The following is a 144,179-nucleotide window of genomic DNA, read 5'->3' as shown; positions in this document are numbered from 1 at the left end:
AGTCTTGAGAAGAGACATCTAAAGGAGTAACATTATTAACCTATTCAAATATATAAATGGGCCATACAAAAAATGTGGTGAAAAGCTGTTTCATGTAAAATGCCCTAAAAAGACAAGGGGGCACTGCCTGCGACTGGAGAAGAAAAAGTTCAGTCTCCAGAGAGGTCAAGGCTCCTTTACTGTAAGAACTGTGAATCTATGGAATAGTCTACTTCAAGATGTGGTCACAACATAACAGTGGGCAGTTTTATGAAGGACTTATCCCTTGGTTGAACTTGATGGACTTATGTCTTTTTGCAGCCATGTTAAGTATGTAACTATGTAATAGTTGCATTTCTTCTGCAACAAGGTACCTCTAAATGTAATAATGTCTATCAGCTCCTGAAAAAGATGCTTCTAAATGTATCCTCACTGTTTGCATAGATCTATGTCTACAACTTTTTATGCGGAAATATGGAGCATGGAAATGAAAAAAAATATTATCCATGTCTTTAGTATACAGACACATGGTCAATATACTGTAATCATGTTTATACATCTTGTAGACCATATCTTCATTTAGCGAGACATCTCCTGGTCTTCATGTTCACCATAGAAGAAATAAACAGAAGATCTGACCTCTTACCTAATATCACTCTGGGATACAAGATCTATGACTCCGGTGTGTTAGAACATAAAGCTGTACAGAGTGTACTGAGTATACTGTCAGGACGAGAAGAAGCCGTTCCCAACTACAGCTGTGATGAGAAGAACAACGTGGTGGCTTTTATCGGACACTTGATGTCTTCCCCCAGTCTGTCCATAGCGGAGATAACTGGGATCTATGGCTATCCTCAGGTAAAAAAAGGACAAACACTTGCAATATGCTTTTCTTATACAGTGGACTGAAGGTGAAGGGAAGGTTGTGAAACAAGGGAGTCAGTCACACGCTGGCAATACACAGGGAGAACATACAAACTCCATGTAGATGTTGCCCCTGGTTGGATTTGCTGCCCAGTAACATTGTTACAGTATACTGCTGAAAAACATCTAAAAACAAATTGTAAAATCCTTATAATAGAGATGATAAAGCATGAAGATAGAACAGCTAAACTTACCTGCAAACATATGTCATAAGGTAATCAAATACAACCACTGTGGGTTAGCTTTGTTCACGTGGCTTTTTTTTTAGGCCAGTTTTAAAGATTTTTCACCTTGAAGAGATTATAGCAGCCCAAAGTCGCTTTTTATTTTTATTTTTTTATCTAATGATGTGTGAAGAAGACCTTGAAAGGTTTCACAGAGTGTCCAAACTGTGGAGAGCTCATGTAGAAACTCCAATTTACTGTAATGTAGAAACCCAATATACAAAAGCCATTGAAAAGCAATTCTAGGTGTTTGCTTAACGCATTTAGTTTAGATAACACGTCTGTCACGGCCTTTGGTGTGCACCGTGACATGGTTGCCAAGCATGCTGTGATGCTTTTTAAGTTGTGTGTCCCTTCCCATCCTGTTGTGTTCGGAGTTAAGCTGTGTGCTTGGTGGAATTGGGTGTGGTCTCAAGGCTCTATTTATCCTTGTGTTTTGAGCCTGAGTTCTAGTTTTGTCTCCAGCCTTGGTGTGTGTGTTGGAGTGTGGATGTTCCTGGATTCCATCTGTCCAGTCCCCCTTGTTTCTATGTTCTATCCCCTACCCTTACCTATTGTGTTTGGTGTGGGTTTATGTTCTGGGTGTGTGGTGATGTCTTGTTTGGTGTTGTGCCTGGCATGTTTGGTGTTATGCCTGGCGTGGTTGCTAGACATCCCCTTGTCTGTCTATGCCTCCTGAAGGGGGCACCATTGGTTTCCCGAAGGGGTGAACCTAAAGCTTAGGAGCAGCCTTGCCTGGAGCCAGCTTGCATCTGGTGTTCGCAGGAGGATCCAGGTTGTTTGGTTGTTGTTGTTCCATCTTTGCTGCGGCAGGTAAGTGTTTGTTGTTTTACCTGGTGCTTGCTTACCTGTCGTTCAGTTGCAGCTCTATCTATCTATTTCCGTTCTGATACTAGGCCCCTGGAGACCGGTTCTCTCCTATTCCTGACCCCTATGCAAGGGACCGTTAGGGTCAGCAGTATCTAGGTTCCAGTGTATGAGCCCTCCCACCTTTAGGGGGCGCTCATACGGTCAGGAGATCAGGGAAAGGATTAGGGCAACTGTAGGAGGTGACCTGTGCCTTTTCACTGTGTCCAGGCTTAGTATTAGTTTCCCCCACTCCCACCATGACAACGTCTCATAAATCATGAGTGTTAACTTTACTACATCCGTACTGTATTGTCCCTCAATATGTCCAGTAATAAAAAACGTGAAATGTATGGTTCTCCTTGCTAGATCTATTTTAATGTATCAACAGTGGTTCTCTCTAACACTCCATTGCAAACCAGAGACAGTCCTGTAGACAGCATTATTTCAGGGTTCTTACTCCTCATCAGCACAGAGCAGCGGGCCGGTTATCAGGTTGGGCTAAGTAATTTGCATATTTGTACCCATTGACTGTTAAGATATTGTATTTGGTCTATAAAAGAGATGACTTTTGAAATGGCTCTAAAGAGCTTCCTGAAGTTCAAATCATTGTGTAGCAGAGCAGGAGACGCGGCGGCATGATGTAGACAGCGTGCATGCAGCGGTCCTCCCCGCCCCCAACGCCGGCCCCGGCTCCAGCCTGGATGCGACACAGGCAATGCCGCCTCCACCGCTACTGAAGCACCGGCCGTGATGTTGAACAGCTAGACGCTGATACACCTGCTGCCTGTGTCTGCCGGGCCCCTGTTGTGCGCTTTGGATTAACCCTCGGCCGCTCCCAGTACTGCTGACTCCCCGGCTCTACCTGATATTGAAAGCCGGCTGCCCGGGGTCTGTACCTGCCACAGGCTGCTCCTGGCTGGGGGCTCCATTTGCTTTATATCAATTCTGGAACCCACAGTGAGTGAACTCTGTTTGCCTCTTTCTCTCTACCCTGTCTGCCCCGTGCGCTGGGCTGTTCTGAAGAGGTCACCTGGAAAAGTGCCTGGAAAGCGACATCCCTCCTCTACCATTGTTGCTACCCTATTTGCCCGCCGTCCCACTCTATGCCGCCTTATTTACTAGCGGCGCTATCAGGACCCACATGTGGTGTGGTTTTGGAAAGCTGTGAGTGTTGTGTAGCTGTGGGGTCCTGCTTTGGGCGCTGCTCCAGCTGTGTTAGCTAGTACTGGTACTGTTTCTGCCTTTCTGCTGGACACGGTGCTGCCATGCATGTATGCTAAATGTTTTTCTCTTTGCTATTTTTTGACCCCGGAACCAAGGCACCTGCGCTGGTTTATCCCCCAGTGAGTGGGTGAAGGCCGCTGAGCGGTGAAGGTGGAGGAGGACCGTGCCGACGATATCAGGAAAATCCCACCCCGAACCGTTCCACCAACTAGGAAATCGGAGATTCAAGAACGGAAAAGAAGATCGGATAAGTAGGACTCTCTGATTTTCTTTATATGTTATTTATGGCATTTTTGTTCAGAAACACAGAAATTTGAACAATTTGAATAATAGTAACTCTCAAGGTGGCCTCGCAAGAGTAGGAAAAGAGGGTAAGAGCGGCGGAGAAGGGGGGAAAGAAAAGAGGGTGGAAAGGGGGGGGAAAAAAAAATGGCCCCTAAACTACCCAATAGAAAGTCCATTGGAACATCTTCACCCAAAGGGGGCACTGCAAGGACACAGCTAGATAAATATCTTAAATCCCCACCCCCACCAGCTAAAACAAGGAGCAATCCGAAACAAACAACACAAACGGAGGACTGTGAAGAGAACGAAAATAGGGCAAGAGAAAATCGGGCAGCAGAAGCAGATAGTCAGATGTGCAATATCGATCGCAAATTAGCGGGTATATTGGAGGCAGTCGAAACGACTAATCAATCATTAAGCACCTTGACAACCACAGTGGCAGCAGTGCAGACGGATATCTCACTAATCCGAGATGATCTAAATAAAATGAGGCAACGTGTTAAAGAGTACGCAACCCTAACAACAGAATTGCAAAAAGAATCCAGGCAGATTAAAAAAAAGTTAGAAACAGTAGAAAGTGATAATAAAGCACTGAAGGAAAAAATGGCGGACCTGGAAGACAGATCTCGGAGAGATAATCTGAAATTAGTGGGTTTTCCGGAAGGAGCAGAAAAAGGCGACCCCACAGGCTTTATCCAAAAATGGTTGGCAAACACTGTAACAACCGCAGAGGCAGCTACATCACTCATAGTGGAGAGAGCGCATCGCATTCCAACAAGAAAACCTCCACCAGGGTCAGCACCAAGGCCATTTTTAATTAAAATGACCTCTTCAAGAGATCGGGACTATATCCTCAGGTGGAAAAGAGAGATACAAACGGTGAAATACAATGACGTTAACATAGAGATATATCCGGATTTTTCTAAAGTTACGCAAGATAAAAGAAGAGAATATAAGGACGTTAAAAAGAGATTAATACAAGCACAATTGAAATACTCTATGATGTACCCTGCGAAACTACGGGTCATCTACAAAGAAACTGTTCAATTTTTCTCTAACCCAAACGAGGTAGTCGACTGGATGGACTCTAAGGGCATTAAATAGTCTGCCTGTGTTGCTACGAGGAGGAGCTGGGGGGTCGACGGCGGGGGGGAGGGGGGGATAGTCTACAGTAAGAGACCTATGAGTCACAGTCTGCGACTCGCAGGTCATGATGGGGGTTTGGGGGGTTAGGGGAGAGGGTTTCTTTCCGCGGGGGACTGTCGTGGTGTTGAGGGTACGTCGTTGGTGGCTCCCCTGTCCCTCCGCTCAGTGCTGCCTTACTCCTTAAAATGTCTAGTATATTGACATGGAACATCCGCGGTTTTGCGGATAAAATTAAGAGGTGTGCAGTGTTTGATTTAGTTTCTAGACATTTACCAGCAATAGTGGCCCTGTTAGAAACACATCTTACAGGTGAAAAAATTGCAGCGCTGGGCGGAAGGAGATGGGCCTCTCATGAATACCATTCCTGTCATTCTACATATTCCAGGGGAATTAGTGTGTATATTCATAGACAGGTAGATTATGACCCAATAGAACAGCTAATCGACCAAGAGGGCCGGTACATCTTTTTGCACTGTTATTGGCAGGGGCAAAGGAGAATCATAGCGTTTATATACATCCCGCCCCCCTTTACAACTACTGTATTATGTAAATTGATGGATTATATTGCAGCACGAGAGGAGTGCCCGGTGCTGGTGATGGGCGATTTCAACTCGGTCATGGACATCAAAAAAGATAGGATTTCCACCATAACCAATTATGAATTAAATTTAGGATCAAGTACAGTGCTATCTAGAATTTGCACAGAGATGGCACTGGTTGATATATGGCGATCTCTCTATGGAAATAAGCAAGTATTTTCTTGCTTTAGTAATACATATAGGTCCATGTCCCGAGTTGATCTGGCTCTCGCCAGCCCCGGGCTCATCAATAGGGTTAAAAAAATGAATTATGAAAGTCATGGTATCTCGGACCATAGCCCAGTTTTGGTAATACTGGACAGTCCTAAGAAACCAAACCCAAATAGAATTTTTAAACTCAACCCCCACTGGATGACAATGATAATAAATCTAGATAAGATTAATGAAGAAATAAAATTCTTTTGGAGGGAAAATGTGAATTCAACACACATCCATATGGTTTGGGACTCACTTAAGGCATACCTTCGGGGTATATATTCATACGAAATCAGGAAACAGAAAAATCATTTTGCCCAAACTCAAAAAGAAATAGAAGGGAGGCTCAACCAGATAACAAATGAGATTATCCACACAAACACCCCAGAAAAACAACTTCAACTTAAAAAAGTACAAGATGAATATAAACAATATCTATACAAAAAAGCACAGAACAAAATGTTTTTTTCAGGGTTGAGGAGTTTTAGCGAGTCCGGCAAGCCAAGCAGATTATTATCTATGATAGTAAAAAATCAAAGGGGAGGTTCCAATATTATGGGAATTAGGACAGAGGCAGGAAATATCTTACGAGACCCTGATGACATTCTTAGGGAATTCACTAGGTATTTCACGACACTATATCAAGCCGGGCCTAAAAATCAGGGAGAAAAAATAGATCAATATCTGGATAACATTGAGATGCCTGAATTTGACCAACAAGACATTGACTGGTTAAATAGACCTATACAACTGACAGAGCTACAGACTACGTTGCAATCTATCAAGGGCAACACATCCCCAGGGGTGGACGGTTTCCCATTTGAAGTATACCGGAAACATGAGGGAACGATTCTCCCCCAAATGTTGGAGGTACTAAATAAATCTTGGATGATGGGTTCCCTACCCCCCTCATGGATGGAGGCCACTATCACTCTGATCCCTAAAAAGGGGAAGGATCCGTTGTTAGCTGCCTCCTACCGCCCCATCTCCCTGTTGAATACAGACTATAAAATTCTTGCCAAGCTGTTAGCAAACAGATTAAAAACTGTCATACATAAAGTCGTCCATGGAGATCAAACCGGGTTCATTCCCAAAAGAAACATACAGGATAATATAAGGCGGGCCTTCCTGAACATCCAGACGGGGGATGGAGGGGACTGCTCCATCCTGTCCTTGGATGCCGCCAAGGCCTTCGACAGGGTGGAGTGGCCCTTCCTTTGGAGAGTATTATTGCGAGTGAAGGTGGGCGAATATTTCTCCAGATGGGTTCGCATTTTGTACCAAAACCCGGTATCTCGGGTACGTATAAATGGTGAATACTCTGCCCCTTTTCCCCTGAATCGAGGAACACGCCAGGGCTGCCCCCTCTCCCCCTTGCTCTTCTCGCTGTTCTTGGAGCCAATTGCATGCAAAATTAGAACAGATGTGGAAATATCTGGCTTCGGGTGCGAGGGAGAAGCTGACAAAATTAGTTTATATGCGGACGATATGCTGCTCTTTTTGGGGAAGGGGTATATGGACCTGCCCAGGGTTATGGAAAGTCTGGATGAGTTCGGATTACTATCCGGATATGACATAAACTGGGAAAAATCCAAATTTCTTCCACTGCGACGCCCGGTTCCACGGGGCCACAACTTCCGGGTTAGTATATTGACCCCAGCAGACTCTCTATTGTACCTGGGGATCCAGATAGGGACCAAACTGGAACACTATTTGAAACTGAATATACTCCCAATAATAGATAAAGTCAGGGAAAAAATTAGAACATGGCTAAAACTCCCTCTGTCACAAATCAACCGAATAGCGCTTATTAAAATGACATTATTACCAATGTTACTATATGTTTTTAACGCTAGTCCAATCGCGATAGAAGACAAGTTTTTCAACAAGTTAGAGACCCTCTTTAATGAACTGATATGGGGCCGCAAACGAGTCAGAATTAAGATTCGGTATCTGTATAAAGAAGAGGGTGGAATGTCCATCCCTTTTTTAAAAGGATACTACTTAGCTGCCCAATTGAAATGGTGTGTGAGGAATCGGAGGAATAAATGCATCTGCCTTCTTTTTGGGGAGCACTGCAGACCATGGTCAGATCTTTTTCACATTCTTGAAACCGGTATTCTTAAGAAGAAAACAATAATAAACCCGTTTTGTAGAATGCTTGGGTATATTTGGCAACAAATTAGAGACATGGCGGGCGTATCTGAAGCAGTTCAGTACACCCCATTGTGGGGGAACGCACACTTACCACAAGTTATGCAACTAGGCCACGCTGAATATTGGGAAACATATGGGATATATTTAGTTGCACAAGCTTTTCATCAAGGACTGATTAAGCCCTTAAATGAAATATTACCAGATATTACATTAGGATTTATGGATAAATTTCGATACGAACAATTACGTCACGCTATACAACACACGGAGAATAAGAATTATTTGAAGATAGTAAGGAACACTTTTCTAGAGTTTGGTCAAGACATGACACTTAACACCTCCATATCACAGATCTACGTTAAGTTAAAATATGAACATACAAAAACGATCACATTTAGGGGTGAGGCTAAATGGGAAAGAGATCTACACAAAGGGGAACCGATTATGTGGAATACTGTGTACAGAAATATTAAAAGATCGACCGTGTCACCCGCACATGCATGGATCCTTTTGAAAATCATACACCGCCTTTATTATACACCAGCATTACTGCATACCATTTATAAAGATAGGAAGCAGAACTGCTATAAATGTAACAAAGACAGAGGAGATTATAAACATCTGATGTGGGAATGCCCAGGGATAAATGAATATTGGATAAAAATATTTCGGAAACTGCAGGACCACTCCACTATGAAGTACCAGGCATGTATTGATAACGCCATCCTGGGTATATTCCCAGAGACGGTCGAAAATAAAACTGAGCAAATACTGTGGCTCGGGGGCATCGCACTAGCCAAAATAATAATCGTGAAACATTGGGGCACCATGAAATACCCTAGTTTTCAGGAGTGGTTGGAGTAGATGAACAGGGTTAGGCAGTATGAACACACTCTAGCCCAAACAGCAGGAAAAAGGGCATTCTGGCTACGGATTTGGGGCAATTGGAAATAACGACAGCCGATGTAGATACGGCGGCTTTGCGGAGGAGAGGGGGGACAACCGACAACTGGAAATAATGACAGGATGCAGATACGGCAGCCCCGCGGAAAGAAAAGGGGGGGGGTAGAGGGAGGGATAAGGGGGGTGCATAAACAAAATGGAAATTTAGCACAGAATTAGATGAATGTATCAATGTATTTCTACTTTATTGCTTTGCGATATGGAAATTGAAGATTGTTATACACTACTTTCTTAAAAAATAAATTTATAAAAAAAAAAAAAAAAAAAAAGAGCTTCCTGAAGTTCAGTGTGGTCCTGTAATCGGATGCCACTGCTGCCACAAGTCAGTTCCCTAAATGTCCTCCCCCCTAGATATTACAACAATGAGTGATATAATTGCAAAGTGGAACCAAAGCACTCAGCAGTGAAGACCACGTGAAGTTGGAGAATGGAGTCGCTGAGTACTGAGGTATATATTTCATAAAAGTCACTAACACTCTGCTGACCCCAATTCAAACCTACTCTGGAATTAACATCAGCAGAAAAACTGTACTTTGCCAGGAGCTTCATACATGGGTTTCCATAGCCGAGCAGCTGTGTGCAAGACTTCCAGCACCCAGTACAATGCTTGGATGGAGTGGTGTAAAGCATGGTGCCACTAGACTCAGGAGCCAGGGACACCTATTCTGTGGAGTGACCAATCAGGCTTTTCTATCGGGCAGTCTGATGAATGAATCTCCACATAACAGTATGTGGAACCAGAACGTGATGAAGACCAAACAAATAACTGTGTAGCATAAATATAATATAAAGTTGATTGCAGTGGAAGAACCACAAGCTGGGAGCTGTATAAAGTAACCTAAGCCCCGGATTGGTCCAGTATTGAGCATTCTGGCTCTGGTGGCTGACAGAGGGGATAAGTGTCCAGCGGAGGCACCCATAAATCCATGAATTTCTCTCTAGTACTCCTTTTTCTTATTCTTTCGTTTCCATCAGGGTACCAGGTACCAGGTAGGTATCCTGCCTGATCTCATTCTTCGTAGAAACGTTGGTTCTGAAAGAAGGGTTTATAGTCTATGGTAGTAAGCTTGTGCTGTAGAGCTGAACAAACTTCTTTAAAAAAAAGGGTGTCCGATTTGTCTTATCTAGAGATGAGCGAATTTCTAAAAAATTTGATTTGCTTCAATCCGAATTTAAAATTATGTAAAAAAACTGTGATTTCCTGGCTGCAGAGAGCCTTTATAGTGGTGTAGAACACTGTGCCTTGCAGTAACACGCATAGGGAGTCTGCTGTGGTAGTGAAATAATACTGTCAGTCCGTATGACACACAGATGACAGGTGTCGCTCTTAGAATCACTGCACACTTCACTTATTTGGGCAGTCACGGGGCAAAAACTGACCAAATAACTCAAGTATGAACTCAGCCTTAGGCTGAATTCACACGTCCGAGGAACAAGGTCCGTGAGAACCCGGCCTGACTTCCTGCTGAGTGCAGGAGCACATGGCGTCATTGGTTGCTATGATGCTGTGAGCTTCGTGCCACTTCTGCTGTACAGTCATGCACTCATATGATCTATACGAGTGTATTACTGTACAGCAGCAGCGGCACAAAGCGCACAGCGTCATAGCAACCAATGACGCCATGTGCTCCTGCACTCAGCAGGACTCCAGGATGGGATCTCACGGACCGTTTTCCACGGACGTGTGAATTCAGCCTTACAGGTCCATGTTAGTGTCAAGAAGGAGCGCACTCCTTTTACACCGTCGTCAGCTGATTCCACATAGATGTCTACAGAACCAGTTCTATTAAGCGCTTATACAACTAGAGTCCCCAACATAGTGGAGAGGGTGTCCGCAGTAAGTTTGTGTTCACGTCACTGATTTTTTTGCCCTTCCTCTGATTCGTCAGAACAATAACCCCCAAAAAACGGATCCTGTCTGTTGAGCATTCGCCTTCACTCGGTCAACATTTGGTCAGTAATCCATCAGTATCGCTAATGCCCAAAAATCAGGACTGGATCCAAAACAGAGATGACACGTGAATGGAATATTTGCATGTCTTCTGTGTTTTGTACCCGCTCCTGATTTTGGCTACCAAATCACAAGCCAATTCTTATGGGACCATACAGGCCTTACAGCTGCTACACAGACAAGATCTGTTGTGCGTCTCATTTTTCCTTCCTTCTGGAAGATCAGAAGAAGAGTCAAATACATTATGATGTCAGCCAGGCCGAAAGGCAAAATAGTGGCCCAGTCATGAAGTGGGGAGGGTGGGAACAGCATGAGAAGTCCACTAGTGGCCCTATGACATAGTTGTGAGGTGGAAGTAGCAGGAGGAGGCCACAGATTGGCCCAATGACAGAGTCTGGAGGTGGCGGCAGCATCAGGAGACCACAGAGTGTTAGATCAAATAAATAAATAAAAGGGAAATTAAAACCCCCCAGAAAAGTTTGTAATTTTCTCCTTTCACCACACAACGGCTAATAGGCAAAAAGGGGCTTTACAGCATATAACTGCACCGCACAAGGGCAAATAAGACGGACTGTAGAAATATTTCTTTGTAATAAACCCTGTTAATGGCTGTATCAAACAGCATTTGCACCACAATAACAAGAACGGTTTGCTGGAATTACAGAGCAGTATAATGGCAATTTGGATCCCCAGTCAGTGCTGCAAGGTGTAATAGGATTGTTCCTATTACTAAGACTGTAACCTCCCCTACTGAACGCTGTTCTACATAAATGCTGTGGAATGATTCCTCTCTATCCTTTCCCTACACCTTGAATAATCTTTCCCTAAACTTTTAAATCATTTTTTCAGCACAATGAAGTCTTTCCTAGCACTGTCCCTAGCGCCTGCTGACGTCTCTCCCTGCACTAAGTACGCTGGAAAATGGCAGACTCCCAGATGGCTGAGGCTATTTATAGGGCTGTGACATCACAGGGCTGGCTGGCTGCTGATTGGCTGCTTGCAGGGCCGGTTTTAGACAAAGCGTGACCCTAGCCAAAATTGAAAGTGGGGCCCCAAATCTTGAAATATTGGACGAGCAGTCTGACAGACCTTTGTAGGCACGGACAGCGGTTGTAACCACAGCAGCTGAGTGTAGAACGCCACATTATATCTCTTTAGCCTTTCCACTGTAAGCCGCTGATCCTGCAGCCTCTTTGGGTATGTTCACACAGAGTATTGTCTCTGCTTAATAAAACCTAATGCAGAATCGCATCAGGTTTTTTTAGATGTGTTTTTTTTTCTAATTTTATAAAAGACTTTTTGATTCAGTTTTGGCGTGGATTTTCATTCCTTCCCATTTTCTTTCTTTTAAAGTAATTTTTATTGGTTTTTCCAATTTTTTAAAACATAAGGGAAGATAGTACACATGAGAATATTATCAACCATATTTCACATATGTAGTCTTATATGATATGTTAAAACAAACAAACAAATACAGAGAGGGTACATGTATGGATATTACCAGGCATGTGGACAATCTTTAATGCTATCAACATTTGTTGTGGAATACATGGCTGAAACATTTCCCCAGACAGTAGATTGTGTTCTGTGTGTGTCAAGGATTGGTCAAGAGAATTGACTAACAAATGGAAACTCACGTCAAATTCTTTATTCTGTCCTTCCTATTTTCAATGGGATTTGTGGACATGGACCCCGTGTTATGAATGGCCTGGGCACTTCTGTTTTTCCATGGTGCAGTTTATAAAACCACAATCTGCAAAAAAAGGTGTTGTCCCATCGGGCCCTTGAGGTGAAGGGAGAGCACAGTGTGCATGCGCGGTCATCCTCCATTATGCTATGAGTGTTCTGATAATAGCTGATCACTGGCTCTGCTATTTTTAGAAGTTCTATAGCAGTGAATGCAGATAATGCTGCGCATGCACACTGTTATGGGGAATGTGTGGATGACATACTGTTATGGGGGACCTGTGGATGTCACACTGTTATGGGGGACCTGTGGATGTCACACTGTTATGGGGGATCTGTAGATGTCACACTGTTATGGGGAATGTGTGGATGACATACTGTTATGGGGGACCTGTGGATGTCACACTGTTATGGGGGATCTGTAGATGTCACACTGTTATGGGGGACCTGTGGATGACACACTGTTATGGGGGATCTGTAGATGTCACACTGTTATGGGGAATGTGTGGATGTCACACTGTTATGGGGGATCTGTGGATGTCACACTGTTATGGGGGATCTGTGGATGTCACACTGTTATGGGGGATCTGTGGTGAACACAGTTATGGGGGATCTGTGGATAACACACTGTTATGAGGGGCCTGTGGATGTCACACTGTTATGGGGGATCTGTAGATGTCACACTGTTATGCGGAATGTGTGGATGACACACGGTTATGGGGGGACCTGTTGATGTCACACTGTTATGGGGGACCTGTGGATGTCACACTGTTATGGGGGACCTGTGGATGACACACTGTTATGAGGGATCTGTGGGGAACACTGTTATGGGGGATCTGTGGAGGACACTGTTATGGTGGATCTGTGGATGACACACTGTTATGGGGAACCTGTGAATGTCACACTGTTATGGGGGATCTGTGGATGTCACACTGTTATGAGGGACCTGTGAATGTCACACTGTTATGGGGAATCTGTGGATAACACACTGTTATGAGGGACCTGTGAATGTCACACTGTTATGGGGAATCTGTGGATAACACACTGTTATGAGGGGCCTGTAGATGTCACACTGTTATGGGGGACCTGTGGATGACACTGTTATGGGGGATCTGTGGATGTCACACTGTTATGGGGGATCTGTGGATGTCACACTGTTATGAGGGACCTGTGAATGTCACACTGTTATGGGGAATCTGTGGATGTCACACTGTTATGAGGGGCCTGTGGATGTCACACTGTTATGGGGGACCTGTGGATGACACTGTTATGGGGAATCTGTGGATGTCACACTGTTATGGGGGATCTGTGGATGACACACTGCTATGGGGGATCTGTGGATGACACTGTTATGGGGGATCTGTGGAGGACACTGTTATGGGGGATCTGTGGAGGACACTGTTATTGAGGATCTGTGGATGACACTGTTATGGGGGTTCTGTGGATGTCACACTGTTATGGGGATCTGTGGAGGACACTGTTATGGGGGATCTGTGGATGACACTGTTATGGGGGAATGGATCTGTGTTGATCAAATTTTTACATCAACCGGGAACCTTCCCTGTGATGCATAGCTATTTGACCTGTTCAAGGTGTTGTCCCTGGTGCTGAACACAGAGCTGAAGGCTCAAAAGTTTGGAACGTTCTGTGTTGATAACTTTTGAACCACAAGAGATATTGCAAATCTGAAACTGGTAAAAAAAAAAATATGACTTTTATTGCAGCCTAACATATTATGTAATAATGCACTGTGTTTTGATGCAATATAATACGTTAACTAAAACAGTAATATAAATTATTATTACTCACTAATAATGCCTGGTATCTAGATATAATATAATACATTTGCAGCGCTGCTGTACAGAGTAATATTTTGATGCTAGTGCAGGTTGCATGGCAGTTATTATTTGTGATACTTTTGACATCTGCATTTAATATAGTGACCTGTTCAGCAATGACACGGCCAATGCAATACTGTGTTTATTCCACATACCTGGGGGCCTATGGGGCAATTTTGTTATTAAATAACTGGACATATTGATGTTGTTGTATGATCTATTGGTGATTGTTGGAGATGTTTTATCTCATCATCTTGGTAATGATACGCTCCGTAGTGCCATTTATTTTCATCGTATATTTTGTAGACGTGGATCACTATATTGGGGATAATGCCCCTTGCAATGTTCTCTGTATCAATATCCATCTTGCCTTTTTTTTTCTTTAGAATAATTTATTTTTTACATTTATTATTAAATAAAGATTGCTATAAATTTTTGTATAATTGGAGTTCCATAGTTTTTTTTTTGTATCTGGTAGCTAAATTATAACAGGTTTTGAGAATAAAAAGTGGAAAATGCTCAGCGTTTTAAGCAGAATGTTTGCTCCTGATGTTGGAGGTGCTGGCAATAAGCCTATAAAACACTTATCAACTGTAGAAACTTGAATTGTTTTTAAAGGCTGGCTGTCCATTTATATATAAAAAAAAAAAAATTGTTGTTGTGATATTTTCTTGCTTGCAGATTTTGCAGTGCAGCATGAACTTATCACTGGCAGCAGCTATATGACACAGACCTCTCTGAATGACCCGTCCCTTCCTATGCTTTCCCCGATAAAACCCTGAATTTACCTATTTATGTCCCTATGGTATCCCTGTACATTACCTACCGCACCTACTGTAATTGACTAGCGTCTCTGGCATTCTGAGCAAAAGGACATGCCAGAATCCTGCCCTCTGACTGGCTGACAGGCTGTCCATCAACCTCTCAGCCAATCAGGGCTAGCACCCTCCTCCCCCACCCTCCCAGTGTCATGTGATCTTTCATCTTCCCTTATGTTTTCTCCACCAATTTCCACAGTAAAATGGTCTTGGTAGCGTTTTGGCGCTATGTGTTTTGGCGCTTCAGATTAGTTTGAGAGCAGGATGTTTGTGAAATTGGCAATGAATCTGATAAGTTCAGAATCGGTTAAATCATCCTTAATCTGCTTTCTAAGTTGTAATTGGGTCTCCTGTAACCTAACTTTACCTCCAGTCTTGCTACTAGAGGTAAACCAAACCCAGGCAGACATTAATGTGTATAGATAACTTTAGGGTCTGAACCGAGGATTGCTTCCATTGGATACACATGTCATTCTTAGTTTGATAACACACAATTCTCACATTTCTTTGATGTTTTCTTGTCCTGTTTTCTCCCTACAGATCAGCTATGGAGCGATGGATCCCATCTTCAGTAACAAGCTCCTGTTTCCTTATTTCTATCGTACAGTCCCTGATGGGTCCACTCAGTATGAAGCCATTGTCCTCCTACTGGAGAACTTTGGCTGGAGCTGGGTGGGGATGGTGACAGTAGATGATGAGAGCAGCCAACAAGCCAGCATGGAGCTCTACAATGTAATAACACGGAGCGGGGTCTGCATAGCTTATAGAGAATCTGTCAGTGATTTTGCCAATTTTATAAAATCTATGGCCCACAGGAAGGTGTTATATAAAATACAGAAGATTCACTGCAATGTGATTATATTTGTTGGTAGCTCATATGGCTTACCGTCATTGGACTTAATATTGTTAGATAACTTAAATCCTAGAAGAGTTGTAATCATGCTCTCAGTTATTTTCCCTGAAAGATTAATCTTATTTACTACATTTCATGGATCTTTGCAGTTCACTCTTCACAAAGGAAGAATTCCAGGTTTACAAGAATATTTACTCACAGCCGGTCCTCTAAAATATCCAGAGGTTGAGCTGATGTTTGAATTATGGAATGATTATCTTTCTTGCAGCTATGGACAGTATTCATCTGATAGACCGTGTAATGAAAGAGATGTTCTAGGTAATGTGGATCGCTCCCTGTATGATGTAGACAATTTCCGTTACACATTCAGTGTGTACTCTGCAGTGTATATTGTGGCTTATGCCTTACATCATCTGATCTACTCACATAAAAGACAAGAACATCTCCAAATATTTACCACCCAAAATGACAAATGGAAGGTAAGATTTTTTCAGACTTTGCCAACATTTTCTGTCATATTCCAAACTCGAGTAACACTAGTAATACACATAATTCTGTGTGACTGTCTGCTGTAACCCTCACTAGCACTAAAGTAAGGAGACTTCATTTAATAAGATTTACTTAGTCAATGAGAGGAGCAGAAAATGGTGAGATTGCACGGTTTCCCAACATGGTGGCCCCACATATGTACCCCATTTTGCCACCAATTTGTTTCTGACCCTTATTTTGATGATAGTTTTGTGATCCACTTGTTAATGAGGGCACCACCCTACCCTGACAGCATTACTGGGGGTGATGCCAACCATCACAGCAGTCCCATGCAGAGCTCAGTGTTGTACTGCTAAGTGCTGAAGAGCAGTTTGCCGAACCACTGAGGGGAGGGGCAGGAGAGGTGTTATAAGGCAGAGTATGGAACCAGAAAGAGAGAGTATGGAATAACTACATATAGTACCAGAGTAGACTCTTGAGGAAGCAGTAATTAAGTAGGACCTTGAGGCAAGAAGTGGCTGCAGGGAAATCTTTAAAACATATGGTGCCTGACTGGACCTGTGTAGCAATAGTCAAATGCAGCCACTGAGAGCTGGTGAGAGATGTTGGTAGCCATTGCTGTGTCAGTGGATGTGACAGAGCTGAAATTACAGCAGGAAGTTAGAGACTAACCACCATGAAGCCTATCCAACCAAGTCTATCAGATTGAGTGGATTAGTAGAGAAGAGACACAGTACCATACCTGGAGAGAGCTATACTGCTCATTAGGAGACATTATCAATGTTTAACATTTATTGTGAAATCTAAGGTTTGGAAAGATTTAGAGGCTCCTAGGAATATGATTACTAGAGATGTTACTATTCGCCGGCGAACACTCGCTTGTTCGAGTTCGCCGTGGCGGGCGAACATATGCGATGTTCGGTCCGCCCCCTATACGTCATCATTGAGCAAACTTTGACCCTGTACCTCACAGTCAGCAGACACATTCCAGCCAATCAGCAGCATACCCTCCCTCCCAGACCCTCCCACCTCCTATCAAAAAGCAAGGACAGCATCCATCTTAGATTCATTCGGAAGCTGCAGTGTTTAGTGAGAGCAGGGACAGTGCAGCTGCTGCTGATTTAATAGGGAAATCGATAGCTAGGCCAGTGTATTCAGTGTCCACTCCAGTCCTGAAGGACTCATCTGATCTCTGCTGTAAGGACAGCGTCCTGACAGCACCCCAAAAAGCCCTGTTTAGGGCTAGTACATCAGTCTGCATTATTATTATTTTTTTCTCTGTAATATAATTGCAGTTGCCTGCCAGCGTGTGTCAGGCCCACAGAGTGTACTGTGCCCACTGCCAGTGCCCACCACTCATATCTGGTGGCACAATAGCTTGCAGATAAAACAGTAAAAAAAAAATCTCTGTATTATAATTGCAGTTGCCTGCCAGTGTGTGTCAGGCCCACAGCATGTACTGTACCCACTGCCAGTGCCCACCACTCATATCTGGTGTCACAGTAGCTTGCATTTAAAACAGTAAAACAATTTTTTTCTCTGTAATATAATTGCAGTTGCCTGCCAGTGTGTGTCAGGCCCACAGCGTGTACTGTGCCAACTACTGCCAGTGCCCACCACTCATATCTGGTGTCACAGTAGCTTGCCTTTAAAACAGTAAAACTATTTTTTCTCTGTAATATAATTGCAGTTGCCTGCCAGTGTGTGTCAGGCCCACAGAGTGTACTTTGCCCACTGCCCACCACTCATATCTGGTGGCACAGTACCTTGCACGCATAGTACCACTAATCTAAAAAAAAAATGACAGGCAGAGGCAGGCCACCCCGCAGGGGACGTCATGGTTCTGTGATTTCCTTTGGCCCTAGAATAATGCCCAGTGTTCAGAGGCCACATACCCTGAACTCGAAAAGTTCTGAGGACATAGTTGACTGGCTAACACAAGACACCCAATCTTCTACAGCTTCCGCTCGGAACCTTGACGCACCATCCTCCTCCAGCTTAGCATCGGGCACCTCTCAAGTTACCACTCGCCTGCCGCCACCACCAACACTAGCACCACAGCCGCTTCACTTGATCTGTCAGAGGAGTTATTTACACATCAGTTGGAAGAAATAAGTGATGTGCAACCATTATTGCCAGAGGATGTAGATAACAGGGATATGTCTCATAAATACAAAAAAATCTGCAGCACTCGCCATTTGTAGAAAATCCAGTGATGGTTTTATTCCATAAAACAGCAAGGTGATGCAACGTTTCAACCTTCCTCGGTCTTTTTCAAGCAATACAATGAATACAACAAACATGTGTCTTATATAGTGTCCAGTGGGTGGGATTAACCCTCCCCCAGGTGAATTGATACACCCTCATCAATATACGTTCATGTGTCACCATACATAGTCATTAGTATACAACCTTTCAGTGCAATATACAATCTTATAGGTTAATATTACCTCCTATATAGAGAGGGCGTCCCACATCTGTATTCACCTGGGGGAGGGTTAATCTCACCCACTGGACACTATATAAGACACATGTTTGTTGTATTCATTGTATTGCTTGAAAAAGACCGAGGAATGTCGAAACGTTGCATCACCTTGCTGTTTTATGGAATAAAACCATCACTGGATTTTCTACAAATGGCGAGTGCTACGGATCTTTTTGTATTTATCTGACGTTGGGATCATTATCCAAGATCCACATCTGCTTGCACCACCACCACCACCTTTTTAAGGTATCTTTTATGGTTTTCCTAATTGCTTGTTGGGTCCAGTAGTGCTGCCAGAACTCTGCATATAAGGGATATGTCTCAGTCAGGCAGCATTACACACATGGACGTACGGTGTGATGATGATGATGTTGTACCCGCTGCTGCTTCCTTTGCTGAGTTGTCAGATACAAGTGAAGCAGTTGATGATGACGATGTGTCCGTGGATGTCACATGGGTGCCCGCTCGAAGAGAAAAAGAACAGGGGGAAAGTTCAGATGGGGAGACAGAGAGGAGGAGGAGACGAGTTGAAAGCAGGGGGAGGTCATCGCAAGGTGCTAGTGGCACAGTCAGACAGCATGCATCGGCACCCGGGGTCAGCCAGACAGCACGCCAATCAACGCATGCTGTTGTTACCACCATAATGCAGTCATTGCAGAGCTCAGCAGTGTGTCATTTTTTTTGTGTGTCTGCCTCTGACAACAGCGATGCCATTTGCAACCTGTGCCAAAAGAAACTGAGTCGTGGGAAGTCCAACACCCACCTAGGTACAACTGCTTTGCGAAGGCACATGATCGCACATCACAAACGCCTATGAGATCAACACATGAGTACAAGCAGCACGCAAACTTAAAGTCGCCATCCTTCTCCTGGTCCAGCATCTTAAGCCACGTCAACCACTACTGTCCTCCTTGCCCCCTCTCAACCATCCACCACTCCCTCTCTCGCCTTGAGCAGTTCCTGCTCATCTGCCCACAGTCAGGTGTCTGTCAAGGACATGTTTGAGTGTAAGAAGCCAATGTCACAAAGTCACCCCCTTGCCCGGCGTCTGACAGCTGGCTTGTCTGAACTCTTAGCCCGCCAGCTTTTACCATACAAGCTGGTGGAGTCTGAGGCGTTCCAAAAATTTGTAGCTATTGAGACACCGCAGTGGAAGGTACCCGGCCGAAATTTCTTTGCACAAAAGGCAATCCCCATCCTGTACTCGATTGTGCAAAAGGAAGTAATGGCATGTCTGGCACACAGTGTTGGGGCAAGGGTCCATCTGACCACTGATACCTGGTCTGCAAAGCATGGTCAGGGCAGGTATATCACCTACACTGCGCATTGGGTAAACCTGCTGACGGCTGCCAAGCATGGAATGCGTGGCTCTGCAGAGGAGTTGTTGACATTGCCACGACTTGCAGGCAGGCCTGCTGCCACTTCTTCTACTCCACCTACTCCATCCTCTTCCATAACCTCCTCGGCTGAGTCATATTCTGCTGCTGCGTATTGCTCCACATCAACGGCACCCCCCCAGCTCCCCAGGGGCTATTCCACATCCCGGATACGGCAGTGTCACGCCGTCTTGGGGTTGACTTGCCTGAAAGCAGAGAGTCACACCGGACCAGCACTCCTGTCCGCCCTGAACGCACAGGTGGATCAGTGACTGACTCCGCACCAACTGGAGATCGGCAAAGTGGTGTGTGACAACGGAAGCAATTTGTTGGCGGCATTGAATTTTGGCAAGTTGACACATGTGCCGTGCATGGCACATGTGTGTAATCTGATCGTACAACGCTTTGTGCATAAGTACCCAGGCTTACAGAACGTCTTCAAGCAGGCCAGGAAGGTGTGTGGCCATTTCAGGCCTTCCTACACAGCCATGGGGCACTTTTCAGATATCCAGCGGCAAAACAACATGCCAGTGAGGCGCTTGATTTGCTACAGCCCGACACGTTGGAATTCAACACTCCTAATGTTCGACCGCCTGCTCCAACAAGAAAAAGCCGTCAACGAGTATTTGTATGACTGGGGTGCTAGGACAGCCTCTGCGGAGTTGGGAATTTTTTTGCCACGTTACTGGACGCTCATGCGCAATGCCTGTAGGCTCATGCGTCCTTTTGAGGAGGTAACAAACCTAGTCAGTCGCACCGAAGGCACCATTAGCGACATCATACCATTTGTTTTCTTCCTGGAGCGTGCCCTGCGAAAAGTGCTGGATCAGGCCTTAGATGAGCGTGAAGAGGAAGAGGAAGAGTTGTGGTCACCCTCACAACCAGAAACAGCCTTATCAGCATCGCTTGCTGGATCTGCGGCAACGCTGGAAGAGGAGTGTGAGGAAGATTAGTCAGAGGAGGAATGTGGCTTGAGGAGGAGGAGGAGGAAGACCAACCACAACAGGCATCCCAGGGTGCTCGTTGTCACCTATCTGGTACCCGTGGGGTTGTACGTGGCTGGGGCGAAGAACATACCTTCAGTGAGATCACTGAGGACGAGGAACGGGACATGAGTAGCTCGGCATCCAACCTTGTGCAAATGGGGTCTTTCATGCTGTCGTGCCTGTTGAGGGACCCTCGTATAAAAAGGCTGAAGGAGAACGACCTGTACTAGGTGTCCACGCTACTAGACCCCCGGTATAAGCAGAAAGTGCCTGAAATGTTACCGAATTACCGCAAGTCGCGAAGGATGCAGCCGTTCCAAAATAAATTCAAAAGTATGCTTTACACAGCGTATAAGGGTGATGTCACAGCACAATGGGAATCTAACAGGGGAAGAGGTAAAAGTAATCCTCCTCCTCCCACGACCACGCCGGCAAGGACAGGACGTTTTACAGACGTGTTGTTGATGGAGGACATGCAGAGCTTTTTAAGTCCTACGCATCGCTACAGCCCTTCGGGGTCCACCCTCAGAGAACGACTCGACCGACAGGTAGCAGACTACCTCGCCTTAACTGCAGATATCGACACTCTGAGGAGCGATGAACCCCTTGACTACTGGGTGTGCAGGCTTGACCTGTGGCCTGAGCTATCCCAGTTTGCGATGGAACTTCTGGCCTGCCCCGCTTCAAGTGTCCTGTCAGAAAGGACCTTCAGTGCAGCAGGAGGTATTGTCACTGAGAAGAGAAGTCGCCTAGGTCAAAAAAGTCTAGATTACCTCACCTTTATTAAGATGAATGAGGGATGGATCCTGAAGGGATTGACAGTGGGCGATACATTAGACTAAAAAAGGCCTGATGAGATGAGCTGCCTTAGGCTAAAAATGGTCCACACGCTGGTGTATTTTATCTCTGAATGCCGGATGACTTGCTTGACTTATCCGCCACCAACTAGGGTTCAAGCCGCAATGTTTTAGGGCACTTTCTGCCTGGGAAACAAACATAAATTTTTCTGGCCGCTGCTACAGCAGCTGCTGCAACAATACCTAATTTTTCAGGCATGTGTACATGCCTAATTTTTCTAGCCTCTGGTGCTGCACTGTGGCTGCAAAGAACAAAACAAAAAAAAGGCATACACATGTGTCAATTCCCCTTTGTGATCGTTACCTTGTCGTGGTGAAGGGGCTTGCGTATCACAATGAAACGACCACCTCTATGAGTGTGTTGGCAATGGCAATGTTGGCACACCCCAGGTGATAAGGTCGTTACTTCATTGTGAACAGACCAAAAGCGATCGGCTGGATAATTTTGCATAGAAAAAACATTAATTTTATTTGTGATCATCTAAGGTGATCATTAAAGCCTACTAGGACAACAATGGGCCCACACTGCAGAATCATTGTTTTCTGGGTCACTTAACTGTCACTGAACTACCTCAGCACGACCACAGGCTTTGTAAAACCCCCATCGCCTGCAATCTCCCAAACGTGCGCACGAGCACAGTCATCACTACACCAAGATTGACGCATAGAGGAATACAATTTGTCATGAGTGTGTCAACTATTGACAACTCTTTGCGTTTGTCTAAAATCTATTCCATACACGTCCCCTGAAAGGGTACGTAACAGGGATTAAACTGATAAGAATAGAACAACAAAACACACCACAACTATCTGGCGGCACATTAGATTGCACGCGCAGTGCCCCAAATTTGAAGTAGGAGAACCGACCAAGCATCTTTTTCCATCTCCACGTTCCTAAAATCAATGCCATATACACGTCCCCTGATAGGGGGCGTAACAGGGATTAAACTGATAAGAATAGAACAACATAACACACCACAACTATCTGGCGGCACATTAGATTGCACGCGCAGTGCCCCAAATTTGAAATAGGAGGACCGACCAAGCATCTTTTTCCATCTCCACGTTCCTAAAATCAATGCCATATACACGTCCCCTGATAGGGGACGTAGCAGGGATTATACTGATAAGAATAGAACAACGTAACACACCACAACTATCTGGCGGCACATTAGATTGCACGCGCAGTGCCCCAAATTTGAAGTAGGAGGACCGACCAAGCATCTTTTTCCATCTCCACGTTCCTAAAATCCATGCCATATACACGTCCCCTGATAGGGGGCGTAACAGGGATTAAAGTAATAAGAATAGAATAACAAAACACACCACAACTATCTGGCGGCACATTAGATTGCATGCGCAGTGCCCCAAATTTGAAGTAGGAGGACCGACAAAGCATCTTTTTCCATCTCCCCATTCCTAAAATCAATGCCATATACAGGTCCCCTGATAGGGGACGTAACAGGGATTAAACTGATAAGAATAGAACAACATAACACACCACAACTATTTGGCGGCACATTAGATTGCACGCGCAGTGTCCCAAATTTGAAGTAGGAGGACCGACCAAGCATCTTTTTCCATCTCCACGTTCCTAAAATCAATGCCATATACACGTCCCCTGATAGGGGACGTAGCAGGGATTATACTGATAAGAATAGAACAACGTAACACACCACAACTATCTGGCGGCACATTAGATTGCACGCGCAGTGCCCCAAATTTGAAGTAGGAGGACCGACCAAGCATCTTTTTCCATCTCCACATTCCTAAAATCCATGCCATATACACGTCCCCTGATAGGGGGCGTAACAGGGATTAAAGTAATAAGAATAGAACAACATAACACTCCTTATAATAACGCAGAGAGAGGAGTCTGAAGAAGAGGAGTCAGAGGAGGAAGGTGGCTTTGAGGAGGTGGAAGACCAACCACAGCAGGCGTCTCAGGGGTCTTGTTGTCACCTTTCGTGGGACCCTTGGTGTTGTACGTGGCTTGGTGGAGGAAGAGACCTTCAATGACATCAGTGAGGACAAGGAACGGGACATGGCTAGCTTGGTATCCAACCTTGTGCAAATGGGGAGTTTGCGGTTGTGCAAATGGACTGTTTGCGGTTGTTTGCGGTGCGTTAAACGGGGAGTTTGGTCTGTCACTGTGAAGCAGGCGTAACCCTTACACTACCTGATCGATACAACATCATACCTGATGTTTTAAAGCAAGTTATTCCAAACAATTTAGGAATGTTAGGTGATTTATGCCCTTTATGGATTAAAACCCGACTCTGCGTCAACTACGTAATTTTCCATGGGAGTTTTGCCATGGATCCCCCTCCGGCATGCCACAGTCCAGGTGTTAGTCCCCTTGAAACAACTTTTCCATCACTATTGTGGCCAGAAAGAGTCCCTGTGGGTTTTAAAATTCGCCTGCCTATTGAAGTCTATGGCGGTTCGCCAGTTCGCGAACATTTGCGAAAATTCGCTGTTCGCGAACGGAAAATTTTAAGTTCGCAACATCTCTAGTCTCAACTCCATTTATACGTCAGGCTTATAAATATGGTGGAAGTAATATGATTATTGTAACAAAATGCACAAATCAATATGTCAGACTCAGACTCATGTCTACTGCCTTTAGCTGAACCAATATATAAGAAGAGTTCATTTTATAACTTCTGGTGGAGATTCTATTCACCTTGATGAGAAAGGAAACTTTCCGACAAGATTTGATCTGGTAAATTATCAGGTATTTGCTAACGGAACCATTGGGAAACAAACAGTGGGACATCTCCATGAAGACAAAGGTCATCATCAGTTTCTTATAAATGAGAGCTCAATTATTTGGAAATCACAACTTCTCCAGGTGAATTTAGTGTCTGATTCTTTATTACACATTATCAACTGTCATCTGTTTATCCAAGACTAAAACGTTTTAACAGACTTCTTCAGTGTGGCTGGACCATAGTGGGGTTCATACTTACCTGGACCCCACCTCTAGATCCCAGCTGCAGCTCTCCATGGCTGCCTCGGCAGGTACCAGGTCTCTCGGAATGAAGATCCTGTTGATGGGCATCACAGTGATGTACCAGTGATTGGCTGCAGTGGTCACATGACACCTGTCAATAGGATATTGATTCCCAGAGACCCAGGACATGCTGAGGTGGCCATGGAGTGATGCTGCCGGGATCCAGCAGCAGGGATCAGGTAAGTATGAACCCCACCGCTGGTCCAGCCAAACTGAAAAGGTCTGTTAAAAAAGTTTATTCTTGATAACCCCTGATACATACCCATTATAGGTATATTGATGTGGACCCCCTTAAAGCTGCAAAAAAGCTCTTCTGATCTCAACTCCATTTATACGTCAGGCTTATAAATATGGTGGAAGAATGAAGTTTAAGGGGTTGTCCAATTTTAATATAATTACAGGGCCTGCGAACCCTCAGTTAGGTCATTAGAATAAAATTAAACTTTTATTAAATCCAATGTTTGTACTTTTTGTTTATTTTTTGCTTTATAGGCAATTTAATCTGCACTAAATACCCAATTCTGCTTAGTTGTAAGCTGCCAAAGGTTCAAGTTACCTTGACAGCTAAAACTGAGCCAACAGGGTAAGGATCGCTGACCGCCCCTCCCCTGCCTGAGTTCACACACTGCTCCCCCTCCCCTCTCCTATCTTCTGCTTCTACAGGTTAGACTGCTGAGGGTTGCACTGACATAATAGGAGAATTGGAGACATTTGAAAATGGATGAGGAACTAAGATGGGAGTCCCTGACCCTTCCCTCCTTTCAATGGTTGATCATTGGCTGAGGATAGAATACGCTAGAATGCTGGAGCACGCCCCATAGTATTACTGATCGCATCATTGTTTGCGTGTTTGTTTCCCAAGTGGTGTCTTGTCCGTGAGTTGACATGACGCCCAGCGTGACATCGGGGTGATACTAGGGGAAGCACTACAAAACTCAATCATTGATGATGGTTTGTATCAATACCTTACTGTGCTTCACCCCGTCACCCCAATGTTATACATACTCCCCAAAATACACAAGAGATTAAATGACCCACCGGGTCGACCGATTGTCTCTGGTAGGGGCTTGGTCTTTAATACATTGTCTGTCTTTCTCGACAAATTATTGCAGGTCCGGGCGACCTCCACCCCATCCTATATCAAGGATACTGGACACTTTTTATCTAAACTACATGAGTTACAACTGCCCGCACAATTTTTATTGGTCAGTTTTGATGTTGTGTCTTTGTACACATCCATTGACCATGCCTATGGTCTTGGTGTCGTCGATGTGGCCCTGGCCGACATGGGACTCTCCCCGGGGGTGTGCCGGTTTGTCCTCCACCTCTTGGAGGTGGTCCTGAGGAGGAGTTACTTCCTCTTCGGGGACACCTTCTATCAGCAACAGCGGGGTGTGGCCATGGGGTCTAACATGGCCCCAACTTACGCTAACATCTTTATGGCCAAGGTGGAGGACGGACTGGTTTACCGTTCCCCTTTCTTTGGAAGGGTCCTGTGTTGGTGGCGCTACATCGACGACATCTTTATGATCTGGACAGGTACAATGGATGAGTTGGATGACTTCCACTCACATTTAAATGCGGGTGTCCCAGGACTGCAATTCACAGTTACATCTTCAGCTAGTGAATTGCAGTTCCTTGATGTACGGGTTTATGTGATGGAGGGTCTTTTAGCTACAGACCTCTATCAGAAGCCCACTGATAGAAATACCCTTCTTATGCATGATATCTATCACCCACGCAAAATGCTTGATTCCATTCCTTGGAGTCAACTTCTAAGGGTTAGAAGAATAGTCTCTGATGAAGAGGTATGTACAGAAAGGGTGGACGCCATGTGTACACGCTTTGTTGAGCGTGGCTACCCCAAGACCTTACTCGATAGAACTAAACATAAAGTTAAGTTGGTAGACAGGGACTCTGCACTTCAGAAATCGACAAAAGCCAGATCCGGGGCTAGGGTTCCTTTTGTCTCCATCTTCGGCCGGGACAGTGGTGACATTGTCCATGTCCTTAGAAAGGAATGGCATATACTCCAAAGGGGGTTGCCGGAGATAGAAGAATTCAAGTCCCCGCCAATGATGGCATACAGGAGGAACCCTAGCCTACGGGATAGACTGGTTAAAACTGATGTAGGTGATTTTTATCTTGCTGCAATTGTGGTAATGTCCTTAAAGGAGACCACTTTTTTCACCCTTATAGTGGTAAAAAATATAAAATCAATGGCTACTACACTTGTAGGTCACGGGATGTGATATATGCCATTCAGTGTCCCTGTAGCCTCACCTATGTAGGTGAGACCACTATGGAAGTCCGAGAACGCATTAATAAGCACAAAAGCACTATACGCAAGAAGAACATGGACAAGCCAGTTGCGAAACATTTTGTCGAGGCAGGACACTCTATAAACCAACTTCGCTTCAGGATAATAGACAGTGTGGGTTTCTTACGGAGAGGGGGGGATAAGGATGCAATATTGAGAAAGAAGGAACTCAAATGGATCTATACGCTGAGGTCCTTACAACCATTTGGACTCAATCTTGAGTTCAATGTGGCAGGAATCAGCTAGACTCTCATCTATTATATTATATTGTTTTTATGTTCTTGAAAATAATTTGAATATACCACATTGAGTAATTCCATGACAGTTGATATACACCTATCTGGTCACTAGTCTCAATGACTGGTTATTTAACATCATGATTTTTTCACAGATGATGCTGTATGTCATTTTTTGTATCCATGTTTATTTTTGTATCCATGTTCATTATTTTAAATGAACGCCAGTGTGAGGATCGCGTCTATGCATTGACATGGTGACCTTTCTTTTATAAATTAAGTTACGCTACACAATACATTCTAATTATGTGTTAGTGTTTCTTTAAACGTATGTCCTGCACGCCGTTTGTTTACCTTAGCGGTGTGGACGTATCCTATTGGTAGCTATGTTGCCTCCCATGTTATGTGTCAGTCTGTCACGTCATTAGTAGGTGCGGCACCGTGACGTAAGCCGGCCGCCCTCTGATGACTCCTATGGACATGCGCTACTTTAACATTGGGACGCCAGCCACCACGCTGATGTCTACGTCATAAGTGGTTGCGGCGTCGCTATGTGTATGTGCCGCCTTTGATGACACTCATGGTCAAGCGCACTGTCTACCCTGAGACGCAAGCCGCCATGTGGATGTCTACACGCGATCACCCCACACAGGTGAATATGTGGTCACAATGGATACGTATTTGAAACAGCTGATTAATGTGATTTAATAGCACGGTGATTTGATGTTAGGTAGGTGTGTCATATAACATTACTGTCGATTGGATTATCATGATTGTGGGTGGTACCAGTATTTTGGATTTATATGCTGTGTTTTTAGTTGTAACATATGCTTGACAAAGGCTACTTCTAGCCGAAAAGTTGCTGTTGTTTTTATGCCATGCTGTGAAGTCATCGACTTAATAAAGAAGAATTGCTGGACATGCTGCTGTGGCCCTCTACTTTCTCTACATGACGCCCTGCACGTCATTATGGGGAAGGGGGGGGGGGCACCACCACTTGCTACTAGCTTACCCTATCAGTATGGTGATGTGGGGAATAGGACAAATCATCACAGGGGGGATATTTAAACTAGATGGCGTGGCAATGCATCCATGTTTGCCACACCCAACTTCAATTAGTTTTGCTGCTACATACAGAAACCAGCAGCAGACCTGGTCAGAAGTCCCCTGAAACACATAGGGACTTTGATTATTCTAATTCTGGGAACCTGACTAATCCCTTAACAGCAGGACTGGTACCACCTGGGTCAGGGCTGGAGTTAGGGCTCCCAGAATAGTGAGGAAATGTCCAGAGGGGTGGCCCTTGTTGGGCAAGGTGCTCTTCTTAGCTGGACGAAATAGTTCAGGCTAGGCCGAGCAGGGTGAGAGGAGGGAAAGCCTCATCCTGCTGTTACCTAGAGAAAAGAGACCCGCACTGTGACCCCTTCCTATTCACTATTGCACTCCCACACACTGTCTTGTATCTACAGAAGTGGTAAGACTGCTCCATTTTTATTTATTGAGCACCACTGGGTTAATAATCACTATTTGGATGCAGCATTATGTAAGCAGCTGGTATGAAAACTCACTGAAAAAAGTGGCCTAAACGGGTTAAAATGCTCCAAAGCCAAACACTGTAGCGTGTCTATAACCGGAGGAGCAATTCCTCTGCATGCGGTCCGCAGACAACGGCAATCCACAGCAAAAAATGCGTACAATGGAGGATGCCGGGGCGGACCACATACACCACAAGAACATCTTACACAAAATGATACATTGTGCAGATGAAAAAATATGCATACAAAAATCACTGCAAAAAATGCACCAAAATGATACACAACTGACAATACTAGCTAATTCCTCAGGCCGATGTTAAAAGCTGAGAACTTTACCAATATCTTCCAGTCAGGAACATATCGGAGCCCCTCATGCATTACGTCACGGTGTATCAGCACGCATTGTCCGTGGTGTGTGAACAGGGTCTAAACAGTGATAGAAACCAACTCAGCCAGACTCTCACATGCCTCCATAGTGGTATCACCAATGCACTGTGAGGTAGGATAAAGCTGTGAGCACCCACCACAGACCCAGAAGCTACCAGGTGCAAAATATTGTTACCTACAAAATAAAGTGGCACATTCCATGCACCCTAAACGGGTGAAAATGCTCCAAATCCAGACACTGTAGCGTGTTTATAACCGGGGGAGCAATTCCTCCTCATGCGGTCCGCAGACAACGGCAATCCACAGCAAAAAATGCGTACAATGGAGGATTCCGGGGCGGACCGCCTGCACCACAAGAACATCTTACACAAAATGCTTTGCTGAGTCAAACTTTGTCGGACGAGATTTCGGTGAAGAACTTCGGCCTTCGATTCTGCAACTTTAAAAACATATTAAAACAGCAATCTGAAGCCGGCATCGGTCCCGAGGTACTAGTCTGTACTGGAGCCGGCTTCGGTCCCGAGGTACTAGTCTGTACTGGAGCCGGCTTCGGTCCCGAGGTACTAGTCTGTACTGAAGCCGGCTTCGGTACCGAGGTACTAGTCTGTACTGGAGCCGGCTTCGGTCCCGAGGTACTAGTCTGTACTGGAGCCGGCTTCAGTCCCGAGGTACTAGTCTGTACTGGAGCCGGCTTCGGTCCCGAGGTACTAGTCTGTACTGAAGCCGGCTTCGGTACCGAGGTACTAGTCTGTACTGAAGCCGGCTTCGGTACCGAGGTACTAGTCTGTACTGGAGCCGGCTTTGGTTCTGAGGTACTAGTCTGTACTGGAGCCGTCTTCGGTTCTGAGGTACTAGTCTGTACTGGAGCCGGCTTCGGTCCCGAGGTACTAGTCTGTACTGGATCCGGCTTAGGTCCTGAGGTACTAGTCTGTACTGGAGCCGGCTTCGGTCCCGAGGTACTAGTCTGTACTGGAGCTGGCTTCGGTCCTGAGGTATTAGTCTGTACTGGAGCCGGCTTTGGTCCCGAGGTACTAGTCTGTACTGGAGCCGGCTTCGGTACGAGGTACTAGTCTGTACTGGAGCCGGCTTCGGTATCGAGGTACTAGTCTGTACTGATACAAAAAGAAGACAAGGGCGGCACTCACCGATACTTGCAGAAGTAGTTTCTTTATTCCATTTCGATATAAGGTAGGGAGCAGACTACATATATGCGTGCATCAGCAGGATAAGGCGACGGCCGTTTCGCACCTCAGTGCTTCGTCTGGCCTATAATCAAGTGATAGATTTCACCTTCTTTTAAAAAACCCTGCTGTGACGCGCTTCTCTCTGCGACACCCAGGTGCAGCGCTCACCTGGCGCTCACCTGTGTGTCACAGAGAGAGGATCGCGTCACTGTATGAAAGATACATTACATTAAAAATAATATAAATCAATCATGCAAACAATATAATGTGAGCAAAGGCACTTACAGAAATATCCCCATATCGATCTTATCATTGAGACCTAACGGACCCATTGCGCCTGCTCTCTCTCCTGAGTAGTTCCTTGTGCCTATCTCCCCCTTGTGGCAGACTGCGTATGACCTCTATTCCTGCAAAGCTAAGTGTCTGATGGCTTCCTTCATGTTCCTGTCTCATGTGTTCAATCAGACGTGTGTAGCCCTTGCCAGTGGTGAGTGAGTTGATGTGTTCTCTAATCCTTTCTTGGAGGCATCTAAGCAAGTAAACAACATATTTGCTTTTGCAAGTAATGAGAGTGTTAACCCTATGCTGGATCCCTCCAAAAAACAGGGTGTTCCATTGCGGATTTAGTTTGCAGCATGAGCAATGACCGCATCTGCGGTTGCCCTTGGGGCCCCAGTTTTGAAGAACTTCGGCTTTTGATTCTGCAACTTTAAAAACATATTAAAACAGCAATCCGAAGCTGGTGTCGGTACCGAGGTACTATTCTGTACTGGAGCCGGCTTCGGTCCCGAGGTACTAGTCTGTACTGGAGCCAGCTTCGGTCTCGAGGTACCAGTCTGTACTGGAGCCGGCTTCGGTACCGAGGTACTAGTCTGTACTGGAGCCGGCTTCGGTACTGAGGTACTAGTCTGTACTGGAGCCAGCTTCGGTCTCGAGGTACCAGTCTGTACTGGAGCCGGCTTCGGTCCCGAGGTACTAGTCTGTACTGGAGCCAGATTAGGTCTCGAGGTACCAGTCTGTACTGGAGCCGGCTTCGGTACCGAGGTACTAGTCTGTACTGGAGCCGGCTTCGGTACCGAGGTACTAGTCTGTACTGGAGCCAGCTTAGGTCTCGAGCTACCAGTCTGTACTGGAGCCGGCTTCGGTACCGAGCTACTAGTCTGTACTGGAGCCGGCTTCGGTACTGAGGTACTAGTCTGTACAGGAGCCGGCTTCGGATTGCTGTTTAAAAAAGCCAAAGTTCTTTACCGAGGTCTCTTCAATTTAACAAACAAGAAGCCCATACATTTTATGGTGTACAGATACAGATCTCCGTACAGCATTAAAACTAAATTAGGGAACAAATCGACTTCGGTTCATGGATTTTAAACATGATTCGACCAAATCTAATAATCACACAACTGTGGGATCGCAGGTCTTCTAGATAGATTATGTGTACGTTTGGGTGTCATTTGCATATTCAACCAGGATCTTAAGTGACCATGTATTGTCTAAATATTGTTGTAAAAATTTAGCAAACATTGGGGCACAGGCAGAGAATGATGGAAAATAGGAAAACAAGTATCAAGTCCATGTTAAATTGTTCACCACTCCAGCTGTTCCATTCCGGTCTTCCCTGTGGTGATTTGGCAGCTCTGATGTCATGTCTACAACACCTGACTGCTGCAACCAATCACTGGCCTTCAACAGTGTACCCATAAGCTAGTGATTGGCTACAGAAGTCATATGTAATTGAGGTAAGGTCATCACTTCAGCCCTACACATAAAGATCAGCCAGGAGGAACAGAATGGTGGTTCATACAAAGGCCGGTCTTGATTTGACACATTTATTTATTCAATGAGTGACTATGTAAAGGAAGGCTGGCTACACATGGCCATGATACAACATGTACTAATAAAACTACTGTTGATCTAAGTTAAAGCGGTTGGCCATTTTCTAAAATAACTTCAATAAAGCTGTAACAGACACTGTCCTAGGAAACCCCAAGCATGTCTTATCTCGGCTTTCTGTTTCAACGTCCCTCTCTGTCCATGGATGGACCTGTAAACTGCAGCCACTGGTGGCCACTGTGTTCCTGGAGATCAAAATGGTGATGGTCTCAACATTTACCTGTGTGGCTCCTGCCATTAATGTATTCTCTTCTGCTCTTGTGCCGAACGTTATTTAACTCATGCACAAGTAGATGCAGTGGAATCTGCTGGACCTGTTTATATACTGAATGCTTTCAGGGCAAGCCCAGAAGAGGAGATACTTCCAGGGCAGCAGTCATGTAGGTAGATCATGTGACTGGTGCCAATTGACCACAAGCATTAGGATTTGTAGTTCCCACAGAGGGATTCAGAGCTGTACATCTTCAATTGGATGGACAATCCATTATATAAGTGTGATGTCTGCCAGAGGCAATATACCCTCCCCACAAGCAAGTCCATAGCCATAAACAAGTGTTACCTTTGCTGTCACACACAGTACCTTGTGATCCTAAACAGTCTACAGATGGCTGTCCTCTATCCCTCAGGGGTTCTCCTAGCATACCTGCTTTGCTCTGGCAGCCATAGGAATGTTTTTTTTTTCTTTTTCCTTGGTGCCAGATTCTGTCAGGCTCACAAACTGTAGCTTCACCCTCAGCTTGAGCCAGACTGATCCGAAAAACGGTCTCCATGCCAGATATTAACTTTTGGAAAACCATTTGGGATTACACCGTGCATCATAGCACATTAACCCTTAATAACAAATGTTAAACTCTAACACCTGTGTCTTGAGGTGTTACTTTACTTTCTTCACCACCCCTTTACTGGTATAATATTGTGACCATTTTTGAACTTTTTAAAAAGTTACAAATGATACATCTGTCTTAAATCAGCCAAACCAGACTAACAGAACCCGCTCCCCCTCCCCTTTGTTTTCCAAACTGGTGTGAGTGGAGTTATAAACTAAATATCTCAAAACTTTGATGCAATATTCCCAACCCCTATTTTGTCACTATTTGAAGCCTGAAGCCTGGCGTACACGGCTTAGGAATTCCCCCATAGTGCCAGTCAGAGCTCCGTGCGTCCTTGCAGCCTCCTCATTTCGCTTTGGTGTATAAGGGACCACTCTTTGATGAATTATTCCTACTTGTCTTTAGTCTATTTGATGTTCTGTGACTTCACCTCTGCTATCATCCTGTAGTAGGAGAAGTTTGCTCTGAAACCTATCACTTGTCTTTAATACATGGTCTTAGATTATCCAGAACTGCCCTTATATTTTTCATTAGGGAAACGACTGTGTATCTTGAAATATTAGTAAATGTCAGTGCTTTGTCAGGTTCCACTATTACACTAATATTCAAATGGCTCCAACAGAGTCAATACTGTGCATATTAGAATAAATCCACCACACTAAGAACTAAATGATAAATACACAGTACAAAATTAATCTAAATATATATTTTATTAATTCATACTAAATCATGTTACAAAGTCATATACAAAAGAATAGATCCACAATGGAGGTGTAAGGGTACTTTCACACTAGCGAGTTCCGTCACAGGGGCTCTATACCGGAAAAGAACTGATCAGTTTTATCCCCATGCATTCTAAATAGAGAGCAATCCGTTCAGGATGCATCAGGATGTCTTCAGTTCAGTCGTTTTGACTGATCAGGCAAAAGAGAAAACCGTAGCATGCTACGGTTTTATCTCCGGCGAAAAAAACTGAAGACTTGCCTGAATGCCGGATCCGGCATTTTTTCCCATAGGAATGTATTATTTTTTCAGAATACCAGAATGCCGGATCCGTCCTTCCGGTCTGCGCATGCGCAGACTGAAAAAAAGGTGAAAAAAATAAATGCCAGATCCGTTTTGCCAGATGACACCGGAAAGACGGATCCAGCATTTCAATGCATTTTTTCGACTGATCAGGCATTTTTAAGACTGATCAGGATCCTGATCAGTCTTACTAATGCCATCAGTTGGCATACGTTTTGCCTGATCCGTCAGGCAGTTCCGACGACGGAACTGCTTGCCGGATCTCTCTGCCGCAAGTGTGAAAGTACCCTTACACTCCAAAAAGAGATCCCATCAATGAACCAGGCGCAGACCAATACTACGCCCCATACATAATCTAATTCCCAACAGATTAAATAGATCAGGCATGCTCAACCTGCGGCCCTCCAGCTGTTGCAAAACTACAACTCCCATCATTCCCTGACAGCCTACAGCTATCATCCTACAGAAGGGCATCGTGGGAGTTGCAGTTTTACAACAGATGGAGGGCCGCAGGTTGAGCGTCCCTGAAATAGATGAAAAAATATTCAAAAGTGCCTAGTGCAAAACATATAGTACAAAATCCTTTAGGCAATAACACTAACTGATATGCTCAAACCTCTTTAAAGGGGTTCTCCAGGAATTAAGAAAATGAAAATACGTAAATATTACTTTATTATAAACATATTCCTAAATACCTTTCATTAGTTATAATGGCTCGTTTTGTCTAGGGAGCAATAATTAGGAGAAATAAAATGGGCGCTGTCCTATTAGTGCACACAAAGCCTCTCCTAATCACACAGGAGGACCAGTTACTTTACAACACTGAGGTAAAGAGCTACATCATCCTCCTCCTCTCCTACTTGTCAGGGATTAGGATTATGAATACAGATGAGAAGATCTTCAGCTGAATTTCTGAAAAAATTGAGTTCATGAGGAGACATGAAGTACAGAGAGAAGGAACAGGACTGTGGTAATGGAGACTGCATACAAGTGTTGCTGCTCATTAGCCATATCTGTTCATGAACTCCATTCCTACAGAGATTCAGCTGATGACCATATTAAACTGTATTCAGGATCATAATCCCTGACAAGCAGAGCACAGAGGAGGATGAGGCAGCTCTTTAGCTCAGCTCAGGTGAAGTAACTTGTCCTCCTATGTGATTAGGACAGGTTTGGTGTGCACCAATAGGAGAGCGGCCATTTTATTTATCCTGATGATTGGTCCCCGAACAAAATGAGCCATTATAACTAATGTAAGGTATGTGGGACTATATTTATAATGAAGTAATATTTAAGTATTTTCACTTTCTTAATTCCCGGAGAACCCCTTTAAGTAAATGAGTATTTAAAGTGCCTTGTGCAATCCATGTAAAACACAGTTCATTAGGGAATACATAATGAAAATATTTACCGACCAGTGTGGCTCAGATCACGACATGCATTTCCCATCTGGCTTCCTCAGTGGATAATGAACAGTGGGCTCCTTGCCTTTATACCCTACTGATAAAATTAAAACACATGGTGAAATACACTTAAAGACACATGTGCTCCATAGTGTGTTCTTGGCATCCGTTCCACGCTGGAACACATGACATCACATCATCTTTGTTTTTACACTGAATACATCCCACCCTATTCCATATCCATCTTCAAATATATATTATAATATAGTTGGAAATTAAATATCCTACATAAAAGGAAAAAAGGAGGAGATTCATTGGTTTCTTTTGAATGTGTAGCAGTAGCGATAACCGATGTGTGCGTTCCACCGTGGAACGCATCGCTCCACGTCCAGAACTTCCAGTATGCGTTCCACTGCATCGCACCACCACCAGCACATCCAGAAATCCGACAAGCTGATTCGCTACAATGTTAACTACCAACTGCCACCAATGTGACCAACCAGAAAATATAAGTAGTAAGAGGGTATATGTTTCGTCAAAGTGACAGGTACCACGCCCCTTTTACACGCCCCCTTTTATATCGCTTGATATTAGGTTTATATCGCTTGATATTAGTTTTATATCGCTTGATATTATATTTATATTGTTTGCTATTAAAATTTATATTGTGTGCTATTAAAATTTATAGTGTTTGCTATTAAAATTTATAGTGTTAGCTATTAAAATTTATAGCGCTTGATATTAAATTTATAGTGTTTGATATTAAAATGTATAGTGTCTGATAATAATTTAATATAATAGTATTAAAAATCAAACGATGACAAATATAATTCGGTTAAAAAGTTTTATTCATTTAGTTATTTGTAGCATTCCCGTAGGGACAGACACGTCTGCTTGTAATTACAGCATCGTATACACAAGCGTTTCATGCGTTTTGTTACAAATGATCGCACAATACGGTCATTTTTTCTAAAATCGTTAGTGAACATTTTTAAAACATTTTCAAAAGATATTCCTTTAGCGATACATTGTAAGATATAGATACAGTAATGGCCGCAGACGGAACTAACGGCGTCTTGTATTTGTCTGTTTTAATATCTTAGTCTTAGAATTTTTATTTAAAAACTGCATAAAGTCGCCAGGAAATATTTCATTTGTGGGGGATAAACCATAACTATCAAAAAAATAGATCATTCGGGTATAATATAATTAAAATCCAATGCTTCCCTCGCTGATACGAATTATCCGTATTTACAATGTAGGCCGCGGGCCTGTCGATGATATTACCCCCCGGTAATAAATCACACGGTAATACACCTTTAAATATGCGCCTGGCGTTAATATCAGCTTTAATAACACAGGCAATTTCATAATTATTCATGTCTATTGAAAATCATATAATACCTCCCGACGATTATTTATTTCAATAATATTTCCATGAACTGAATATACAATCATATTAATTGTGTTCGCAATCAGTTCGGCAAATCTAATTTCAGCTCGCAGATTGCCAGTTTTTACTAGAGAGAAATGACCGCCGGGCTTTTGTGACGGCGATAAATCAAAAGCGAACAAAGTGTAACCGTTCAAAAACTCGTGTCGATCGACGGATAAAGCGTTGTCGGCCTTGTGTTTCCCCGAAATATGTACTAGGGACATATATTCACGAACAGCTGATTCGTCTTGGAAGTTAGGTTAAAAAGGTTTTGCCGGTATCTGTTGACCATCCAAATATAAGGCTGCATAATTCACATTATAGTGGTTGAAGCACAAAGGATTTCTTTGGTAATTCCCGGAAAATGATTCGTTATCCACAAACGCTGGTATTACTGTTTTTGGTAGGTTTCCGAGGAAAAGATTCTCGTGGTTACATATGCGAGTACCGGCGGGCACGCTATACACTTTAAGCGACGCCCGATCGCGTTAGCTGTTAACAGAGCGTGACTGTGCCCAATTCTTACAGCGGGCGATACTTGTTCTCTTTTGACAAACAGGGAAGCGTGCTGTATTTGTACTTTAAAATGGGCCGCCTCGGCCGACATAAGGCAGAAAGTGTCTTTGTTTTTTGTCAATTTTATCTTTAGATCTAAACCGTTCAGTATTAACTTCGGTTGATTAAATATATCGGCGTAAATGGGGCCCATTAATTCAACACTCCTAGATCGGGCTGAATACTTTGCTCTCTTGCTGAAGCTTTCATTACGCCCGTCGAGAACCCGGTCATCATGATGTCCCGCTGTGTCTTTATAGAATAAACCGGCTGTAAATTGGGACGCTAAAGTTTGTGAATTATAATTTATTAGGGACTCTATATACGCTCTATACGTATAAAGGTTGTCGCTTCTTGAAATCAACGTGTCGCCGAGCGTTATTTAAATCTTTCACTATTCTTGAATATGACATACGTTATCTGTATCTATGTAACTGTGATTATTTATAATTCGTAATGCATCACTAAATGTCTTTTTCTTTTACCACATACAAATGTTGCAATATTTTAACTAGCAATATCTTTCACTATTTATTGAATATGACATGTTATCTGAATCTATGTAACGTCTATCTATCTATCTATCTATCTATCTATCTATCTGTCTATATGTCTATCTATCTATCTATATATCTATCTATATGTTTATCTAGCTATCTATATATCTCCTATCTATCCAGCTATCTATCTATCTTTCCATCTAGCTGTTAGCTATCTACCTATCTATCTAACGACCCATTTATCTATCTATGTTTACATACAGCCAAATACCACAACTATCTAAATGCTATCATTTATCTATATATCTATCTATCTATCTTTCCATCTATCTGTTATCTATCTATCTATCTATCTATCTATCTATCTATCTATCTATCTATCTATCCATTTATCTATCTAGGTATCCATACAGCCAAATACCCCAACTATCTAAATTCTATCAATTTAGCTATCCAACTATTTATGTATCTATCTCTTCTATCTATCTATCTATCTATCTATCTATATATCTCCTATCTATCCATCTATCTATCTATCTTTCCATCTATCTGTCTAACTATCTATCTATCTATCTATCTATCTGTCTATCTATTTATATATCTCCTATCTATCCAGCTATCTATCTATCTATCTTTCCATCTAGCTGTTAGCTATCTACCTATCTATCTAACGACCCATTTATCTATCTATGTTTACATACAGCCAAATACCACAACTATCTAAATGCTATCATTTATCTATATATCTATCTATCTTTCCATCTATCTGTTATCTATCTATCTATCTATCTATAAAGAAGGAAAAAATCCAAGGCAGCACACAAGTTATCCGTGAAAAAAAAAAGGGTGTTTATTGACCCATATGTGGACAGCAACGTTTCAGCTCTCTCAATGGAGCCTTTGTCAAGCCATAGTGGTCAGTGCAACATCAGGTGCTTATAAAGCATACAAATTTACAACAATCTCATTACATGATTATAAATCAATTATATCAAAAACTGTAAAATATTCCAGTGAACATGACATCATAAAGTGAAAATGTGCACAGTGCGTTCAAACACTGTATTATATATAGAACAATGTCACAAATAGTACTTGAAAAACATCCACCTACATGATTGTGATACATACATATCATAAGGCAATCATCAGTGTCAGGTGTCCCTAATTGTGTTAATAACAAAACAGTAAAATCTTTGACATATTTACTTGTGGATGTCCCATGTGCAGCGGAAGATCGCAGGACCTGTTCGGCGTCCGGAACTCGGCATTGCGCATGCGCGAGACGAGCTTCATCCCGCGAGATGTTCTGGGTATGCGGAGATCGGCGGCCCACTTCCAAGATGGCCACACGGCAACACAGGCGAACTGGGCATGCTCATTCCCCACACTGGGCGGGTAGTCAAGCGGCATACACAGCGATCATGTGAGGAGTCACATGATACCATCACTAGGCAACGGACCTGTCAAACTTTATTTAAAGAGCTACAGCAACGTAGCATAGGGGGGTACAGCGGACCAATCCAAATCTGTGGCACACACCACTTCTACATGTTGCCGCCTCGTCCCCAAATGTTATACACGTTCAGGTCCAACTACCTTTTCCATTCACACTTCAGCTCTCCAGGTATGCGCCCTCCTATGAATTACAATCAGAGGCAACAAAATATGGGGGATCTGGTGAACACAGGTGTGCCCATAAGTAAACACCCTGTCACAGCATCCCCAATAGGAGAGCCAAGCTGATGCAGTCACACAATACATGAGTTCACCATCCCAACCGTGCGTGTAATGTGGAAATTCGCTGCCACAGAGCGTCTGCGTCACCAAGCACCACCCACAGGTGCGGGTCCCCGACGTCCGCCCCTCCACAACCCAGAGATCAAAAAGCTCGTGTAGATGTTGAAACGCCGTTCCAGTCCTGCCGTCCTCCAGTGCTCAAACATGCCATCCATTGTAAAATAAAGTGTCACTTTGATCTACAAAGAAGTGATAAATATAAAAAATATAAAAACAATATTAGTTATTAGCTTAAACTATAGCAATTGCACTTGTATATGACCTTACACAAGCGAGACGAGGCTCAATTTCCCAGAACCCCACAAATAAGACAAAACATGGGACACTACACATCACTCGGACAACCCACATCAACGAACATACATATAGGGAAACAGACATACAACAAAAGCAGAGACATCAAACCACCCTAAAATCAACGTTGAGCCCTGCTGGTTTAAGAGTCTTCAACTCGTAGATCCAGTAGAGCTCCCTTCTTTTCAGACGTGTCGTCCTATCCCCACCCCGTCTGGGTAAGGGCACTTGTTCTAGAATCCTAAATTTTAAATCCCGTTCTTGATGGCCTGCATCTGTAAAATGCTTGGGAACAGGTAAGTCCAGCCTCTTCTTCCTTATAGTATATCTATGTTGATTCAACCTTGTTTTGACATCCCAGGTTGTTTCCCCGACATACCAGAGTCCACAAGGACAGGTTAGCAGGTAAACAACATAGGATGAATCGCATGTAAGGTATTGTTTAATACAAACTGTTTTCCCAGTGGCTGGATTGACAAAAGAGTCACCCTTAATCATATAGGGGCAATTGACACAACTACAGCACGGATAACAGCCCCTCCGTGTGGAGCCAAAATACGTGCTACAGTCAACCTTCCTAGATCCAACATCTGTTCTAACCAGTTTGTCACCTAGGTTTCGGCTTCTCCGAAAGGAACATAATGGCGGTGTCTTGAATTCGTCTATATGGTCAAAACCACTGGCCAAAATCGGCCAGTGCTTTCTGACAATAGTGGATAACCGAGGGCTACTAGTACAGTAGTCTGTGACTAACGGTATCCTGGGTGTGGAAATCTTAGACTTAACTGGGTCACCATCCTTCATCCTCACTTCAGTTTTGGTAATACTTTCCCTGACAAGCTTTTTAGGATAACCTCTAGATCGAAATTTTTCAGCCATTTCGGCTAGCCTTTGGTCCCTGGTTGGACCTGGCTCAACTATCCTGGCCACTCGTAACATCTGACTGTATGGGAGGGACTTAATCATTGGCCGCGGGTGGTGGCTCTCGTATCTGACAAGGGTGTTTTTGTCCGTAGGTTTCACAAAGAGGTCAGTAGACAGGGTGTCTCCCTGAATAATCACCTCAGTGTCAAGAAATTGTATTCTCTCATGTGAGTGGATCAAGGTAAACTTGACGCTGGGGTCAATCCCATTCAGGAATGAGTGGAAAGCCATGAGGTCCTCTGTGGCGCCCACCCATATCAAAAAAATATCATCTATGTAACGCCACCACCCCAGCACATGGCTGAAGTGGCGGCATCCATAGACGTGAGAGTTTTCCAAATGTGTCATGTATATATTTGCATAGGTGGGCGCCACATTGGACCCCATCGCTGTCCCCCTCAACTGTACATAGTAATCATCCTGAAATAAGAAATAATTTCTGAAAAGAATAAATCTCAATAATCCCAATAAAAATAACCTGCATTCCTCAGTGTAGGCCGTCTGCATAAGACATAGTTCCACTGCATGGAGCCCCAATTCGTGCTCGATTGACGTGTATAAACTACACACGTCAAATGACGCAAGAATGGCACCATCAGGGATTCTCAGATCCTTGATCTTCAACAGAAAATCACTGGTATCCCTTATATAGGATCTGGCGGACACGGCAAACGGCCGCAAGATCCTATCAAGGAAAATAGCTGGATTACAAAACAAGGAGCCCCTACCGGACACAATGGGTCGGCCCGGGGGGGCACGCAAATCCTTGTGTATCTTCGGAAGCGTATATAATATTGGGGTCATTGGCTTTTCACATAACAAATAGCTACACAATTTCTCATCTATGATGCCACCAGATTTGGCCTGTAATAACATATCCCTGAGTTCCCTCAGTAGATTAAACTTAGGGTCATTGGAGACCCGCTGATACACATTTCTGTCCGCCAACTGTGATAGGATTTCTTGCACGTAGAGATCCGTGTCCATTACCACAACCCCACCACCCTTGTCAGCAGACTTGATGGTGAGGCTGCGGTTTGAAGACAGATCTCCAACGGCTTTGATATCCTCAGACGTCATGTTAGCATGGCCCATGGGATTCGCTGTCAATTCACGCTTCAATTTGTCTATGTCTCGCCCTACTGCCAGAGTGAAAGCCTCAATGGCAGGATGGTGTGACACAGGATTAAAGTCACTTTTTAGGAAAAGTCCCGTATCATGTAGAGTTAATTCACTTGTTCTTATATTCTCAATACGTGATCTATCCTGTTGCTCAGAGGCCCACACCTTCAATTTAATCATGCGATAAAATTTTTGTAAATCTAGTTCAACATTGAACCAGTTGGTTGTGGCAGTTTTGTTGCCTCTGATTGTAATTCATAGGAGGGCGCATACCTGGAGAGCTGAAGTGTGAATGGAAAAGGTAGTTGGACCTGAACGTGTATAACATTTGGGGACGAGGCGGCAACATGTAGAAGTGGTGTGTGCCACAGATTTGGATTGGTCCGCTGTACCCCCCTATGCTACGTTGCTGTAGCTCTTTAAATAAAGTTTGACAGGTCCGTTGCCTAGTGATGGTATCATGTGACTCCTCACATGATCGCTGTGTATGCCGCTTGACTACCCGCCCAGTGTGGGGAATGAGCATGCCCAGTTCGCCTGTGTTGCCGTGTGGCCATCTTGGAAGTGGGCCGCCGATTTCCGCATACCCAGAACATCTCGCGGGATGAAGCTCGTCTCGCGCATGCGCAATGCCGAGTTCCGGACGCCGAACAGGTCCTGCGATCTTCCGCTGCACATGGGACATCCACAAGTAAATATGTCAAAGATTTTACTGTTTTGTTATTAACACAATTAGGGACACCTGACACTGATGATTGCCTTATGATATGTATGTATCACAATCATGTAGGTGGATGTTTTTCAAGTACTATTTGTGACATTGTTCTATATATAATACAGTGTTTGAACGCACTGTGCACATTTTCACTTTATGATGTCATGTTCACTGGAATATTTTACAGTTTTTGATATAATTGATGTATAATCATGTAATGAGATTGTTGTAAATTTGTATGCTTTATAAGCACCTGATGTTGCACTGACCACTATGGCTTGACAAAGGCTCCATTGAGAGAGCTGAAACGTTGCTGTCCACATATGGGTCAATAAACACCCTTTTTTTTTTCACGGATAACTTGTGTGCTGCCTTGGATTTTTTCCTTCTTTATACCTAATTTGGACCAGGTCCGTGGCCCTTTTCAAGGTATTGCACCTGCTCAGACATTGTGTGCTGCTCTTCTATTTTTTATATCTATCTATCTATCCATTTATCTATCTAGGTATCCATACAGCCAAATACCCCAACTATCTAAATTCTATCAATTTAGCTATCCAACTATCTATGTATCTATCTATCTATCTATCTATCTATCTATATATCTCCTATCTATCCATCTATCTATCTATCTATCTATCTATCTATCTATCTTTCCATCTATCTGTCTAACTATCTATCTATCTATCTATCTATCTCTATATCTCCTATCTATCCAGCTATCTATCTATCTATCTATCTTTCCATCTAGCTGTTAGCTATCTACCTATCTATCTAACGACCCATTTATCTATCTATGTTTACATACAGCCAAATACCACAACTATCTAAATTCTATCATTTATCTATATATCTATCTATCTTTCCATCTATCTATCTATCTATCTATCTATCTTTCCTATTTATAGGGGTTAAAGCGGCCCTGCAAATGTTGTTATAATTTAACTAACAATATACATTTAGTTTAGATGGATTCTTACCAAGATTTATGGGGCGATGACAATATACCCGATGCGCAGATGCTTGTCGCGCCCGATGATTACTATGAGTCTTACATTAGCGGTGGTGGGGCGCAACTGCGTTCAGACGCGTCGCCCAGTATGGAGCTATCTCATACTGACATTTCAAGCGAACCCGATTACAATCCAACGTCTCCTTGCCAGGTCGGTAAGTATAACCATCTTAGGCATTTATTACGTATATAGTTTTAGATCTAGTTATATTTCATGCACGTTTATTACAGATGAGCAAATCCTAGACATTTTAAGAATTGTGAACAGACCCGTCGATACTGAAAATACAGAACATTCAAGCATTGGAGTTACTAGCAACAGCAATTCTGACGAGCTAAAGGAGAACGATCCTTCGCGAGTTATCGATCTCACAACCCCCTATCGAAATGAAATAAAACAGACGACCAGGCTAGCCAGAACACGTAAGGCTCGATCGACTTCTTTGATGTTGACTGTTTTAAACATTATCTATATTTCTAATACACTTTTTTAAAACACAGCGCTGGAAAGAAAAGTGTATACAATTGATGACATTGCGACACTCTCCGATGATGCCCTACAAAAGCGTCGCAAGCGGGGCAAAGAGCGTAAGGACCAAAATGCATTGCTTCTGTAATATATTTTAAACAATGTCTATAAGTCTAATACTTTTTTTTAAATGCAGCGTTGAAAAGAAAAATGGCCACGACCGGGGTCTCCAAAGCGGTATCAAAGAAATCTAACCCAACGGGCAAGGATCCCTCTACAGCAGCTCAAAAAACAATGTCTATAACTTTTAAGCGTGTATAAACAATGGTGTTTAATCAAACCTTGTAATTTAAAGTTTTTCAGCTACCGGGTAGTAGCGCACGTGTCAACAGAACTGTTTCATTCCCCGAACCACCAGAGTCGGTCACCAACGCCTGCGACAGTTGGCTGTCTGAAAATACCACAATGCCGATTATCCGCTGTCCTGATGCCCGTAAGTTAATATTACATGGCTCTCTGTTTTAATTACAAACGCTTGATGTTCTTAATACATATAGCTTAATGTTTGTCTTTAATTTCAGCCAAAAGAAAAGAAAGCAACAAAACCCGAATCGCTAAAGAAAAACGACGATCGACCACAAAAAAGCATCAGGAACAGTTTACACCGATAGCTGGAGTTCTAACAACGCCGCGGCCGGTTCTGCAGAGTGGTGAGCCAACTAGCGTAATAAATGATATTACAGCCTTATGTGACATAACACCAGTATCCAATACACAGGATGTAATACCTTGTAAAAAGCGCATTACACCCTGTACAGAATTATTAGGCAAATGAGTATTTTGACCACATCATCCTCTTTATGCATATTGTCTTACTCCAAGCTGTATAGGCTCGAAAGCCTACTACCAATTAAGCATATTAGGTGATGTGCATCTCTGTAATGAGAAGGGGTGTGGTCTAATGACATCAACACCCTATATCAGGTGTACATAATTATTAGGCAACTTCCTTTCCTTTGGCAAAATGGGTCAAAAGAAGGACTTGACAGGCTCAGAAAAGTCAAAAATAGTGAGATATCTTGCAGAGGGATGCAGCACTCTTAAAATTGCAAAGCTTCTGAAGCGTGATCATCGAACAATCAAGCGTTTCATTCAAAATAGTCAACAGGGTCGCAAGAAGCGTGTGGAAAAACCAAGGCGCGAAATAACTGCCCATGAACTGAGAAAAGTCAAGCGTGCAGCTGCCAAGATGCCACTTGCCACCAGTTTGGCCATATTTCAGAGCTGCAACATCACTGGAGTGCCCAAAAGCACAAAGTGTGCAATACTCAGAGACATGGCCAAGGTAAGAAAGGCTGAAAGACGACCAACACTGAACAAGACACACAAGCTGAAACGTCAAGACTGGGCCAAGAAATATCTCAAGACTGATTTTTCTAAGGTTTTATGGACTGATGAAATGAGAGTGAGTCTTGATGGGCCAGATGGATGGGCCCGTGGCTGGATTGGTAAAGGGCAGAGAGCTCCAGTCCGACTCAGACGCCAGCAAGGTGGAGGTGGAGTACTGGTTTGGGCTGGTATCATCAAAGATGAGCTTGTGGGGCCTTTTCGGGTTGAGGATGGAGTCAAGCTCAACTCCCAGTCCTACTGCCAGTTTCTGAAAGACACCTTCTTCAAGCAGTGGTACAGGAAGAAGTCTGCATCCTTCAAGAAAAACATGATTTTCATGCAGGACAATGCTCCATCACACGCGTCCAAGTACTCCACAGCGTGGCTGGCAAGAAAGGGTATAAAAGAAGAAAATCTAATGACATGGCCTCCTTGTTCACCTGATCTGAACCCCATTGAGAACCTGTGGTCCATCATCAAATGTGAGATTTACAAGGAGGGAAAACAGTACACCTCTCTGAACAGTGTCTGGGAGGCTGTGGTTGCTGCTGCACGCAACGTTGATGGTGAACAGATCAAAACACTGACAGAATCCATGGATGGCAGGCTTTTGAGTGTCCTTGCAAAGAAAGGTGGCTATATTGGTCACTGATTTGTTTTTGTTTTGTTTTTGAATGTCAGAAATGTATATTTGTGAATGTTGAGATGTTATATTGGTTTCACTGGTAAAAATAAATAATTGAAATGGGTATATATTTGTTTTTTGTTAAGTTGCGTAATAATTATGCACAGTAATAGTCACCTGCACACACAGATATTCCCCTAAAATAGCTAAAACTAAAAACAAACTAAAAACTACTTCCAAAAACATTCAGCTTTGATATTAATGAGTTTTTTGGGTTCATTGAGAACATGGTTGTTGTTCAATAATAAAATTAATCCTCAAAAATACAACTTTCCTAATAATTCTGCACTCCCTGTACATTTGATACGCCAGACACATGCAGCAACGTACAACAGATAAGCGAACCCCAACAGCGATACGCTCCTCTTGTCCATTCCTGTTATTGTCGGGGTGGAGAGACGTACGACGCGTTGAGGGATTTTGCGAAATGTAATGACAAAATGGCACGCGTGGCGTTGCATTTAAAATGTTACGTTAAAGACTCTACGTCTCTAGCGTTTAACAGTCCCAACAAAAATACTGAGGGACAAATACACGCTACGCGCGATAAATGCATACGACTGATTACTCATCTTGATGCTCTTGAAAAAGAGCTGCTATGCCGCGACTGACTAGTGATGACTAGTGGAGGTGGACGCCCTTTTAAAAGCGCAAAAACAACTGTAAGTGCTAGGGTTAGAAAGTTAAAAAAGGCTATAAAAATCTGTTTTTCAGTTAAACGTTCTAAAATAGCTAGAGAGAAAAGGTGTCGCCGGCGTAACAATGGGACGCCGGCGCGTCCGAACAAAATAGTTAGCAAAAAAAGACAGGAATGTCGTAACACGACTGTTGCGTCGGCTCGTCTGAATGCCGGACAAACACATCAGCAACCGCAGACCGCGCAAGCGGGGCACAGTCGTCCAAACAACTCGCACACTAATAGACCTTCAAATACGCAATCAAGTCGTATTCAGTCAGGCGCCCCGCAAAATAGCGACAGGCCCTATAACACGTCTATTACAGACGAACCCCCTGAACCACAAAATGTTAGATCCGTTTATCTAGAACGTTTATATCAGCAACAGCGTGACTTAGCGAATTTTAACAGTACCATGTACACGGAACACTTCAGATTCGCTAACCTCAAAGCCATTCGCTCGTTTGTTGATGCTCTTGATGCAATACACGCTTCTATACAGACATTGTTAGATAGGATTTTACGGGACGTTGATCCGGGTGATTTCATATAATTGCGTTTAGACGGCGGCGAAACGTTTGATTCGATTTTCTCTAATAGGCATTCTAGAGATGGATTTAGAGCCGAAACATTTTTAGACAATATTGCTAATGCTTTACAGTTTAAGTGCATAGCCGGTAATACACTTAAACTAGTTGTCATCATTGTTAGGTGCCGCCGTTGTGGGGCCAGAAGACGTTTGGGCGGTGTCGCGTATAGTCGGATTATTGATCGTAAAAAACAAAATTTATACGATTTTAATAATTACGATAATAACGTCTGTCTGGATGCTAGTGTTTACGCTATTTTGGAGGGTGCTGCTTTGAGCGACGTCGCCTTGTTAGAGAAAGCTCGACAACTGCATAGAGACTTACAAATACCCGAGGGGTATTTGGTGTCTTTTACTGACGTTGCTGAATTTGAAAAAAAATTAAACATCACAATTAAAATTTTGTACCACAATAGGGGACAGTGGCGTTATTATCACACAGCCAGCACAGCTAAAGAAAAGAGTGTCTATATATTGCACCATGAAAAGCATTATTATGGCATAAAAAATCTAAAAGCCTTTATCGGTTTTGATTATTTTTGCGACGTTTGTTGCACTGTATACAAACATAAATACCGACACGGGTGTATGCAGTTTTGTAAAGCGTGCCAGAGACCGAATTGTGCTGAGCAGTCTAATAATACACGTTGCCCGATATGTAGGACGTATTGCCGCTCAGTGGCATGTTTTATAACACATAGAAACCTGTCACTTAGTGATAAAGCTCTTTGTAAGAAAAAAACTTTTTGCAGATTTTGTTACAAATATATAGACTGCGGCGATGAGCACAAATGTAACGGTTTAAAATGCACCATCTGCGGCGGGCAGGTTGACAAATTTGACGACCATATTTGTTACATGCAGCCATACAACCCCAAAAAAATGATTGACAAGTATATCTTTTACGATTTTGAATGCATGCAAGAAACAGGCTTGCATATACCCAATTTCATTTACGCAACCACACTATACGGCCCCAACTCCTGGCATTTTAGCGGGAAATCATTTACGCTTGACTTTGTGCGATTTTTTGCCGACGGTAAGTTTTCGGGTTACACGTTCATAGCTCACAATGCCGGACGCTACGACGCTTATTTTGTTTTACAGGAGTTGATTAATGAAAAATGTAAAATTGATATTATAAATCAAGGCGGTCGGTTAATGTGCGTTACCCTGAAGGACTTAAAAATTAGGTTCATAGACTCGCTGAATTTCATGCCTATGAAGCTCAGCAAGATGCCCGAGGCTATGGGTTTTTCAGGCGCCAAGGGACACTTCCCGCATTTTTTTCAACACGTCAGAAAATCAAAACTACATAGGCGCCCTACCGGCCGCTGTGTATTACAGCGTCGAATACATGATGCCCGGGGAGAAAAAAGAATTCACAGATTGGTACGAGAAACATAAAAATGACACCTTCAATTTTCAGAAAGAGTTAAAAGCTTACTGTAAGCAGGATGTTGAGGTTTTGAGAAGGGCTTGTGAGTCTTACAGGGACACGATTATGGCCATGACGGAACAAAAAGTGCTGCAATACATTAAACGTGAAAAGAAATACAGAACGGTCACTAAATGTATTGATCCACTCCAACTTATCACATTGGCATCCGTGTGCATGGCCATGTATCGGTTTAAATTTCTACCCAAAAATACCATAGCGATTGTACCTGCAGATAATTACCAGAAGACCCAGAAACGCTTTTCAACACCCGCTATACAGTGGCTCATGTACCTTGAACATGCTGAAGGCATTTCTATACAACACACGTTAAAGGGCGGTGAAAAAAAGGTCGGTAAATATTTTTTGGACGGGTATGCTTTTGTTAACGGTAAACACACCGCTTTTGAATTTCAGGGCTGTTTTTATCACGGGTGTCCTGTGTGCTATAACGAGCAGGACAGCAACGAGCTTACTAAATCGTCCTACGGGCAGCTATACCAATCTTTCCTTGTCAGGAAAAGCCGACTACAGAGACAAGGCTTTACTGTACGCGTCCTGTGGGAACACGAGTGGCGGTATATGATTGCAAACGATTCGGGGGTCAAAGACTTTCTGATTATAATGAAATTCCCGACTCCTTTGGATCCTCGTGACGCGCCTTACGGCAGGCGCACTAACACCATTAAACTTTATCACAATGTGCAGGCCGATGAAACAGTGCATTATTACGATTTCACCAGTCTGTACCCTTTTGTTAATAAAACTAAGACTTACCCTGTAAGACACCCAAAAATCATTTATGATCATTTTGGCTACATAAAAAAATACTTTGGCATTGCACGAGTTAAAGTGTACCCGCCCAGAGATTTATTTTTTCCGGTCCTACCTGTAAAGCTAAATAAAAAACTAATGTTTCCGCTATGCTACACATGCGCCTTGAGCTGTCAGAAAGACATTTGCAGCCACACAGATGCTGAGCGGTCCCTAACCGGTACATGGTGCACCATAGAGATAGTTTTAGCGGTTGAAAAAGGTTACAGATTGCCGAGATCTATGAGATCTGGCATTTTCCGAATACAACAGAGGATTTGTTCGCCCCGTACATCAAATTACACCTCAGAAATAAACAGGAGGCTTCCGGTTATCCCAGTTGGTGTAAAACGGATTCTGAAAAAACGGCTTACATAGCGGCATTTTAAAAAAAAGAAGATGTCTGCTTGCGATCTGATAAGATATCTGTAAACCCAGCAAAAAGACAAATTTCAAAACTGTTCCTAAACTCTTTGTGGGGTAAGTTTGGCCAGCGTTCTAACTTGTCACGTACCCTGACAAGCTTTTCAAATTAGCTTTTGTGCCGTACTACGACCTCTCCGAGGTTAATTTCATCGATGACGATACGGCAGTAGTCAATTGGAGCTATGTAAAAGAGCGCTACACCCACAACAAAAACACAAACATTTTTATAGCCTGTTTTACAACCGCCTATGCCAGACTTGAATTATACAAGCTCCTAGACAGGTTACAGGAACGTTGCCTTTATCACGACACAGACTCATATTCGTGAGTAAGGGTTCTGAATGGACGCCACCCTTGGGTGATTTTCTCGGTGAACTAACTAGTGAAATACCCGACGACGCCCACATTACCGAGTTTGTATCCGCTGGTCCAAAGACTTACGGCTACAAACTTAACAACGGGAAAACCGTATTGAAGGTTAAGGGTATAACACTCAATGTCACTAACACACGGCTTGTTAATTTTAAAAGATCTTGTGCTGGACTACTCACACAACAACGACCCCGAGAAGCAGAAAACAATAGGTATCGCTCAAGACGGTATTTACAGAAATAGGAAGCGCTTGACCATAGAGACAAGACCATTACGTAAAACGCAAAAGTGCGTCTACACAAAGAGACAGCTGACGGCTGACTTTACAACGTTGCCTTTTGGCTATTAAACATGACTGCGCAATTTCAACACCCTTTTTCGTGTATCCTAGCAGGGCCCTCAAATTCTGGAAAGAGTTTTTTTGTAAAAAACTTATTAATGCACAAGGATGCGTTAATGTCGCACAAACCTGATAATGTCATTTGGTTTTACGCATGTTGGCAGAAATTGTATGATGAACTAACCCGTTTGTTTACAAATATCAGGTTTATCGAGGGGGTCCTGCAAAATTTTACAGACGCTGATCTATTTCCAACGGACAAGGTAAATTTGGCGGTTGTTGATGATCTTATGCAGGCGGCTTGTGAGAATCTTGAAATACAAAACGCATTCACCAAATACGTACACCACAGAAATTTGAGCATTATGTATCTCGTTCAAAACGTTTTTTGTCAGGGTAAGAAAAGCCGAAGCTTTGCTCGGTTTTGCTATACCTTTAATCACTAGCCTGATAGCTAATACAGCCGGTGGTTCATAATGCAGTATGCCGAGAAAATGTTCCTGGTTTCCAAAAATGAAATGGACAGGCTTAAAAATACCTCCGTAGATGCAACAGATATACGCCAAACAGCCCTACGGCGCTTAGATGATGAGATTAGCGAAATACTACACAGAAATGACCTTTCAGTTGATGAAAAAATTAAGAGCTACACAGTCGTGTTACAGAGGTACTTAATGCTCAACAAACACTCTGGTAAAGAAATGCCTGGTATAACCCTGATTACACAGCCACAAACCGAGCAACAACAATTGTCAAATGCAACCTCAATCAGCACAGATACTAACGAGATACTTGACAGTATTAACACACGTTATAGAAAAAATGCCGAACTATTGTTAAGTAAACTGTACCGCACTGGTAATAAGCCGTCCTGGAACGCTATGGGTGAGTTCATTTACAAAGAACAAACTGTACCCGGATCCAACATTATTGACCTGATTCGAACAGCTACCCAGAGTCACGGCTTGCCTAATATTAAACCTCGCGGTTGGGACTATTTTATGGAGACTATCGCACAGCTGAACGCCCCGCCAACGGTCCCTTTGATGAGGCTCGAAGCCCTTTTACACCCCCGGTGTTATTAAGATCACCTACTGTGTCGCCGCGTGGCTCATTATTACCTAAAAAGAGGCTCCAGCCCTTGTTGCAAGCTGCTTGGTTAACGTTGTAAATTTTCTTACTTTGGCAATTGTATATAAACTTTGTTTGTATCAAACATCTTATAATGTTTTTATTTGTTTTACATACATTTTTACTTTGCATGTATAAAATTGCTTTGTGTATAATGTCTTATAATGTTTTATTTACTATACATAAACTGTTTTAAATAAAAATGTATTCTGTTTTTTCTTTTTACAATAAATATAATAGCTTGATTATTTAAAATTGTATAAACAGTTAGGACGTGTTGTTGAGTAGATGCTGTTTAAAACACAGCTAAAATGCCTGCAAAAAGCAAAATATTGCGAAAACATTACTACACGCCAAAAGCCGTCGGCTCTTATGGGGCCGTTGAATCCTTATTCAGAGAAGTACGTAAATTTGGAATAAGAAAAGACTCTGTAAAAAACTGGTTGAGCAACGAGGATACTTACACATTGTACAAACCTGTTAAAAAATCCTTTACAAGAAACAAGGTTATGGTGTCTGATATCGATGCTCAATGGCAGGCAGATCTTGTGTCGATGATGGATTTTTCTAAAGAAATTAATGGTGTAAAATACCTGCTGATCGTTGATATTCTATCTAAATATGCCTGGGTGTCGTGCCTTTCAAATAAGTCCGGCGCAACCGTGGCTACCGCTTTTGAGCAGATATTTAAGTTAAGCGGCCGAACCCCCCGAAAGCTCCAGACTGATCGGGGCCATGAGTTTATAAACAAACCTATGAGGCGTCATTGTGAAACCTATAAAATACATCATTTTTTAACTACAAACGCTGTTAAGGCAGCGTTGGTCGAGCTTTTTAATAGAACGCTGAAAACTAAAATGTGGCGCTATCTTAGAGAACAAAACACGTACAGGTACATCGACAAGTTACAAGACTTGGTGTATAGTTATAACCACACATACCACAGAACTATAAGGCGGCGCCCCGTCGATGTGACAAAAGAGAACTCTTTAACCGTTTAGAAAAATATCTACGGATGTTACGAGACTATTAAAAAAGTTTAACCGGTATTAAAAATAGATGATCACGTCAGAATTGTTCGTTATAAGGGTGTTTTTACAAAGGGGTATGAACAAACCTATACGGACGAGATATTTAAAATTCACGCTGTAAACACTAGGGGCCTCAGACCCCTTTATAAGCTGAAAGACCTGTCCGATGAGTTAATTGAAGGCTCGTTCTACCCGGAAGAAGTCCAAAAAGTAACTCTCGACAAGCTACGAGTTTACAGGATAGAAAAAATACTGAAAAAGAAGAAAGTTCGGGGTAAAACGTTGTGTTTTGTAAAGTGGATAGGATACCCTGACAAGTTTAACTCTTAGGTGCCTGAAAAACAGTTGATGCGTCTGTAAACTCTGGAGGACGGATAGTTTTTTATCACGCTGCCCTGCAACGCCTCCGCCAAACTTTATCCCGAAAACAGCATCGCCGATTACACCACTAAGTTAGCAAAAGCGGTGCATCTTCGCGGCCCTTACGAAGTGGCTTTAGTGGAGATTCAGTATCCACATACGTGGGAAACCTTTGGCCCCGGAGATGGTGTATTCTACGTCGCACAGCGCGATGAGCCGTTCAGCGAGCTTTTTGTTAAATCGGGTTATTACTCCAATATGCAAGATCTCATCAAAGCCATTAATAGCAAACTTGAATCTATAAAAATACCCCCCGATCAATTGTGTCTAAGATACGACGATATTGACAGAACCGTTTATGTACTGAATTCACCAGCATACAAGTTCATGCCTTGTGTGAAGTTGGGGAATATTTTGGGGCTGACGGGGTATTCGAAAGCTCCGTCGCTCAAGAATGTTGACACCGAGCACATCACTCTCCGCTAAAAAGGACCCGGCTTACCTGTTTTAGAACATCATGTTGGCGGTATAAAGGGGCTTGCACTAGTTTCATCAAAAGAGAAAAAAATTAATGCCGATATTAAAGCCGGTTTTTATACATTGTTTGTATGTACCGACATCGTCCAACATCAACTTGTTGGCGATAGTTACGTACAACTTTTAAGAACTGTCGAGTTAGGCGGTAAAAATGGTGATATAGTCATGCAAAAGTATCACCGTCCGGACTATATACCTGTTAGTACGCATCATTTTGACACGGTTACAATATCGATACTAACTGATCAGGCTAAACCTGTTAAATTCAAATACGGTAAGACTATTGTGCGATTACACTTTAGACCGCGCGCGGTGACGACGCACTAAAATGTTGTCCCAGAGAGTGTACGGTGACCCGGACGCATATACGCATTATTACATAACGCAAGCCGGTCATGGCTTGGACTGCTTTCACCGTACTGAATTCATGCATGGTTCTGGACTCGCCGGGTTATTTCGGGGTCTGTTCCGCCGTGTCGTTCCCCTATTTAAGAAAGGTGTGGAGCTTGCAAAACCGCACGTGAAAACAGCCGCCCGTAACATCGCTAAAGACGTTGTCACTACGGCTTCGACCGCCTTTATGGATCGTATAAATAGGTCGGCGCAGAGCCAGGATGGCTCCGCTGTCATACAAATACGTAAAAAAACGCGTAAAAGAAAACGTGAACGCGCTGCCATTGTCTTACCAACTTTTATGAATAAAGTATCACAACCTAAGAGACGTCGCCGCCAGAAAACAAGAAGTCGCTCACCGAGTGACATCTTCTAGTCAGACGCTATGGCTTTCGTGCATGACGCATCCGCCGAGTACGCCAAATCAGAGTTGGATATCTTTCAAATACCGCCTACCCAAACAAGCATTGAAAAATCTCTTTATGTAGAGGTGCAGCCAATCGCAGCAATCACTGACAATGCCCCTTTGGAATTCTACATCACGGGCAGCGGTGAATATTATTACGACCTTAATAACACATTGTTACACGTCGTTTGCAAAATCGTTAGTCCTGATAACACACCCATACCAGAAGGATCACGCGTTGCACTTATTAACTACCATATAGCGAGTCTTTTTAATCAACTGGATATAACGCTCGGCGACACGTTGATTTCAAGAAGCGACAACCTTTATATGTATAGAGCGTATATAGAGTCCCTAATAAATTATAATTCACAAACTTTAGCGTCCCAATTTACAGCCGGTTTGTTCTATAAAGACACAGCGGGACATCATGATGACCGGGTTCTCGACGGGCGTAATGAAGGCTTCAGCAAGAGAGCAAAGTATTCAGCCCGATCTAGGAGTGTTGAATTAATGGGCCCCATTTACGCCAATATATTTAATCAACCAAAGTTAATACTGAACGGTTTAGATCTAAAGATAAAATTGACAAGAAACAAAGACACTTTCTGCCTTATGTCGGCTGAGGCGGCCCATTTTAAAGTACAAATACAGCACGCTTCCCTGTTTGTCAAAAGAGTACAAATATCGCCCGCTGTAAGAATCGGGCACAGTTGCGCTCTGTTAACAGCTAACGCAAAGTACTCGATCGATCGGGCGTCGCTTAAAGTGTATAGCGTGCCCGCCGGTACTCGCATATGTAACCACGAGAATCTTTTCCTCGGAAACCTACCAAAACCAGTAATACTAGCGTTTGTGGATAACGAATCATTTTCCGGGAATTACCAAAGAAATCCTTTGTGCTTCAACCACTATAATGTGAATTGTGCAGCCTTATATTTGGATGGTCAACAGATACCGGCAAAACCTTTTCAACCTAACTTCCAAGACGAATCAGCTGTTCGTGAATATATGTCCCTAGTACATATTTCGGGGAAACACAAGGCCGACAACGCTTTATCCGTAGATCGACACGAGTTTTTGAACGGTTACACTTTGTTCGCTTTTGATTTATCGCCGGATCAAGAGCCCGGCGGTCATTTCTCTCTAGTAAAAACTGGCAATCTGCTCGCTGAAATTAGATTTGCCGAACCGATTGCGAACACAATTAATATGATTGTATATTCAGTTCATGAAAATATTATTGAAATAAATAATCGTCTACAGGTATTATATGATTTTCAATAGACATGAATAATTATGAAATTGCCTGTGTTATTAAAGCTGATATTAACGGCAGGCGCATATTTAAAGGTGTATTACCGTGTGATTTATTACCGGGGGGTAAAATCATCGACAGGCTCGCGGCCTACATTGTAAATACGGATAATTCGTATCAGCGAGGGAAGCATTGGATTTTAATTATATTATACCCGAATGATATATCTATTTTTTTAGATAGTTATTGTTTATCCCCCGCAAATTAAATATTTCCTGGCGACTTTATGCAGTTTTTAAATAAAAATTCTAAGACTATAAGATATCAAAACAAACAAATACAAGACGCCGTTAGTTCCGTCTGCGGCCATTACTGTATCTATATCTTAATGTATCGCTAAAGGAATATCTTTTGAAAATGTTCACTAACGATTTTAGAAAAAATGACCGTATTGTGCGATCTTTTGTAACAAAACGCATGAAACGCTTGTGTATACGATGCTGTAATTACAAGCAGACGTGTCTGTCCCTACGGGAATGCTACAAATAACGAAATGAATAAAACTTTTTAACCAAATTATATTTGTCATCGTTTGATTTTTAATACTATTATATTAAATTAATATCAGACACTATACATTTTAATATCAAACACTATAAATTTAATATCAAGCGCTATAAATTTTAATAGCTAACACTATAAATTTTAATAGCAAACACTATAAATTTTAATAGCAAACAATATAAATATAATATCAAGCGATATAAAACTAATATCAAGCGATATAAAACTAATATCAAGCGATATAAAAGGGGGCGTGTAAAAGGGGCGTGGTACCTGTCACTTTGACGAAACATATACCCTCTTACTACTACTAATATATATTACTAACGTGCCTACCTCCTTAGAGGTGTATACATATATACTGAACTATAATTGACATAGTGCATATATAGTGATCATAATATTTATAATAAAAACAAATAAAAAATAAGATATATAAAAACCCATTGATGCTAAATATCTTATAAAATATACAGAATCATTTTTCTTATCATGGTTGCAAGAAATGTTATATTACATTGTGCATATACCATAATGAAAATACTAATAAAAATATTACCCAGTTCAATAAATACATAATTACTACTTTGATTTTTACACCTGGTGCATCTATACCGGGGGGGCAGATCCTGCACTTGTGGTCCGCTGCTAATGGCAATCCCCAGCAAAAATGCATACAATGGAGGATGCCCACAGCGAACCACAAGTACTACACCCTCCTCCCATTGTAAGCAGGGCTGCATGCTGGAGGTAACTGGGAGTTTGCTGTGAGTCAGACCTTGTGCTCCTGTAATTTGCCCACTGTCTCCTGGTATTGCTCATACGGCACACGTAGCTTTAGCGTTAGGTCCCGAGTTACTTGAGAAACCTTGGCGCGGTGCTCGGGCTCAGACGTGACCTCCACAGTAGGATATGTTGGCTAATCTCTCAATTTTACATCAGTATGATGGTTTAGTAAGATGGCAGATTGCACTTGTCTTTTTAAAAGTTATTGTTATTTTGTTTTACTGTTTATCACATCCACACATTTGCTATCCTATGTAGGATGTATATTGTGTTGGGCAAAGGTGACAGGGTATGATTAAGTGGGGCAGGAGACTGGCTATGGATGACAATGGGTATAAATAAGGGCCTTATCCCCCAATGTGCCAGTATCATAGTGCCATCTCCCCCCCAATGTTCCGGTATCAAGTGCCTCTCTTCTTCCCACCCCCCCATGTGCCAGTATCATAGTGCCAAACCCCCCATGTGCCAGTATCAAATGCCAAACCCCCCCATGTGGCAGTATCAAGTGCCTCTCTCCCCCCCACATGGCCCAATATCATAGTGCCATCTCCCCCCCCCCACAAAAGTGCCAGTATCAAGTGCCTCTCTCCCCCTATGTCCCAGTATCATAGTGCCATCTCCCCCTGCCAAAAGTGCCAGTATCAAGTGCCTCTCTCCTTCCCCCCATGTGCCAGTATCATAGTGCCATCTCCCCCCCAATATGCCAGTATCTAGTGCCTCTCTCCTTCCCCCCCCATGTGCCAGTATCATAGTGCCATCCCTCCCTCCAATGTGCCAGTATCAAGTCCCTTTCTACTCCCCCCATTGGCCAGTATCATAGTGCCAACCCCCCCATGTGCCAGTATCAAGTGCCTCTCTCCTTCTCAGGCAGGGGAATGGATAAGGGTGACACTGGGTATGATTAAGGGGCATGGGACTGCTCTGGGTGACACTGGGGATGATTAAGGGGGGCAGGGGACTGGGCAAAGGTGACAGGGTATGATTAAGTGGGGCAGGAGACTGTCTATGGGTGACAATGGGTATAACCCCCTCAATGTGCCGGTATCAAGTGCCTCTGTTCTTCCCACCCCCCATGTGCCAGTATCATAGTGCCAAACCCCCCATGTGCCAGTATCAAGTGCAAAACCCCCCCATGTGCCAGTATCAAGTGCCTCTCTCCCCCCAAAAAAAGTGCCAGTATCAAGTGCCTCTCTCCTTTCCACCCACCCCATGTGCCAGTATCATAGTGCCATCCCTCCCCACAATGTGCTAGTATTAAGTGCCTCTCTCCTTCCCACCCCCCATATGTGCCAGTATCATAGTGTCATCTCCCCCCCTCCCAATGTGCCAGTATCAAGTGCCTCTCTCCTCCCCCCATGTGCCAGTATCATAGTGCCAACCCCCATGTGCTAGTATCAAGTGCCTCTCTCCTTCTCCCCATGTGCCAGTATCGTAGTGCCATCTCCCCCTCCCAATGTGCCAGTATCAAGTGCCTCTCTCCTTCCCACCCCCATGTGCCAGTATCATAGTTCCAACCCACCATGTGCCAGTATCAAATGCCTCTCTCCTTCCCACCCCCATGTGCCAGTATCATAGTGCCAATCCCGCCCCCCTGTGCCAGTATCAAGTGCCTCTCTCCTTCCCCCCTATGTGCCAATATCATAGTGCCAACCCACCCATGTGCCAGTATCAGGTGCAAACCTCCCTCCCCTCATGTGCCAGTATCAAGTGCCTCCCGCTCCCCCCATGTGGCAGTAACAATCAGGTATTTAAAAAATAAAAATAAAGCACTTCTACTTTCCTCCATGTCATCGATGCGATGCAGCCTCTTCCGGCCTGTGTCCCGCGCTTTATGTCCATATATGGAGTCAGTGCTTGTGTACTTTAATTTTGCCTGTATTTCAGAAAAGTTTCTGCGGGGACTCGAACTCACGACTTTCTGTATCAGAGGCAAGACGCTTAACCACACATCTATAAGAGCTGCATAGCCACTGACTGAAAAAATATGAGACTTCTACTGTAGACTCGTTTATAGCTTTGATAGCTAGTATATATCCATACACATGACAGCTGCCCCAGCACACTCAGCTCTATTATATCTCTTTATATGATAGCTGCCCCAGCACATCCAGCTCTGCTACATCTATACACATGACAGCTGCCCCTGCACACTCAGCTCTGCTATATCTATATATCTCTAAGTATTACTATACAGTAGATAGATATATAGAGATATAGCAGAGCTGAGTGTGCTGGGGAAGCTGTCATGTGTATAGATGTATCAGAGATGGGTGTGCTGGGGCAGCTATTATATATAGAGGTATAGCAGGCTGAGTGCGCTGGGGAAGCTGTCATGTTTATGGATGTATACTAGCTATCACCATGGTGATGGATCATGTGATGGACCATGTGATGAGCGCAGTGACGTCATCATAGGTCCTTTACCCAGGTCCTGAAGAAAGAAGACAGGGTGTGTGTGGGGTTAAGAGAATCCGGGCTGCGCGAACAAGTGGATTAAGGTGAGTTAAATTTTTCTTTTTCTTTTTTTAACCCTGTAACAGACCGTTTCAGCAGATAAGGGGTTAAAATCCGTTTAAGCGATATGCCCCTTTCTGAGAGACAGGCATAGCTACTGCAGAACACCAAACTCCCGAACTGGATACAAAATAGCACTCCAAACTGGAACCTCACGAATAGCTGCTAGCAGACGAACAGGAATCAGCTTACACTCCTGGCAATCAGTCTCTAACAGCATACAGTGGATCCCCCCAATAACGAGACAAGGCTCCGTGTTGAGGGTCAAGCAGTGGTCTGACTGTACTTCACGTACAGCCTCTTTTATTCACAAACCAAAAGCATAGTACTCCCCACAGGGTTTTGAAATACAACCAATCAATATATTACAACACATACAATGTAAGTACAGCAACCAATCGTTCACGCCACTAGGGGACCAGAAGGGAGACTGCGACACAGGACAGATATTTAGCAATTCGGGATACAGACACAACACATCCCCACAATGCATCATGATTTCCTCCTCTCTGTCCTGGAGACAACCGAGGAGCAATCCAATTATCTCTCAGGACAAAGGGAAATCGCCAATACACATGTGGGAACAACAGGACAGACATCACCATTTAAACACACAATGGGACAATGGAAACACACCCAGCATATTCCTCCCCTCTGTCTATCCACTCAACTATCTCCCAAGCTGACAAGTTATACTTATTATAAATTGTTACAACTTTGTGAGTTTACATTGTCCATACATATAACTTACATCAATGTAACCAGTATAACCTGGGGACAAACCTATCCAAAATTCACTTGAATAGGTTCAGGGGTTTAAAAGTTAGTATGGGCCATAATCCTGAGGCAAGAGGCCAGCAGCCAGGCCCCTCCAAAACCCAGTGGCGAGGTTGGTTTTGCCACAAACCCCTCCAGCCCTATTGTACTATGCATTCTGTATTCAGAATGCTATTATTTTCCCTTATAACCATGTTATAAGGTGAAATAATACAATCTACACAACCTTGAACCCAAACCTGAACTTCTGTGAAGAAGTTCGGGTCTGGGTACCATATTCAGTTTTTTATCACGTGCGTGCAAAACGCATTGCACTCGCGCGATAAAAACTGAACGGAACGCAATCGCAGTCAAAACTGACTACAATTGCGTACCTACTCGCGCGGGTTTGCCACAACGCATCCGGACCTTATCCAGACACGCTCGTGTGAAAAAGGCCTAAGAGTTGTTGTTTACGTCCGTTTACCAAAATCATTGCACCATTCTTGGCTCATTTAGTCAGAGGGATAGTTGCTTAGAGCAGTGTTTCCCAACCAGTGTGCCTCCAGCTGTTGCAAAACTACAACTCCCAGCACTCCCACAATGTAATAGAGCAGCACGAAATGCCAGCAGAATGCTTGGATGTATAGGGAGAGGTATAAGCAGTAGAAAGAGTGAAGTGCTTATGCCGCTGTACAGAACACTGGTGAGACCTCACTTGGAGTATTGTGCGCAGTACTGGAGGCCATATCTCCAGAAGGATATAGATACTCTAGAGAGAGTTCAGAGAAGAGCTACTAAACTAGTACATGGATTGCAGGATAAAACTTACCAGGAAAGGTAAAGGACCTTAATATGTATAGCTTGGAAGAAAGAAGAGACAGAGGGGATATGATAGAAACTTTTAAATACATAAAGGGAATCATCTCGGTAAAGGAGGAGAGCATATTTAAAAGAAGAAAAACTACCACAAGAGGACACAGTTTTAAATTAGAGGGGCAAAGGTTTAAAAGTAATATCAGGAAGTATTACTTTACTGAGAGAGTAGTGGATGCATGGAATAGCCTTCCTGCAGAAGTGGTAGCTGCAAATACAGTGAAGGAGTTTAAGCATGCATGGGATAGGCATAAGGCTATCCTTCATATAAGATAGGGCCAGGGACTATTCATAGGATTCAGATATATTGGGCAGACTAGATGGGCCAAATGGTTCTTATCTGCCGACACATTCTATGTTTCTATGTTTCTATGTCCGCACAGCCAAAGGCTGTCTGGGCATGCTGGGAGTTGTAGTTTTGCAACAGCTGGAGGCACACTGGTTGGGAAACACTGGCTTAGAGGGTCATTTACTTTCAACCTCTTGGCTTTGAATAAATGGATCCCCAGTTTGAGTTAATATATGAACAAGATTATTTGGTGTGAACAAACAATTGGGTTTTTATTTACCTATTCCTATATTGATTACTGTTCAATAAATATTTTTGTTTTGTCTTTTTAGCATCCCCTTATTTTGTAATTAAAAATATATAATAAAAAATAAATAAAAAGCAATTAATTCATCATAGTGAAAAAACCATAATGTAATCTCATTATGACTACGAACACCTCTTAGCTCGTCAGATAACAATGAAAAGATGCTTAAAACTAATTTACACCAAAAACTATATTCATAATGTCCATATTCCTGTACATGGGGATATCTCAAGAAGATGTAAATGTCATCAAAGTTTTCCCGTAGGTCTAGAGCTATATTTCGAATGAAGAATCAAATTTGTTATAATTAGAGATGAGCGAATCGAGGTTGACGAAGTGGAATTCGATCCGAATTTCAGGAAAAATTTGATTCACACCGAACCCGAATTTCCTCGTGCTTCATGGGAACGAATCGCATTTTTTATAAAATGGCTGCTGCACGTGTTAGGACATGGAGCAAAGAACTCTGGGAACGAGGGAAGCCCACAATGCCATGCATGCAGCCAATCAGCAGCCAGCCAGCCCCTGTGCCCTATAAATAGCCTCGGATTCTGATATTTTCCAGTGTACTTAGTGCAGGGATAGTGTAATCTACACTATAAAAGGAGAACAGGGTGCAAAAGGGAGTGTACAGCCTGGGTAATAGGAGCAATTCTATCACACCTTGCTGCACTAATTGGGGATCCAAATTGCACTAAATGATAGCTCAGTAATTCCAGCAAACATTGCTTGTTATTGGGGTGCAAGTGCTGGGTGATACAACTATTTATGGGGTGTATTAATAGGAAATATACATACATCCTATTAGCCTGTCACGGCCTATGGTGTATGCCGTGACACTGTTGCCTCGCTCGCTGTTGTCGGTGGCAACATGTTGCTGTTTTGGCATGTTGTGGCAGTGTCACGGGTTTTGCTGTGTGCACAGTGACTTGCTGGCCACGCATGCTGTTGTCTGCGGCAACCTGTTGCCTTTTGCCTTTGTGTGCAATACCCCTTTAAGTAGTGTCTCCCTGCTGTGTGGTGTGTGTGGGGTTAATACGCTGGCTGGAGCAAGGTGGTGAGTTGGGTGTGTTTCTCAGGTCTCCTTATATACTCTTGCTTGGAGACTGAGATCAGTTTTGGTTTGTCTGCCTTGCATGTGAGATGCTTGATCTGTACTTGGATGAGATCTGTGGGCCATCAAAGTTTGACATCAAGTTTATTAGCGATGTCACCCTGAGTGTTTCCTCCTTGTCTTCCTTCCACTCCTGGTGTGTCATTTGCTGTGTGAGTGTTTGTGGTTGCATGTCTGGGATGTTGTTGGTGTTTGTGTCTGCATGTGTGCAAGACGTCTCCCTTGTGTGTGTTACCTCAGAAAGGGGGTCCCATTGGTTTCCCGGAGGGGTGAACCTAAAGACATAAGCAGCCTTGCCTGGAGCCACCTTGCTTTGGTGTCCGCATGGGGGTCCAGGTTGTTTTGGGGTGGTTATTCCATCTTTGCTCCGGCATGTAAGTGTTTGATGTTCCGTTGTTACATTGTGTTCTTACCTGCCGTGCAGTTGCTGCATTGTCTTTCTCCCTGTCAGCTACTGGCCCGCTGGAGACGCCTTTCATCCGTGGTGATGGATGAACAGGAGGTCTCTGCCCTGTCACGATGTTGAGGGCGATGCAGGGATTCCTAGACTTCTAGGTTTGTGGGTATGATCCCCCTTACCATTGAAGGCGGCTCATTGCTCCCTTTTCTTTGCCTATGGCTTAGTACATGGTGACACTGTCACGGTGGGGAGTGGGGGAAACTGCCCACTGTACAATAGTCTGCAAAAAATGTAGACAACCCACTGTACTTCAGTGCTGCAGTCCTGCAAAAAAAATAATAGTAAAAAAAAAAAGTGCTACACTTGTCTGTTATGTAGAAAAGGATAGGACACTTCTATAAAAGGGAGAAAGAACATAATGACATGTACAGTACACTGCCGGTATGCATGTTTTGAGGATCCATAGTTTGTGGACCACAAAACACATATGGTCTTGTGCACTAGGACTAAGTCAAAAACTTTTAAAACTGAATACCTGCTGCATACTGTACATTTTGTAGTCTAAGGCCTCTTGCACGTCTCCTTTACCAGTGTCCGGCAGGCTGATCCGGCAGAAAACAGATTGACAGTCCCATTAACTACAATGGTATCCAATGGAGATCTGACTGCTAGCACATATACATGCAGTGTTTGTCTGAACAGTGCTAAAAACCAACTCACAGCACAGTGCATTGGTGATACCACCATGGAGGCATCTAAGAGTCTGGCTGTGAGTTGGTTTTTAGCACTGTTCAGACCTTGTTCACACACCACAGGTAGTTTAGTGGTAGGACCCCATGCGTGCTGAGACACCGTGACGTGGTGCATGAGGGGCTCCGATATGTTCCTGACTGGAAAATATTGCCAAAGTTCTCAGCTTTTAACATTGGCTTGAGGAATTAGCTAGTATTGTCAGTTGTGTATTTATGTAACTCACAGAAATTGGGACCTGCTTGGAAATCTATACTCATCTAGTCCCCATTGCTCGGTTCTGACTCCCTCGCTCTGGGGCTCTTCATTGGACTCCTGGTCTCTATATGTCAACTTCCTGCATGGACAGTGTCACTTTATCCTCTGCTTCCACTGAGGGGCCTCAAAGGTGACACATCTCCACGCAGTACATCACCCAGCAGTGATCTGCCACTTTGGGACATATCACTGTTGTGACCAGTCATTGGCTGGGACCAGAAGTGCAGTGCAGACAGCTTGGATGTCAGAGGGCCATAATGGAGTAGCAGGGACTGGATGAGTATGGATTCCTCTACAGGTCCCAATATCTGGAGTTTATATATTAAAAAAGGGAGAGCACCTTTATGTCTCAAAAGGCAAGCATTAAATACCTATATGTACATGTGTATATGACTTTTCCAGACACCGCGCTCAACCTGTAGTGAGAGTTGCCTCCATGGATACTGGAAAGTCCAACTGGAAGGAAAACAGAAATGCTGCTACTACTGTGCCCCCTGTGCAGAAGGCGAAATCTCCAACCAGACTGGTGAGTAGGGACAATTTCACATGAAAGTACAAAACTATCAGATGGGCATTAGCACCGATCAGACAACATTCATTTTGAGCTCTATTGAAAAACAAGATGCGTTCAGATGTAGCCAACATTATCCTGGCTCCAGGCATGCCAGGAGGGTCACTGTAACATGATCACTGTAATGTCATTTTGTTGCATTAACGCGTTAAGCCAGTCAAGATAACATTGGCTACATCTGTATGTCGGGTAGATCAGTCATATTTTGGAAGGTGCCATTTTGCTAGTTTCCATTCCTCCAGGTGTTTAATATGAATATCATATAGAGGAATCCATATTTTTATCATTCTCCATAGAAGGTTTTTTGTAAAAGGGATAAAAGTAGTGAAGATGGAATTGATTGTAAATTATTCAGATTTAACCACTAGCCGCACACGTAACGCCGATAGGCGTCCGGGGGCGGCAGCAGTCTCAGGCTCAGCGACGCCTATTGGCGTCATCTCGCGTGAGCCGAGATTTCCTGTGAACGCGCTCTCACAGGATCGCGAGGTAAACGAGTTGATCTACAGCTGTAGATGCGATTTTTTTTTTTTTTAACCCCAGAAAGGTATATTAGACGCTGTTTTGTTAACAGCATCTGATATACCTGCTACCTGGTCCTCTGGTGGTCCCTTTTGCTTGGATCGACCACCAGAGGACACAGGCAGCTCTGTAAGTAGCACCAATCACCACACTACACTACACCCTCCCCCCTGTCACTTATTAACCCCTGATCATCCCATATAGACCCCCTGATCACCCCCTGTCATTGATCACCCCCATGTAAGGCTCTATTCAGACGTCCATATGTGTTTTGCGGATCCGCGGATCCGCAAAACACGGACATCGGCAATGTGTTTTCCGCATTTTGCGGATCCGCACATTGCTAGAACTATATAGAAAATGCCTTTTCTTGTCCGCAATTGTGGAAAGAATAGGACATGTTCTATATATTTGCGGAACGGAAGTGCGGACCCGGAAGTGCAGATCCGCAATTCCGGATCCGATTGGGACAAAGATTGTCCCCATAGAAATGAATGGGTCCGCAATTCCGTTCCGCAAAATGCGGAACAGAATTGCGGACGTGTGAACGAGGCCTAAGGGTCCCTTATCACCGCCAGTTAGTGAGCTATTTGTTAGGTAGTTAGCGCCCACCGCACCGCAGTCAATGATTAGTCGCTGATTAGCATAATCTCTGTCGCTAATCAGCACTAGTACTATATAGTATCTGTAAGTGATCAAGACTGATCGCAATCAGATTTACACTCACCTAAAGAATTATTAGGAACACCATACTAATACGGTGTTGGACCCCCTTTTGCCTTCAGAACTGGCTTAATTCTACGTGGCATTGATTCAACAAGGTGCTGATAGCATTCTTTAGAAATGTTGGCCCATATTGATAGCATAGCATCTTGCAGTTGATGGAGATTTGAGGGATGCACATCCAGGGCACGAAGCTCCCGTTCCACCACATCCCAAAGATGCTCTATTGGGTTGAGATCTGGTGACTGTGGGGGCCATTTTAGTACAGTGAACTCATTGTCATGTTCAAGAAACCAATTTGAAATGATTCGAGCTTTGTGACATGGTGCATTATCCTGCTGGAAGTAGCCATCAGAGGATGGATACATGTTCTCATTCTGTTTACGCCAAATTCGGACTCTACCATTTGAATGTCTCAACAGAAATCGAGACTCATCAGACCAGGCAACATTTTTCCAGTCTTCAACAGTCCAATTTTGGTGAGCTCGTGCAAATTGTAGCCTCTTTTTCCTATTTGTAGTGGAGATGAGTGGTACCCGGTGGGGTCTCCTGCTGTTGTAGCCCATCCGCCTCAAGGTTGTGCGTGTTGTGGCTTCACAAAGGCTTTGCTGCATACCTCGGTTGTAACGAGTGGTTATTTCAGTCAACGTTGCTCTTCTATCAGCTTGAATCATCGGCCCATTCTCCTCTGACCTCTAGCACCAACAAGGCATTTTTGCCCACAGGACTGCCGCATACTGGATGTTTTTCCCTTTTCACACCATTCTTTGTAAACCCTAGAAATGGTTGTGCGTGAAAATCTCAGTAACTGAGCAGATTGTGAAATACTCAGACCGCCCGTCTGTCACCAACAACCATGCCACGCTCAAAATTGCTTAAACTCACCTTTCTTTCCCATTCTGACATTCAGTTTGGAGTTCAGGAGATTGTCTTGACCAGGACCACACCCCTAAATGCATTGAAGCAACTGCCATGTGATTGGTTGACTAGATAATTGCATTAATGAGAAATAGAACAGGTGTTCCTAATAATTCTTTAGGTGAGTGTATATCAGTACATTAGGGTCACCTTAAGCTCTACAAAAAACGCAGTGTTCGCCCGATCAGGCCTGATCTTGTGCGCACACTTGCGTTCAGTCCGCCCCACCACAGTGACAGAATATTTTTTTTCTGATAACTGCAAAAACACCCTAAAATTGCTGCGGCGCTATAAAGATCTTTTGAGCTTTTTGGATCTTTATTAGCGATCACAGCTTTTTTTTTTTTTTGCACATTTTTTGGCAGAGATTTTTTCATCCACATGGATCGATGCGAATGAAGAAATCTGTGCCGTTCATTTTTTCTTTCAGCCCAGAGGCTGAACGGAAAAAAAATCTCATTACCCGTATGCTCAATATAAGGAGAATAGTAGAAACTCCTAATGCTGGCCATACATGTAATGATTGTGGATACCCTCAAATGCCAGGGCAGTACAAACACCCCACAAATGACCCCATTTTGGAAAGAAAACACCCCTAAGGTATTCGCTGAGGGGCATATTGAGTCCATGAAAGATTGAACTTTTTGTCACAAGTTAGCGGAAAGGGAGACTTTGTGAGAAAAAATAAAATAAAAAAATTTCCGCTAACTTGTGCCAAAAAAAAAATCTTCTATGAACTCTCCATGCCCCTCACTGAATACCTTGGGGTGTCTTCTTTCCAAAATGGGGTCACATGTGGGGTATTTATACTGCCCTGGCATTTTAGGGGCCCTAAAGCGTGAGAAGAAATCTGGAATCCAAATGCCTAAAAATGCCCTCCTAAAAGGTACTCGTTGGACTTTCGGCCCCTTTGCGCACCTTGGCTGCAAAAAAGTGTCACACATGTGGTATCACCGTTCTCAGGAGAAGTAGGGCAATGTGTTTTGGGGTGTCTTTTTACATATACCCATGCTGGGTGAGAGGAAAATCTCTGTAAATTGACAACTTTGTTTAAAAAAATGTAAAAAGTTGTCATTTACAGAGATATTTCTCTCACCCAGCATGGGTATATGTAAAAATCCACCCCAAAACACATTGCCCTACTTCTCCTGAGTATGGCAATACCACATGTGTGACACTTTTTTGCAGCCTAAGTGCGTAAAGGGGCCGAAAGTCCAACGAGTACCTTTAGGCTTTACAGGGTTGCTCACAATTTAGCCCTGCCCAAAATGCCAGAACAGTAAACACACCCCACAAATGACCCCATTTCGGAAAGTAGACACCCCAAGGTATTCACTGAGGGGCATAGTGAGTCCGTGGAAGATTTTTTATTTTTTTGCCAGAAGTTAGCAGAAATGGAAGCTTTATTTATTTTTTTTCTCAGAAAGTGTCATTTTCCGCTAACTTGTGAAAAAAAATTACATCATACATGAACTCACCATGCCCTTCTGCGAATACTTTGGGGTGTCTTCTTTCTAAAATGGGGTCATTTGGGGGGTATTTATACTATCCTGGCATTCTAGCACCTCGAGAAACATGACAGGTGCTCAGAAAGTCAGAGCTGCTTCAAAATGCGGAAATTCACATTTTTGTACCATAGTTTGTAAACGCTATAACTTTTGCGCAAACCAATAAATATACACTTAGGCCCCCATACACACGACCGTTGTGTGCATCCTTTGCCGTTGTTCCGTTTTCCGTGATTTTCTGCAGACCCATTGACTTTCAATGGGCCCGTTGCACCTTTGTTCATCCGCGGCCGTGATCCGTGTTCACTGTCCTATTTTTTTGATGGACAACGGTTCACGGACCCATTCAAGTCAATGGGTCCGTTAAAAAAAAAAAAAGGCATCCGCGTCCGTGATCCGTGGCTGTAGGCTACTTTCACACATACGGATCGCAGATTCGTCTGCATAAAAGCTTTTTCAGAGCCGAGTTTTCACTTCGTGATAGTGATGGGGACACTTCAAGTTACAATATACTAAAAACTTTGTACATGACTTCCCCCTGCTGCCTGGCAGCACCCGATCTCTTACAGGGGGCTGTGATTCGCACAATTAACCCCTCAGGTGCCGCACCTGAGAGGTTAATTGTGCGTATCATAGCCCCCTGTAAGAGATCTTGTGCTGCCAGGCAGCAGGGGGCTGACCCCCCTCTCCTGTATTTAACTCATTGGTGGCCAGTGCGGCCCCCCTCCCTCCCTCCCCAGTATTATATTCATTGGTGGCCAGTGCGGCCTACCCTCCCCCCCCCACCTAATTAAAATCACCTTCCCCCATCATTGGTGGCAGCGGAGAGTTCCGATCGGAGTCCCAGTTTAATCGCTGGGGCTCCGATCGGTAACCATGGCAACCAGGATCCTACTGCAGTCCTGGCTGCCATGGTTACTTAGCAATTTTTAGAAGCATTATACTTACCTTCGCTGTCGGTGACCGGCCGGGCGCTCCTCCTACTGGTAAGTGACAGGTCTGTGCTAAAGGCAATGTGCCGCACAGACCTTTCACTTACCAGTAGGAGGAGCGCCCGGCCGGTCACAGACAGCGAAGGTAAGTATAATGCTTCTAAAATTGCTAAGTAACCATGGCAACCAGGACTAACCCCTCAGGTGCGGCACCTGAGGAGTTAATTGTGCTGATCACAGCCTCCTGTAAGAGATTGGGTGCTGCCAGGCAGCAGGGGGCAGTCATGTACACAGTTCTTAGTATATTCTAACTTGAAGCGTCCCCATCACTATGGGAACGCCTCGGTGTTAGAATATACTGTCAGATCTGAGTTTTGACGATCTAACTCAAATCCGATGGTATATTCTAACAGAGGTGTTCCCATGGTGATGGGGACGCTTCAAGTTAAAATATATAATTGGATTGGAGAAAACTTAGATCCTATGGTATATTAACTCCTGACTTTACATTGAAAGTCAATGGGGGACAGATCCGTTTGCAATTGCACCATATTGTGTCAACGTCAAACGGATCCGTCCCCATTGACTTGCATTGTAAGTCAGGATCCATTTGGCTCCAGACGGCCAGGCGGACACCAAAACAACTTTTTCTTTATGTCCGTGGATCCTCCAAAAATCAAGGAAGACCCACGGACGAAAAAACTGTCACAGATCACAGTACAACGGAAATCCGTTTTGCGGACCGCAAAAAAAAAACGTCCGTGTGCATGAGGCCTTACTGGATTTTTTTTTTATCAAAGACATGTAGCACAATAAATTCTGACACAAACTTGTATAGAAATGTAATTATATTTGAACAATTTAACCAGAGAAATTTAAAAATACACTTTTTTTTTAGAAAATTGCGGCCTATTTTGATTAACCCCTTAAGGACTCAGGGCGTACCGGTACGTCCTAAGTTTAAATCGCGATTGCGGCGCCGCGGGGTTTAATCGGAACAGGATGCCGCCCCCGTATCGCCGATCGCAGAAAACCACAGGTCAATTCAGACCTGCGGTTTGCTGCGTTTGCTGTACATTCGGCGTGATTACACACCACCAATCGCAGTATGAAGATTTGGAGAGGCGGTGCTGGCCCTGGTGCTGAATGCTGCTGTCCAGGGTGCTGATTGGTGCAGGGGAGAGAGGCACGAGATTCAAACTGCCTGCGCTCCTCTCTCCCCTCCTCTTCCTGTTCTGCAGGAGCACCCTGCAGCACCGTCCAGCACCAGCTCCTGAGTCCCCCCTAATCGCCATCCATCACTCTCCTGCACCCATCGCCACCCAGGTAGGTTAGGGTCAGTGAGGGAGAGGCACCGTTAGGCAGGGATAGAAGGGAAAAGTTAGTTAGGGGGGAAAAAAAGCACTTTTATTCTAAACTTTTTTTTGTTTCAGCTTTCAGACCCTAGACCCCCCCTGGGTCTAGTGCAAAAACCCAGTGTCAGGCAATACTGGAGTGGGGACGTCCTCTACCAGACCCCACTCTACAGTATGGCCATGACACGTCCCCGGTTTGAGGCCATCCGGAAATGTCTGCATTATTCCGAAAATGCAGCATGTCCCCCCCGAGGTGATCCTGCCCATGACCGTCTGTATAAGATACGGCCGGTCATCGATCACTTCGGGGCCAAATTTGAGCAGGCCTACGCGTCTCTCGTTGCGTTCAAGGGGAGACTCCGTTTCCGCCAATACTTTCCCACTACGCGGACGAGGTATGGCGTGAAGCTATACAAAATTTGTGAGAGTACCTCAGGGTACACTTACAAATTTCGTGTGTACGAGGGGCGGGATTCCTGTATTCAACCCCCAGAATGTCCCCCCACTCTGGGTGTTAGCGGGAAACTCGTGTGGGACCTTATGTACCCACTGCTAGATAAGGGTTACCACCTTTACATGGATAACTTTTATACTAGCATTCCCTTGTTCAGGTCCCTTGCCACCAGATCCACGTTCGCTTGTAGAACCATGCGGAAAAATCAACGCGGCCTCCCTGCCTACCCCCTCCTGGTACCTATCCCCAGGGGTGAGACCTGTGCCCTTACCAGTGGAAACCTGTTGCTGGTCAGGTATAAGGACAAGAGGGATGTCCTTATGCTGTCCACAATCCACGGTAACAGCACCACCCCTGTCTCTGTGCGAGGTACCACTGCAACGGTCCTCAAGCCCGATTGTATTGTCGACTACAATCGATATATGGGAGGAGTTGATCTCTCTGATCAAGTCCTCAAGCCATATAACGCCATGCGCAAAACCCGGGCATGGTACAAAAAAGTTGCGGTCTACTTGTTGCAGGTTGCCATGTACAACTCTTTTGTACTATCCCGAAGCGCTGGCAGCACAGGGGCATTCCTCCAATTCTATGAGGCAGTCCTCAAGGACCTGATCTTTTTGGACCGGGAAAGAGCAGGCCGGAGTACCTTGGGAATTGGAGGCGCCCAGACCGTCCCTGGCCAACATTTTCCAGGTGTGGTCCCCCATACTGGAAAGAAGGGACGAACCCAAAAAAAAGTGCAAAGTGTGTCGCAGGAGGAGGATACGGAAGGATACCACCACTCAGTGCGACACGTGCCCCGATCATCCGGGCCTCTGCGTTATCGATTGCTTCAGGGAGTATCACACTTCCATGGAGTACTACATTTTTATAATCCCCAATAGTCCCCTAGAGCAGTGTTTCCCAACCAGTGTGCCTCCAGCTGTTGCAAAACTACAACTCCCAGCATGCCCGCACAGCCAAAGGCTGTCCAGGCATTCTGGGAGTTGTAGTTTTGCAACAGCTGGAGGCACACTGGTTGGGAAACACTGCCCTAGAGAACATAAAAAACTATGGCTCTCAGACTTTGGAGACACGGAAACAATTTTTTTCCCCAAAAAAATATTCATTTTAGTGCAGGCATCCTCAAACTGCGGCCCTCCAGATGTTGTAAAACTATAACTCCCAGCATGCCCAGACAACCTACAGCCATCAGCAGGGCATGGTGGGAATTGTAGTTTTACAACATCTGGAGGGCCGCAGTTTGAGGATGCCTGCTTAGTGTCTCCAAAGTCTGAGAGCCATACATATTGGGCATCGCCGCGTACGTAAAAATCTTCTCTATAAAAGTAACATGTAACCCAACCCTCCCCGGATGAACAGCGTTAAAAAAATAAAATAAAAAAACGTGTAAAAAAGGCAATTTTTGGTCACCTAACATCACAAAAAGTGTAATAGCGAGCGATCAAAATGTCATATGCACCCCCAATTAGTGCCAATAAAACCGCCATCTCATCCCGCAAAAAATGAGCCCCTACATTAGATAGTCGCCCCAAAAAAAAAAAAACTGTAGCTCCCAGGCTATGAAGATACTAAAATAAATTTTTGGGTTCCTAAAAAGATAATATAGTGTAAAATCTAAATACATTTTAAAATGTAGACATATTGGGTATCTCTGCGTCCGTAAGAATCTGGCCTATAAAAATAACATTTGACCAAACCCCTCGGATGAACGGCATTAAAAATATAAAATATAAACTGTGCCAAAACACAAATTTTTGGGCAAAATTTCAATTTGAATCCTTTTTTTCCGGTAATAAAGCAAGGGTTAACAGCCAAACAAAACTAAATATTTATGGCCCTGATTCTGTAGTTTGCAGAAACACCCCATATGTGGTCATAAATGGTTATATAGCCACACGGCACGGCATAGAACGAAGGGAACTCCATATGGTTTCTGGAAGGCAGATTTTGATGGACTGTTTTTTTGGACACCATGTCCCATTAGAAGCCCCCCCGAAGTAGCCTAGACTAGAAACTCCAAAAAAGTGACCCCATCTAAGAAACTACACCCCTCAAGGTATTCAAAAGTTACTTTACAAACTTTGTTAACCCTTTAGGTGTTCCACAAAACTAAATAGCGAATGTACAGGGAGTGCAGAATTATTAGGCAAGTTGTATTTTTGAGGATTAATTTTATTATTGAACAACAACCATGTTCTCAATGAACCCAAAAAACTCATTAATATCAAAGCTGAATATTTTTGGAAGTAGTTTTTAGTTTGTTTTTAGTTTTAGCTATTTTAGGGGGATATCTGTGTGTGCAGGTGACTATTACTGTACATAATTATAAGGCAACTTAACAAAAAACAAATATATACCCATTTCAATTATTTATTTTTACCAGTGAAACCAATATAACATCTCAACATTCATAAATATACATTTCTGACATTCAAAAACAAAACAAAAACAAATCAGTGACCAATATAGCCACCTTTCTTTGCAAGGACACTCAAAAGCCTGCCATCCATGGATTCTGTCAGTGTTTTGATCTGTTCACCATCAACATTGCGTGCAGCAGCAACCACAGCCTCCCAGACACTGTTCAGAGAGGTGTACTGTTTTCCCTCCTTGTAAATCTCACATTTGATGATGGACCACAGGTTCTCAATGGGGTTCAGATCAGGTGAACAAGGAGGCCATGTCATTAGATTTTCTTCTTTTATACCCTTTCTTGCCAGCCACGCTGTGGAGTACTTGGACGCGTGTGATAGAGCATTGTCCTGCATGAAAATCATGTTTTTCTTGAAGGATGCAGACTTCTTCCTGTACCACTGCTTGAAGAAGGTGTCTTCCAGAAACTGGCAGTAGGACTGGGAGTTGAGCTTGACTCCATCCTCAACCCGAAAAGGCCCCACAAGCTCATCTTTGATGATACCAGCCCAAACCAGTACTCCACCTCCACCTTGCTGGCGTCTGAGTCGGACTGGAGCTCTCTGCCCTTTACCAATCCAGCCACGGGCCCATCCATCTGGCCCATCAAGACTCACTCTCATTTCATCAGTCCATAAAACCTTAGAAAAATCAGTCTTGAGATATTTCTTGGCCCAGTCTTGACGTTTCAGCTTGTGTGGCTTGTTCAGTGGTGGTCGTCTTTCAGCCTTTCTTACCTTGGCCATGTCTCTGAGTATTGCACACCTTGTGCTTTTGGGCACTCCAGTGATGTTGCAGCTCTGAAATATGGCCAAACTGGTGGCAGGTGGCATCTTGGCAGCTGCACGCTTGACTTTTCTCAGTTCATGGGCAGTTATTTTGCGCCTTGGTTTTTCCACACGCTTCTTGTGACCCTGTTGACTATTTTGAATGAAACGCTTGATTGTTCGATGATCACGCTTCAGAAGCTTTGCAATTTTAAGAGTGCTGCATCCCTCTGCAATATATCTCACTATTTTTGACTTTTCTGAGCCTGTCAAGTCCTTCTTTTGACCCATTTTGCCAAAGGAAAGGAAGTTGCCTAATAATTATGCACACCTGATATAGGGTGTTGATGTCATTAGACCACACCCCTTCTCATTACAGAGATGCACATCACCTAATATGCTTAATTGGTAGTAGGCTTTCGAGCCTATACAGCTTGGAGTAAGACAACATGCATAAAGAGGATGATGTGGTCAAAATACTCATTTGCCTAATAATTCTGCACGCAGTGTAGAAACAATTTTAGAATTAAAATTTTTTGTTACCTTGCCTCAAAAAAGTGTAATATAGAGCAACCAAAAATCATATTTTCCCTAAAATAGTCCCAAAACAACAACCACCTTATCCCGTAGTTTCCTAGATGGGGTCACTTTTATAGAGTTTTTACTCTCTAGGGGTGCATCAGGGGGCTTGAAAGGGTACATGGTGTAAATAAATCAGTCCAGCAAAATCTGCCTTCCAAAAACCATATGGGGTTCCCCTTCTATGTCCTGCCGTTTAGCCAAATAGTAGTTTACGACCACATATGGGGTGTTTCTGCAAACTACAGAATCAGGGCAACCCATATTGAGTTTTGTTTGGCTGTTAACCCATTTTTTCCAGTAATAAAGTAAGGGTTAAAATGGAAAATTTTCCAAAAAATAGAAATTTCAAAATTGTTTCTCCATCTGCCATTAACTCTTGTGGAACACCTAAAGGGTTAACAAAGTTTGTAAACCCAGTTTTGAATACCTTGAGGGGTGTACTTTGTTAGATGGAGTCACTTTTTTGAAATTTCTATTCTAGGGGTTCAACGGGGGGCTTCAAATGGGACATGGTATAAAAGAAACCAGTCCTGCAAAATCTGCCTTGCAAAAACCATATGGCGTTCCCCTCCTTCTATGGCCTCCCGTTTGGCCAAACAGTAGTTTACGACCACATATGGGGAGTTTCTGCAAACTACAGAATCGGGGCAACCCATTTTGAGTATTGTTTGGCAGTTAACCCTTGTTTTTTTCCAAACATTTGGAAAATTTTCCAAAAAATCGAAATTCTTACATTTTATGTCCATTTGCCATGAAGTCTTGTGGAAGACCTAAAGGGTTAACAAAGTTTGTAAAAACAGTTTTGAATACCTTGAGGGGTGTAGTTTCTAGATTTTTTTTGGTGGTTTCTATTATGTAAGCCTCACAAAGTGACTTCAAACCTGAACTGGTCCATAAAAAGTGGGATTTGGAAAATTTCTGAAAAATATAAAAATTTGCTTCTAAATTTCAAAGCTATGTAACATCCCCAAAAAATAAAATATCATTCCCAAAATGATACAAACATGAAGTAGACATATGGGGAATGTAAAGTCATCACAATTTTTGGGGGTATTTCTATGCATTACAGAAGTAGAGAAACTGAAACTTTGAAATGCTAATTTTTCCAAATTTTTGGTAAATTTGGTATTTTTTTATGCCAAAAAAACTTTTTAGAACCAATTTTAGCAGTGTCATGAAGTACAATATGTGACGAAAAAACAATCTCAGAACGGCCTGGGTAAGTCAAAGCGTTTTAAAGTTATCAGCACTTAAAGTGACACTGGTCAGATTTGCAAAAAATGGCCAAGTCCTTAAGGTGAAATAAGGCTGAGTCCTTAAGGGGTTAATATCAGAAAAACGAAAAATCTCAGCAGCAATCAAATACCACCAAAAGAAAGCTGTATTTGTGAGAAGAAAAGGAGGTAAAATTTATTTGGGTGCCAAGTTGCATGACCGAGCAATAAACCGTTAAAGTTGTGAAGTGCCGATTTGTAAAAAAGGGCTTGGTCACTAGGGGGGTATAAACCTGTGGTCCTTAAGTGGTTAATATAAATTTCACAAAAGTTCTTCTGCCAAACAAATCCATAGTTTAGGCAATTTGCTTTTTAGGAATTGCCAAAACAGTGATTGCCATTTTACTAGTAAAATGCAAGAGAAATCGAGCGGGGAAGATGGGGAAGACAGATCACATGACTCTGGGGGAAACCCTGGCTGGCGGGCTTTACAGACAGCCTATCATGTGGCAGGATAGATATTGTCCCATCAGGCTCTGTGGTATGTCTGAAGCACAGATGCCATTGTGAACTTGTGTCACATGAGTCTGTCTGACTCGGCAGACCCCAATTACAAACTCAAGCCAGCCATCTTAGGGTATTGCAGGGATAGTATAGGGACATACTTAGTTTGGTAGATTGAACTAATAGGTAGAGAAATGTCAGGGTTTTATCAGTAGAGAAGGAGAACATAGGGGCATTGTTCTGTGTGTTTACCTTACAGTGAGGGCATCTAGAGCTGTTCATGTAATGCACTGCAATCACAAATATCTTGCAAAGCCTCCAAAAAGATATGTTTATTCTCTGCATGAGTAGCTAGCCTTTTTATCTTTATTCATAAAACCTCACCATCAATAGTTAGTGTTTTATAGGCATATGCACAGTACCTCCAGCAGCACACGTTTTACTGGATATTCTGTGCAGTTGCACTTTTTTTTTTTTACAAACTAGTTGCAATTTTGCTCCTGTTCAGCACATTTCAGTGCATCAATATCAGTGTGTTTCTAGAAAGGCCTTCTCCTCACCCACCCAAGGCTTCTTCCCCTGCATCACTGTGATGTCGGGGGAGGCAGCCTTGGGAAGTTAAGGGAATAGCAGACAGCGGGGAAATGTGGCGGACTTAGGCACTTTCAAAAGGAAAGCCTGCCCAATGGGAACTTGGAAGCTGTTTTTCCTAGGAATAAAAGTGCTTTTCCTGGACATGAAAACACATCCAGATGACATAAAGGTATGGTTATAATGCTTTTGCAATGTTCTGATGGCCATTGCTGGTAGCTATATTAGTGAAATTTACATGACAGACTCAGTTATCAGGTGGGGACAAACATGGACAGTGAGCCCTTAGTCTAGAACCCAGCCCGCTGTCCCTACCTACTTGCAGTAGAATCCCTATATAGCTAGACCGCAACGGTTCGATAGTCCCTATGCTATTTAAGTGCAGAGATGCACTAACAAACAAGACAGACAAACAAAATACCAGAGTCGTACATACATGGGTCAGAACCAGACAAGCTACGGAGTACCAAACCAGATACAGAGAGTGGTCAGAAGAGTCAGAGGAACGAGCAATCCAATAAGCACAGAAGCAAGGAACCAGGAACACAGCTAGTGAGCCAGAGACTATCCCTGCACTGGTGTATGGCCAGGAACAGGTTTATATAGAGCACAAATCCCTGGATCAGAACCTAATAGGTCCATTACTCTGAGCTCCATTAGTCAGAAACACTAGCACACAGTAATAGAGCAGCTGAGCATTCAGCCCATTGCTAATGCAATGAGCAGGACACGGGGTCAGTGGGTCAGCTATGCAGTGGGTCAGTTTATATGTGTATAAGTTCGTGACGCCAGTTGCAGCTTGCGCAGGTACTGTAGCAGGGCCCTTTAAGATGGTATGAGCTCATGTACCAGGTGAGGAATGCCAGAGGGGGATATTGTCTCTGTATAGCAGATATGGTAGTGTCAACTGTGTCTCCTACCTGTGGTACGGCTGGACTCCTGTATCCCGGCTCACATGCAATAAATTGAGTGTGGTTAATAGGAGTAACTGAGGAATGATGGGATTCCACACAGATAATAGGGTCCAACTTGTCTTTACTTGATGTTATGATATGCAGCTTTGATCCATACAAGTTACAGCTTTAGTCTAGGGTCCCAGCAGGTTTTGGCAATATGTGGCAGGAATTTATATGTATTCTGCATCTGATCATACGCCTATTAGAATCTGGCAGGTATCTATCTTCTGCTCTGTCTTTAGTCTGCTTAGTTTGGGTCTGACTAGCTGGTGAGGTAATTATCTTCTCTTTGTCTTAGGATCTTTACTTACAGGACTGCTCACAGGGTATGATGGTGACTTCCTGGAGATCTGATAGTTCTGTGAAAGGCTGCTTTCTTGGTCTACCAGCTGAGGTAAGGGACTCAGGCTGGGAAGGTTGATCTGGGGCCTCAGCCAAGGCTTGGATCCTTGGTTGGGGTCCCTGTTGCTGGGAGCTCCTACTAACACAGCCTACCCCAGCAGGGGGTGGCTCACACTCCTCACTAACTTTCTTCTCCTCCTCCTAAAGCATGGCATGGGACATCCCACTTCTGCTCATGTAGGGGAGACTAGACTGGAATGGTCTGTTCCAGGCTAGATACTAACTATGACCTGCTGCCACCTGCTGGTGTACATTAAGAACTACAGCAAATATACAAAACAGGCATAAAAACATACATTTTGGCAAATACATGGTTATATTACACAAGATGATACAACACATTTACGTTAACATTATGAAGCAGGGAACAGAAGTTTGGTGACATACTTAGGATGTTACACTAATATCCCCCAGCACACGCCAGCTGCAAGAAGAAACAGAGTATTGCATCCTGTTGCTAAGGATGCTGTCGTGTCACCAGGGGGCGTGGCTCCAGCACCGCTGAAACCCGGACAGGTACATTTCTTATGGACGCCCTTTAAATTTATCTCCTTTTCAAAATGACTGTGCCCTTTCTGTGGACTTCTGGGAGGCAGATTGGAACAGTGTCTGGAAATGGCCCAGTGTGCTATCATTGTACCATATCTTGTCCAGCCTCCAGTATACTGTTATAACGGGCAATCAGTGAGGCAAGTGGCGCCACCACCCAAATGTAATTCTGCTATAAATGTGGCATCAATAGCTGTATATAAAAATTGTCTAGTTTTTTAAAATTTCACGCATTTCCATGCCTTCACTCTAATGTAATTCTGCTATATGACAATAATACTTCTGGTCGGCTTTCTGTATAAAACTGTCCTCTTCTCAAACAGGTTGCACAGTTACGTGATTTGTCTAAATTGTTATTGTCCTTTATGGCAGCAGTATTTCTTCTCAGCTCTCTGTAAAATTTGTCGTTTTGAAAATGTTGCACAGTTCTGCACCTTCACAGAAATGTCATTCTTCTCTATGGCATTGGTACTTTTGGCCATTTGTCTGTAAAAACGGTTTCATTTTCAAAATGTCGCACAGTTCCGCGTCTTTACTCATATTTAATAATGCTATATGATATTCACACTTGGTTGAACTTGATGGACTTATGTATTTTTTTTTCAACCGTATTAACTATGTAACTTCTAGCCATCTATACAGTTTTGTGTACATTAAAATTGTTTAAAATTGTCTCGTTGTGTACATGACTGTGTGTGCCGTTCCTCCAGCACATACTCTGTTACCATGGAGTCGGTGTGGATCCATTTTACCAATGAACAGGTTTGATTAGGAGTAACACTAAGGGCATGATCCTGTTAGTCCTGTGATATTCACTCTTTAACCCCTGTATCCGGACTTTTCTAAGGAGGAGCCACCAAACCACTACCAATTGAGATAGTTCTAGTGCATTTGGTGGCTGACCAACAGGGTCGGACACACCAGTGAAAAGCACTGAAGGATCAGGTAAATATGTGTAGTCAGGAGATGGGCCAAGGTTAGAGCAGGCAGCATACAAGGATATCCGTGAGACAAGGCTTAGATCAGGACAGGTGGCAGTAGGGTAATCCAAGAAACCGGTTTAGGTCAGGGAAGGCAACTAGAAGTCAGAGTCGGTAGTCAGGCTGGAGTAAGCTAAATGGATAGTCAGACAGAAAATGCACTTTTGCGTTTTACTAGAGACTAGAAAACCAAAAACTCAAGCTCCCTAACAGAGGGGAGGGCAACAAAAATACCTAGGGACAGGGTGGGAAAGGATTTGGATGTGCTCATGCCGACCTTTCAAGAGGCTGAGAGTAAGCATGCATGTGCACTATAGAGCAGGCCTGGAAGCCTTTAAAGTAGGATTGGCTCACAGAAGACCATGGTGGGTGGAACCAGAGCTGTGAAAGGAAGAGGAGTGGGGCCACTGTGAGTAGTGCAATGCCTGTGCCTACAGGAAGGAGTGAGGCAGCGGTGGGCAAAGGATATCAGTACAACACTATTTCCTGACCCCATGGACTTCTGGGGAGGAAAATTGAAACAGTGACTAGAAGTAGCCCACTTTGCTATTGCTGAATTGTCTTGTCAATACCTCACTGTGATTTCAGAGAGAGGTTTCAGCTCGGTAGGTGCCGTTATTGCACCCAAATAGGCAACATTGTCCTGCACCATTGTCGAAAACATTACCTTTATCAAAATGAATCAGACATATGGATATATGAGGATTTGCACACATTTTACCATTATAACAATGAATAGATCTGCTATTGTTGACAGTAGATGTTTTTCACCAACCTAATGAAGCAACTGCTGATAAATGTATATGTATCCTAAGATAAATGTGAGTAAATGGGCCAGTTGTTCTAACACCATAACATGTCAGTATAAAAACTGGCCATGAAATACTAAGAAATTGTAATCAAGGGAATGTTATGGCATTTGGTGTGGAAACACTGTACCAACCAACCGGTTTGACTTTGGGTTAAATCTAAGGGTTTTATCCAGCCAATCCGCAGGTATTTACACTTATCTCCAAACAGGGATTTAGAATTCACTGCAGGGAACCACCAGGCCGCTACCGTCTGGAATAATCCCAATGTGGTTGGGTAGCTGACTTTTGGGAGTCAGAGACACTGGTGCAGGGCACCGAGAGATCAATCAAACTCCTAGTCAGTGACAGGCCAAGGTCAGGACAGGCAGAATACATGCAAATCTGAGAACCATAACCAAGGTCACGGCAAGTGGCTCTGGATCAATATGAAAAATCACGCACAGGTCAGGTTAGGCAATAGAGAAACAATCAAGAAACAGGAAGAGGTAAGCACCACTACCGGGGAAGGTGCCTTAAATATCTACTGGTTGCTAGTCAATGGTTGCTGAAGATTAGGATATAAAGCAGCAGCAGTGAGCTTGAGCCGCCCGTGTAACAGGGGAATTATCATATAATTAGGTTTGGTAAAAATCATGTATAGATATTGAGAAGCTGCAGTGCAGTGTCCAGATGTCGTCTCCAAATATCCCAACAACCGATTACATACTAACAGTACACTTGTATATTTCATTATTGTCATAAAATAAGTATCACAATTAAAATTTCCTTTTGAGATAAATAAATAAATACATGTAATGAAAGAATATTTAATCCAGCTCAGCACCATGGGAAAGTTCATCTAATCCTATTAAAAACGAAACCTCATGAAGCTTTATAAGGGTTAAGGTTCAAAGAATCTGGGAGCCCCAATGCAAAGAGGCAAAATGATAAAAAACTGGCTACATCCTCAAAGGATATAAAATGTGGGTCATTAAAGGGGTTCTGTAGCTTTTTATTACTGGTCATGTATCCTTTGCAGAGATCATCAGCATCTGATCGGTGGGGGTCCGACACCCGGGAATATTGCCGATTAGCTGTTTGAGAAGGCAGTGGCGCTGGATGTAGCACCGCGGCCTTCTTGCTGTTTCCCGCAGGCCAGTGATTTCATGACTACTACTATAAATTGACATTTCCGCCAAATTTACAATGGTAAAATATAATAATTTCTTGATTGCAGATATGGGAACATGCTTAGTGTGTCCTAACGATCACTGGTCAAATGGAAGAAGAGATTCCTGCGTCCCAAGACCGATTGTATTCCTGTCTTATGGAGACACACTGGGGTCATCTCTAATTATTATAAATCTTACATTTTGCCTTGTGACTATAGTTGTGTTGGGGATATTTATAAAAAATAAAGATTCTCCAATTGTGAAAGCCAATAACCAGAATCTCAGTTTCATTCTTCTCCTCTCACTCATCTTCTCATTTTTATGTCCTCTCTTATTCATTGGACGTCCCTCAGATATATCATGTCTCCTCCGACAAGTGACTTTTGGAATCATTTTTAGCCTTGCAGTTTCTTCAGTCTTAGCTAAAACAGTCACTGTTGTCTTGGCTTTTCAAGCCATTAAACCAGGCAGGACACTGAGGCAGTGGATGAAGAGACACCTCTCCACATCCTTACTTGTTATAGGTTCATCTGGAGAAGTTTTGATCTGTGTCCTCTGGTTGTTTTATTCTCCACCATTCCCAGATTATAACACTGGAATAGAGGTTGGAAAGATAATCTTACAATGTATTGAGGGATCTGCCATTGCTTTCTACTTGGCCATCGGCTACATTGGATTTCTTGCAATGATGAGCTTTATTGTAGCTTTCTTGGCCAGAAGACTTCCAGACACCTTCAATGAGGCTCAGTACATCACCTTCAGCATGCTGGTGTTCTGCAGTGTGTGGATCTCCTTCATCCCAGCCTATCTCAGCACCAAGGGGAAGTACATGGTGGCTGTGGAAGTTTTTGCCATCTTATGTTCCAGTGCTGGACTTCTGGGCTGTATCTTCATTCCCAAATGTTACATTATCCTACTGAGACCAGAACTCAACACAAAGTCCAATATAAGGGTCATAAGAAGACATTGTACAGGAGAATTTTGAGTTGTGTTTCAATGTACAGTTGTAGCCAAGCTAAACTTGACTCTGATAACACATGGCACAGTCTTATCTTGGTTTTCTCGTGACAAAAGCCATTGAAAAGTTAGTTCCATTTTCCTTCCTATTGTTTACTTAATGCGTTAACCATCAAGTTTAGCTCGGCTGCATCTGTATTTATTACTCTTTTAAATTTGTATTATTTAGTTATATATCTACTCTCGTATCGGTCTGGATCTTCCTCAATCTGTTTTTAAATTAAATGCGTTATCCGAGCTAAATCAATATATGTTAAGGTGGCTTAAAAAATGATTAAAAACACATTTCTAATGTACATTCATTATTTATTCTGCTGTGTTCCACACGCCCGATGTGGGTCACGTGACCCCTGACGTCACTCACCAGGCTCCGGCGGTGACGTCTCGTTTACAGGCTTCTCCCTGCTTGAGGTAGGGGCCAGACTCTGTAAACGAAACGTCAGAGCCTTTGGTGCCTGCCCCCTGTCTCTCTGTCTATCTGGCTGCGCGGCTCCTGTGAGGGATCGCTCATGCACGATCATTATCAGTGCCAGCAGCCGTGAAGAAAGATTCCATGGATTCCAAAGCTCCCTCCCTCCGGTCCACCAGTGTGCCCGCTGCCCTACGCCTGGCGATCTTTACTAGCCCCAGCTGGTAGCTCAAAACCACCCCCAGGAACATCACAGAGGAAATCATTGTCCATAATATAGATATTGCTGTGACATAGCTTAGATACATAAAGGTGTCATATATGACTGCTATGTGTATCTAAGCTCTATGACTTATATATGTATCTAAGCTATATGACAGCTGTATGTATCTAAGCTATATGACACCTATATGCATCTAAGCTATATGACATATATATATATATATATAATCTCTATGACACCTATATGTATCTAATCTATATGACTGCTATATGTATCTAAGCTATATGTCAGCTATATGTATCTAAGCTCTATGACACCTATATGTATCTAAGCTCTATGACACCTATATGTAACTAAGCTATATGACTGCTATATGTATCTAAGCTATATGACTTCTATATGTATCTAAGCTATATGACATCTATATGTATCTAAGCTCTATGACACCTATATGTATCTAAGCTCTATGACAGCTATATATATCTAAGCTATATTATATATATATATTAAATATACTTAGTTGGCATGGTCCAGGAACAAGCTCTGTGCCCTCATCTGTCCTAAACCTGCCTCTTTCTTTTGCTGCTCCTTCTGCCAGGCAACTGACATATGTTGCTGGCTCTGCTCTGCTTTTTAGCTAGGAAGATATTATTAAGGACAGTCGGCAGCTATTGCCCGGTCCAGATTTGGAGGAGAGTTCCGCAGCTTCCTCCTGTAGGCGTGCAAGCAGCAACTATGACAGTGTTCTGAGCGGTCAGGGATGCGGCCTTGAGACTGAATAGGGTGATATAAGTGATGAGCAGACAGTAGTGGATGATGATGCAGCTGATCACACTTGGGAGCTGGGTTAAAAGGGGACTTCATCATCATCATCAGCTGGTGAGAGTGGCAGCTTGTTTGAGAGACAGTGGCAGGATGGCAGCATACAGCTTGGCCATAGAGTGCAAGCCTGGCCGCGAGTCAGTGAGATCTGGAGTCAAAAATGCCAGAGGTAAACCATCATCTTCCACCCAGTCTTCACCCCTGCCTTCCTTGTCGGTCTGCACACTTTTGAAAGCCCCAGCAGTTGGCACCTGTGTTTCGTCATCAGCCGAGACGTGCTGCGATGGTCCTCCCATGTACTCATCTTGAAAAATAAGTGGTTGGGCATCGGTGCACTCAATCTCTTCCACTTCTGGGGCAGGGCTAGGTGGATGGCCCTGGGAAACCCTGCTAACAGAGTCATCAAAAAGCAGAAGAGACTGCTGCATGACTTGGGGCTCAGACTGCTTGGCTGATTAGCAAAGGGGGCGAGGTGAAAGACTGATGGACGTCGGCTGCAGGTGCCAACTGTGGTCTTTCAGCAGGAGACTGGGTGGGAGACAATGTCAGCAACCCAATCTACTATCGCCTATACTTGTTCAGGCCTCACTATTCGTAGAGCAGCATTAGGCCCGACCAAATACCGCTGCAGGTTCTGTTGCCTACTCTCACCTGAGGAAGGGGTTTCACTTGTGCGTGTAGCTGGCACAGATCGACCACGTCCTCTCCCTGCAACAGGAGCTCTACTAGCAGCACCACGGCCTGGACCACGTCCCTTATTTGACGCTCTCCTCATATTTTTCAAATTTAGGATCTTGCCCTAAATGGGTGTTTAATAGTAGAATAGAACGACGTGTATCTCACACGGCCTAAACCAGACTAGGCCTCAATAAAAGATTTTTTTGTCCAAAATGACTGTATTTTAAATGCCTGCATCAAATCCCTGTATGTAGAGGGTGTATCTCACACGGCCTGAACCAGTGTAGGCCTGAAGTAAATATTTCTTTGCACAAAATGGCTGTATTTCAAATGCCTGATTAAAACCCCTGTATGTAGAGGGTGTATCTCACACGCCCTGAACCAGTGTAGGCCTGAACTCATTATTGGTGCACCAAATGGCGGTATGTAAAATCTCTGAATGTAACCCTAATGTATTAAGGGTGTATCTCACAATGACATCAGCATCAAAGGCTGCCAACTAATTTTTTTTGTGCCCAAACAAGTGTTTGTTTAAGAACTGAATTTGACAGCAGTATATAAGCCTGTAATTTCACACGTGCTGATGCTGCAAGGCCTGAAAATAGTGTTTTTTGTCAAAAAAGTGTGTTTTTCAAACCCCAGAAAATGATAGGTGTATTTCTAGCTTAAATTGCACACTGACTAATACAGATATTGTAGATTGCCAAAATTTAGTTTTTTTGGTAACAGAATATGAAAGCTGTATATATTAAACTTGAATTTAACACTTGCAGATCTGGAAAATACAGTTTTTTGAAAAATATTGTGTGTTTTTAAAACCCCAGAAAATGATGGGCGTATTTCTACCTTAAATTGCACACTGACTAATACAGATTTTGTAGATTGCCAAAAAAGTCTTTTTTTGGTAACAGCAGGGCTTTTTTTCTGGCGGAACGCACCGGAACGGCGTTCCGCCACCTTTTGACATCGCAGCCTGCCATGCTCCAGCATAAGACAGAGATATAGGGAAAAAAGAAGAGGGGATTAGTCACAAACTCTCTGGTGTCTAGAGAGTCTGGGATATCCAGGCAGGGCGCCAAGAGGAACGGACCGTTAGGTGGTGATATGAGGTATCTAGGGTCCAAAATATATTTCGGATGAATACTTATTGATTTTTATTATTGTTGTTGTTCTTTTTTGTATATATTTATTAATATATTTTTTTGTGTGTAGGATGTTAGAGGCTGCCACAGGTGTAATGTCCAGATAGAATTAATCTAAAGTGGACATGGTGCATGAAGGAAGAGACAAAACAAAAGAAAAAAGGAACCTGTATGCGGCGCCAAATCCCTCAGAGGTAGTCAGCTGCTTAATTTAGAATGGTAGAACAGTGGGTAATGGAGTGTCAAAACCAGCCGTCGTCTCATTCACTATTGAAAAATCCCAGATGCTTGTGCAACCCAGCAGGGTTACTTTTAGGATTAAATAGTGATGGTGAAATGAAGGTGGTCTATTAGAAATACTATATTAAAAGTAGTATATTAAAAATAGTATATTAAAAATGCCTCAGTGGGAATTTTTCAATCAAGGTATTCCCTCTAGAAAAGAGTTTTCTAAAATGCAATATTTAGAAATGGAAATTTTCAAGTAAAAAACTTTAGAGTAAGAAAACTCACTTCACCCAGGAGGGGCAGGGTGGGATAAAGCACATAACACCCACTCTGCTTCCTCCTGCGCCTGGGTCGCCTAAACGATCGTCTGGAAATGAACGGCAGTCACAGCTGGAACGTCTGGTAAATTTCCTCTTTATTAGCACAGGGTAGGGTAAAGGTAAAGGTAGGCTCAACGCGTTTCGGGGTCACCAAGGATCCCCTTCATCAGGAGCATAAGTAAATTACAATCGTTCACATGTATTTATACTTAAAAAGAGCGGCAAAAACCTGTTTGCAGGGCATCGGCAGCGGGGAGAGGAAGTGATGTCACTTCCGGTATGCGTTCCAGAGTGGAGCGCATATTGGCCGGCTGAGTTTGAAATAGTTCCGGTTTGCGTTCCAGCGTGGAACGCCCCGGAACCTAGGAGGTAAGAAGGCAAGCGCTTAGAAGGAAGTGACGTGGTTCAGAGTTGTGCTCCAGCTTAGAGCGCTTGGAGCGGCTGAGTAGTGAGTTCCGGTTTGCGTTCCACAGTGGAACGCAACGCAACTAATACAAGATAAATGCAGAATAGTACAATTTCAGGAGTGATATGGGTGGCTTGTCTGGAATGGTGATAGGGGGCATATACGGTGGTGATAATGCAAGGTTTTTTACTCTAATCCTGTATATATGGGCAAGGAGGGGAGGGGGGAGAAGGGTTGGGAGAAGGGGAGGGGGTGAAATTGCACCGATTAGTTGCTCCAGAGTAAAGAGCAATTTGAAAATTACAAATAGTACAAACAGAAGTTACATATATAAATTGTATACAGATCTGTGTTCAACTGTCATTGGACCAGGAGTGTTCCGCATGAGCTTATACAGAAATTGCGCAAGAATTGTGAACAGTAAGTATTAAAAGAACACTATTAAAAAACTGTATGGTAGAAAAATTAGATAAAGAATGAATAAAAGTGGTAATACCATATATAAATAGAAAAAATAAAAATTAAAAAATAAATAAAACAGAGTGAAATGAATGTTAGTCAGACTGTGCTTTGGCCTCTCCAAAAACATAACCAAGTTTTCCGATCCAAAGGAGACACATATACACATATATATACACGCACACGAACACACACCTACATACACACATATATATACATATATACGCATAAAATACATACAAAGATGGATAAAAAATATAATGAAATGATAAAAAATAAATAATAAATAAAAAATAAAATAAAATAAAATATGCATTTAGTCATGTGTAGCATTGGTAAAAGATGTGATCTTTGCCAGATCCCTAATGTGCGGTTAGATGTTTTTTCGTATGTAGGGTGCTTAGAGAGATATAGACGGAAATATGTGGAAAATAGGGAAGGTCTTGTGGTGGAGGCTGTGTCTGTGCGTGTGTGCGCAGACCGTTCATGTTGGCGATGTGGGGATATAAGTAGCTTTTTCTGTGTTTTGTTTTCAACTGCATACACATACAAAAACATATGTATACATACATGAATACATATACATACATATACATAAATTTACAAATATCTCGCACCCACACTTTCTGATTATATTCTGTTCTTGGCATAGTGGTATTTAGAGGTTCCGGTTAGTAGTTTGAGTATTCGATCGATTCATTTAATCCAAAAGGTGTTAATGTATTGAGGCGATAAATCCAGTGCATTTCTTTCTGGCAAAGTTGTTGATAAGAGGTGGTTATGTGTTCTATAGGTGAAACTCTGAGTGTGGATGGGTCCTTGTTATGTTTCTCTGAGTAATGACGGGATACGCTATGGGTTAAGACGCCTCGTCTGATGTTTGAGCGGTGCTCATTCATTCTTTCTCTGACTGTTTGTGTTGTTCTGCCGACATATTTTAATTTGCAAGGACAGGTTAGTAAATATATCACATGTTTTGTTCCACAATGTAGGTCTTGTTTGATGTTCCATGTTCCACTATGGCCTTCTTTCGGTGTATTGAGAGGCAACTCTTTGGTCCCATGGGTGATCATGGTGCAACATAGGCACTTTTTGAGTTGGCATTTTCGTATCCCTATCTTACTTGTATTTTGGGTCATCCCTAGTGGTAGGATCATTTTTTGCGTCTCTAGTTTGGGACAGGACGGGGCAATTAAATTCTTTAGAGTTTTTGCTCTTCTGAATGTAAGGGACGGTTGCCTGGGTAGGGAGTCTCTTAAGATTGGATCTTTAAGAAGGATACTCCAATGTTTATTCAGAATCTGTCTGATGTTTTTATGTTTGGCATTAAAACGGGTGATTAAGTTATATTGGTATTTCTCATTGGTTGTAATTTTTTTAGGTCGAGTGGGTTGGAGGGTGACTTTTTGGTTTAGGGTGCATACCTTCTTTGCGGTGGCATTGATTAGTCCCTTCGGATAGCCTTTTTCTTTGAATCTGTTTTTGATGATGTTTAATTGTTCCCTCATTACTTGGTCATTTGAGCAGTTTCTTCTGATCCTTTTCATTTGGCCAAATGGAATGTTGTTTTTCCATTTGGAGTAATGACAGCTGGAATATTCAAGATAGCTATTCGCATCGACTTTTTTGAAATGTGTTCTGGTTGTGATTTTGTTTGAGAGTGTTTTGATGTGTATGTCTAGGAATATAGCTTCCTGAGGGTCATATTCGGAGCTGAATTGTAAGCCCCAGTTGTTGGCGTTTAGCTCCTTGATGAAATTGACTATTTCATCTTTTCCTCCATCCCAAATTAGTATAATGTCATCAATGTATCTTTTATAAAAGATGATCTGGTTGTGGGAGAGGAGGCCTAACTTTTCTTCAAAAAGGCCTACAAAAAGGTTGGCATAAGAGGGCGCAAATTTTGTCCCCATTGCTGTCCCCTTTATTTGTAGATAAAAATTTTCGTTGAAGGTAAAGAAATTGTGGTGAAGGATGAAGTGGATGGACTTGAGAATGAAATCCTTTTGAACTGAGGGCATTTCATGATCCATGGATAAAAAATGTTCGATTGCTCGGAGGCCTAAATCATGTTGTATATTGCTGTATAGAGAGCTTACATCTAATGTTACCCAATGGTAATTGGTTTTCCATTGGACCGTGTCTAAAATACCGATTAGGTGTGAGGAATCTCGGAGATGTGAGGGAAGTTGAATGACAAATTTTTGCAGGAAAGTATCTACATAGGCCGATAGGTTGGATGTGAGGGAGTTGATGCCGGATATTATAGGTCTCCCTGGGGGATTTTCTAGGGATTTGTGTATCTTAGGTAGAAAATAAAAACGGGCTGTTGTGGGGTGATTGTTATACAGGAACACTTTCTCTTTTTTGTTTATGATTCCAGAAGAGAAACCTGAGTCTATTAGTGACTGGAGATCCTTTTTAAAAATGGGTGTTGGGTCACTTGAAATAGTCCTGTAGTAGTGGTCATCCGACAGGATTCCATTGGCTTCTGCTAAGTAATAACTGCGGTCCATGATAACGACTCCTCCCATATCACTCCTGAAATTGTACTATTCTGCATTTATCTTGTATTAGTTGCGTTGCGTTCCACTGTGGAACGCAAACCGGAACTCACTACTCAGCCGCTCCAAGCGCTCTAAGCTGGAGCACAACTCTGAACCACGTCACTTCCTTCTAAGCGCTTGCCTTCTTACCTCCTAGGTTCCGGGGCGTTCCACGCTGGAACGCAAACCGGAACTATTTCAAACTCAGCCGGCCAATATGCGCTCCACTCTGGAACGCATACCGGAAGTGACATCACTTCCTCTCCCCGCTGCCGATGCCCTGCAAACAGGTTTTTGCCGCTCTTTTTAAGTATAAATACATGTGAACGATTGTAATTTACTTATGCTCCTGATGAAGGGGATCCTTGGTGACCCCGAAACGCGTTGAGCCTACCTTTACCTTTACCCTACCCTGTGCTAATAAAGAGGAAATTTACCAGACGTTCCAGCTGTGACTGCCGTTCATTTCCAGACGATCGTTTAGGCGACCCAGGCGCAGGAGGAAGCAGAGTGGGTGTTATGTGCTTTATCCCACCCTGCCCCTCCTGGGTGAAGTGAGTTTTCTTACTCTAAAGTTTTTTACTTGAAAATTTCCATTTCTAAATATTGCATTTTAGAAAACTCTTTTCTAGAGGGAATACCTTGATTGAAAAATTCCCACTGAGGCATTTTTAATATACTATTTTTAATATACTACTTTTAATATAGTATTTCTAATAGACCACCTTCATTTCACCATCACTATTTAATCCTAAAAGTAACCCTGCTGGGTTGCACAAGCATCTGGGATTTTTCAATAGTGAATGAGACGACTGCTGGTTTTGACACTCCATTACCCACTGTTCTACCATTCTAAATTAAGCAGCTGACTACCTCTGAGGGATTTGGCGCCGCATACAGGTTCCTTTTTTCTTTTGTTTTGTCTCTTCCTTCATGCTCCAGCATTGCAGGCTGCGTTGTATCAGCGGGGAGGGACTGGGAGGAGGAGCTGGGGGCCGGTGCGTTCACTGTGCTCCGGCCCCAAGCTCCAGTACAGTTATAGAATGTGTAAAATTAATAATGATTCTATTCATGAGGCCCCCTCTGTGGTAGAACATACAATATATCCATCCTACTCACAGGGCTGTTATCGTAATCCAGGCCGGCCGGGCAGACGAGCGGCAGCGTCACTGACTGGCGTCACGTGCTTGCCTGGCCTACTTTATGAATGAAGCAGAAGCAGGCGGCGCAGGCACGTGACGTCAGTCAGTGACGCTGCCGCTCGTCTGCCCGGCCGGCCTGGATTACGATAACAGCCCTGTGAGTAGGATGGATATACTGTATGTTCTACTACAGAGGGGGCCTCATGAATAGAATCATTATTAATTTTATTTACACATTTTATAACTGTACTGGAGCGGCAATGGGGGGGGGGTCTGTGGATGGCAGTGTTATGGGGGGGGTCTGTGGATGGCACTGTTAAGGGGGGGGTCTGTGGATGGCACTGTTATGGGGTGGGGGGGTCTGTGGATGGCACTGTTATGGGGTGAGGGGGGGGTCTGTGGATGACACTGTTAAGGGGGGGGTCTGTGGATGGCACTGTTATGGGGTGGGGGGGTCTGTGGATGGCACTGTTATGGGGTGGGGGGGCTGTGGATGGCACTGTTATGGGGTGGGGGGTGTCTGTGGATGGCACTGTTATGGGGTGGGGGGGTGTCTGTGGATGGCACTGTTATGGGGTGGGGTGTCTGTGGATGGCACTGTTATGGGGTGGGGGGTCTGTGGATGGCACTGTTATGGGGTGGGGGATCTGTGGATGGCACTGTTATGTTAAGGGGGGTCTGTGGATGGCACTGTTATGGGGTGGGGGGGTGTCTGTGCATGGCACTGTTATGGGGTGGGGGGTCTGTGGATGGCACTGTTATGGGGTGGGGGGGTGTCTGTGGATGGCACTGTTATGGGGTGGGGGGGTCTGTGGATAGCACAGTTAAGTGGGGGTCTGTGGATGGCACTGTTAAGGGGGGGTCTGTGGATGGCACTGTTATGGGGTGGGGGGGTCTGTGGATGGCACTGTTATGGGGTGGGGGGGTCTGTGGATTGCACTGTTATAGGATGGGGGGGGTCTGTGGATGGCACTGTTATAGGATGGGGGATCTGCGGATGCCATCCCCAGATCCCCCATTAACAGTGCCATCCCCAGATCCCCCATTAACAGTGCCATCCCCATCTGGGGGGTTTCTTTGCTGGGCTGGACTTTTATAGCCCCCCCAAATTTTACTTGCATCCCTGTTCTCTAAAGGGGCGGTTTTAGGGGGCGGTCCTAGGGGTGGGTAGGGGCGTGGCCAGGGGAGGGGGGCTGAGTTCCACCACCTTTTCTCTGAGAAAAAAAGCCCTGGGTAACAGAATATGAAAGCTCTATATATTAAACTTGAATTTAACACTTGCAGATCTGGAAAATACTGTTTTTTGAGAAAAAAAAAGTGTGTTTTTCAAACCACAGAAAATGATGGGTGTATTTCTAGCTTAAATTGCACACTGACTAATACAGATGTTGTAGATTGCCAAAAAAGTCTTTTTTTGGTAACAGAATATGAAAACTGTATATACACTGCTCAAAAAAACACATCCTAGATCTGAGTTAATTAAATATTCTTCTGAAATACTTTGTTCTTTACATAGTTGAATGTGCTGACAACAAAATAAAAAAAAATAAAAAAATGGAAATCAAATTTTTCAACCCATGGAGGATTTGGAGTCACACTCAAAATGAAAGTGGAAAAACACACTACAGGCTGATCCAACTTTAATGTAATGTCCTTAAAACAAGTCAAAATGAGGCTCAGTAGTGTGTGTGGCCTCCACGTGCCTGTATGACCTCCCTACAATACCTGTGCATGCTCCTGATGAGGTGGCGGACGGTCTCCTGAGGGATCTCCTCCCAGACCTGGACTAAAGCATCTGCCAACTCCTGGACAGTCTGTGGTGCAACGTGATGTTGGTGGATAGAGCGAGACATGATGTCCCAGATGTGCTCAATTGGATTCAGGTCTGGGGAACGGGCGGGCCAGTCCATAGCATCAATGCCTTCGTCTTGCAGGAACTGCTGACACACTCCAGCCACATGAGGTCTAGCATTGTCTTGCATTAGGAGGAACCCAGGGCCAACCACACCAGCATATGGTCTCACCAGGGGTCATGAAGATCTCATCTCGGTACCTAATGGCAGTCAGGTTACCTCTGGCGAGCACATGGAGGGCTGTGCGGCCCTCCAAAGAAATGCCACCCCACACCATTACTGACCCAATGCCAAACCGGTCATGCTGGAGGATGTTGCAGGCAGCAGAACGTTCTCCACGGCGTCTCCAGACTCTGTCACGTCTGTCACATGTGCTCAGTGTGAACCTGCTTTCATCTGTGAAGAGCACAGGGCGCCAGTGGCGAATTTGCCAATCTTGGTGTTCTCTGGCAAATGCCAAACGTCCTGCATGGTGTTGGGCTGTAAGCACAACCCTAACCTGTGGACGTCGGGCCCTCATATCACCCTCATGGAGTCTGTTTCTGACCGTTTGAGCAGACACATGCACATTTGTGGCCTGCTGGAGGTCATATTGCAGGGCTCTGGCAGTGCTCCTCCTGTTCCTCCTTGCACAAAGGCGGAGGTAACGGTCCTGCTGCTGGGTTGTTGCCCTCCTACGGCCTCCTCCACGTCTCCTGATGTACTGGCCTGTCTCCTGGTAGCGCCTCCATGCTCTGGACACTACGCTGACAGACACAGCAAACCTTCTTGCCACAGCTCACATTGAACAGAATTATAAAAGTTATTATTTTTTTTGGTCAATGGCCTCAGGGCAGGGTAAAACGATTGTGTCCTGCACCCACACAACTATTTCTAGGTAGATCGCTGAGTTAGATTCTCTCCTATTCTCTCCCTGAAATCACAAGTCCAGCAGCATCCTCTCCATACACTTGTAACAGCAGAGTGACGTGCAGCGCTACGTGACTCAAGCTTATATAGAGCCTGTGTCACATGCTGCTCTGGCCAATCACAGCCATGCCACTAGTAGGCATGGCTGTGATGGCTTCTAAGGTCAGACAGTTAACCGCTTGTTAATTGGCTGCTGTGCAGCCTTTCATAAAGCGCCAAGAAACCGCCGAACACCGAACCCGAACTTTTACGGAAATGTTCGGGTTCGGGTCCGGGGTTCAAAAATCCTAAAGTTCGGTACAAACCCGAACTTTACAGTTCGGGTTCGCTCAACCCTACTGACAACAAATATATATTTTCCATAATTTATCCACACTTTGCATATAAACGGTGTCTGCAGTGAATTGTCACATCTGTGCTGCAAGCGGGCGCGTGTGTGTCAGGGCCAGATGTTGGGAAAAATATTACTGACAACAAATATATTTTTTCCATAATTTATTTACATTTTTCCTATAAACGGCCCCTTATAACATATAACATTTAATATGAAGAAGGCGAGCATTAAGGGACGGGAAGTGGCCATGATGCTGATGGTGCACGCAAAGGCCATGGCCCTGAGTGTGGTGAAACTGTGCCTGCTGCCAGAGCACAAGAAAAACAATCATCCAAGATACCTAGCTTCATGTCCCAGTTTGCAGGGCGGCGCAGGACACCACTTTTGAAGTCAGCCGAGTGCGAGCAGGTGGTAGGTTGGATGCAGCAGATAGTGCTTCCAGTCGATTAAGCACCACCCTGTCTATCACCAAGTCCAGTTTCAGTAGCCAGAAGTCGGGTCCACATAATCTTCACCCTGATCCTCCTTCCTCCCACCATTTACAATCTGGCCAAACAAGTAATCCCACACTCAGATATTCAGAGGAAACTCTTTGCATCTCCATTAATTGATTTGGCCCTCTCACCAAGCACGCTTGAAGAGGGACCTGAGATCTTGTGTCCCGATTTCCAACCTCTTGAGCATCCAGAGTCACAAGAACATGATGCTGGGGACGGCAATTAGTGTGTAATGAGGTGGATGATGATGAGACACAGTTGCCAATGACTCAACCACAATTACAGTCTCAAGAGGTTGAGGAAGAGGATGACACACAATTGTCAATCACTGAGGTTGAGGTTATGTCAACAAATCAGGAGAATGATCAGAGTGAGGAAGTGAAAGAGGAGGTGCTGGACGACGAGGTCACTGACCCAACCTGGGAAGGTGGCAACAAGCCGAGCAAGGAGAGCAGTACAGAGGGGGAGGGATCTGCAGCAATGCAACAGGCTGGAAGAGGCAGTGGGGTGGTAAATGGTAGAAGGCAGGCACCACCGAACAGGCCCGCAACTGTTCTACAGAGCACCCCCTTGCGTAAATCTCCCTTGCCAACGGGTAGGTGTTCGGCAGTATGGCGCTTTTTTGATGAAAGTGCGGACAACAAAAGAATAGTAGTTTGCAACCTGTGCCACACCAAAATGAGCCAGGGCGTGAACACTAGCAACCTCACCACCACCAGCATGACCCGCCGCATGGCATCAAAGCACCCTAATAGGTGGGCCGAACGCCTGGGTAAACAATCTGGGTCTGCGGGTCACACCACTGCTTTCTCTTCCCCTTTGTTATGTGCTGGCCAATCCCCTGTCCAAGACGCAGGGCCGCCCTGCACCTGGACCTTTGCAAGCACCAGCAGCGACCACATCCACTTCCCTGTCCCAGCGCAGCGTCCAAATGTCATTACCCCAGGAATTTGAACGCAAGCGCAAATACCCAGCCAACCATCCACAGGCCATAGCACTAAATGAGCAGCTTTGTAAATTACTGGCCCTGGAAATGTTGCCATTTAGGCTAGTGGACACTGAGGCCTACCGCAGCCTGATGTCGGTGGATATCTTTTGTTACGCAGTCCCCAGCCACCACTATTTTTCAAGGTGTGCCGTGCCAGCCTTACACCAACATGTGACCCTTAACATCACACGTGCTCTGACCAACGCAGTTGCTGGGAAGGTCCACTTAACCATGGACACATGGACAAGTGCTGGTGGCCAGGGACTCTACATTTCGCTGACGGCACACTGGGTAAATGTTGTGTAGGCCAGGAGCGGCTCGTACCCTGGGATGGCACAGGTGCTACCGACACCAAGGATTGCGGGCCCCAATTCCATCAGGGTTTCCGTCACCACCTACGTTAGTGGCTCCAACCTCCACTTCTCCTCCTCTGCCTCCTCCTCCACTTCCACCTCCGAATTATCCACGTGCAGCACCAGTCAGTCATCAGTCGGTAGCTGGAAGCAGTGTAGCACTGCAGTGAGGAAGCGGCAACAGGCCGTGCTGAAGCTGATCTGCCTAGGTGACAAACAGCACACCGCCGCAGAGCTGTGGCAGGGGATAAGAGACCAGACTGAGCTGTGGCTCTCGCCACTCAACCTTGGTGGCGGCTTTGGAGCTGGGCAACCTTATACATATCCCATGCCTTGCCCACGTATTTAACCTTGTGGTTCAGCGGTTTCTAAAAACATTCCCCAATATGCCTGAGCTAATGGAGAAGGTGCGCCGCGTGTGTGCACATTTCCACAAGACACCGAAAGCTTCAGCCGGTCTATCAACGCTGCAGCAGCGCTTGAAATTGCCAGCTCACCGGCTGTTGTGCGACGTGAGCACGTGCTGGAACTCCACGTTCCACATGTTGGCCAGGCAGAGGGCAGTTGTGGAATACAAGTTGCAACATGGTCATCGCCTTTCCAGTCAGCTTCCGCTATTCACAAGCGAGGAGTGGGTATGGATGTCTGACCTCTGTGAGGTTTTACGCAACTTTGAGGAATAAACACAGATGGTGAGCGGTGATAACGCTATTATCAGCGTCACCATCCCACTTCTATGTCTTCTTAAACGCTCGCTGCTCACAATTAAGGACGACGCTGTGCTTGTGGAAGAGGTGGAAATGGGGGAAAACATTACACAGGTTGATGCCTCAGCTACAGAGGGTAGTACCCATGGAAGTTTAATTCCATCTGTTCTGCGTGGGTGGGCAGAAGAAGAGGAAGAGGATGAGGAGATTGGGAATGATCCTCCTGATGACGACACCGAAGTCTCGCCTGTTGGTACTCTGGCTGACTTCATGTTAGGCTGACTTTCCAGCGACCCGCGCATTATACGCATTTTAAACGACACGGATTACTGGTTGTTCACCCTTCTCAACACCCGCTACAAAGAGAACATCTCATCTCTCATTCCTTTTGGTGGAGAGGACGAGCAAAATGGTGCAATACCAGAAGATCCTTGTTAGAAAATTGCTCCAAAATTTTCTATGTGAGAACGCCGGCGGCAGAGTCCGTACTTCCTTGGCCAACAGAGGAGGGGAGACAAGTGGAACACACAACAGTTCCAACAAAGGCAGGGCAACACTCTCCAAAGCCTGGGACAGTTTCATGACACCCGCCAGCACCCTCACCATGATGTGCGGCCTACTGCCACAAGGAGAGAATTTTTTTTAAAGATGGTAAAGGAATACAAAGCAGACCGTGTCAGCTTCCTCAATGATCCCTCAGTGCCTTACAACTACTGGATGTCCAAGCTGGACACGTGGCACGAACTTGCGCTCTACGCTGTGGAGGTGCTGGCCTGCCCTGCCTCCAGCGTTTTGTCTGAGCGTGTATTTAGTGCTGCTGGTGGCATTATAACAGATAAGCGTATCCGCCTGTCAACTGAAAATGCTGACAGGTTGACTCATATAAAAATGAACAAGGCCTGGATTGACCATGACTTCTCGACTCCACCAGATGAATGCTGATGAACATAAAGGCACTTTAGATGTGTTGTTTTTAATGTAGTTACTAGACTGTATTCCCATGCACCCCTTCCACTACAAACAAGGATATATGGTTGAATCTTCCTTTTCTCATCCTCCTCCTCCTCTTCCGTCATATCAACATGCATTGCTTATATGTCACATATAATTCCCTTGCATATATGGCCTTCGAATATAATTTTTTAGAGAGTCCGCTCACCAGCAGGCCCTCAGATATATTTTTTTACAGGGTCCGCTCACAAGCAGGCGCTCACATATAATTTTTTAGAGGGTCTGCTCACCAGCAGGCCCTCACATCAAATTTTTTAGAGGGTCCGCTCACCAGCAGGCCCTCGCATCAATTTTTTTACAGGGTTCGCTCACCAGCAGGCCCTCACATCTAATTTTTTGCAGGGTCAGCTTACCTGCAGGCCCGCAAATCAAATATTTTACAGGGTCAGCTCACCTGCAGGCCCGCAAATCAAATATTTTACAGGGTCAGCTCACCTGCAGGCCCGCAACTCAAATATTTTACAGGGTCAGCTCACCAGCAGGCCCGCAAATCAAATCTTTTACAGGGTCTGCTCACCTGCAGGCCTGCAACTCGATATCTTTTACAGGGTCAGCTCACCTACAGGACCGCAACTCAATGAGAATAAGGCCCTCCTTTATGCGATATACAGGTTGTTTCAGAGTGCCTCTTGCTTGTTATTTTTGGCAGCACTTGCACTTTATGTACAAGTAAATATACAGGAAAGAATGTTTACAATCAATTTTTACTATAAAAAAGATTTTTTACTTTGGTTTTGTGCGTAAAACCTTAATTAGATTGAGAGCCTGTGTCACGCCTTGCCCTGTGAATGTGCGGAGATCTGTCAGACTGGCTTCACATGTCTGACTTCTTGGTTTGTTTTGATTTGGATTTGAGCTGGATCCCCCTTCCCTCAGGTGTACTGGGTTTCATCGTTAGTGAGGCTATTTATCCCTCCTTCCCCCAGTGGCCTGTGCGGGTTATAGTTCTTTTCTAAGAGCTCTTGATTTGTGGTGGATCGTCTGCTCCAGCTCTTCTCAAGATAAGTCCTCTCCTTCCTTTCCATTTGTGTGTGTTATCTAGGCCTCTAGGTAGACGCTTGCTTCTTCCTGGTTGGAAGAAGCAGGTTGCCTCTTCCCTTTTCCCTGCTGCTTAGGGTTTGCCCAGGGTGTTCAGATTTAGGCACGAGGGCATGTTCATATCCACCCTAAGGGTATGCACATGGGCACAGCAGTCTAGGTAAAGCTTTTATGGATCGCTAGGAGGTGACCCTTTTATCCCTAGCTTTTGGGCCTAGTCATTTGTTCTGTTGGTTTTCCCTGTGTTTGGTTGTTTCCCCACTTACCCACCTGTCTTGACATTATAACCCGCCATAAAACTGTCATATTCCTGCTGTTTGCGAAATGGAGGCTATGGATGCCTTGGTTGATCGCATGCAGGGATTATCGCTGGAGGTTGCTAATCTCCGCCGTTCTGTTGCACGGTTTCAGAATGCTCTGGCGTCTGCCGCCGTTAGAGGAATCAGGTCTGCTTAGAGCCTCAAGTCGCTCTCCCTGATAGGTTCTCAGGGGGTGGTGATGACTTTATACGGTTCAGGTAGTCCTGCAGGTTGTATTTTCATCTGCGGCCGATGTCATCTGGTGACAAGAATCAAAGAGTGGGGATCATTATATCTCTGCTCAAAGGGGATGCATAGTCCTGGGCCTTTTCTCTGCCGACCGGTTCACCACCCCTCTGATCGGTGGATGAATTTTTTAGAGCCTTGGGCTTGATTTATGATGACCCAGACCGCGTCTCTATGGCTGAATCTAAGCTGCGCAGTTTGTTACAGGGAGAAAGTACTGCGGAGTCGTATTGTGCAGAATTTAGAAGATGGGCAACTGACTCGGGGTGGAATGATCCTGCACTCCGGAGTCAGTTTGTCAGGGGCTATCTGAGAGGTTGAAAGATGCCCTTGCTTTACATGAGTATCCCGATTCATGGAGACGGCCATGTCTTTGGCAGTGCCGCTTGATAGACGTCTTAGAGAAAGGTATAAGATTCATCTCGAGCAGGGGGTCCCGTCTGTAAGTGGATCCGTCCCACCTAGTCCTCAGGGTAATATGACTTTTGAATCTGGGGCAGGAGAGGAGCCTATGCAGTTGGGCCAGGTTTCCTTTCGCTCAGGTCATAGGGATTTTAGGAAGCTGAATAAGGTATGTTACTTCTGTGGAAAAGAAGGTAATTTTGAGAATCATGTTATGCCCTTTGGTTTAACTAATGCGCCAGCGGTCTTTCAGCGATTTGTGAATGATATTTTCCATCATTTAGTCGGAAGGTTCACGTGAGACAGGTGTTGTCGATCCTTCGGGAGAATAAATTGTATGCAAAATTAGAAAAATGTGTATTTGCTTTTCTAGGAGCTACCGTTTTTAGGATACCTGCTTTCTAACTCTGGTTTTCATATAGACCCCGAAAAGGTCTGGGCGGTACTGGAATGGGACCGGCCTGAGAATCAGAAAGCTCTGATGCGGTTTTTGGGTTTTACCAATTACTACAGAAAATTCATCTTGAATTATTCCACCATTGTAAAACCTTTGACTGATATGACTAAAAGAAGCGCCGACTTTTCTGTCTGGTCGGATGAGGCATTACATGCCTTTTCTGCTATTAAGAAATGTTTTGCGTCTGCTCCCATTCTGATGCAACTTGATGTGTCTCAACCGTTTATGATGGAGGTTGATTGTAACGGGGTTCCGAAGGTGCACTCGGTCCCCCATTGCCCGCAGAACTGTTGCTTAGCTTTGGGAATGAGGATCTGTGTTTGACCTCATTCCCAGGGCAGCTTTACTAGCTGGGTGGCTCCCTGCTCCTAGTCTGCCTTGAGCGCCGAGCTGATCACTCGGTGCTCGACTGGTTGGTCTGTCGGACATGTGACGCTGGCCACGTCACATGACCCTCACTCCCCACTATAAATACAGGCAGCCTGCTGGCCACAGGTTGCCTGTTAATTTAGGTTCCACCTGTGATTTGGTCTTTCCTGGCGTACTTACCTTCTGCTGAATTCCTGATGATCCTCTGCCTGCTCCTTTTGTACTTTGCTGCTCTCCTGGTATTTGACCCCGGCCTCCTCCTGACGATCCTCTGCTGACTCTTTTGGTACTTCATGTCTCTCCTGGTATTTATGACCCCGGCTTCCCCTGACAATTCTCTGCTTGCTCCATTTGTACTTTGTAGCTTTCCTGGTATTGACTCGGTCCGTTCACGTCCTGTTGTTTGTCTGTCTGTCATCCCTGCACTTATTCCAAGTTAGGGATTGCCGTCCAGTTGTCCCCTGTCATTAGGACTCGCGAGGCAAGTAGGCAGGGCCAGGGGTAAGGGTGGAGCGCAGTGGTCACTTCCCTCCCCCCTGTGTGTGTGTGTACGCGACCGTTACAGATTAACAGGCCCAATAACCACTGTATTATGAATCCTATGGTGACCCTGACTGACCATGTCTCTAATCTGACTCAGAGGGTGCAGGAGTTAGGGGGAAAAACTCAGTTCTTTTGAGTTAGGGCAAGGTTCTTCCACTTACTCAGGCCTCCAGTCCGCATTTTGAGCCCCAGATTAAGCTCCCAGAACTAGTGTTGAGCGAACAGTTCGAGCATAGTTCGGGTCCGTACCGAATTTTGGGGTGTTCGTGACACGGACCCGAACCCGAACTTTTTCGTAAAAGTTCGGGTTCGGGTTCGTCGTTCGGCATGTATTTTGGCGCATTTTGAAAGGCTGCAAAGCAGCCAATCAACATGCATCATACTACTTGCCCTAAGATGCCATCGCAGCCATGCCTACTATTGGCAAGGCTGTGATTGGCCAAGTGCAGCATGTGACTGAGCCTCTTTAGAAGCTTGTGCGCACGTCGGGACGTGCTCACTCCCGATGTGAATAGAACAGGGATAGACGCAGCTGATGCTAGGGCGAGAATAGGCAGGGATAATTGAATAACTGGAAGCAAATTTCTCTCCTCCACCTGTGATTCATCTGAACAACTGCAGCTGAGCTGCTTTTTTGATAGGGATTGGCTATTTTTAGAGTGGCCAGAGTGATTTTTCCATCCACATGTACCTGGGCTGACCGCCGGCCGCCATTTTGCGACTTGTAGTGCTGCAGCAGAAGCTGCCACAGTGTGCATTCCAAAGCTCCAAACAAGTCAGACATCTACACCTGGGATTCAGACCAATAGCGATTTAGCAGCACAGTCCAAGGCTATTTTTTTTAAAGGTTGTGCAGACCATTTTGTGGCACATGTTACTGGGCTGATAGGCGGCGGCCATCTTGGGACTAGTGCTGCAGCACAATCTCTCCCAACGTCCATTAATCACTTGTAATAGTGGTCTGTGCCATAGAAATCCTACATCAGGGACTTGGGTGTGCTTGTGTCACCCCTACTAATACCAGTCCACCTGTAATCCATACAGTGAAAAGCCATAAAGTATTCCAGTGAGGGAATTTTTTTTTTATTTAAAAAAGGCCAAGTTAGTTTATCTGGCGTTCAATATACTAGATACAGTTAGGCCTGCGTTTCATACATCTGGAATTAGCAAACTAATGTGCTGGGGTTGGGAAAACATATATGTACCCATACTAGAATCTGTCAAAGAAAGCGGTACTCACATATAACAGTCATTCCATCTGTAATCCATACAGTCAAAAGACTGAAAGTATTCCAGTGAGGGAATTTTTTTTATTTAAAAAAGGCCAAGTTAGTTTATCTGGCGTTCAATATACTAGATACAGTTAGGCCTGCGTTTCATACATCTGGAATTAGCAAACTAATTTGCTGGGGTTGGGAAAACATATATGTACCCATACTAGAATCTGTCAAAGAAAGCGGTACTCACATATAACAGTCATTCCATCTGTAATCCATACAGTCAAAAGACTGAAAGTATTCCAGTGAGGGGATTTTTTTTATTTAAAAAAGGCCAAGTTAGTTTATCTGGCGTTCAATATACTAGATACAGTTAGGCCTGCGTTTCATACATCTGGAATTAGCAAACTAATTTGCTGGGGTTGGGAAAACATATATGTACCCATACTAGAATCTGTCAAAGAAAGCGGTACTCACATATAACAGTCATTCCATCTGTAATCCATACAGTCAAAAGACTGAAAGTATTCCAGTGAGGGAATTTTTTTTATTTAAAAAAGGCCAAGTTAGTTTATCTGGCGTTCAATATACTAGATACAGTTAGGCCTGCGTTTCATACATCTGGAATTAGCAAACTAATGTGCTGGGGTTGGGAAAACATATATGTACCCATACTAGAATCTGTCAAAGAAAGCGGTACTCACATATAACAGTCATTCCATCTGTAATCCATACAGTCAAAAGACTGAAAGTATTCCAGTGAGGGAATTTTTTTTATTTAAAAAAGGCCAAGTTAGTTTATCTGGCGTTCAATATACTAGATACAGTTAGGCCTGCGTTTCATACATCTGGAATTAGCAAACTAATGTGCTGGGGTTGGGAAAACATATATGTACCCATACTAGAATCTGTCAAAGAAAGCGGTACTCACATATAACAGTCATTCCATCTGTAATCCATACAGTCAAAAGACTGAAAGTATTCCAGTGAGGGAATTTTATTTTTATTTAAAAAAGGCCAAGTTAGTTTATCTGGCGTTCAATATACTAGATACAGTTAGGCCTGCGTTTCATACATCTGGAATTAGCAAACTAATGTGCTGGGGTTGGGAAAACATATATGTACCCATACTAGAATCTGTCAAAGAAAGCGGTACTCACATATAACAGTCATTCCATCTGTAATCCATACAGTCAAAAGACTGAAAGTATTCCAGTGAGGGGATTTTTTTTATTTAAAAAAGGCCAAGTTAGTTTATCTGGCGTTCAATATACTAGATACAGTTAGGCCTGCGTTTCATACATCTGGAATTAGCAAACTAATGTGCTGGGGTTGGGAAAACATATATGTACCCATACTAGAATCTGTCAAAGAAAGCGGTACTCACATATAACAGTCATTCCATCTGTAATCCATACAGTCAAAAGACTGAAAGTATTCCAGTGAGGGGATTTTTTTTATTTAAAAAAGGCCAAGTTAGTTTATCTGGCGTTCAATATACTAGATACAGTTAGGCCTGCGTTTCATACATCTGGAATTAGCAAACTAATGTGCTGGGGTTGGGAAAACATATATGTACCCATACTAGAATCTGTCAAAGAAAGCGGTACTCACATATAACAGTCATTCCATCTGTAATCCATACAGTCAAAAGACTGAAAGTATTCCAGTGAGGGAATTTTTTTTATTTAAAAAAGGCCAAGTTAGTTTATCTGGCGTTCAATATACTAGATACAGTTAGGCCTGCGTTTCATACATCTGGAATTAGCAAACTAATGTGCTGGGGTTGGGAAAACATATATGTACCCATACTAGAATCTGTCAAAGAAAGCGGTACTCACATATAACAGTCATTCCATCTGTAATCCATACAGTCAAAAGACTGAAAGTATTCCAGTGAGGGGATTTTGCTTATAAAAAATAATATATTTCATTGTGGTGCGAGTTGAATCGCAACAATGAAGAAAAATACTATTAAGGGACGAGGACGCGGTCGTGGTGGTGTCCGTGGAGCCTCTGTTGCTGGTAGAGGACGTGGCCGTTCGGCCCCAGGCGCACACAGTAGGGAACGAACTCCCTCAACTAGCCGGCAGAATGTACCGCAATATCTCGTGGGGCCCAATGCCGCTCTTAGGATGGTAAGGCCTGAGCAGGTACAGGCATTAATCGATTGGGTGGCCGACAGTGCTTCCAGCACGTTCACCACATGGTCTTCCACCCAGTCTTCTGCGGAAAGCGCACAGGTGGCACCTGAAAACCAAGCCCATCAGTCTGTCACATCACCCCCAAGCATATCAGGGAAACGGTCTGAGCCACAAGTTATGCAGCAGTCTCTTCTTCTGTTTGAAGACTCTGCTTCCAGGGTTTCCCAGGGGCGTCCACCTAGCCCTTCCCCAGTGGAGGAAGACATACCATGCACTGACGCACAACCACTTATGTCTCCAGATGAAGAGGACATGGGAATACCACCACAGCAGAGTCACCGACTCTCTGATGATGACGAAACACAGGTGCCCACTGCCGCGTCTTTTTGCAGTGTGCAGACTGAACAGGAGGAGGTCAGGGAGGGAGACTGGGTGGAAGACGATGCAGAGGACGATGAGGTCTTAGACCCCACATGGACTGAAGGTCGTGGCGATGACTTTCACAGTTCAGAGGAAGAGGTAGTGGTGAGACCGAGACAACAGCGAAGCCAAAGAGGGAGCAGGGGGCCAAAGCAGACGAGCCGCCGCCCCCAGAGTTCGCCTGCTACTGGACATCGCCAACAGGGACCCAGCCCCACAAAGGCAGCTTCAAAGAGTTCCCTGGCATGGCACTTCTTTAAACAATGTCCTACCGACAAGACCCGAGTGACTTGCACGCTCTGCCATCAGAGCCTGAGGCGAGGCATTAACGTTCTGAACCTCAGCACAACCTGCATGACCAGGCATCTACATGCAAAGCATGAACTGCAGTGGGGTACACACCTTAAAAACCAGGCACTCGCTGAGGCTCCCCCTGCTCCCTCTACCGCTGCTGCCTCGGCTTCCGCCTCGAGAGGAATGTTGCCACCTGCCGAGCAGCAAACAGAGGATGTGCCACCGACACCACCACCACCGCCACCGTCAACTAGCGTCTCCACTATATCACACAGCAGCGTTCAGCTCTCAATATCTCAAACCTTAGAGAGGAAGCGCAAATTCCCCCCGAGTCACCCTCGAGCCCTTGGCCTGAACGCCAGCATTTCTAAACTGCTGGCCTTTGAAATGCTGTCATTCCGGCTGGTGGACACAGACAGCTTCAAACAGCTGATGGCCATGGCTGTCCCGCAGTATGTGGTTCCCAGCCGCCACTACTTCTCCAAGACAGCCGTGCCTTCCCTGCACATGCAAGTGTCCGATAAAATCAAGTGTGCACTGCGCAACGCCATTTGTGGCAAGGTCCACCTAACCACAGATACGTGGACCAGTAAGCACGGCCAGGGACGCTATATCTCACTAACTGCACACTGGATGAATGTAGTGGCGGCTGGGCCCCCGGCGGACAGTTCCTTGGCGCACGTCCTTCCGCCCCCTAGGATCGCAGGGCATCATTCTCTGCCTCCTGTAGCCTCCTCCTCCTACTCGGCTTCCTCCTCCACTGCTTCCACCAGCTCATCCGGTCAGCCACACACCTTCACCACCAACTTCAGCACAGCCCGGGGTAAACGTCAGCAGGCCATTCTGAAACTCATATGTTTGGGGGACAGGCCCCACAGCGCAAAGGAGTTGTGGCGGGGTATTGAACAACAGACCGACGAGTGGTTTCTGCCGGTGGGCCTCAAGCCAGGCCTGGTGGTATGCGATAATGGGCGAAATCTCGTGGCAGCTCTGAGACTAGCCGGTTTAACGCACATCCCTTGCCTGGCGCATGTGCTGAACTTGGTGGTGCAGAGGTTCATTCACCACTACCCCAACATGTCAGAGCTGCTGCATAAAGTGCGGGCCGTCTGTGCGCGCTTCCGCCGTTCACATCCTGCCGCTGCTCGCCTGTCTGCGCTACAGCGGAACTTCGGCCTTCCCGCTCACCGCCTCATATGCGACGTGCCCACCCGGTGGAACTCCACCTTGCACATGCTGGAGAGACTGTGCGAGCAGCAGCAGGCCATAGTGGAGTTTCAGCTGCAGCACGCTCGCGTCAGTCATACTGCCGAACAGCACCACTTCACCACCAATGATTGGGCCTCCATGCGAGACCTGTGTGCCCTGCTGCGCTGTTTCGAGTACTCCACCAACATGGCCAGTGGCGATGACACTGTTATCAGCGTTACAATACCACTTCTATGTCTCCTTGAGAAAACACTTAGGGCAATGATGTTAGAGGAGGTGGCCCAGGTGGAGGAGGAGGAGGAGGATGAGGGCTCGTTTCTAACACTTTCGGGCCAGTCTGTTCGAAGTGGCTCAGAGGGAGGTTTGTTTAAGCAGCAGAGGACAGGTTCACAAGTCGCCAGCCAAGGCACTGTACTGGAGGACGAGGAGGATGAGGAGGAGTAGGTGGAGGGGGACGAGGATGACGCAAGTTCACAGCGGGGTGGCAGCCCAGGCCCATCACTGGTGCGTGGCTGGGGGGATACGGTGGACGATGACGATACGCCTCCCACAGAGGACAGCTTGTCCTTACCCATGGGTAGCCTGGCCCACATGAGCGAATATATGCTCCAATGCCTGCGCAACGACAGCAGAGTTGCCCACGTTTTAACGTGTGCAGACTACTGGGTGGCCACCCTGCTGGATCCCCGGTATAAAGACAATGTGCCCACTTTAATTCCTGAACTGGAGCGCGACCGTAAGATGCGCGAGTACAAGCGCACGCTGATAGAGGCGCTCTTGAGAGCATTCCCACATGTCACAGGGGAACAGGTGGAAGGTGAAGGCAGAGGAGTGGCAAGAGGTCGCCAACGCAGCTGTGTCACGGCCAGCTCATCTGAGGGCAGGGTTAGCATGGCAGAAATGTGGAAAAGTTTTGTCTCCACGCCACAGCTATCTGCACCGACACCTGATACGGAACGTGTTAGCAGGAGGCAGCATTTCACTAACATGGTTGAACAGTATGTCTGCACACCCCTCCACATCCTGACGGATGGTTCGGCCCCATTCAACTACTGGGTTTCGAAATTGTCCACGTGGCCAGAGTTAGCATGTTATGCCTTGGAGGTGCTTTCCTGCCCGGCGGCCAGCGTTTTATCTGAACGCGTATTCAGCACGGCAGGGGGCGTCATTACTGACAAGCGCAGCCGCCTGTCCACAGCCAACGTGGACAAGCTGACCTTCATAAAGATGAACCAGGCATGGATCCCACAGGACCTGTCCCTCCCTTGTGCAGAGTAGTCCTTATTAACTGCCTAAAACATGTCTTGTTGTGCTACGGGCCACTTCTTTATTTGATACAAATTTTATGAAACCCACAGTTGAATGAAACTCTTCTCTGTCTGGGCGCCGGGGCCTAACCAGATGAAAGTGGCCTGTTAAACTAACGGGTGACATGAAGCCATAACCTCTGCCATGCTACCTCTGTCTTCTGTCTGGGTGCTGAGGCCTAAGTCAAATAAAGCGGTCTTCTGCTGTGCTGGGGGATATGAAGCTAATCTCTGAACTCTCTCCTCTGTCTGGGTCCAAAGGCCTAAATCACTGAAAGAGGCCTTCTCCTGTGGTGTGTGATATGATGCCAGAATATGTGCTGTGGGGCCTCTCTCCTCTTCCTGGGTGCAGGGGTCAAATAAACTAAATTGTGGCCTACTCCTGTGGTGGTTGATATGATGCCTGATTCTCTGATGTGGAACCTCTCTCCTCTGTTTGGGTGAAGGGGTCAAAGTAACTAAATGGTGGCTTCTCCTGTGGTGGCTGATATGATGCCAGAATATGTGCTGTGGTGCCTCTCTCCTCTTCCTGGGTGCAGGGGTCAAAGTAACTAAATGGTGGCTTCTCCTGTGGTGGCTGATATGATGCCAGAATATGTGCTGTGGGGCCTCTCTCCTCTTCCTGGGTGCAGGGGTCAAAGTAACTCAATGGTGGCTTCTCCTGTGGTGGCTGATATGATGCCAGAATATGTGCTGTGGTGCCTCTCTCCTCTGTCTGGGTCCAAAGGCCTAAATCACTGAAAGAGGCCTTCTCCTGTGGTGTGTGATATGATGCCTGAATATGTGCTGTGGTGCCTCTCTCCTCTTCCTGGGTGCGGGGGTCAAAGTAACTCAATGGTGGCTTCTCCTGTGGTGGCTGATATGATGCCAGAATATGTGCTGTGGTGCCTCTCTCCTCTTCCTGGGTGCGGGGGTCAAAGTAACTCAATGGTGGCTTCTCCTGTGGTGGCTGATATGATGCCAGAATATGTGCTGTGGGGCCTCTCTCCTCTTCCTGGGTGCAGGGGTCAAAGTAACTCAATGGTGGCTTCTCCTGTGGTGGCTGATATGATGCCAGAATATGTGCTGTGGTGCCTCTCTCCTCTTCCTGGGTGCGGGGGTCAAAGTAACTCAATGGTGGCTTCTCCTGTGGTGGCTGAGATGATGCCAGAATATGTGCTGTGGGGCCTCTCTCCTCTTCCTGGGTGCAGGGGTCAAAGTAACTCAATGGTGGCTTCTCCTGTGCTGATTGATATAAAGCTGATGGTTGTGCCATCTGACATGGTTGCCAGGGTCTGATTCAATGGGGGCCTACTCCTGTGGTGGGTGATCTAAATGCCTGATTCTCTGCTGTGAAACCTCTCTCCTCCGTCTGGGTGTAGGGGTCAAAGTCTTTCAAAGTCGCCTTCTCCTGTGCTGATTGATATGAAGCTGATGGTTGTGCCATCTGACATGGTTGCCGGGGTCCCATTAAATTGTGGCCTACTCCTGTGGTGGTTGATATGATGCCTGATTCTCTGATGTGGAACCTCTCTCCTCTGTTTGGGTGAAGGGGTCAAAGTAACTAAATGGTGGCTTCTCCTGTGGTGGCTGATATGATGCCAGAATATGTGCTGTGGGGCCTCTCTCCTCTTCCTGGGTGCAGGGGTCAAAGTAACTCAATGGTGGCTTCTCCTGTGGTGGCTGATATGATGCCAGAATATGTGCTGTGATGCCTCTCTCCTCTTCCTGGGTGCGGGGGTCAAAGTAACTCAATGGTGGCTTCTCCTGTGGTGGCTGATATGATGCCAGAATATGTGCTGTGGTGCCTCTCTCCTCTTCCTGGGTGCAGGGGTCAAAGTAACTAAATGGTGGCTTCTCCTGTGGTGGTTGATATGATGCCTGATTCTCTGCTGTGAAACCTCTCTCCTCCATCTGGGTGTAGGGGTCAAAGTCTTTCAAAGTCGCCTTCTCCTGTGCTGATTGATATAAAGCTGATGGTTGTGCCATCTGACATGGTTGCCAGGGTCTGATTCAATGGGGGCCTACTCCTGTGGTGGGTGATCTAAATGCCTGATTCTCTGCTGTGAAACCTCTCTCCTCCGTCTGGGTGTAGGGGTCAAAGTCTTTCAAAGTCGCCTTCTCCTGTGCTGATTGATATGAAGCTGATGGTTGTGCCATCTGACATGGTTGCCGGGGTCCCATTAAATTGGGGCCTACTCCTGTGGTGGGTGATCTAAATGCCTGATTCTCTGCTTTGAAACCTCTCTCCTCCGTCCGGGTGTAGGGGTCAAAGTCTGTCAAAGTCGCCTTCTCCTGTGCTGATTGATATAAAGCTTATGCTTGTGCCATCTGACATGGTTGCCGGGGTCTGATTCAATGGTGGCCTACTCCTGTGGTGGGTGATCTAAATGCCTGATTCTCTGCTGTGTAACCTCTCTCCTCCGTCTGGGTGTAGGGGTCAAAGTAACTAAATGGTGGCCTACTCCTGTGGTGGGTGATATGATGCCTGGTTCTCTGCTGTGGGACCTCTCTCCTTTGTCTGGGTGCTGTGGTCAAAATAATAGTAAGTGACCTTCTCCATTGGTGGGTGACTTGAAGCCTGATTCTGTGCTATGGGACCTCACTCCAATTAATATTGTTTAATTTTTATTTATTTTATGTTAACTCATCATTTCCCTATCTACATTTGTTTGCAGGGGATTTAACTACATTTTGCTGCCTTTTGCAGCCCTCTAGCCCTTTCCGGGTGTGTTTTACAGCCTTTTTAGTGCCCAAAAGTTCGGGTCCCCATTGACTTCTATGGGGTTCGGGTTCGGGATGAAGTTCGGGTCGAGTTCGGATCCCGAACCCGAACATTTTTCGAAAGTTCGGCCGAACTCGTCGAACCCGAACATCCAGGTGTTCGCTCAACTCTAGCCTTTTCTGGAGACCGGAAGAAGTTTCTCTCTTTTAAGGAGAGTTGCAAACTTTACTTCCATTTGCGCCCCGTGTCCTCTGGCCCCGAGAGTCAACGCGTGGGCATTATCATTTCCCGATTAAAGGGTGATCCCCAGGACTGGGCGTTCTCTTTACCTGCTGGCGCCAGTTGTTTATATTCTGTGGAGGGGTTCTTTCAGGCCCTGGGTACCCTGTATGATGAACCAGACAGGGCTCTAGTAGCCGAGACGGCTCTAAAGGCACTGGTTCAGGGCAATTTACCAGCGGAGGATTATTGCACCCAATTCAGAAGGTGGTGTGTCCCCTCAGGATGGAATGAACCAGCCCTGAAGAGTCAGTTCAGGTCAGGTCTGTCTGATAAATTAAAGGATCTTCTGGTCAGTTATCAACTTCCAGAGACCTTAGAGGAGATGATGACCCTTGTTGTCCGACTTGACCGACGGGTTAGAGAGAGACGACAGGAACAACAGTTCTCTTCCCAGATGGTGGTCCAGCCAGAAGCCTATCCCAGAGACAATGCTGAGGTCTCCACCGAGGAATCCATGCAGGTTGGCATGACCCGAGGGAATCTTCGCCGCAGACGTGGAGAATGCTTTTACTGTGGAGATTCTGACCATTTGATCAACCAGTGTCCTAAGAAGGTCCTCTCTGTCAAGTCTCCTAAGGCAAGGCAACCTAAAGACCAGGTACACCCTGAATTTTCTAAATGTAAGCTTTCGGTACCCATTACGATTTCTCTGGGAGTAGATAAATGGCCGGGTAAGGCCTTTATTGATTCTGGCTCAGCGGCTAGCTTTATTGACTCTGAGTATGCTGTAAGATTGGGTATTCCTATGTTTGCCTTACCAACTCCTATCCATGTCATGACTATTGATGCTACTCCTCTTATTGGTGGTACGGTGAGCTTATGTACCTCGGAGATTTCTCTAACCGTGGGTGTGTGCCACTCAGAGAGATGTTCGCTTCTAGTCCTGGAGAACCTACCTGCTGAGGTGGTACTAGGGTTGCCTTGGCTCCGACTACATAACCCCACTATAGATTGGTCCAATGGGGAGTTGGTGAGATGGGGGCCTAAGTGTGACTCGTGCTTGTCCGTGGTACAGGCTGGGGTCTCAGTAAAGTCTGATACTTTACCCACTGTTGTTATGGAATATTCTGATGTATTCTCTAGTGATGAGCGGGAGGTGCCATATTCGATTTCGCGATATTTCGCGAATATTCGAATGAATATTCATATTATTTTCGTTGAAATTGAATATTCGTAATTATTTTATTTTTCGCGAATATTATGCGATTAAATTAATCGTACGATTTTTTTTTTCCTGTATAAGGCAACGTTCCTATGACTATGGCTAGGCTAATATTTGTATTTTACGAAATTTCTTAATATTGCTCTAACTCCGTCTTTTAGAATATTCGTAATATTGCTCTAACTCCGTCTTTTAGAATATTACGAATATTCTAAAAGACGAAGTTAGAGCAATATTAAGAAATTTCGTAAAATACACATATTAGCCTAGCCATAGTCATAGGAACTTTGCCTTATACAGGAAAAAAAATAAAAATCTAAATCGTACGATTAATGTAATCATACGATTATTAGCCTAGCCATAGTCATAGGAACGTTGCCTTATACAGGGAGAAAAAAAAATCATACGATTAAATTAATCGTACGATTTTTTATTTTTTTTTTGAAAAAAAAAATACGAATATTCGATTTCGCGAATATTTGGAACTATATTCTAAATATTCTCGAAATCTCGAAATTGCGATATTCGAGAAAAAAAATCGAAAATCGAATATTCGCGCTCAACACTAGTATTCTCATCACCAACCCCGGAGGTTCTACCCCCCCATAGACCTTATGATTGTACCATAGAGCTAGTAGAGGGGGCCAAGTTTCCTAAAGGACGAATTTATAATCTTTCTATGCCCGAACGCAAGGCCATGGAAGATTATATTAAGGAGAGCCTTGGTAAAGGGCATATTAGACCTTCTGTCTCTCCTATGGGGGCGGGGTTTTTCTTCGTTAAGAAAAAAGATGGTGGTCTTAGGCCATGTATCGATTACCGGAGATTAAATAAAATCACTGTCCAGAATAGATACTCCCTCCCATTGATTCCGGATTTATTTAACCAGGTTCTGGGGGCAACCTGGTTTTCCAAAATTGACCTGAAAGGGGCATACAATCTAATCCGAATCAAGGAGGGAGACGAATGGAAGACGGCGTTCAATACTCCGGTAGGACACTTTGAATATCAGGTGATGCCTTTTGGACTCAGCAATGCCCCAGCTGTGTTCCAAAACTTCATGAATGACATTCTTAGGGAGTTCTTAGGTAAATTTGTTATTGTCTATCTTGACGACATTTTGATATTCTCTCCTGACTTCGAATCCCATGTGTCTCATGTTAAACAAGTATTAGAGGTGTTGAGGGAGAATCAGCTATCCGCTAAACAAGAGAAATGTGTCTTTGGTGTACAGGAGATTCTGTTTCTAGGGCATGTTCTGACTCCTCACGCCTTCAAGATGGATCCTGGTAAGGTACTAGCAATTAAGGAATGGGTAAGACCTTCATCCTTAAAGGCCTTACAACGGTTCTTAGGTTTCGCCAATTACTATCGTAAATTTATTATGAATTTTTCCGTAATTGCTAAACCGTTGACCGACCTTACTAAGAAAGGGGCGGATTTGGAGAATTGGTCTACTGAGGCCATTTCTTCATTTGAAAAATTAAAAAAGGCATTCAGTAGCGCTCCCATTCTGATCCAGCCTGATCAGGAGAAACCTTTTATTGTGGAGGTGGATGCGTCCGAGGACGGCGCAGGAGCAGTCCTTTCACAAGGTCCTGCTAGCCTCACTAATCTGAGACCATGTGCCTTCTTCTCCAGGAAATTCTCTCCCACGGAGAGAAACTACGACATAGGGAATAGGGAGCTGCTGGCCATTAAATGGGCATTTGAGGAGTGGAGGCATTTTCTGGAGGGGGCAAGGCATTGTGTAACTGTTGTCACTGACCATAAAAACCTTATGTTTCTCGAGTCTGCTAAGAGGTTGAATCCCCGTCAAGCCAGATGGGCTCTGTTTTTTACTCGTTTTGATTTTTCCATCACGTTCAGGCCGGGAAGTAAAAATGTGAAGGCGGACGCATTATCTCGGAGCTTCCAGGCTTTTCAACCTACTGAGGTACCACCTGAATCCATCCTACCAGCAAAAATCTTCTTAGCAGCTCTTACCCAGGATATCTCGGCTCGCATTAGGTCTGAACAACATCTGGCACCGGTATCCACCCCAACAGATAAGTTGTTTGTTCCCGTACAATTTCATCTCCAGCTGTTGGGTGAGTGTCACGATTCTGCCTTTTGTGGACATCCGGGTGTTGAGGGCACTAAGGATCTGGTTTCTAGATCTTATTGGTGGCCCACTCTAACTAGGGATGTCAAGTCCTACGTGTCAGCCTGTGAGGTTTGTGCCAGGTCCAAGACACCTAGGACTCGCCCTGCTGGTAACCTACGACCCCTACCCATTCCCAGTAGACCCTGGTCCCATATCTCGATGGACTTTATAACTGACCTACCGCCGGCGGAGGGTAAGACTGTAGTTTGGGTAGTGGTCGATAGGTTTAGCAAGATGGTCCATTTCATTCACCTGTCTAAACTACCGAATGCCAAATCCCTGGCATCTATTTTTGTTAAAGAAATTGTTCGATTGCATGGTATCCCGGAAAATATTGTTTCTGACAGGGGTGTGCAGTTTGTGTCCAAATTCTGGAGGGCCTTCTGTCAAAAATGTAAAATTTCATTGTCTTTTTCCTCTGCCTACCACCCTGAGAGTAATGGGCAGACTGAACGCCTTAATCAGTCTGTCGAACAATTCTTGAGGTCGTATGTTGCTGATGACCAGCAATTATGGGTGAAATTTCTTCCATTGGCTGAATTTGCTTTGAATAACCGTGTCAATTCTTCTGCTGGGGTTTCACCTTTCTTTTGTAACCATGGTTTCCATCCCCGTTTTCATTCTGGGTCATCCGTCTCCTCCTCTATCCCTGAGGCGGATAGGCTCTCCTCTGAACTGTGCACAGTTTGGGCCCGGGTTCAATCGAACTTAGAAAAGGCTCAAAGTTCTCAGAATCTCAAGGCCGATAGGAGACGTTCAAGGGGGGTGAATTTTCAGGTTGGGGATAAGGTATGATTGTCCTCCAAGAATCTCTCTTTTAAGGTAGATTCTAAAAAGTTTGCTCCTCGTTTTATTGGACCATATAAGATCACGGAGGTGATTAACCCGGCATCTTTTAGGTTGGAGCTGCCCGAGTCATTCCACATTCATAATGTGTTCCATAAGTCTCTACTTAAAAAATATTTTGAACCGGTAGTACCATCAAAAGCCTCACCTCTGCCGGTTCTTGTTAATGATGCTGTCGAGTATGTGGTGTCTAAAATAGTGGATGTCAGGAAGGTGCGTAATTCCTTGCAGTACCTGATTCACTGGAAGGGGTATGGACCTGAAGAAAGATCTTGGGTACCTGCCAGGGAGGTTCATGCTCCTAGACTTGTTTGAAAATTTCATTTAGAACACCCTGAAAAGCCATCGCCTGAAGTCTTGGGTCCGTTGGCCCCTCGTAAAAGGGGGGGTACTGTAACGGGGATCCGAAGGTGCACTCGGTCCCCCATTGCCCGCAGAACTGTTGCTTAGCTTTGGGAATGAGGATCTGTGTTTGACCTCATTCCCAGGGCAGCTTTACTAGCTGGGTGGCTCCCTGCTCCTAGTCTGCCTTGAGCGCTGAGCTGATCACTCGGTGCTCGACTGGTTGGTCTGTCGGTCATGTGACGCTGGCCACGTCACATGACCCTCACTCCCCACTATAAATACAGGCAGCCTGCTGGCCACAGGTTGCCTGTTAATTTAGGTTCCACCTGTGATTTGGTCTTTCCTGGCGTACTTACCTTCTGCTGAATTCCTGACGATCCTCTGCCTGCTTCTTTTGTACTTTGCTGCTCTCCTTGTATTTGACCCCGGCCTCCTCCTGACGATCCTCTGCTGACTCTTTTGGTACTTCATGTCTCTCCTGGTATTTATGACCCCGGCTTCTCCTGACAATTCTCTGCTTGCTCCATTTGTACTTTGTAGCTTTCCTGGTATTGACTCGGTCCGTTCACGTCCTGTTGTTTGTCTGTCTGTCATCCCTGCACTTATTCCAAGTTAGGGATTGCCGTCCAGTTGTCCCCTGTCATTAGGACTCGCGAGGCAAGTAGGTAGGGCCAGGGGTAAGGGTGGAGCGCAGTGGTCACTTCCCTCCCCCTGTGTGTGTGTGTACGCGACCGTTACATTGATGCATCAGAAGTGGGGGTCGGAGCAGTTCTGTCGCAGGGTCCATCCCCTAGCAAATGGCGTCCGTTTTCTCCAGAAAGCTCTCGGCCGCTGAAAGAAATTATGATGTTGGAGATAGAGTTCCTGGCCAATAAATTGGCCTTTGAGGAATGGCGTCAGTGGTTGGAGGGGGCTACTCATCCTATTACGGTATATACTGACCACAAGAATTTGGCTTATTTGCAGTCTGCTAAGCACCTTAATCCTAGACAGGCTAGATGGTCACTGTTTTTTACTAGGTTCAATTTCGTGGTTACCTTTCGCCCTGGGGTTAAAAAACGTCAAGGCAGATGCGTTGTCACGTAGTTTTCCTGGAGGGAGTGATTCGGAGGATCCTGCTCCGATTTTGGCTGATGGGGTGGTGGTTTCCGCTCTGTACCCCGAGTTGGAGATAGAGGTGTTAGGGGCCCAGGAGGAGGCTCCTGATTCTTGTCCTCCAGACAAGTTGTTTGTTCCTGCTGAACTGCGATACAAGGTGTTCAAGGAACATCATTATACAGTCCTTGCGGGACATCCTTACAGCAAATCCACCATAGATCTTATTTCCTGGAGATTCTGGTGGCCAGGGTTGCGCAAGAGTGTGGAGGGTTATGTGACAGCTTGTGAGACCTGTACACGCGCAGAGGTGGCTCACACTCGGCCTTTAGGATTTCTTCTTCTTTTATCCATCCAGTCTCGTCCTTGGACGCATTTGTCCATGGACTTTATTACCGATTTACCGAGTTCCTCTGGGAAAACAGTGATCTTGGTGGTAGTGGACTGCTTCAGTAAGATGGCCCACTTTGTACCGTTGCCTAGCTTGCCCAATGCCAAGACTCTCGCTCAGGTTTTTGTCGATAACATTGTGAAACTACATGGCATTCCCTCTGATGTGGTGTCTGATAGGGGGACACAATTTGTTTCCAGGTTTTGGAGGGCGTTCTGCTCTCGCCTGGGAATTCAACTGTCTTTTTCCTCGGCTTTTCATCCCCAGTCGAATGGTAAGACAGAATTTGGAGTTTGAAATCTCTAAGATTCTCGACTCACGTGTTCTTCGGGGTTCCCTCCAGTACCTGGTGCACTGGAAGGGATACGGTCCCGAGGAAAGAATGTAGGTTCCGGCTGCTGATGTCAGTGCTAGCCGCCTGGTGAGGGCCTTTCACAGGGCACACCCAGATAAGGTTGGTCCGGGGTGTCCGGAGGTCACCCGTAGAAGGGGGGGGTACTTTCACGCCTTGCCCTGTGAATGTGCAGAGATCTGTCAGACTGGCTGCACATGTCTGACTTGGATTTGATCTGGATCCACCTTCCCTCAGGTGTACTGGGTTTCATCGTTAGTGAGGCTATTTATCCCTCCTTTCCCCAGTGGTCTGTGCGGGTTATAGTTCTTTACTAAGAGCTCTTGATTTGTGGTGGATCGTCTGCTCCAGCTCTTCTCAAGATAAGTCCTTTCCTTTCTTTCCCTTTGTGTGTGTTATCTAGGTGTCATGCCCTGCTCTGACTATGTGCGGAGGTCCACCAGAATAGCAGCACGTGTTTAGTTTTTTGTTTTGGAGTCATGCTAGATCCACCTCCCTTCAGGTGCACTGGGTGAGGTCATTGGTTTAAATTTCACTCATTCCCAGTGTTCTGTGTGGGTTATATAAATCAGTCTGGCCTTGGAAGTAAGGAAGGAAGGATTGTCTGTTCCAGCTCAGATAAGATAAGTTTGGTTTCTGTTTTTGTTGTTTGCTGTCTAGGCTGTTTGTGTGTCGTCTGTCCCCTCCAGGTTCTGAGGGAGCAGGCTGCCCCTATTCCCCTTTCACCATCTCAGGGATTCTAGGGTATTTTCAGCCCAGGCACGAGGACACATTATTCCTACCTTCAAGGTCTGAATGTGGGCTTAGCAGTGTAGGGAGAGAAGTCAGGGATTTGCTAGGAGGTGACCTTTCCCCAGCTTCTCGCCTTGAAATTTGTTTGTTGGTTTATCTGTGTATCTGAGATCCCGTCCGCCGTGACACTAGACCTCTAGGGAGACGCTTGCTTCTTCCTGGTTGGAAGAAGCAGGTTGCCTCTTCCCTTTACCCTGCTGCTTAGGGTTTGCCCAGGGTGTTCAGATTTAGGCACGAGGGCATGTGCATATCCACCCTAAGGGTATGCACATGGGCACAGCAGTCTAGGAAAAGCTTTTGGGGATCGCTAGGAGGTGACCCTTTTCTCCCTAGGTTTAGGGCCTAGTCATTTGTTCTGTGGGTTTTCCCTGTGTTTGGTTGTTTCCCCGCTTACCCACCTGTTGTGACAGCCTGGTGATCATTTTAAGGATTTTTAAGCAGCATCAGCAGCAGCATGGTGATAAAAATGAATGGCAAGGTGACATAGTGTGGAAATGGCAGCATGAGGAGGCCACATAGTGGCACAATGACTGAGTCTAGATAAAAGGCCACAGATTGCTTAGAAAGATGCAGGTGGAAATAATTTGTAGAGCTGTGTCACGGTCACCTGCAGATTAATGCAGACCAGGGGCATAGCTATAGGGAAAGCAGGGGAAGCTGCAGCTTTGGGGCCCTGACCCAGAAGGGGCCCATCCAGGAGGAGGAGGACCAAATAATTTGGTCAGGGCCCCCTCAACAGTATTACACAATGAAATTATATACAGTGACAGTATAGACAGTGTATAAAATGGATGGAACAGCTGCCGGCCCTGGTCTGAGAGAGCGATCTTTACTAGCCACAGAAATGGGGGCGGCATCAAAGGAAGTGGTTGCTAAAAAATTACTGTGAGATGGATCCAAATTTAAAATTTGCTGTGGGGCCCAGTCATTTTAGCTACGCCACTGATGCAGCCCACAAAAGCAAGTTGTGTTTATCGATTTCAAAACCTTAATTAGAATACGGGCCTGTTGATCACCTTAACCGCTTGCCGTCACACTAACGCCGAAAGGCGTGAGTGCGGCGGCTCTCTCAGGTCTCGATGACGCCAATAGGCGTCATCTCGTGAGACTCGAGATTTCCTGTGAACACGCGCTCACAGGAGCGCGCTTTCACAGGATCGCGAGGTAAACGAGTTGATCTACAGCCTGCCAGCAGCGATCATTCGCTGGCAGGCTGTAGATGCGATTTTTTTTTTTAACCCCAGAAAGGTATATTAGACGCTGTTTTTTTAACAGCGTCTGATATACCTGCTACCTGGTCCTCTGGTGGTCCCTTTTGCTTGGATCGACCACCAGAGGACACAGGCAGCTCTGTAAGTAGCACCAATCACCACACTACACTACACCCCCCCGTCACTTATTAACACCTTATTAACCCCTGATCACCCCATATAGACTCCCTGTTCACCCCCCTGTCATTGATCCCCCTGCTGTAAGGCTCCATTCAGACGTTCGTATGTGTTTTGCAGATCCGCGGAAACACGGACACCGGCAATGTGCTTTCCCCATTTTGCGGATCCGCACATTGCCAGAACTATATAGAAAATGCCTTTTCTTGTCCGCAATTGCGGACAAGAATAGGACATGTTATATATTTTTGCGGAACGGAAGTGCGGACCCCGAAGTGCAGATCCGCAATTCCGGATCCGAGCAGGACAAAGTCTGTCCCCATAGAAATTAATGGGTCCGCAATTCCGTTACGCAAAATGCGGAACAGAATTGCGGACATGTGAATAGGGCCTAAGGGTCCCTTATCACCGCCAGTTAGTTAGCTACTTGTTAGGTAGTTAGCGCCCAGCCCACCGCACCGCAGTCACTGATTAGTCGCTGATTAGCGTCATCGCTGTCGCTAATCAGCACTAGTACTATATAGTATCTGTAAGTGATCGAGACTGATCGCAATCAGATCTAGATCAGTACATTAGGGTCACCTTAGGCTCTACAAAAAACGCAGTGTTCGCCCGATCAGGCCTGATCTTGTGCGCACACTTGCGTTCAGTCCGCCGCACCGCAGTGACAGAATTTTTTTTTTTCTGATCACTGCAAAAACACCGTAAAATCGATCCGGCGCTATAAAGATCACTTTTGAGGGGCATGGCGAGTTCATAGAAGATTTTTTTTGTTTGGCACAAGTTAGCAGAAATGTATATATTTTTTGATTTTTTTTTTTTGCTTTTTCTTACAAAGTCTCATATTCCACTAAGTTGTGACAAAAAATAAAATCTTACATGAACTCACCATACCCCTCACGGAATCCAAATGCGTAAAAATGCCCTGTGAAATCCTAAAGGTACTCATTGGAATTTGGGCCCCTTTGCGCATCTTGGCTGCAAAAAAGTGGCACACATGTGGTATCGCCGTACTCAGAAGAAGTAGGGCAATGTGTTTTGGGGTGTATTTTTACATATACCCATGCTGGGTGAGAGAAATATCTCTGTAAATTGACAACTTTTTACATTTTTTATACAAAGTTGTCAATTTACAGAGATATTTCTCTCACCCAGCATGGGTATATGTAAAAATACATCCCAAAACACATTGCCCTACTTCTTCTGAGTACGGCGATACCACATGTGTGACACTTTTTTGCAGCCTAGGTGCGTAAAGGGGCCGAAAGTCCTTTAGGCATTACAGGGCTGCTCACAATTTAGCCCCGCCCAAAATGCCAGAACAGTAAACACACCCCACAAATGACCCCATTTCGGAAAGTAGACACCCCAAGGTATTCACTGAGGGGCATAGTGAGTCCGTGGGAGATTTTTTATATTTTTTTGCCATATGTTAGCAGAAATGGAAACTTTATTTTATTAATTTTTTCCTCAGAAAGTGTCATTTTTCGCTAACCTGTGAAAAAAATTACATCATACATGAACTCACCATGCCCCTCCGCGAATACTTTGGGGTGTCTTCTTTCTAAAATGGGGTCATTTGGGGGGTATTTATACTATCCTGGCATTCTAGCACCTCAAGAAACATGACAGGTGCTCAGTCAGAGCTGCTTCAAAATGCGGAAATTCACATTTTTGTACCATAGTTTGTAAACGCTATAACTTTTGCGCAAACCAATAAATATACACTTATTGCATTTTTTTTTTATCAAAGACATGTAGCACAATAAATTCTGACACAAACTTGTATAGAAATGCAATTATATTTGAATAATTTTACCAGAAAAAGTTAAAAACACAATTTTTTTTAGAAAATTGCGGCCTATTTTGATTAATATCATAAAAACTAAAAATGTCAGCAGCAATCAAATACCACCAAAAGAAAGCTGTATTTGTGAGAAGAAAAGGAGGTAAAATTCATTTGGGTGCCAAGTTGCATGACCGAGCAATAAACCGTTAAATTTGTGAAGTGCCGATTTGTAAAAAAGGCCCTGGTCACTAGGGGGGTATAAACCTGTGGTTAAGGCCTTTTAAGCGGCATCAGCAGCATGGTGATAAAAATGAGTGGCAAGGTGACAGGATCCACGGATCCGCAAAACACGGACACGGCAATGTGCGTTCCGCATTTTATGAACTGCACATCACCAGCACTAATAGAATATGCCTATTCTTGTCCGCAATTACACCCATGTTAAAATGTCCGGTTTCTATGCTGTAAAAAAATTAGACAAAGATAAATCATTTCAGAACTTTTTCCACCTTTAATGTGACCTATAAACTGTACAACTCAATTGAAAAACAAACTGAAATCTTTTAGGTAGAGGGAAGAAAAAATATAAAAATGAAATAATATGGTTGCATAAGTGTGCACACCCTTAACCACCTCAGCCCCCAGTGCTTAAACACCCTGAAAGACCAGGCCACTTTTTACACTTCTGACCTACACTACTTTCACCGTTTATTGCTCGGTCATGCAACTTACCACCCAAATGAATTTTACCTCCTTTTCTTCTCACTAATAGAGCTTTCATTTGGTGGTATTTCATTGCTGCTGACATTTTTACTTTTTTTGTTATTAATCGAAATTTAACGATTTTTTTGCAAAAAAATGACATTTTTCACTTTCAGTTGTAAAATTTTGCAAAAAAAAACGACATCCATATAGAAATTTTGCTCTAAATTTATAGTTCTACATGTCTTTGATAAAAAAAAAATGTTTGGGTAAAAAAAAAATGGTTTGGGTAAAAGTTATAGCGTTTACAAACTATGGTACAAAAATGTGAATTTCCGCTTTTTGAAGCAGCTCTGACTTTCTGAGCACCTGTCATGTTTCCTGAGGTTCTACAATGCCCAGACAGTACAAACACCCCACAAATGACCCCATTTCTGAAAGTACACACCCTAAGGTATTCGCTGATGGGCATAGTGAGTTCATAGAACTTTTTATTTTTTGTCACAAGTTAGCGGAAAATGATGATTTTTTTTTTTTTTTTTTTTTTTCCTTACAAAGTCTCATATTCCACTAACTTGTGACAAAAAATAAAAACTTCTATGAACTCACTATGCCCATCAGCGAATACCTTGGGGTCTCTTCTTTCCAAAATGGGGTCACTTGTGGGGTAGTTATACTGCCCTGGCATTCTAGGGGCCCAAATGTGTGGTAAGGAGTTTGAAATCAAATTCTGTAAAAAATGACCTGTGAAATCCGAAAGGTGCTCTTTGGAATATGGGCCCCTTTGCCCACCTAGGCTGCAAAAAAGTGTCACACATCTGGTATCTCCGTACTCAGGAGAAGGTGGGGAATGTGTTTTGGGGTGTCATTTTATATATACCCATGCTGGGTGAGAGAAATATCTTGGCAAAAGACAACTTTTCCCATTTTTTTATACAAAGTTGTCATTTGACCAAGATATTTATCTCACCCAGCATGGGTATATGTAAAAAGACACCCCAAAACACATTCCTCAACTTCTCCTGAGTACGGGGATACCAGATGTGTGACACTTTTTTGCAGCCTAGGTGGGCAAAGGGGCCCATATTCCAAAGAGCACCTTTCGGATTTCACTCCTCATTTTTTCCTGAATTTGATTTCAAACTCCTTACCACACATTTGGGCCCCTAGAATACCAGGGCAGTATAACTACCCCACAAGTGACCCCATTTTGGAAAGAAGACACCCCAAGGTATTCCGTGAGGGGCATGGCGAGTTCCTAGAATTTTTTATTTTTTGTCACAAGTTAGTGGAAAATGATGATTTTTTTTTTTTTTTTTTTTTTTCATACAAAGTCTCATATTCCACAAACTTGTGACAAAAAATAAAAACTTCCATGAACTCACTATGCCCATCAGCGAATACCTTGGGGTCTCTTCTTTCCAAAATGGGGTCACTTGTGTGGTAGTTATACTGCCCTGGCATTCTAGGGGCCCAAATGTGTGGTAAGTAGGTAAATGACCTGTGAAATCCGAAAGGTGCTCTTTGGAATGTGGGCCCCTTTGCCCACCTAGGCTGCAAAAAAGTGTCACACATGTGGTATCGCCGTATTCAGGAGAAGTTGGGGAATGTGTTTTGGGGTGTCATTTTACATATACCCATGCTGGGTGAGAGAAATATCTTGGCAAAAGACAACTTTTCCCATTTTTTTAAACAAAGTTGGCATTTGACCAAGATATTTCTCTCACCCAGCATGGGTATATGTAAAATGACACCCCAAAACACATTCCCCAACTTCTCCTGAGTACGGCGATACCAGATGTGTGACACTTTTTTGCAGCCTAGATGCGCAAAGGTGCCCAAATTCCTTTTAGGAGGGCATTTTTAGACATTTGGATACCAGACTTCTTCTCACGCTTTGGGGCCCCTAGAATGCCAGGGCAGTATAAATACCCCACATGTGACCCCATTTTGGAAAGAAGACACCCCAAGGTATTCAATGAGGGGCATGGCGAGTTCATAGAATTTTTTTTTTTTTTGGCACAAGTTAGCGGAAATTGATATTTTTAATTTTTTTCTCACAAAGTCTCCCGTTCCGCTAACTTGGGACAAAAATTTCAATCTTTCATGGACTCAATATGCCCCTCACGGAATACCTGGGGGTGTCTTCTTTCCGAAATGGGGTCACATGTGGGGTATTTATACTGCCCTGGCATTCTAGGGGCCCTAAAGCGTGAGAAGAAGTCTGGAATATAAATGTCTAAAAAATTTTACGCATTTGGATTCCGTGAGGGGTATGGTGAGTTCATGTGAGATTTTATTTTTTGACACAAGTTAGTGGAATATGAGACTTTGTAAGAAAAAAAAAATAAAATTCTGCTAACTTGGGCCAAAAAAATATCTGAATGGAGCCTTACAGAGGGGTGCTAAATGACAGGGGGGTGATAAATGACAGGGGGGTGATAAATGACAGGGGGGTGATCAATGACAGGGGGGTGATCAATGACAGGGGGGTGATCAATGACAGGGGGGGGATCAATGACAGGGGGGTGATCAGGGAGTCTATATGGGGTGATAACCACAGTCATTGATCACGCCCGTGTAAGGCTTCATTCAGACGTCCGGATGCGTTTTGCGGATCCGATCCATCTATCAGTGCATCCGTAAAAATCATGCGGACATCTGAATGGAGCTTTACAGGGGGGTAATCAATGACAGGGGGGTGATCACCACAGTCATTGATCATGCCCCTGTAAGGCTTCATTCAGACGACCGGATGCGTTTTGCGGATCCGATCCATGTATCAGTGCATCCGTAAAAATCATGCGGACATCTGAATGGAGCTTTACAGGGGGGTGATCAGGGAGTCTATATGGGGTGATAACCACAGTCATTGATCATGCCCCTGTAAGGCTTCATTCAGACGTCCGGATGCGTTTTGCGGATCCGATCCATCTATCAGTGCATCCGTAAAAATCATGCGGACATCTGAATGGAGCTTTACAGGGGGGTAATCAATGAGAGGGGGGTAATCAATGACAGGGGGGTGATCAGGGAGTCTATATGGGGTGATCACCACAGTCATTGATCATGCCCCTGTAAGGCTTCATTCAGACGTCCGGATGCGTTTTGCGGATCCGATCCATCTATCAGTGCATCCGTAAAAATCATGCGGACATCTGAATGGAGCTTTACAGGGGGGTAATCAATGACAGGGGGGTGATCACCACAGTCATTGATCATGCCCCTGTAAGGCTTCATTCAGACGACCGGATGCGTTTTGCGGATCCGATCCATGTATCAGTGCATCCGTAAAAATCATGCGGACATCTGAATGGAGCTTTACAGGGGGGTAATCAATGACAGGGGGGTAATCAATGACAGGGGGGTGATCAGGGAGTCTATATGGGGTGATCACCACAGTCATTGATCATGCCCCTGTAAGGCTTCATTCAGACGTCCGGATGCGTTTTGCGGATCCGATCCATCTATCAGTGGATCCGTAAAAATCATGCGGACGTCTGAATGGAGCTTTACAGGGGGTTGATCAATGACAGGGGGGTGATCAGGGAGTCTATATGGGGTGATCAGGGGTGATTAGGGGTGATCAGGGGCTAATAAGGGGTTAATAAGTGATGGGGGGGGGGTGTAGTGTAGTGTAGTGGTGCTTGGTGCTACTTTACTGAGCTACCTGTGTCCTCTGGTGGTCGATCCAAACAAAGGGGACCACCAGAGGACCAGGTAGCAGGTATATTAGACGCTGTTATCAAAACAGCGTCTAATATACCTGTTAGGGGTTAAAAAAAACACATCTCCAGCCTGCCAGCGAACGATCGCCGCTGGCAGGCTGGAGATCAACTCTCTTACCTTCCGTTCCTGTGAGCGCGCGCGCCTGTGTGCGCGCGTTCACAGGAAATCTCGCGTCTCGCGAGATGACGCGTATATGCGTGACTGTGCGCAGCGCTGCCACCTCCGGAACGCGATCCTGCGTTAGGCGGTCCGGAGGTGGTTAAACTAATACTTGTTGAAGCACATTTTGATTTTACTACAGCACTCAGTATTTTTGGGGTATAAGTCTATCAGCATGGCACATTTTGACTTGGCAAGATTTTCCCACTCTTCTTTGCAAAAACACTCCAAATCTGTCCGATTGCGAGGGCATCTCCTGGGCACAGCCCTCTTCAGATCACCCCACAGATTTTTAATCCGATTCAGGTCTGGGCTCTGGCTGGGCCATTCCAAAACTTTAATCTCCTTCTGGTGAAGCCATTCCTTTGTTGATTTGGATGTATGCTTTGGGTCGTTGTCATGCTGAAAGATGAAGTTCCTGCTTATGTTCAGCTTTCTAGCAGAAGCCTGAAGGTTTTGTGCCAACATTGACTGGCATTTGGAACTGTTCATAATTCCCTCTAGCCTAACTAAGGGCCCAGTTCCACCTGAAGAAAAACATCCCCTTGGCATGATGCTGCCACCACCATGCTTCACTGTGGGTATTGTGTTCTTTTGGTAATGTGCAGTGTTGTTTTTGGGCCAAACATATCTTTTGGAATTATGGCTAAAAAGTTCAACCTTGGTTTCATCAGACCATAACACCTTCTCCCACATGCTTTGGGGATACTTCAGATGTGTTTTGGCTAAATGTAGCCTGGTCTGGATGTTTTTCTTCGTAAGAAAAGGCTTTCATCTGGCCACTCTACCCCATAGCCCAGACATATGAAGAATACGGGAGATTGTTGTCACATGTACCACACAGCCAGTACTTGCCAGATATTCCTGCAGCTCCTTTAATGTAGCTGTCGGCCTCTTGGTAGCCTCCCAGACCAGTTTTCCTCTCGTCTTTTCATCAATTTTGCAGGGACGTTGAGTTCTTGGTAATGTCACTGTTGTGCCAAATTTTCTCAACTTGATGATGACTGTCTTCACTGTGTTCCATGGTATATCTAATGCCTTGGAAATTATTTTGTACCCTTCTCCTGACTGATACCTTTTAACAATGAGATCCCTCTGATGCTTTGGAAGGTCTCTGTGGACCATGGCTTCTGCTGTGGGATGCGACCAAGAAAATTTCAGGAAAGACCAACTAGAGCAGCTGAATTTTATTTGGGGTTAATCAGAGGCACTTTAAATGATGGCAGGTGTATGCTGACTCCTATTTAACAGGATTTTGAATGTGATTGCTTAATTTTGAACACAGCTACATCCCCAGTTATAAGAGGGTGTGCGCACTTATGGAACAACATTATTTTAGTTTTTTTTGTTTCCTTCCCTCCACGTTTGTTTTTCAATAGAGTGGCACAGTTTATACATCACATTAAAAGTGGAAAAGTTCTGAAATGATTTATCTTTGTCTAATTTTTTTACAGCACAGAAACCTGACATTTTAACAGGGGTGTGTAGACTTTTTTATATCCACTGTACATCTGACACAGACATGTGGTCTAGCAAACACTGGCAGGGAAGGTACATAACTTTTACTGCCCACTGGGTGAACCTTCTGATGGCTGTTAAGCATGTAACCCGTGGCATCCGTGTGGATTCGGTGTTACTGCCACGGATTGCATGCAGGCCTGCCTCTTCTTCTCCTACTCCATCCTCTGTGTCCTCCTTGGCTGACTCCTCCTTTTCCACTACTAACGCTTCTTCTGCTGCACCCCCCAAGCTCCCCAGAACCTATTCGACGTTCCAGGTGAGATGTTGCCATGCTGTGCTGCGGCTGTTGTGCCTGGAAGCCAAGAGCCACACCATTCGTGCACTGCTTTCAGCTCTGCAGTCACAGGCCGATCAGTGGATAACCCCGCTCAATTTGACATTTGGTAAAGTGGTGTGCGACAACGGTGCCAATCTGCTGAGCGCACTGAAACAGGGCAAAATGACACACATGCCGTGAATGGCACACATCCTGAACTTAGTCGTGCAGCGATTCGTCTTGTGGCAGGCCAGGAAAATCTTTGGCCATTTTAGAAGATCTTACATGGCCATGGCTCGACTTGCTGACGTTTAACGGCGACACCACTTGCCCGTCAGATGTCTGATTTGTGACTGTCCGGCGCGCTGGAACTCCACTTTGTATATGCTTGATAGGCTGCTACAGCAGAAACGCGCCATTAACGACTACCTGTATGAACTCAGCGGCAGGAAAGGTTCTGGGGAGCTTGGCTTCTTTTCGCCGCGGCAGTGGCTGCTCATGCGCGACGCATGCAGACTTCTGCGGCCATTTCATGAGATCACCAAACTGGTCAGTCGCAGCCAGGGCGCCATCAGTAAAATCGTACCTTACGCCTACTTTCTGGAGCCTGCATTGCGTCATGTCATTGATCAAGCCGTCAAGGAGCAGGAGCTGGTAGATGAGGAAGTCGCAATGCTGAATGAATTCCAAGGGGGGCTAATTCATATGAGACAAGTCAGCAGGAGTCTGAAGAGGAGTCAGAGGAGGATGGTGGCTGGGGTGAGGAGGAGGAGGAGCAAGAAGAGCAGGATTTAAAATTTTCGGGATCCCTGGTGTTGTCCGTGGCTGGGAAGAGGAGACCGAGGACGACATTCTCCTGGGCGATGAGCAGGAACCAGGGCGCTCCACTGCTTCCAATTGAGTGCAAATGGGGGCCTTTATGCCCCAGTGTTTGAAGAGGGACCCTGATATAAAAAGCATAAAGGTCAAGGACCAGTACTGGGTGGCAACGTACTTAGACCCCCGGTACAAACACAAAATAGCATACATTTTACCAGCATCACAGAGGGCTGTCAGAATGCAGCATTTCCAGGCCTTTCTGCGAGAGATGCTGCATTCGGCTGTTGTGGAATTTCCTCCCACAGCGAAACTAGTGCGGGTACCAATCCTACAGCGCCTGCAAGAAGAGGGCAGTTTGAAGATGTGTTGGTCACTTCGGATATAAGATCATTCTTGCACCCAACCCATCGACAGCCGCCTTCCGGATCCAGCCTCAGGGAACACCTAGACCGACAGGTGTCTGACTACATCGGGTTAACGGCCGATGTGGACGCTCTGAGAAGCGAGGAACCCCTGGACTACTGGGTGTGCAGGCTTGACCTGTGTCCAGAGCTGTCACAATTTGCCATGGTACTCTTGGCTTGCACCTCGTCAAGAGTCCTGTCCAAAAGGACTTTCTGCGCAGCAGGAGGGATCGTGACCGATAAGCGCACTCGCCTAGCTCGCGACAGTGTGGACGTCCTCACATTTCTAAAAATGAATGAGGCATGGATCTCGGAGGAATTCAACACCTGTGACGACCTTGTGTAATCAAATTCCACATATTATCATTTGGGGTTTATTCAAGAGGGGGGATTTCGTTAGCCATGTTTTTAATCCAATTTAATATTTTTAGTTCTTTTAAATATATGTATTTGACATGTATTTGTACTGGCCTACAGTACATTTTTTATCCAGTGACCGTCCCAATGTACCTGCAGCCACATAATCACAAGTTCTCTTCTGTCCCGTGAATGCCTAATTTTTGGGGCTGTACTCCAGTGCCTACAGTAAAATTTGTATCCAATGACCGCCTAATGTACCTCCAGGCAAATAATCACAATGTAACGTGCCGGAGGTCCCAGGGTTACCTCCCGGAAGCATTGTGAGCAAAGCGTGGACAAGGCATCACAAAGAAAGGGCATTCCCCCTCCGGGAAAGACATGGAACCCTCTGTCGAAGGTGAACCTGGAGCCAACAGGAACCGACTAGGAGCGCAGCCATCATGACATGAACATAGCATAGAAACATGAATAGGCAAAGTGAGGTACAAGACATGGAATGGAACGGAAGACAACAATGCAGAACCAGGCAGGACATACCGCGACGTAGATGGCAGGACAAAGGCAAAAGCAAATCCTGGCAAAGCAAAACATAGACAGACATGACAGGGACAAAAGGGCATGACACCCACCGGGCATGGACAAGGACAGACATGAACAAAGACATAGCAGGGTACAGACACCCTCAAGGCATGGCATGGCCTGGCATGAATAGGAAGAGCAGAAACATAGCAGGGTACTGGACAGCCTAAATTAACAGTACTGACCCCCAGAATGCAAACAAGAACAGGAACTGACTGAATTAACAAAACTGACCACAAGCTATGCAGACTGGGCCCTGATCCTCCACTCCCAAAGACAGAAGTCGCAGCTTAACGAGCGCACCTAAAAGGACACACCCAGGAACCGAAGAGGGAGATTAACCCCATCAGAACCAAGCAGGGAGGTACCTAATCAGGTCAGGGGTAAACAAGAAACTGCAGCAAAGAAGCTGCGATACAGGACGTTGCCCCTAGCAACCATGGAACACCGCAGCCAGAACACAAGGGCACAACAGATCTGAATACCCAAAGCGAGACAATACCGCCTGAGAGGGGGCACAAACAACGTCACGGTGAACCGCATCTTGAGATACAAATTTTTTTCTGTCAGGTTAATGCATCATTTTTGGGGCTTCTACTGGCTTACAGTAAAAAAATTTGCCAGTGACCGCCTAATGTACCTCCAGCCACATAATAACAAGTTCTTTTCTGTCAGAAGTATGACACATTTTTGGGGCCTGTACTCCTGTGGGCTAAAATAAAAATTTTCTAGGCTCCAATAGGTCACATTTTTGAGATTTTCACTTTAAGACTCATAAAAATGGCCCCTGATTAAAATACATATTTTTTGTGGGAATTTTTGCCAATGATCCCCCTCTGGTATGTCACTATCCATGTTGTGGGACTATTTTTGCACTTCTAGTAAGTATTTGGGGGCTGCAGATATGGCTTGAAGGTTTTTAAGGTTCGCTTGCCATTAAAGTCAATGGGGCCCGCCGCGAACGCGCGGTTTGCGAACATTTGATCGGGAATGCGCTTTCACATTCGCAAAACGTCCCGGCCGATGTTCGTCCATCACTAGCGAGGATGTTGAAACCTTATGGGTGGAATTAGAAAGAGGAATAAACTTGGAAAAAAATATTACTTGGTGTAATCTATAGACCCCCTAACATCGCAGAGTAGATAGAAGTTCAGCTGTATAACAAAATGGAGCGGGCTACCCAGGCTGGTACAGATGTCATAATGGGAGATTTTAACTTCCCAGATATTGACTGGGGTCATGGTTCTGCTCAACTGCAAAGGGGAGAAGATTCCTCAACTTGCTGCAGGACCACTTTATGGGCCAGTTTGTAGAAACTCCCACTAGGGGCAATGCTCTGTTGGATCTGGTAATTTCTAATGATACAGAGCTTGTTGGGAACGCTACTGTTTGTGAAACACTGGGTAATAGTGTTGAGCGAGCATTCTCGGCCGAACTGCTGTTTGGCACATCCGAATGCTCGGCCGAATACTGCGGGTGCTCAAGTACAATTTAATACAATGAAAGTCAATAGGAGACCCGAGCATCAAACCAGGCACCCCCTTGCTCTGAAGAAGAGAGGGTGTCTGGATCACAAAAAAGGTTAGAAATTGATGAAAACCCCATCAAAATGGTTTGGAAATAGCATTAAGAGAATGGCTGGATGCGTCTTGGACTCCTATTATCTACAACATAAAAACACACAAAGGCTATGTAACATCCCGGAGTATGTTATCAAAGTCTAGTTCCCTGCTACATCATGCTAGGTATATATTTATTGTCATCTTGTGTAATCTAACATTGCATTTTCCTGTATATGTATTTTCTAGGCCTGTTTTATGTATTATGCTGTAATTTCTATGTACACCAGCAGGTGGCAGCAGTATGTAGCAGGACCTTAGCCAGTTTAGTATATCTGGACTGGAATAGTTCATTCCAGTCTAGCTCCCCCCCCCCCCCTCTTTGAGCAGAAGTGGGCTGTCCCATGTCCTGTCTCATGGGGAGGAAGGAAAGTTCTAGTTAGTGTACCAGCCACCCCTGCTAGGGGCAGGCTGTGTTAGTAGGAGCTCCCAGAAACAAGGATTCCAACCTAGGATCCAGCATCGGCTGAGGCCAAAGATCACCCTTCCCAGACTGAGCCATCAACCTCAGTACTGGTGGACAAGCAAGCAGCCACCTCCAGATCTACAGATCTCCAGGACAAAATATACCCTGCGAGCAGAACTGTGAGTGTTTATCAAGAGACCAGGAGAAGACCAAATTCCTCCTCAGCTAGTCAGGCCCACACCAAGCAGAAGAGAGAGCAGAAGATAGATACCTGCCAGATTCACTAGGCATATGATAAGAAGCAGAATATACAGTATATTGATTCCTGCCACATATTGCCAATACCTGCTGGAACCCAAGACTATTGCTGTACTCGTATGGATTCATGCTGCTATTAAGTAAAGACAAGTTGGATTATATCACCAGTCTGGATCTCATTCCTTACTATCAGAGTTCCTCAGTTACTCCTACTAACAACACTCAATTTATTGCAAGTGAGCCAGGATCCAGGAGTCTAGCCGTACCAAGGTAGGAAACACCATTGACACTACACAGACATTATCCCCACTCTGGCATTCCTCACTTGGTACGCGTGTTATAAAATCTTAAAGGTCCCTGCACCAGTACCCTGTGCAAGCTGCAATTGGCGTCACGAACAAACCATAGACTTTTATACACATATCCTGACCCACTGCATAACTGGTCACCGTACCACGGTCCTGCTTATTGCAGCTACATGCCAAAAGTCAGGTATATGCAAGCCATCAATCTATCCATGAGACAGATGACAGGCTTAGTCAGCATACCTTACCATGGCAGCCTTGTGCACTATGAAACATTCCAAACCAGCTCTCATCTGACTGAGAGCCAGTAAGCCTCAAAGTTACTTCAGATCTGTTGGATGACTTATGTGGACCTGCGCACCTAGATCAATATCATTAGGGAGACAAAAAAAATTCCGATTGTTAGATTGATGGCTTGCACATACGTGGCTTTTGGCATATAGCCATTGTGTGGTTGTCTATTGTATCTTGTAGATAATAGGAGTCCAAGACGCATCCAGCTATCCCCTAATGCTGTTTCTTAACCATTTTGATGACTGCCTCAATGAATACCTCTATTCAGTTTTTACAAAGGAAAATGAAGGAAAAGGACCTCAGTTAGGACGGAAGACTAATTAATCTTTTGATGCATTTGTCTTTACAGAGGAATAGGTTCTAAGTCAGCTGTCTAAAATGAATACAAATAAGTCACAGGGGCCTGATGGGATACACCCAAAGCTATTAAAAGAGCTTAGTGGTGAACTAGCAAAACCATTAACAGATTTATTTAACCAATCACTGGTAACAGGAGTCGTCCCAAAAGATTGGAGATTAGCAAATGTTGTGCCCATTCACAAGAAAGGTAGTAGGGAGGAATCGGGCAACTATAGGCCTGTAAGCCTGACATCAATAGTAGGGAAATTAATGGAAACCATACTTAAGGAGAGGATTGTGGAACATCTAAAATCCCATGGATTAAAAGATGAAAAACAGCATGGGTTTACTTCAGGGAGATCATGTCAAACTAATCGAATAGATTTTTTTGATTGGATGACTAAAATAATAGATGGGTAATTAAAAAAAAACAGAGGTGTCTCACTCCTGATTAGCTCTGGTGTGGTGCTGCAAGCCCAAAAGAGGGAACACCCAACCCTCTAAATAGTAAATAATTGTGTTTATGGAGAATGGGCGAGCACTCATACATTCGGCATCCAGTTGAAGTGTACAGAAAATGTATTCAATGATAAAGTATAAAATACACATATATGCATAAAACCATTAAAAGACAAATTACAATACAAACAAAATTTAAACTGTGCAGATGGCTATATTTAAGCAACCTGTGTTCAATCTGCAGTCATTTCACGCTTACTGTTAATAAAGTACTTTAAACAATTTCATCTGTGGCCGTATCAATAGGTATTCCTCTATATTAGGATCATCACTAATGGGGTCGCTAGTAAAATGTCACTTTTTGGGTGCGCACATTGCACCTGTTACAAAGTCACAGAAAGAGCGCACTTATATGTTTTCCAGATAGATCGTATGACACTACGCATATAAATTGTATTTGTAGAGTCTTTGTTTCTTAGACTCCCATTTTGCCAATGTAGAGGGACAATCTTTAAAGGTATTTGTCTTACCTCCTTCCTGATGTATGGTTCGGATATCTTCCGATCACTTGGCGAGGGGCGAACGGGACGAATTGTTGCCGGCGTCTCCCGTCGCACTCCTCGAAGCAAGACAATTCGGATCTCGCAAGAGTAGCACAAATCTCGTGAAAACTCACGCGCTCTTCCACCGCGATATTGTATATTCAAATCCTGGGATCGGAGGGAATATGTTTGTCCCTTATTCTTTACTTTGCTTCTTCAGAATTCTTTCTGTATGGCCATATAGTTTTTAGGAGGACTTTATCGCGGGAACGTCCACCGGTTGCACCAGACGCGTTTAGGGACGTTACGCTATCCCTTCCTCAGTGGTCAGGTGTTGCCCGCTTAGCCTCCATTCTTTATATTGTCTCTAATTGGATCCAAATTACAAACACCTGCTACTCCAGATTTTCCTTAGTTGAAGGGGAAATTGTGATGTAATACGTTTTGTTAATGATGCTTGTTGCGGTTTTTCAACTTTTTTTTTTTGTATATATGCGTTTTTTTGGCTGAACGTTCCTCTTAATGCAATACACTACTGTATGTAGTAAAATTTGCATCTACGGTTGCTTATAGTCAGGAACACAGATTTTCATTCCTCATGCTGATAATATACATATAAGTACACATAATAGTTATCTACACATGTAAAATTCATACATAGACATTGCTGCGACCCAGATGCTATATCGCACATGTTATTGTAAAAAATGCAAAATATAAAAAATATAAAAATATACAGATAAAGGAAATTGATAGAAGAGCTCGGATAGGTGTCTCGAAACTAAGGAGACGTCGCAGCGCCGGAAAAACAGCCTGACATGCGACATCTCATCTGTAACGAGACACCCAGCCTATAGAAATCCAAAAATCTCTAGGTCAGAATTTAGTCCTTTTGGTAACAAGGACCCGAATTCATAAATACGTCGGGATTTTGTAGATACGTAGACATTTGTTTGATGTAATCACCCCCTCTCCAATGTTTTTCCACCTTCTCCGATGCCACAACAACAAGATTTGATGGATCCTGTTTGTGCACATCCTTATAGTGCTTTGATAGAGAGTGTTTATCATATCCTTTCTTTATGTTGGCAATATGTTCTGCCACTCTTTTCTTTAGTGGTCTTTTGTACGCCCTTTTATATTGTCTATTGCACGGGCATTGGAGAAGGTAGATAACACTTGAGGAATCACATGTAAGACAATCTTCTATAACCCACTTGAAGTCATTTTGGGTCGAAGAGACGGTAGTTATTTGACGAGGTTTATTGTTGAGTCTACAACCAGTGCATCTCCCACACTTGTAGAAGCCCTTCAAATTTGGCCAAGTTCCCGAGAAACTAATCTTATTTTCTTTCCATGATTTTACAGTGGGAGCCACTTTAATACCCAGATTGGGTGCTTTGGTGAAAGTAATTGATGGAACAGTTGGGAGCAAATGTCCTATAGTTTTATCACTCAATACATGATGCCAATGAGTTCTAACAATCTTCTGGACCTTCCTATAGCTCTCAATAAATGGGAGGATAACTCTTATATTGTCTTCTTTAATCAACTGTTCATTTTCATTTTTCTCTTTTTTCTCAAAGAACTCCCTTCTTTCTAGCTTCCTGATTTGGCTAAGTGACTCCTCCACTATTTTCTCGGGATATTCCTTTTCCATAAAATGTTTTTTCCATTTCAATGGCTTCCTCCTCAAATGTGTGTCCCTCTGTGCAGTTCCGTTTAATTCTGCGGAACTGACCAGAGGGAATATTGATCAACCCTCTTGGCAGATGTCAACTGGAGAACTGAATATAACTATTTCTAGTTGCAGGTTTGCAGAATGTCTCACATATGTATTTATTCTCATGTTTTGTGATCACCAAATCTAGGAATTCGGTCCTTTTTTTGTATGTTGGAGGTAAACACCAGATTCAGTTGGTTGTTGTTAATTTCTTTTAGGAATGCTTCCAACCCTTCTCTACCTTGTTTCCAAATGAAGATGACATCATCAATATAGCGTCGCCATAGGGCCAGATCCGCCCCCAGTCTCGGCCCAATACGATTGTGTTCCCATTCAGCCAAGAATAGATTTGCGTAACTGGGGGAGAATCTAGTCCCCATGGCGGTGCCCCGTTTCTGGAGGAAGTAACTTCCCTCAAAGAAAAAGTAATTGTGACTCAAGATATACTCGATCCCATCCGTAATAAAATCTTTCTTGGTTATTCCCAATGACCCTTCTCTCTCTAGTTGTTGTTTAACAGCATTTATTCCCTGACAGTGATCAATCACAGTGTACAACGATTGAACATCAAGGGTACCCATGATCAATTCAGGTTGTGCCTCTAATTTATCAAGGATCTGTATAATATGGGTCGTATCCTTAATAAAGGAATTGTTTTTTTTAACCACCGGTTGTAATTGGACATCTATATATTTAGACAGGTTGGACGTAAAGGATCCAATCCCTGAAACAATTGGAAGTCCAGGGGGGTTTCTCAAGCTCTTATGAACTTTGGGCAAGCAGTAGAAGCATGGCAGCCTTATCTGCGTGCCCAAAATAAAGTCAAATTCTTGTCTTGATATTATCCCATTTTCCAAACCTTTCAAACTGTATTTCTTGAGTTCCAACTCAAATCTCTCCAGGGGAGCTCCTCTCAATTTATAATAGGTGAGTTATAAAGAGAATACTGAGAGTTATAAAGAGAATACTCCAGCACTGTGCGTCAAAAATTGTTTATTTGAGATGCGGCGTCGTAATAACGTGATGTTTAGGCCTTTTCCGGCCGAAACGTCATGTTATTACGACGCCGCATCTCAAATAAACAATTTTTGACGCACAGTGCTGGAGTATTCTCTTTATTATTGTACGGGGTGGGAACCCGACTCCAAGCAACATTCTCCAGAGTGCCAGGAGGTTGACATCTCTACCTCATCTGAGAGTTGTCGCAAGCATTCCTTATTGTAATCAATGGTGTCCATAACCACCACCGCGCCTCCCTTGTCTGCGGGGCGTATGGTGATCGACTCCATTTTCTGCAGCTGTTTCAAACTCACTTTTTTTTAGATTATTTGTACCACCAGGTCTGGCTTTTATCTTATGTATATCCTCCTCTACACATTTTTGAAAAGTTCCTATTTCTTTACTAATTTCGCTTCTTGGAAACACTAGAATTATTTTTTAATAGGTTTTTCTTTGGATTTCTCATATGAGGACACCTATTATAAGTTGAGAGGAGCTCCCCTGGAGAGATTTGAGTTGGAACACAAGAAATACAGTTTGAAAGGTTTGGAAAATGGGATAATATCAAGACAAGAATTTGACTTTATTTTGGGCACGCAGAGAAGGCTGCCATGCTTCTACTGCTTGCCCAAAGTTCATAAGAGCTTGAGAAACCCCCCTGGACGTCCAATTGTTTCAGGGATTGGATTCATTACGTCCAACCTGTCTAAATATATAGATGTCCAATTACAACTGGTGGTTAAAAAAAACAATTCCTTTATTAAGGATACGACCCATATTATGCAGATCCTTGAGAATTTAGAGGTACAACCTGAATGGATCATGGGTACCCTTGATGTTCAATCGTTGTACACTGTGATTGATCACTGTCAGGGAATAAATGCTGTTAAACAACAACTAGAGAGAGAAGGGTCATTGGGAATAACCAAGAAAGATTTTATTACGGATGGGATCGAGTATAACTTGAGTCACAATTACTTTTTCTTTGAGGGGAGTTACTTCCTCCAGAAACGGGGCACCGCTATGGGGACCAGATTCTCCCCCAGTTATGCAAATCTATTCTTGGCTGAATGGGAACACAATCATATTGGGCCGAGACTGGGGGCGGATCTGGCCCTATGGCGACGCTATATTAATGACGTCATCTTCATTTGGAAACAAGGTAGAGAAGGGTTGGAAGCATTCCTAAAAGAAATTAACAACAACCAACTGAATCTGGAGTTTACCTCCAACATACAAGAAAGGACCGAATTCCTAGATTTGGTGATCACAAAACATGAGAATAAATACATATGTGAGACATTCTGCAAACCTGCAACTAGAAATAGTTATATTCAGTTCTCCAGTTGCCATCTGCCAAGAGGGTTGATCAATATTCCCTCTGGTCAGTTCCGCAGAATTAAGCGGAACTGCACAGAGGGACACACATTTGAGGAGGAAGCCATTGAAATGGAAAAAACATTTTATGGAAAAGGAATATCCCGAGAAAATAGTGGAGGAGTCACTTAGCCAAATCAGGAAGCTAGAAAGAAGGGAGTTCTTTGAGAAAAAAGAGAAAAATGAAAATGAACAGTTGATTAAAGAAGACAATATAAGAGTTATCCTCCCATTTAATGAGAGCTATAGGAAGGTCCAGAAGATTGTTAGAACTCATTGGCATCATGTATTGAGTGATAAAACTATAGGACATTTGCTCCCAACTGTTCCATCAATTACTTTCACCAAAGCACCCAATCTGGGTATTAAAGTGGCTCCCACTGTAAAATCATGGAAACAAAATAAGATTAGTTTCTCGGGAACTTGGCCAAATTTGACTTGGCCAAACATGTCAGGCCGTTTTTCTGGCGCTGCGACGTCTCATTAGTTTCGAGACACCCATCCGAGCTCTTCTATCAATTTCCTTTATCTGTATATTTTTATATTTTTTATATTAATTTTTTTTTACAATAACATGTGTGATATAGCATCTGGGTCGCAGCGTTGTCTATGTATGAATTTTACATGTGTAGATATCTATTATGTGTACTTATATGTATATTATCAGCATGAGGAATGAAAATCTGTGTTCCTGACTATAAGCAACCATAGATGCAAATTTTACTACATACAGTAGTGTATTGCATTAAGAGGAATGTTCAGCCCAAAAAACGCATATATACAACAAAAAAAAAGGCAGAAAAACCGCAACAAGCATCATTAACAAAACGTATTACATCACAATTTCCCCTTCAACTAAGGAAAATCTGGAGTAGCAGGTGTTTGTAATTTGGATCCAATTAGAGACAATATAAAGAATGGAGGCTAAGTGGGCAACACCTGGCCACTGAGGAAGGGATAGCGTAACGTCCCGAAACGCGTCTGGTGCAACAGGTGGACGTACCCGCGATAAAGTCCTCCTAAAAACTATATGGCCATACAGAAAGAATTTTGAAGAAGCAAAGTAAAGAATAAGGGACAAACATATTCCCTCCAATCCCAGGATTTGAATATACAATATCGTGGTAGAAGAGCGCGTGAGCTTTCGCAAGATTTGTGCTACTCCCGCGAGATCCGAATTCGTCCCGTTCGCCGTTCGCCAAGTGATCGGAAGATATCCGAACCATACATCGGGAAGGAGGTAAGACAAATACCTTTAAAGATTGTCCCTCTACATCGGCAAAAGGGAGTCTAAGAAACAGAAGGAAAGACTCTACAAATACAATTTATATGCGTAGTGTCATACGATCTATCGGGAAAACATATAAGTGCGCTCTTTCTGTGACTTTGTAACAGGTGCAATGTGCGCACCCAAAAAGTGACATTTTACTAGCGACCCCATTAGTGATGATCCTAATATAGAGGAATACCTATTGATACGGCCACAGATGAAATTGTTTAAAGTACTTTATTAACAGTAAGCGTGAAATGACTGCAGATTGAACACAGGTTGCTTAAATATAGCCATCTGCACAGTTTAAATTTTGTTTGTATTGTAATTTGTCTTTTAATGGTTTTATGCATATATGTGTATTTTATACTTTATCATTGAATACATTTTCTGTACACTTCAACTGGATGCCGAATGTATGAGTGCTCGCCCATTCTCAATATACATAAAATAATAGATGGCGGAGGTGCAGTAGACATCGCTTATCTAGACTTTAGTAAGGCTTTTGATACTGTCCCACATAAAAGGCTTATCAATAAACTGCAGTCTTTGTGCTTGGACTCCCATATTGTTGAATGGATTAGGCAGTGGCTGAGGGACAGACAACAGAGGGTTGTAGTCAATGGAGTATATTCAGATCATGGTCTTGTTACCAGTGGGGTACCTCAGGGATCTGTTCTGGGACCCATATTGTTTAATATCTTTATCAGTGAAATTGCAGAAGGCCTCGATGGTAAGGTGTGTCTTTTTGCTGATGACACAAAGATTTGTAACAGGGTTGATGTTCTTGGAGGGATACACCAAATGGAAAAGTACTTAGGAAAACTAGAGGAATGGTCAAAAATCTGGCAACTAAAATGTAATATTGATAAGTGCAAGATAATGCACCTGGGGCGTAAAAACCCAAGACCAGAATATACAATCAGTGATACAGTCCTAACCTCAGTATCTGAGGAAAGGGATTTAGGGGTCATTATTATTTCAGAAGACTTAAAGGTAGGCAGACAATGTCATAGAGCAGCAGGAAATGCTATCAGAATGCTTGGGTGTATAGGGAGAGGCATTACCAGTAGAAAGAGGGAGGTGCTTATGCCGCTCTACAGAGCACTAGTGAGACCTCATTTGGAGTATTGTGCGCAGTACTGGAGACCATATCTCCAGAAGGATATCGATACTTTGGAGAGAGTTCAGAGAAGAGCTACTAAACTGGTACATGGATTGCAGGATAAAACTTACCAGGAAAGATTAAAGGACCTTAACATGTATAGCTTGGAAGAAAGACGAGACAGAGGGGATATGATAGAAACTTTTAAATACATAAAGGGAATCAACAAGGTAAAAGAGGAGAGAATATTTAAAAGAAGAAAAACTGCTACAAGAGGACATAGTGTTAAATTAGAGGGGCAAAGGTTTAAAAGTTGAGTTGAGCGGACACCTGGATGTTCGGGTTCGACGGGTTCAGCCAAACTTCACAAAAAAGTTTGAGTTCGGGACCTGAACTTGACCCAAACTTGACCCCGAACCTCATTGAAGTCAATGGGGACCCGAACTTTTGAGCACTAAAATGGCTGTAAAAATGTAATGGAAAGGGCTAGAGGGCTGCAAATGGCATCAAAATGTGGTTAAGAGCATGGCAAGTGCTTTGCAAACAAACGTGGATAGGGAAATGACTTTAAAGGGGTTATCCGACTTAAAAAAAATATGTGTTAGGGCTGCTTTATAAATCATTAAAGATACATTTCTAATGTACTCACTTTATTGATTTTGCGCTGTTTCCACACGCCCGATGGGGGTCACGTGACCCCTGACGTCACTCACCAGGCTCCGGCGGTGACGTCTCGTTTACAGGCTTCTCCCTGCTTGAGGGAGTTGCCCGGCTCTGTAAACGAGACATCAGAGCCTTTGGTGCCGCCCCCTCTCTCTGTATCTGGCTGATGCGATCTGATTATCATAACAATAGCACAGCAGAGCTGTCATTACCATACACAGGGCCGATAGTACTGCTAACAGGAGAGGATAAGGAAAGGGTTACTCAGGCACTACCACTCGCTGTATTTCTGTGATCCAGGAGCAGGAATGAAGGACGAGCAGCTCAGCCAATAAAAGAGAGAAGGCAAAGTCAGGACAGCCAATCAGATGAAAGACCCGCCCTCCCTGCAGTTTACACCGGAGAGTAAAGACATGTGCTTCTGCCTGGGCTCTTAGGTTTCCCGGGAAGAGGAAGGTGGGGGGACACTGCATTGTGTATATTGTGTGTATGGAGGGGGGGACACTGCATTGTGTATATTGTGTGTATGGAGGGGGGGACACTGCATTGTGTATATTGTGTGTATGGAGGGAGGGGGACACTGCATTGTATATATTGTGTGTATGGAGGGGGGGGACACTGCATTGTGTATATTGTGTGTATGGAGGGGGGGACACTGCATTGTGTATATTGTGTGTATGGAGGAGGGGACACTGCATTGTGTATATTGTGTGTATGGAGGGAGGGACACTGCATTGTGTATATTGTGTGTATGGAGGGGGGGGAGACTGCATTGTGTATATTGTGTGTATGGAGGGGGGGACACTGCATTGTGTATATTGTGTGTATGGAGGAGGGGACACTGCATTGTGTATATTGTGTGTATGGAGGGAGGGACACTGCATTGTGTATATTGTGTGTATGGAGGGGGGGGAGACTGCATTGTGTATATTGTGTGTATGGAGGGGGGGACACTGCATTGTGTATATTGTGTGTATGGAGGGGGGGGACACTGCATTGTGTATATTGTGTGTATGGAGGGGGGCACTGCATTGTGTATATTGTGTGTATAGAGGGGGCACTGCAGTGTGTATATTGTGTGTATGGAGGGGGGGAGACTGCATTGTGTATATTGTGTGTATGGAGGGGGGGGAGACTGCATTTTGTATATTGTGTGTATGGAGGGGGGGGGGACACTGCATTGTGTATATTGTGTGTATGGAGGGGGGGACACTGCATTGTGTATATTGTGTGTATGGAGGGGGGACACTGCATTGTGTATATTGTGTGTATGGAGGGGGGGAGACTGCATTGTGTATATTGTGTGTATGGAGGGGGGGACACTGCATTGTGTATATTGTGTGTATGGAGGGGGGAACACTGCATTGTGTATATTGTGTGTATGGAGGGGGGAACACTGCATTGTGTATATTGCGTGTATGGAGGGGGGGACACTGCATTGTGTATATTGTGTGTATGGAGGGGGAGACACTGCATTGTGTATATTGTGTGTATGGAGGGGGGCACTGCATTGTGTATATTGTGTGTATAGAGGGGGCACTGCAGTGTGTATATTGTGTGTATGGAGGGGGGGAGACTGCATTGTGTATATTGTGTGTATGGAGGGGGGGGAGACTGCATTTAGTATATTGTGTGTATGGAGGGGGGGGACACTGCATTGTGTATATTGTGTGTATGGAGGGGGGGACACTGCATTGTGTATATTGTGTGTATGGAGGGGGGGACACTGCATTGTGTGTATGGAGGGGGGGGGAGACTGCATTGCGTATATTGTGTGTATGGAGGGGGGGACACTGCATTGTGTATATTGTGTGTATGGAGGGGGGAACACTGCATTGTGTATATTGCGTGTATGGAGGGGGGGACACTGCATTGTGTATATTGTGTGTATGGAGGGGGAGACACTGCATTGTGTATATTGTGTGTATGGAGGGGGGGAGACTGCATTGTGTATATTGTGTGTATGGATGGGGGGACACTGCATTGTGTATATTGTGTGTATGGAGGGGGGGAGACTGCATTGTGTATATTGTGTGTATGGATGGGGGGGACACTGCATTGTGTATATTGTGTGTATAGAGGGGGCACTGCATTGTGTATATTGTGTGT

The 144,179-nt window shown here is 44.3% G+C and overlaps 1 protein-coding gene and 1 long non-coding RNA gene across 2 annotated transcripts; both read left to right on the top strand.

Moving 5' to 3' along the window:
• Window positions 1-26,312: 26,312 nt before the first annotated feature.
• Window positions 26,313-83,886, top strand: LOC120998934 (vomeronasal type-2 receptor 26-like). The gene is made up of 5 exons (XM_040429810.1): window positions 26,313-27,033; window positions 27,192-27,334; window positions 32,886-32,938; window positions 65,400-65,521; window positions 82,967-83,886. Exons 1-5 carry the CDS (start codon window positions 26,313-26,315, stop codon window positions 83,884-83,886), a joined length of 1,959 nt encoding a protein of 652 aa, XP_040285744.1.
• LOC120997109 lies at window positions 44,457-44,792 on the top strand. Its single transcript, XR_005778089.1, has 3 exons — window positions 44,457-44,491; window positions 44,570-44,656; window positions 44,734-44,792. It is a non-coding gene; the product is annotated as an uncharacterized LOC120997109 (long non-coding RNA).
• Window positions 83,887-144,179: the final 60,293 nt, after the last annotated feature.

This window comes from Bufo bufo, chromosome 4 (genome assembly GCF_905171765.1).
Source record: "Bufo bufo chromosome 4, aBufBuf1.1, whole genome shotgun sequence".
NCBI classification, from domain to species: Eukaryota; Metazoa; Chordata; class Amphibia; order Anura; family Bufonidae; genus Bufo; species Bufo bufo.
The sequence above is the reverse complement of the archived record's forward strand: the minus strand, read 5'-3'. Positions and strand labels throughout refer to the sequence as shown.

Coding starts and splice junctions, on each gene's coding strand:
- LOC120998934 (XM_040429810.1), top strand. CDS start 26,313: ATGGCCCCAACTTACGCTAACATCTTTATGGCCAAGGTGGAGGACGGA. Junction 27,034..27,191: donor ACTGGTTAAAACTGATGTAG/GTGATTTTTATC, acceptor TCACCTATGTAG/GTGAGACCACTATGGAAGTC. Junction 65,522..82,966: donor CGAAATCTCCAACCAGACTG/GTGAGTAGGGAC, acceptor TCTTGATTGCAG/ATATGGGAACATGCTTAGTG.